Raw genomic sequence first — 141,596 nt, 5'->3', positions numbered from 1 at the left:
TCAAATTTTCTTTCTTGCTGCAAAGAATTGCATTTTTATGAAAATCTCTGTAAGTCTTTATGCCAATAATCATCATCATCATCATCATCTCCGTGGTTTAGCTTATAATAGACTGTTCCGTCTCCAAGGTATTTTCTGTACGAGTAAATAGGATACAGTACTCCTCGTTTGCCTTTAGGTTTTTTATTTGTACATATTTTGTGGAATTCTATTGGCTTACATTCTCTCTATATGCAATAGCCAATTCCTTTGATGTTCGCATATTTTATCCAGCAAGTTAAAAGTTCCTAGTTCGCGTCTAATATCTTCAATTCGCATATGATTTTAGATATTTCATTTCTGCTACTTCTATTCGTTGCTTTTGTACTTTGGTTAGGGTCCAGCATTCTGCGCCATAAAGTAGTGCAGGAATGACATTAAATTTTAAAATTTAAGGATTGTATCAGTACTGACTTTGCTTAATAATATTTATTTTTATGAATTCTCCTCTGCCGCCGTGGAATGGTTGACTATTTTGAAGTAGGTAATTTGAACAGCTGCTCGGAAACTTATTATATAGAACAAAATCGTTTTATTTATTATTGTACATCAACATGGAATTTTCTTCTTTGTTCGATTGGGAAACGGCGTTTCCTTCTGAACGATATAATGTTGATAGACTATAAATTGGTTGGTGTAAGAATTTCCAGCCGTCTATTTAAGGAGTTATGAATATCAGACGAAATCGTTTAAATAGACAATATAACAACCGGCAATGAAACAGGGTTTGGATAGAAATTAAGTAAATGTATAGCCTAATAGAGTCTGATGTGATAGTAGCGCCGCCATGTACGCAAGACGGCACTACGAGCTACAAGATTGGACTAACTTGATAGTTTGTGTCATAGGTGGCAGCACTTTGCCTGGATATTATTCTATGTCTTTGCGCCAGACATCGCATGTCCAAAACGCCTCCCTACACCCATTACGATTGGTCTATTTATAGTCATGTTTTGCTCATTTGAGACTCTTGAGATCCTTTAAATTGTTCTGACGAGAATTAATTAACGGTTTGTTTAATTGTATCTAAGTAAATGACACACAATATATATATATATATACTTTTTTTTTTTCTGAAAACAGTTTTATGCAGATTAAGGTTAGGTAAGACTGATATTTTGGGCGAATTATGTAACAAATCAAGTTGTTTTTACCCATTCCTCCACATTTTCATACGGAAACTAGATTACCTCCAGAGACTGAGTTAAGCATATATCTCATTCTCCTGTAATTTGTCGCCATGTTGTAATAGGCTACTGGATTGCTAAATAACTTTACATACAGGTGTAGGCTATTTTGAAAGTCTTATGCAGGTGTCCTGAGTTTGAATCCAAATGCTTATAACCCTTTATGACTTTGACAGCACATTTCAATAAACAAAATATACTATTTAAATCAGATAGAAACGTAAGAAACAGAGCATTTATGATGTTTCCAACAGAAGCTTTGTTCTGGGGATTTGCGCCGTGTAGTCCGGTTGAAGTTTAACAACATCAGAGGCACTTAATGCTTCCATCATTTGGGAGAATATACAGGATTTGTACAAATTATCTTTATAACTTTACTTGTTCTTAATACCATTGACGTCTATGTCTATTGATAAAAGTTTTATTCACGAGCAAAGTTGTAAAGATGATTTCTATGTATCCTTCATATGTGTGTGCAAACTTAGATTACGGGCATTTATGTGCCATTGTGTGTTGCTGATTTTAACGACTCTGTCAGTAGATTAGGCTATAAAGCATGTCAAATAGAGGATGTGGCGGTGGAGGTGGTTATATTTATGTGTCAGTGCTGTGATTAAGATAACCAAACAGCTTGCTCACAAGTCTGAGGCCTGCAGCTAAATGTGGAACAGGTTGAACTAAGATCTCGTACCACTTGTAATCAATATGCAGGCAGCACGTTATTACTGTGTTCAATTGTCTGGACAGGTAGCAATTTATTTGAACTAGGGAGAGAAATCGCTTTCCAATAATGAATTACACTGCACCAAGACAGTTGAAATACGTGACAACATGAGCGTCGGACCGTTGGCTGCTTCTTGTGAGCAGAGCACTCTAATGATCGATTCTGCTTATCAGAACCAGTTATTAATCGATTAATCAATCGATTGATAGATTAATAAAAATATTGGAATGTTAGGCCGAATGTCTGTATACTCTTGAATCAATAACCACATAATAAAAGACAATCTTAATTAACAATTGGATTTTATTAGGTGGTCATTGATTCAAGTTTTAGTGTAGTTTTAAATAACTTATTTGGAGTCAAACTTATACTGAAACTTGTAATATCATCTTAATTAACAACGATTACGATAACAAGTACATAAGCGATTGTATGGTTCCAGATGTAACTTACTTCAAAGCACTTTCTTGGTATTTGTTGCAGAGACTGAATAAATCTGTGAAAACCAATAGTAAAGATGGCTGGCAACCGGAGCGGCGTGCCAAAGGGTTTCCTTTCTATTTATTTTATATAATTCGCTGGTCTTCCAACATGCTCAAAAATAACTTTATCTTCTGTAGTACGTATTCAGAAGTAAATACTTGCTTTTTTATCGAATTAACTATTAAAACGCATATGCAAGTCTAAATGACTCATTTTTAAGCAAGCTATGACTACAATTTCAGATTAAATGTTTTCTTGTGCAGCAAATTTATAATATAAATGCTTCCGATATTTACCCAATCTTTCCAAATCGGCATTTAGTATTTCTGATGTGCATGAATATATTACTTTTTTTCCGAAATCCAAAAACCATGCCACTACAAAATATTTTGAATCGGTTTTGCTCACAGACTCGTGGTATGTTATTTGTATACTGACTTAACAGCTATTGTGAAGAACGAACCTAACCGAGAAACAATCGCGTTTCTTACAGGACCCGAAAAGAATACAAATTGAGGGTCTTTTATTTTTTAACCCTGAAGATTACAACTATTTCAGACATCTGTCATGGTGAAAATCAAATATTTTCCGAAATAAATGTAAGTTATGTTTTGTTACATAAATCAAATCAGAATATCTCTTTGGAGGTTATTACTTATGAAACAGAAGTTCACGTCGAGTAAGAGGAGATAATAGTTAGAATCTGTGAAATTGAAAGGACACGGTGTAGAAGTCGTCCCATATTATCCATGATTTCGCATAGACGGACTGACGACAATCACAATATGAGCGTTCCAGAATAAACTCTTTCTCACAAATGAGATTTTATATGTTCTCCTGTCAGAAAATATGAAGATGACTGTCTTCTGGGATGCTGAGCAGTGTAGTCTCATAAAAACGGAAGTGGCGCAACATCGCAGATAGACGTCATCTCTTCCTTCATATATTTCCGAAATTTTACCGCCATTCTAACTTTCTCTGTCCAAATGGGAGTGATATGGCTAGGATTCTCGTAATATGAATGATCTGATTTGCAGTGGAGATGAATCAATTCTTCAATTTCGACTCTTTTTTACAGTCGTCTCATAGACTTATGCAAAGTTTGGCAGGAACACCTTTAGAGAAAAACGTGACTGTTATTACGGACTGCAGCAGGAATAATAAAACACTACATTTTAACGCTTTGATAATTTTAACTGAAGAGATGATATTGACTCTTACGTACTTGCAAAATATATCACGATCTGAATTTAATGTTCGTCATTTATAGAAAGTGAAGTTTGCACGCTGTACAGAATTGACAATTCCGTATCGCCACTGATAAAGTTTCATCCTGCCAATAAAATTCGTAATGCTTCCAATATGTGAAAGTGGTGAAATTTGAAGAGGCCTGATGTATAGAACAGTGTGAACCGAAGTGAAATACTGAATAACAATGAACTTCGTTTTGTAACGAATAACTCGAAATCTGGAAATTCTCGAAACCAATTTTATAAGAATCATACTTTATGCTTTAGGAAGTTATGAAAATTAATTTCATATTTTTCAAAATTAAGAAATTTGTTAATTAATAAGATACATGAAAGAAATGAAAAAGACAGTCTTCTGGATTGCTGCGTCGTGTAGCCTAGTAGAAGTTTACCGACGTTTTAAAGGTGCTTGTTATCTCCATTATCAGGGCGATGAGTTTGTTTGAAGGAAGGACATTGAATCTCTTGCAGGTTTGTTATGTGAGGTTCTTGTGGGCGGCGAGTATGAAGATGGCTATCTTTTGTGTTGTTGCGCCGTGTAGTGTGACAGAAGTTTACCGACGTTTCACAGGTGCTTGCTGCCTCCAGTACCAGGGCCTCATTACCCTGATAACGGAGATAGCAAGCACCTCTGAAACGTCGGTATACTTCTGCCAGACTACACGGCACAAAAAACAAGAAGAAAGTTATCTTAATTTTTTTAATTGCTAAGGATTTTCTTACAAATCTTGCAAACGTTGTATATTCATGATGAATCTATTCACTTCTGTTTACTTCACCGAATGATGTGTGTATAAAATTTGACAAAATGTTAGCCGTTATCTTATTAGTAGATTCGTGGACATATTTTGGAATTATCTGAAATTTTTCACGTCATTTTATACTGAAGATAAATGAAAAATATACGTCCCTGATTAATGTAAGGAATAAATTTATTTAAAATGGGATTTAAAAATACAAGACAATTTTTGTATTGCACGTTGTGGAGATAGTCTTGCGTGTGTGGTGGTGGTGTGTGGTTGGAATGACAGGCAGGTCTCTGCATGTGACTGCAACTTCAGTTATTCTCGTACGGGAATGCTGACTTGCAATTCACTGCCGACGTAACCCTGCAACAAAACGTGTGCGAGGTTATTTTAGAATCGCATTTCTAACAAATGGATTGGCACTTGGTGACATTTGAGGTACTCACGGCTACGATGGAAGATGGTTGTCTTCTGAGATGTATCATGTAGTCTAGTAGATAATGTCGACGATTCAGGGGAGCTTACTGCCTCCATCATCAGCACCAGACTACACGACGCGACATCCCAGAAGACAGCCATATTCATAATCGCCGCCGTGGGTACCTGAAATCTCACCAATATTTAAGAAATGTCTCTTCACGGAACAATTTATACTCCACAAGGAATAATTTTTGTCAATTTTTAGAATCCGTGACGGAATAATGCGTCATTCACTTCTAGCCAGCCACACAATCTAACCAGTTGCCTTGTGTTTGTATAGCATTTTTATCTGTAACCACTACGTGAGTCACATTAGGGAGATAGGTATGTTTAGATCAGCAGTACGCGGAACATTCTCATTTAGTGATGATTACGATCGTTGGGCACAAAGCAGGGTGGAGTTTAGTGGATGTACGATGTAATCGCTTTCATAAGCAGCTTAAAGTTGCTTCCATTTGGTCCCAGTGTCAGGAGCTTATAATTAGCGTAAGCCGTAGCTGAATTTTCCAGTCGGCTCACGTAGTCCCATTTGTCATCTTGGAATTGTTTGCACGTAAGTGGCGGCGTCATAACTGAAAAGCTTTCTAAGATCATGCGCAAAAACTAGTTCTTTTCTATGACAGCTATAATTTAACTGTATATGCATGGAGCAGAGTTCTTCTTGAGAAACTGATAGTTTCTTAGCTAGTCGAGAAATTAGCCGCCTTTCTACTAAACCCGAAGCCTTATTGCCGTGTTTACATTAACCATCCACTTCACTCTGTTTTAAACCAGATGACTCTAGTCAACATCTTTACGTCTACGTCTTCGTCTTCCAAGTGGTCTTTTACCCTCAGGTTTTCTGACTAAATCTCAACTCCCATATGCGTGCTACTTATCCCGGGTAACGTATCCTACTTGATTTATTATGAAGCTCCTCGATATGTACTTTTCATCGTCATTCTGCGACTTCTTTCATTGTAAAAACATTCTTCCGAGCACCTTGCTTTCAAATACCATTAATTGTGCTCTAGAATGATTCCAAATAACCCAGCCCTAAGTAAGTTATTTTCCTGATCTGTCCCGTCTATAATAAAATAAGCCTCTAATTGCTCAGCCATCTGATATTCAGTGTTCTACTGTAGTCAATAAAATAATCAATGTATTACTTGGGAACTTAACCACAAGTTCTAGCTTATGGCACAGGAAGTCCTAACGCGTTCTTTGTGAACTTTATGCTACACCTGTTTCGTTTTCAAGTTTTCTGTAGAGAAAACAGATGTAATGCATGAAGATAGCTGCCGTCTTAGTTGTTTCGCCCTATAGTTTTGTATAAGTTAGCCGACGTTTAAGAGATGCTTCCTGCCTCCATCTTCAGGGCGATGAGTACATATTGTGTCAATCTTCAAGGCTGAAGTGGGGCATTGGGAAGTGTAGAGTTTATATAGGGTCAGAAGACAATACGCTTTTCCGAAACGTTCATGTCGGCCATTGAGGGCACACGACGTCACGACCCAGATGAACATCATCTTCACCGCACAGAGAACCTCAAACCTCAACTTGTAATAAGTTCGCAGAGACGATACGCTACCGAAGTACGTTAAATGATCTGGAATGCGAAATATGGACCGAGAGAAAAATGTTACCTGCTGCATGAAGCTTCCTCGCGGATCAGTGATGGTAGCCATGACCGTAAGGCACAGGGTCGAAGATCGGTTTGGCTACCGTAATGCCTGCGACAGGAACTGCGTAGGGTTTATCTACCGGGACAGCGAAGGGTTGAGGTACGGGTACTGGGTAAGGTTTAGCAAAAGGTAGGGCCACAGGTTGAGGGACGGGAACAGCATAGGGCTTAGCTACAGGGACAGCAACGGGATGGGGAACAGCGACAGGATATGGCTTAGCTACTGGGATTCCTACGGGGTAGGGCCTGTCCACTGGGACAGGATAGGGTCTTTCAAAGGGGACGGCATATGGTTTAGGCACTGCTACAGGATACGGACGAGGCACAGGGACAGCGTACGGGGCAGGCACCGGTACAGGGACCTGTTTTTCTACAGTAACGGCCACTGGATGTGGTACTGGGACCGCAACCTGGAACACGAAACAAACAGAACATGAGAACAAATCAGAAGGAAACGACACAGGGTGTTAGTGAGAACTAGTAAATAGATACTGAAAGGGGAAAAGAAGTAGAAACGGGTGAAATGCACAGGTGAAACAGAATGAAATAAAGAAATAAGCAACACATCAATGTAAAATGACATGAAAGATCAGTAATTTGGCTAAATCGGCCTTAAGAAGATCATCGGACCTTATCCTGAGCCAGATGAATCCAATCCTTATGTTTTGACAGTGTTCTTTTCTGGCACTATTTGATTGGCAACACAATTATAATGTAACCACCAATTATAATACATATAATAGTCTCTTCTCGAATCAGCCTTAAATCGCAAATCATGGTTGTCCTAATCTTGAAGAAGGACTTTTCTCCATGGAGTTAACAGAACGCAGTTGTAGCAATGCAACAAGTGAATTGTTCATGCGTGTGGCCACCCGATCATCGGACTTGTCTTACCGAGTCCTTTCGTGTTGTAGAGGCAAAGGCATAACGGCAAGCGGATAGACAGACAACATTTACTGCTATTCTGAATACGTCGCAGAAAAAAATTGTTGAAGAAAGAAAGACCAAATTACATGAAGACAGGCTTTCTGTTACTTACTTTGGAGTTATTTATCTTACCGTCTACTATCTGAAAATCCAACCATTAATTATACAAAACTGTATTTTTGCCTGTTCTCTTGTACACGTCTGAGTTTTGAATTCGCACTCCAGGGGTAGAATGTACATTGAGGGTGCCTGAGAACAAGCGCCGAGAGTTGAGGGAACAAAGCACTAAAAATAATACATATAATACACAAAACATGAAATAATTTACGCTCTTATTCCAATATTATTTGGGTGAATAAATAAATAAATAAAGATGAGATTTTCTAGAATAGATGGACGAGATACACAGCACGCATGAGAAATGTAAAAAAAAATACAGATTTTAGCGGACAACCTTAAGAGAAAACCCAGTTAAAAGACTTAGTTTTAGATTGGAGGATAATATTAAAGTGGCTCAGAAGATAAAGAGTGTGAAAGCTTGTACTTTATTCAAGTGACTCAGAATCAGATCACATTTTGGAACTGTGAACACAATTAAAAACTTCCGAGGTCCATGAAAGCAGACGGTTTTTTCCCCAGTTACTCTAAACAATTCGAGGAACCCTTGTGCACTGACCTGTTTGGTGATGGTGGTGTGGACGGAAGCACCGATTACATAAGGTGATCCATAAATCGGTGGAGGGGGCAGCACTGGACCAGGAGCCGGCGCGGCCACGTGTAAAGGAACCGGGGGAAGAGCCAGCCCGGCCAGTCCATTGCCACTGTACCCCGTCAGTCCACTTCCGACACCATAGCCTCCCAGGGTGCCGTACCCCAGTCCCAGCAGGCCTCGCTTTTTCTTGCCGTCTTCAGCTCCAACAGCGGCCAGCAGCACCAACGCTGACATGCAGAGCTGTCGATAACAACACCTAAGCAATACGTCGTGAAACTTCTTCAAACATAACCTACTGGAAGGCCGGGCGATCTCTTGTTTTTACTTCCGTTGTGTCGCCGTGATCGACTCTTTTTAAGTCAAGTGGTAACATGTCCCAGCTGCTTTAACAATCAGTGACTCTTTATTTTGTATTGGTTAGTTTTGTATGATTTTCAGTGCCATTTAGTGTCAATAATTGCAACAGGGGTTGGTTTTTAAGGCGGTAAAGCACCGCCCAAAGTAGGGAGGTGAGACTCGAACACTGTCTCGTGACAGGCAAAGCTCCCATAGGAGTTGCATAACGACATTCTAATTAGCTGGACGACTGTTAACTGCGGTAACAGAGGCTGGCGTTCAAATGCAACAACAAATTAGTGTGCTCTTACCAAACACTTAACAAGAAATAAACACGCAAATGTAAGCGACTTACAGCATTCAGTAGTGAAAGCGATAGACCTATATCCCAGTGATTGTGTAAATGAACATAACGTAAATCAAGAACACCCATGAGCGGGGTGACTGACGAAATGATGCCTCAAATCGGCGTAAATCCAATTGTGAATAAGAAATCAAAACAGTGAAAGTCTACATGCGTATCTTGGCCAGCGTTTTTGTTAGAAATATTTTTACATTGCCCTACTCAGCATTATTTATCCAGGAACGTTCTTAGTTTTTAATATTATTTATTTTCAAATAAAGTTATGACGAATCATTATTGTTTAAAATGTTATATATATTCGGAAAACCAATAACAAAAATCAAGATTATGACCCAGGGTAGCTCAGTAAGTGAACAGGTCTGTAGGTTAGGTTGCAACTTGAACTACTGGGCTTCAATTCCCGGCAACGTCAATACTGTCTCTCTTTTCAGTGCATTTTGCCCAATGTGTGCCGAGAGTAAAGAAGACAGAGCTTGAAGCTGATCGCGTTTGTGTTGAAGTTTAAGGCTCCATGTTATAATTATTTCTCCCTGAATTAATTTTGGAAATCAAGTTTTCTTTCACAGGATATTTTCGTGTGATATATCCCGAACGATAATGAAATCATGTGAAACGTGCCAATAAAGTTAGTTTAATTTGTGGGCCACTGTAACTCTAAGAAAAAGTGGAAATATGGGTTCACGATAGATCCTCCTGATTTGAAAATTCCAAACTGCTGTAACTCTGTGAGATTTTGTGCCCAAAAGGCGGCGAGTATGAAGACCTGGGATTAGATCACACGGCGCAACATCCCAGAGGACATTTATCTTCATTTTGCATTGACTGTTTGAACAATAAATATACTTTAGGCCAACTGTAACAAATTAGGAAATTTTCTGTTGAATTTTAAATGGGGCTTATGATCTACGCTAGTTAAAGTAAGTCGTGCGACATGCCCCTATACCAATAATAATTAGTGGAAGAGCAGCTTACTGATTCTCAATTACGATACGCCAACAGTAATAAAATGATTTTCAATGGCTTCTGAAGAACAGTATTTTATATTGTGATAGAAATTGTCTATTTTAGTTACGCTAATGTGAACGTGGGAAATAAGGACGTGAAGAAATAGCAGTAGTCATGGGGCTGGCGTGAAAATGTCACGAAGTGGTCACCGCTATACCGTAGGGCACGGAAACAGAACCCGTTCAGTGGGACAGGCAAGGCCGTTGCAGACATTTATTCGCTTTAATCACTTGAAGTATACGCATGGGTATTTTGATAGTCCTCACTATGGAGCACAGACCTTGTCGAGAAGATGATTGTCATTAAGATAGTCACAAAATTTTTCAAAATTCATTTTCATGTGTTCGCTGTAGAGGTCTGAGCTAGCTCAACCAGAGGACCAAAGAGATAGGTTTTCTGCCCGCTTTCTCCCCCTTTTACCTGAACACGAAATCAGAATCCAACCCCCGAAACGTTGTAGTTTTGTAATTTTATGATTTAGATGATGAGCAAAGTCCTAAGGAACAATTTTACGAATTATAACGCATCACTGTCAGATAACTTCAAGCTTGGACACAATAATCTGTGTCCAAGCTTGAAGTTATCTGACAGTGATGCGTTATAATTTTGTTTCTGTGAATAACTCATGGAACCATATTTTCTGTTAAGCTACACAGATGTTCAGCCAAACAAATCTTTTGTTATTAATACTGTGTTTCGTTATTAACTTGCTATTAAAGTTATGCCTGGAGAAAACTACATAATAGATAGCTTCGTATTCTCTACTCCACCAAATGTTATAAGGATAATCACATAAAAAACTGGAATTGGCACGTAATGAGAAATTCACACAAAATTTTTGTCTCTGAACCTGAAGTGAAGTGACTGAGATACCTAAGCGAAGCGTAAATGGGAGGATATCAATAAACGTAAAATAAAATATATGATTATGGAACAGATTTGTCTTACTCAACGTTGGGAGCAGACGAATATTCTTTCGAACACAAGGGTTTCATAAAAGGAGGGAATCTTCTTAGCTTGTAGAATGGTTATTGGTTTGCCGAGGACTATTCTCCATACAGTTGGAGCGTCCATCACACTCAGTGATTGGATTCATAATCCTTATATTAGGCACTATAAGTGAAAAGCGATCTAAACAGCATAATTACTCATATTTATTAGTTACGACTCTGTTTCTCATTGAAAGACCTGCATCGTTAACATAAATGAAATGCATTGCACATATTGACACTGTGCAAAATCATTACAGCTCAAGATGCAGTCAAAACTGGTTTACTTACGAACGCCTTCATGTTGAAATTGGAAAACCACTTGTGCTGAACGACACACACTTTACAGAATGTTTTGTATCTTGGTCCAGGGGTTCCGTTTTATATGCTTCTCCCCCTCTGCCACTTGTTGCACCCAGATTTGCGATACAGCGCAACACTTTCACCGTAGAAGGATATTGGGCCTGTCAGTTGGGTGCCCACATGGCACCACTCCATAACACTTTCAGCAAACCTTGATATTCCCCACTGCTTTACGACATTGAAAGTATTGACCAGTGATGAGTGAGTGATTGGCACTATAACGGAATACGGAAGAATTTTAAAGAAGATCCTTTGGCAGGCCGCCCTCAGATCAGGTGAAAATGTGTGATGTGTTGTCTTTATAGCAGTTTGTATACAAAATATATGCTTACTTTTACAGACTAATTCCAAATTTTTTGAGTGTGTGTAATAAACGTTTACATGTTAATTACAAGCTTTAATTAGCGATTATTGATTCAATAGGTAGTGTAGCTCACATATTGATACAATTGTCATGTAAAACAGATATGAAGACTATTTCAAACGAAAAACAAAAATACGACACGTGATTGCAAAGATATGAATGCTATACATTTGTAACATAACCACCCCATGGAAAAGAGTCCTAGATAAAATAACAATCACTTGACTGCCCGGTGAATTCGTTCATTGCCATCATAAGCAACTTCTTTGATATTAATTTGAATATTAACCTTACAAGGACGTCCTTCTTTCCCAATTGGTCTCTTCCCTTCAGGATTTCCAACCAAAATTCTGTATGCTTTTCCTGTCTTTCCAGGGCATGCTTTTGTGCGTCGCTCATCTCTTATTCCTTCTTTTGACAATATTATTAACATTTAAAATTATAAATCATTAACGTCGGTAGTATGAAATATCCTCCAAACTTTTGTTGGTGATTGACGTTCTCAAAACATTTGAACTTTGCAACATTTTCGAAGGATTTATTAAGTATCTTCATTACATGATTATGTTCTGCACTCTGGTGATAATACATAAACACGTAGTTACTTTTCACTGCGCTTGTTTCTATATCACCGTCTTTACTAGCATTTGTTTTTCTAAACATGTTCTGTTCTAATAAACTGAAAATGAAGTCTAAATTTTACTCTCTTATGTTAATGACACTTTCACCGCAAAGACAAATTCTTTCCGTAACATTTTATAACGACGTTGTAGTGACTTTTTCAAGTAGAGAAATAACCTGTACGAAAGTGGCAGTCATCTGGGCTGTAACCCTGTGGCGTAGCAGAAGGTTACCCACATTTCAGATTTATGTTATGGCTTTATTATCAGGGCTCCTTGATTATGGAGGCAGCAGGCACCTTCCTTGGTGTTCATTCATTTATTCATGGCCTTCTTCCTGTGGCCTACTTAAATAGAACACACCAAAACATAGTTTTAAGTCTTAACATCCTGAAACTTCCGTAATTAGGCGAAAAAAATATTTTTATGTGCTGCTTTGTTAGACTTGTCCATAAAACGTGTTTTAATTATTACTTAGAGTTGTGGGTAATGTTGAAGGGATATTGTCCAGTTTATTATTAACATTATTATTATTATTATAATTTTTATTTTGTTTTTATTTTATTTTATTTTGTTCCTTTTATTTTATTAGTGTTTTTTACTTATTATTTTGTAATAAATTAATTTTGTATAATTTGGTATATTTATATATTCAGTTTTTTGTTTATTTGTATTTGTATTGTAAGGTTTGTATTTTGTTAGTGCTTGGCTGTTATTGGCGTTCAGGCTGTTGTCAAGCACTTTAATAAATGAATTGAATTGAATTATTATTATTATTATTCGGATTAGATTTGTGATCTTACTATGAGCAGTACTTTCCTATCAGTTTAGCTTGTCGAAGTATTCTTATCATGTATGCCCAAGTCAATAAAGTAAGACAGATGCCTGGCACATATTTACTGAATGAATGAAACTCTTTATGGTGCAATGTAATTACTATGTCGTTGAAACGCTGATGTAATTTCCTGCATTTCAGCTATCAGTTTCCGTTTGAATGTAGTTTCTTATAGAAGTGAGTGTTCATATCAGTAACATTTTAAACACACCTGTACAACCAGCTTTAATAATCAACAACGCAGCATTTTGCATTTATGGATATGATTCTGAGTGTAAACAGAGATTAATTCCTTAAATGACATTAACGCTGAAGTGTTTTCTTTTAGGTAAGGAGGTTTATGTTCACCCATTTTAATGAATGAGGACAGTTTAAGAATTTTCATTAAAAAATATACAGGCGTGGAATATAAGATTCTGACTAACTTGACGTGATTAGAAAAAGATCAGTTTCTTTCCTGCAGTTCCGCTTGTTTAAAATATGAGACGTGATTTAACATTTTGAAATTGCAAGTGCATGTAACAGCATAGTTCTCGTCGTGGGAAACGTAGATCTGATGGCAATTTTGCACTCACGACACATCTACATTGAAGTGGTGAGCCTAGTTTCATTACTGCAGCATGAACCTCACATGTGGCTCGATAAAACATACTCAGTAATCGTGTACATAATATGTAAAGAGCAGAAAAAGCATCTGTTGTATGCCAAGGTTACGTATCAAAGACCAGAGGCGTAAAATTCCTAGAGTAGAAAGTGAACATCAACAAAGAACTTACTGTTGCAGGATGTGTGCAAGAGTGTAACAAATGCGTCATTAGTCATGTGTAGTAGTACAATACCTTTTACAGTAATTTTAATCTCATCGTTATGTTTTACGTACCAACGGTTATAAAATACGCACACACACGTCATGAATATTATTCCTTCTAAGACCGAAAAATTCTGAGCAGCAAACGATCACCATCCAGCATTTGCCTGTTACACACAGTAAGTAAAGTAAAGTAAAGTAAAGTAAAGTAAAGTTTGTCCCACTCTACGCCATGTAGGCGTTTGGGGTGAGAGGAGGTATAGCTCCTTCCTTCCTTGACCTCGGCACTAGATGGGGGTGAGTGGTCAGCATCACGCCCCGGCCGGCTTTACCCCCGGGAAAGGACCCCGGTACCCATTTTAGAGGAGGCTGGGTGGGCCCCAGAGCCGGTCTGGACGCAGAGGCTAGAGGAAAAATCCTCTGCCCCCGTCGGGGATCGAACCCCGGTCGTCCAGCCCGTAGCTAGTCACTATACTGACTGAGCTATCCCGGCTCATGCCTGTTACACACAGTAGATAAGATATGTTCGCAGCCGCGAACAGCCTTTGCAACTGAGTCGAGATGTGTTGAAAAGCATTAAAAAAATGCGTGTTTCAAAAGATTTACTTAACTGTTTGTAAATTTTATTGACTTCCGCTGTATGCTCAGATTTCATGAAGCAGAATCCTTCTTGTAATACTAATAGTCGCTCAGAAAAAAAAAATATATATCAGCCATTATAGAGCCCGAAATTTGTTGCATGTTCAAAAGAACCAGCTACAGGTCATTATCCTGACTCACAACAATCATACCCACAAATATGGACGAACGGTGAGAAGGAAACAAAGATACGAAAGGCATAATGGAAGGGAAGAAATGCTGTGAGGAGTAAATATACTAACAACCTATTCCTGTAGAATTTCAACGGGCCTTTCCACCATTACAGTAAAATGCAATTTGGCTCATGAGTTAGCGTTCTGACCTCAAGTCATACTCGAGTCAACATTCCTTTTGGTCTCTTACGTGCAGTAATATGTAACATAATTTTTATAATCATTATTATTGTTAATAGAATTTTTCTTCTTTCAACATTTAATATGCCTAGTTCCAGTAGCTTATTAGTTATCGCTGTCAAACCCATTAAAAGTTCATAGACACAGATGTCATATTGATTTCAAGAATCTACTGTTTTTTAAGTAATTAAAATAGTTGTGAAATTTTAGATCCTCACGGAAGTGAAAATTTCGATGCTGTTCTCATTGTTTTTAATGCTAAGTAGAAAAGATGGAGGCGGTATGTTCCTCAGAAACGTTGGTATCTACCTACAAACGCACATGGTGTTGCAGTTAAGTATTCGAACACCGACAAACGTAGTTAGTAATTTTATATATTATACATATAATTATGTAATATATTCATGTATTATATATTTTATAAACATTTGTCATACAACTAATCTCACATTATAATTACGTCAGCTGGAAAAATGTTAAATTAATTGAATGAATTAATAAATAGAAGTATTTATTTTTGCTCTTGATCCATTTTTCCATACCAAGAAGTAGAAACGTGAGTAAGGCCACTGCCAACTAAAGGACCATCCATTCGGCTCGTAGGTATATCCTACATCAAGTGAATTAACTGGCAGAAGCCAACAAACGCCCACACAACAGATCAAGGGAGACCTGACTATTAATGTCCCAACATTTTTTTTTAAATTTGGGTAGTCGGGAGACAAGCTACGAGATTCTCGACAGTGGCAGGACTATTTCCCCACGCCATCACATACAAACCTGTTTTCGGACCCTTCGAGTCTCCCTTTAGCGTTAAGATAGTCACTTTAATACATGAAGTGTGAAGGAAAAATTATTGAATGGGGCTTCCCTGCCCTTCTCAGTACGAACTCATAATGTGGCACAACTTTATGCATATCTGTACGTCATGGTTTCTGACAACAGATATTAGAATTTGTGATGCCCTGATCGGACCACGCCCAATTCATGCACTGCTCAGAAAATTAGACATGGCAACCATTCTTTGCACGATCTTGGTGTAACTGAATAGGAGAAAAGGCCAGCACTGTACAGTTCGGTCATATCGGAGTACAGTGACAAAATTAAAGCGAAACTGTAACAAAATTTCAAATTTTTTAAAAAATAAAAAATGCTGGAAATTATCCAAACAGCGCACAAAAATATTTTTTTAAGAAGTTTCAACTATAGATTTTTCAAAAATTCAGAATTTTTTTTGTTTTGTGCGCTTTTTAGACAATTTCCAGCATTTCTTGATTTTTAGAGAATTTTCAACATTTTAATTTTTTTTACAAAAATGCCCCATTTGATCATCACCAGAAAAATTTTCTAGTAGGCTATATACTGTAACACCCAAGTCTCTGCTAGAACGGGACTCTGCTACACAGACATTCGAAGACACCGTCTCTGCACCACCCGGTTTCTGCCAGACTCAGTCTCTGCTGGACTAGGTATTTGCAGAAACGACCCGTCAGAGACCGAGTCATACACAACCGGATCGTGCAGAGAACGAATCCGGCAGAGAGCGGGTCCGTCACAGACAGGGTGTGAACAGACCATGTCCGGCAGACGCCAGTTTCGGATTCTAAAGGATGGGCAGAATTTTGAAAAAAATCATAATTTCAAAATTTTCTAAAAATCAAAAAATGCCTTAAATTGTCCTAAAAGCGCACAAAAATAAAAATTGAGAATTTTCAACCTTAAAACAATTTTCAAAAGTTACTAAAAAATTTGATGTGCTCTTTTTAGACAAATTCCAGAATTTTTTGATTTTTGGAAATTTTCGAAAATTTTTAATAATTATCAACAATCCGATCATCATCAGAACAAGTCTGTTGGTATCTTTCATTCCAAACCAGGTCTCTGCTAGACCCGGACTGCCGCACAAAGACTCTGAAAGACACGGTCACTGCATCACTCGTTCTCTGCCGGACACAGACTCTGGATCACCCGGTCTCTGCTGATCTAGGGTTTTGCAGAGGCGAAAAGTCAGAGACGGTCATACAGGGACCGAGTCCTGCAGAGACTGCGTCCATCAGTGACAGAGTGTAAGTGACCGTGTTCGGCAGACACCGGGTCTAAGAGATAACAGGTGGGGAGAATTTTGAAAAAAATTAATTTTTTAAAATTTTCAATAAACCAATAAATGATGGAAATTGTCCAAATGGCGCACAAAATAAAAAAAATTAGAATTTTCAACTTCAAATTTTTTCAAAATTTTCGAAATTTTTTTGTTTTGTGCGCTTATTAGACAATTTCAAACATGTTTTGATTTTTCGAAATTTCTTAAATATTTTCAAAATTCTCCCCATACGATCATCACCAGTACCCGTCTGTCAGTCTCTATACTTCCAAACCCGGTCTCTGCTAGACCCGGACTTTGCGAACACAGAATCTGCAAGACGTCTGCTTCACGCGCCCTCTGCAGGACACAGGCTCTGACTTTCCAGAACACGTCTGTGCTAGTCTCTGTCCTGCCACACCCGGACTCTGATAGACCAGGACACTGCCTCACGCAGACTCTGCAAGGCACGGTTTCTGCATCACTCGCTCTCTGCCAGGCGCAGCCTCTGAATCACACGGTCAATGCCCTTGTGGGGCTTTGCAGAGGCGACAATTCAGACACGGTCATAGAACGACCGGATCGTGAATAGACCGAGTCCAGCAGAGACCGTGTCCGTCAGAGAGGGTTTGTGTAAAAGATCGTGTTCGGCAGACAACGGTTCTAGCAGATAACGGGTGGGGAGAATTTTGAAAAAAATAATTCAAAATTTTCATAAAATTAAAAAATGCTGGAAATTGTCCCAATGGCGCACAAAATAAAGAAAAATTGCGAATTTTCAACTTCAAATTTTTTTTCAAAATTTTAGAAAATTTTTGGTTTTGTGCGCATTTTAGGAGATTTCCCACATTTTTTATTTTTCGAAAATTTCGAAAAAATTTCAAAATTCACCCCATACAATCATCACCAGCACACGTCTGTTAGTTTCTGTACTTCTAAACACGGTCTCTGCTACGGACTTTGCGAGCACAGACTGCAAGACGTCTTTGCATCACCCGTCCCGTGTCGGACGCAGTCTCTGACTCACCAGAACAAGTCTGTGCTAGTCTCTGTCCTGCCATACCCAGTCTCTGATAGACACGGACTGCCTCACGCAGACTGCAAGGCACGTTTTCTGCAACACTCGCTCTCTGCATGGCCCAGTCTCTGAATCACCCGGTCACTGTCCGTCCGGGGTTTGCAGAGACATGTCAAAGACTGTCATACAACGACCAGATCGTTCATAGACCGAGTTCAGCAGAGACCGTGACCGTCGGAGAGTATGTGTAAGAGAACGTGTCCGTGAAAAATTTCACATTGAAAAATATTTTCAAAACTTTGAAAAACTTTTGGTTTTGTGCGCTTTTCAGACATTTTCCAGCATTTTTTCATTTTTCGAAACTTTTGAAAAATTTGAATATTTTTTCTAAACTCTCCCCAAGAGATGCCTGCCAAATTCGGTGCATGTTTAACCCTATCCTTGCCGGACTCGGCCTCTATTTCAGCCGGTTGCTGCCTGCCTCGATGTCTGCACCAATCGGCCTCTGCAAGACTCGGTCTGCCGGTGAGGTACTGTGCCTTACGTGTTATTTAACGCACCTGGGCTTCTCAGAGACGGCACGTCAGAGCCGTGTTATACAGAGACCGGTCCGAGCAGAGCCCGAGTCAGGCACAGACCGCATTCGTCAGAGACACAGTACATCAGAAACAGTCCGAGAGAGACCGGTTCTGCAAGGCATCAGGTGGGTGGAATTCTGAAAAAATTTCAAAATTTTCAAAAATCAAAAAATTCTGTAAATTGTACAAAAAGCGCACAAAACCAAAAAATTCATAACAGTTCACCTTCAACTTTTTTTTCAAAATTTTAAATTTTTTTGGTTTTGTGCGATTTTCAGACAATTTCAAGCATTTTTTGATTTTTCGAAAATTTTGAATATTTTTTCTAATCTTTCCCCAAGAGATGCCTGCGAAACTCGGTGAAAGCCTCGCCTTGCCTCGTCTTGCCTTGCCTGGCCTTGCCTTGCCCTGCCTTGCCTGGCCTAGCTTCGCCTGGCGTTGCCTTGCCTCGCCTGGTCTTGCCTTCCTGGCCTTGCTTGCCTGGATTTACCTGGATTTTCCTGGCCATTTCTGAACTTGCTAGCATTGCCTGGCCTTGCCTGACCTCGCCTGGCCTCTCCTGGCCTTGCCTGTCCTCTCCTGGCCTCGACTGGCCTTGACATGCCTTGCCTTTCCTTGCATTGCCTGGCTTTTTATGGCCTTGCCTGTCTTTGCCTTGCCTTTCCTTGCCTGGTCTCGCCTCGCCTGGCTTAGACTGGCCTCGCCTCGCATCGCCTCGCCTTGCCTGGCCTAGCCTTGCTTCGCCTTTCCTCGCTTTGCCTGGCCTTGCCTGGCATTGCCTGGGCTTGCCTGGCCTTGTCAGGCCTTGCCTAGCGTTTCCTGGCCTTGCTTCGCCTTGCCTCGCTTTGCCTCGTCTTGCATCGCCTTTCCCCGATTTGCTTCGCTTTGCCTGACCATGTCTGGGCTTTCCTGGAATTACCTGGTCTTTCCTGGCCTTACACCCTTCCATCGCCTTCCCTCGACATGCCTGGACTTGCCTGACTTGCCTGGCCTTGTCTGGCTTTGTCTGGCCTTGCATGGCCTTTACTGGCATTGCATGGCCTTGACTGACTTTGATATCGCCTTCCCTCGCATTGCCTCGCCTTACCTCGCCTTGCCTGGACTTGTGTGGTCTTGACTGGCCTTGACTGGCCTTGTCTTAACTTGCCATGCATTGGCTTCCTTGCCTGGTTTTGTTTGGCTTTGCCTGGCGTTTCCTGTCCTTGATTGGTCATGCCTGTCCTTGCTTCGCCTTACCTCGCTTTGCCCCGCCTTGCTGAACTTGTCTGGCCTTGCCAAGCCTGGGCTGGGTTTGTCTGGATTTGCATATCCTTGCCTGCCTTTCCGGGCATTGCCTGGAATTGCCTCGCATTTCCTGATATTGTGTGGCCTTGCATGGCCTTTATTAGCCATGCCTGTCATTGCATGGCCTTGCTTCAAATTTCCTCTTCTTTCCCCGCCTTGCCTGGACTTGCCTGGCCTTGCCTGACCTTGTATCTCCTTGACTTAAATTACCTCGTCTTACCTTCTTCTTGCCTGCCCTTGCCTGGCCTTGCATGACCTTGCATCGCCTTGCCACGCCTTCCCTGGGCTTGCCTCCCGTTGCCTCGACTTGCCTCGCCTTGCCTGGCCTTGCATGTCCTTGCCTGCCTTGTCTGAATTTGCCTGGCCTTGTCTCCCCATGTAACACATTTCCTTACCTTACCTCGTCTTGCATGGCATTGCCTGACTCGGCGTGGCCTTACATTGCCGAGCCTGGCTTGGCATTCACTTGCCGGCCCTTGCATGCCCGTGCATGGTTTGCCTGGCCATACCTGGCATTAACCTGGCCTTGCCTGGCCTTACCTGGCTTAGACTGGACTTTCCTGGCTTCGCTTGGCCTTGCCTGGAACGTCTTTCATCGCCTGGCATTGCCATAAAGTGCCTCGTTTGCTCTGTTTTTGCCTTCCCTTGCCTTGCCTGGCCTAGCCTCGAATGGTCTTGCCCCGCTTGCCTGTACTTGCATAGCCTGACTTTGCCTCGACTTGCATCCCCTTAGATCACCTAAACTCGATTTGCCAGTCCTTGCTTTGCCTTGCCTGACTTTGATTCGCCTTACCTCGTAAAAATTCGTCTTAAATCGCCTTTCCTGGTCTTGCCTGTACTGCATGGCTTTGCCTGTACTGCATGGCCTTGCCTGGCCTCGTCTGGCCTTTCCTGGCCTAGCCTGGCCTTTCCTGGTTAGAATATAATTCCCTGCCCTTGTTTTCCCTTGTCTGGCTTTGCCTTGCCTTGCCATGCTCTGCCATGCCTGGCCTTGAATGGCCTTGAATAGCCTTGCCTCGCTTTGCCACGTTTTGAATGAACTTGCCTGGTCGTGCCTCCACATGCATCGCATGTCCAAATTCCTGAGAAATAACATGTCCCAAGTCGTGAGCAGTCCAAGAACCAAGTCTTCAAAAGTCACATGACCACAGTCGTGAGAAGTCACAAATCCCAAATCTTGAAAGTCGCAAGTCCCAAGTTGTGAGTAGACGCATGTCCCAAGTCCTAAGAAGTCTCATGAAACAAGTCGTGAGAAGACAAAGGTCCCAGGTCTTGAGAAGAGCGTGTCCCGAGTCTTGAGAAGTGCGAGTCCCAAGTCTTGAAGAGTGTCCCAAGTATTGAGAAGTCACTTGCCCCAAGTATTGAGAAGTCACTTGTCCCAAGTCTTGAAAAGTAATTTGTTCCAGGTCTTCAGAAGTCACTTGCCCCAAGTCTTGAGAAGTCACTTGTCCCAAGTCTTCAAAAGTCTCTTGTCCGAAGTCTTAAGAAGTCACTTGTCCCAAGTCTTGAGAAGTCACTTGTCCCAAGTCTTTAAGTGCGTGTCCCAACACTTCAGAAGTGCGTGTCTCAATTCTTGAGAAGTTACGTTTCCCAAGTCTTGAGAAATCACTTGTCCCAAATCTTGAGAAGACAAATGTCCCAAGTCTTGAGAAATCACTTGTCCCAAGTCTTGAGAAGTCACTTGTCCCAAGTCTTTAGAAATCACTTGTCGCAAGTCATGAGAAGTCCAGTGTCCCAAGTCTTGAGAAGTACGTGTCCCAAGTCTTGAGAAGTGCGTGTACCAAGATTTGAGAAGTCACTTGTCCCAAGTCTTGAGAAGTCATTTGTAACAAGTCTTGAGAAGTCACTTGTCCCAAGTCGTTACAAGTCACTTGCCCAAGTCTTGAGATGTCACTTGTCCCAAGTTTTGAGAAGTCACTTCTCCCAAGTATTGAGAAGTCACTTGTCCCAAGTCTTGAGAAGTGTGAGTTACAAGATTTGAGAAGTCACTTGTCCCAAGCCTTGAGAAGTGCGTGTCCCAAGTCTTGAGAAGTCACTTTTCCCAAGTCTTGAGAAGTCACTTGTCCCAAGTCTTGAGAAGTCACTTATCCCAAGTAATGAGAAGTCACTTGTTCCAAGTCTAGAGATGTCATTTGTTTCAAGTCTTGTGAAGTCACTTAACCCAAGTCTTGAGAAGTCACTTGTCCCAAATCTTGAGAAGTCACTTGTCCCAAGTCTTGAGAAGCCACTTGTCCCAAGGCCTGAGAAGTCATTTGTCCCAAGTCTTGAGAAATCACTTGTCCCAAGTCTTGAGAAGTCACTTACCCAAGTCTTGAGAAGTCACTTGTCCCAAGTCTTGGGAAATCACTTGACACAAGTATTGAGAAGTGTGAGTTCCAAGGCTTGAGAAGTCACTTGTAACAAGTCTTGAGAAGTCACTTGTTCCAAGTCTTCAGAAGTTCTTGTCCCAAGTCTTCTCTGCTTGTTTAGGGCTGTCTTACCCGTCTTTGCTGAATTCAAAATTTTGTTGAAAATTTCGAAAATTCTTAGTTTTGTTCGCGTTTCACGACATCTGCACCCATTTTTAATTTTTTTAAAATTTCGAAAATTTTTGAAAATTTTGAGAAATTTCAATTTTTCGAAAAATTTCGAAAAATCGAAAAACGTGGCAAATCGTCCAAAAAGCGCACAAAACTAAGAATTTTTTGAAAATTTTCAACTTTTAATTTTTTCAAGAATTTTCCGAAAATTTTCGGTTTTGTGCGCATTTCATAAAGATTGCAGCGTTTTTTTCATTTTTCGAAAAATTTGAAATTTTTTTCTTCTAAATTTGACCTGTCCCATCCCTATCAGGACTAGACTCCCAAGTCTTGAGAAGTCACTCGTTCCAAGTCTTTAGAAGTTCTTGTCTCAAGTCTTGAGAATTCACTTATCCCAAGTCTTGAGAAGTCACTTGTCCCAAGTCTTGAGAAGTTCTTGTCCCAAGTCTTGAGAAGTCACTCGTCCCAAGACTTGAGAAGTCACTCGTCCCAAGTCTTGTGAAGTTCTTGTCCCAAGTCTTGAGAAGTCACTTGTCCCAAGTCTTGAGAAGTCACTTGTCCCAAGTCTTGAGAAGTTCTTGTCCCAAGTCTTGAGAAGTCACTTGTCCCAAGTCTTGAGAAGTAACTTGTCCCAAGTCTTGAGAAGTTCTTGTCCCAAGTCTTGAGAAGTTCTTGTCCTAAGTCTTGAGAAGTCACTCGTCCCAAGTCTTGAGAAGTTCTTGTCCCAAGTCTTGAGAAGTCACTTGTCCCAAGTCTTGAGACGTTCTAGTCCCAAGTCTTGAGAAGTCACTTGTCCCAAGTCTTGAGAAGTTCTTGTCCCAAGTCTTGAGAAGTCTTGTCCCAATTTCGAAAATTTTTGAAAATTTTGAGAAATTTCAATTTTTTCGAAAAATTTCGTAAAATCGAAATCGTCCAAAAAGCGCACAAAACTAAGAATTTTTGAAAATTTTCAACTTTTAATTTTTTTCCGAATTTTCCGAAAATTTTCGGTTTTGTGCGCATTTCAGAGAGTTTGCAGCGTTTTTTCATTTTTAGAAAAATTTGAAATTTTTTTCTTCTAAATTTGACCTGTCCCATCCCTATCAGGACTAGACTCCCAAGTCTTGAGAAGTCACTCGTTCCAAGTCTTTAGAAGTTCTTGTCTCAAGTCTTGAGAATTCACTTGTCCCAAGTCTTTAGAAGTTCTTGTCCCAAGTCTTGAGAAGTCACTAGTCCCAAGTCTTGAGAAGTCACTCGTCCCAAGTTTTGTGAAGTTCTTTGTCCAAGTCTTGAGAAGTCACTTGTCCCAAGTCTTGAGACGTTCTAGTCCCAAGTCTTGAGAAGTCACTTGTCCCAAGTCTTGAGAAGTTCTTGTCCGAAGTCTTGAGAAATCACTTGTTCCAAGTCTTCAGAAGTTCTTGTCCGAAGTCTTCTCTGCTTGTTTAGGGTTGTGCCTTACCCGTCTTTGCTGAATTCAAAATTTTTGTCGAAAATTTCGAAAATTCTTAGTTTTCTTCGCGTTTCACGCCATTTGCAGCCTTTTTTAATTTTTTTAAAATTTCGAAAAATTTTGAAAATTTTGAGAAATTTCAATTTTTTCGAAAAATTTCGAAAAATCGAAAAACGTGGCAAATCGTCCAAAAAGCGCACAAAACTAAGAATTTTTGAAAATTCTCAAATTTTAATTTTTTTTCGAATTTTCCGAAAATTTTCGGTTTTGTGGGCATTTCAGAAGGTTTGCAAGGTTTTCTCATTTTTCGAAAAATTTGAAATTTTTTTCATCTAGATTTGACCTGTCCCATCCCTATCAGGACTAGACTCCCAAGTCTTGAGAAGTCACTTGTCCCAAGACTTGTGAAGTTCTTGTCCCAAGTCTTGAGAAGTCACTCGTCCCAAGTCTTCAGAAGTCACTCGTCCCAAGTCTTGAGAAGTTCTCCTCCCAAGTCTTGAGAAGTAACTTGTCCCAAGTCTTGAGAAGTCCTTGTCCCAAGTCTTGAGAAGTCACTTGTTCCAAGTCTTCAGAAGTTCTTGTCCCAAGTCTTCTCTGCTTGTTTAGGAATGTGCCTTACCCGTCTTTGCTGAATTCAAAATTTTTGTCGAAAATTTCGAAAATTCTTAGTTTTCTTCCCGTTTCACGCCATCTGCAGCCATTTTTTATTTTTTTAAAATTTCGAAAAATTTTGAAAATTTTGAGAAATTTCAATTTTTTCGAAAAATTTCGAAAAATCGAAAAACGTGGCAAATCGTCCAAAAAGCGCACAAAACTAAAAATTTTTGAAAATTTTTAAATTTTAATTTTTTTCCGAATATCCCGAAAATTTTCGGTTTTGTGCGCATTTCAGAAGGTTTGCAAGGTTTTTTCATTTTTCGAAAAATTTGAAATTTTTTTCATCTAGATTTGACCTGTCCCATCCCTACCAGGACTAGACTCCCAAGTCTTGAGAAGTCACTTGTCCCAAGACTTGAGAAGTCCTTGTCCCAAGTCTTGTGAAATCACTCGTCCCAAGTCTTGAGAAGTCACTCGTCCCAAGTCTAGAAAAGTTCTTGTCCCAAGCCTTGAGAAGTCACTTGCCCCAAGTCTTGAGAAGTTCTTGTTCCAAGTCTTGAGAAGTCACACGTCCCAAGTCTTGAGAAGTCACTCGTCCCAAGTCTTGAGAAGTTCTTGTCCCAAGTCTTGAGAAGTCACTTGTCCCAAGTCTTGAGAAGTCACTTGTCCCAAGTCTTGAGAAGTTCTTGTCCCAAGTATTGAGAAGTCACTTGTCCCAAGTCTTGAGAAATCACTAGTCCCAAGACTTGAGAAGTTCTTGTCCCAAGTCTTGAGAAGTCACTTGTCCCAAGTTTTGAGAAGTTCTTGTCCCAAGTCTTGAGAAGTTCTTGTCCCAAGTCTTGAGAAGTTCTTGTCCCAAGTCTTGACAAGTCACTCGTCCCAAGTCTTGAGAAGTTATTGTCTTGTCTGCTTGTTTAGGGCTGTGCCTCACCTGTCTTAGCAAAAATTCAAATTTTTTCGAAAATTCTTAGTTTTATTCGCGTTTCGGGCCATTTGCAGTCGTTTTTAATTTTTTTAAAATTTCGAAAAATTTTGAAAATTCTCAAAGGGACAAGAAATTGAATTGAGAAATTTCAATTTTTTCGAAAAATTTCGAAAAATCGAAAAACGTGGCAAATCGTCCAAAAAGCGCACAAAACTAAAAATTTTTGAAAATTTTTAAATTTTAATTTTTTTCCGAATATCCCGAAAATTTTCGGTTTTGTGCGCATTTCAGAAGGTTTGCAAGGTTTTTTCATTTTTCGAAAAAATTGAAATTTTTTCCATCTAGATTTGACCTGTCCCATCCCTACCAGGACTAGACTCCCAAGTCTTGAGAAGTCACTTGTCCCAAGACTTGAGAAGTCCTTGTCCCAAGTCTTGTGAAATCACTCGTCCCAAGTCTTGAGAAGTCACTCGTCCCAAGTCTTGAAAAGTTCTTGTCCCAAGCCTTGAGAAGTCACTTGCCCCAAGTCTTGAGAAGTTCTTGTTCCAAGTCTTGAGAAGTCACACGTCCCAAGTCTTGAGAAGTCACTCGTCCCAAGTCTTGAGAAGTTCTTGTCCCAAGTCTTGAGAAGTCACTTGTCCCAAGTCTTGAGAAGTCACTTGTCCCAAGTCTTGAGAAGTTCTTGTCCCAAGTATTGAGAAGTCACTTGTCCCAAGTCTTGAGAAATCACTAGTCCCAAGACTTGAGAAGTTCTTGTCCCAAGTCTTGAGAAGTCACTTGTCCCAAGTTTTGAGAAGTTCTTGTCCCAAGTCTTGAGAAGTTCTTGTCCCAAGTCTTGAGAAGTTCTTGTCCCAAGTCTTGACAAGTCACTCGTCCCAAGTCTTGAGAAGTTATTGTCTTGTCTGCTTGTTTAGGGCTGTGCCTCACCTGTCTTAGCAAAAATTCAAATTTTTTCGAAAATTCTTAGTTTTCTTCGCGTTTCGGGCCATTTGCAGTCGTTTTTAATTTTTTTAAAATTTCGAAAAATTTTGAAAATTCTCAAAGGGACAAGAAATTGAATTGAGAAATTTCAATTTTGTCGAAAAATTTCGAAAAATCGAAAAACGTGGCAAATCGTCCAAAAAGCGCACAAAACTAAGAATTTTTGAAAATTTTCAACTTTTAATTTTTTTCCGAATTTTCCGAAAATTTTTGGTCTTGTGCGCATTTCAGAAGGTTTGCAGCGTTTTTTGATATTTCGAAAAATTTGAAAATTTTTCCTTCTAAATTTGACCTTTCCCATCCTTATCAGGACTAGACTCCCAAGTCTTGAGAAGTCACTTGTCCCAAGTCTTGAGAAGTCCTTGTCCCAAGTCTTGAGAAGTTCTTTTCCCAAGTCTTGAGAAGTTACTTGTCCCAAGTCTTGAGAAGTCACTCGTTCTAAGTCTTGAGAAGTCACTCGTCCCAAGTCTTGAGAAGTCCTTGTCCTAAGTCTTGAGAAGTCACTCGTCTCAAGTTTTGAGAAGTTCTTGTCCCAAGGCTTGAGAAGTCACTTGTCCCAAGTCTTGAGAAGTTCTTGTCCCAAGTCTTGAGAAGTCACTTGTCCCGAGTCTTGAGAAGTTCTTGTCCCAAGACTTGAGAAGTCACTTGTCCCAAGTCTTGAGAAGTTCTTGTCCCAAGTCTTGAGAAGTCACTTGTCCCAAGTCTTGAGAAGTCACTTGTCCCAAGTCTTGAGAAGTTCTTGTCCCAAGTCTTGAGAAGTCACTCGTCCCAAATCTTGAGAAGTCCTTGCCCCAAGTCTTGAGAAGTTCTTGTCCCAAGTCTTGAGAAGTCACTTGTCCCAAGTCTTGAGAAGTTCTTGTCCCAAGTCTTGAGAAGTCACTCGTCCCAAGTCTTGAGAAGTCCTTGTCCCAAGTCTTGAGAAGTTCTTGTCCCAATTCTTGAGAAGTCACTTGTCCCAAGTCTTGAGAAGTTCTTGTCCCAAGTCTTGAAAAGTCACTTGTCCTAAGTCTTGAGAAGTCACTCGTCCCAAGTCTTGAGAAGTTCTTGTCCCAAGTCTTGAGAAGTCACTTGTCCCAAGTCATGAGAAGTTCTTGTCCCAAGTCTTGAGAAGTCACTCGTCGCAAGTCTTGAGAAGTTCTTGTCCCAAGTCTTGAGAAGTTCTTGTCCCAAGTCTTGAGAAGTCACTTGTCCCAAGTCTTGAGAAGTTCTTGTCCCAAGTCTTGAGAAGTCACTCGTCCCAAGTTTTGAGAAGTTCTTGTCCCAAGTCTTGAGAAGTTCTTGTCCCAAATCTTGAGAAGTTCTTGTCCCAAGTCTTGAGAAGTTATTGTCCCAAGTCTTGTCTGCTTGTTTAGGGCTTTGCCTCACCTGTCTTAGCTGAATTCAATTTTTTTCGAAAATTCTTAGTTTTCTTCGCGTTTCACGCCATTTGCAGTCGTTTTTAATTTTTTAAAATTTCGAAAATTTTTGAAAATTCTCAAAATTGAGAAATTTCAATTTTTTCGAAAAAATTCGAAAAATCGAAAAACGTGGCAAATCGTCCAAAAAGCGCATAAAACTAAGAATTTTTGAAAATTTTCAACTTTTAATTTTTTCCGAATTTTCCGAAAATTTTTGGTTTTGTGCGCATTTCAGAAGGTTTGCAGCGTTTTTTGATTTTTCGAAAAATTTGAAAATTTTTCCTTCTAAATTTAACCTGTCCCATCCCTATCAGGACTAGACTCCCAAGTCTTGAGAAGTCACTTGTTCCAAGTCTTGAGAAGTCACTCGTCCCAAGTCTTGAGAAGTCACTCGTCCCAAGTCTTGAGAAGTTCTTGTCCCAAGGCTTGAGAAGTCACTCGTCCCAAGTCTTGAGAAGTTCTTGTCCCAAGTCTTGAGAAGTCACTTGTCCCAAGTCTTGAGAAGTTCTTGTCCCAAGTCTTGAGAAGTCACTTGTCCCAAGTCTTGAGAAGTTCTTGTCCCAAGTCTTGAGAAGTCACTTGTCCCAAGTCTTGAGAAGTCACTTGTCCCAAGTCTTGAGAAGTTCTTGTCCCAAGTCTTAAGAAGTCACTCGTCCCAAGTCTAGAGAAGTCCTTGTCCCAAGTCTTGAGAAGTTCTTGTCCCAAGTCTTGAGAAGTCACTTGTCCCAAGTCTTGAGAAGTTCTTGTCCCAAGTCTTGAGAAGTCACTTGTCCTAAGTCTTGAGAAGTCACTCGTCCCAAGTCTTGAGAAGTTCTTGTCCCAAGTCTTGAGAAGTTCTTGTCCCAAGTCTTGAGAAGTCCTTTTCCCAAGTCTTGAGAAGTTATTGTCCCAAGTCTTGTCTGAGTGTTTAGGGCTGTGCCTCACCTGTCTTAGCTGAATTCAATTTTTTCGAAAATTCTTAGTTTTCTTCGCGTTTAACGCCATTTGCAGTCGTTTTTAATTTTTTTAAAATTTCGAAAAATTTCGAAAAATCGAAAAACGTGGCAAATCGTCCAAAAAGCGCACAAAACTAAGAATTTTTGAAAATTTTCAACTTTTAATTCTTTTCCGAATTTTCCGAAAATTTTTGGTTTTGTGCGCATTTCAGAAGATTTGCAGCGTTTTTTGATTTTTCGAAAAATTTGAAAATTTTTCCTTCTAAATTTGACCTGTCCCATCCCTATCAGGACTAGACACCCAAGTCTTGAGAAGTCACTTGTCCCAAGTCTTGAGAAGTTCTTGTCCCAAGTCTTGAGAAGTCACATGTCCCAAGTCTTGAGAAGTCACTCGTCCCAAGTCTTGAGAAGTCACTCGTCCCAAGTCTTGAGAAGTTCTTGTCCCAAGTCTTGAGAAGTTCTTGTCCCAAGTCTTGAGAAGTCACTCGTCCCAAGTCTTGAGAAGTCACTCGTCCCAAGTCTTGAGAAGTTCTTGTCAAAAGTCTTGAGAAGTCACTTGTCCCAATTCTTGAGAAGTTCTTGTCCCAAGTCTTGAGAAGTCACTCGTCGCAAGTCTTGAGAAGTTCTTGTCCCAAGTCTTGAGAAGTTCTTGTCCCAAGTCTTGAGAAGTCACTTGTTCCAAGTCTTGAGAAGTTCTTGTCCCAAGTCTTGAGAAGTCACTCGTCCCAAGTTTTGAATAGTTCTTGTCCCAAGTCTTGAGAAGTTCTTGTCCCAAGTCTTGAGAAGTTCTTGTCCCAAGTCTTGACAAGTCACTCGTCCCAAGTCTTGAGAAGTTCTTGTCCCAAGTCTTGAGAAGTTCTTGTCCCAAGTCTTGAGAAGTTCTTGTCCCAAGTCTTGAGAAGTCACTTGTCCCAAGTCTTGAGAAGTCACTCGTCCCAAGTCTTGAGAATTTTTTGTCCCAAGACTTGAGAAGTCACTTGTCCCAATTCTTGAGAAGTTCTTGTCCCAAGTCTTGAGAAGTCACTCGTCGCAAGTCTTGAGAAGTTCTTGTTTCAAGTCTTGAGAAGTGTTTGTCCCAAGTCTTGAGAAGTTCTTGTCTCAAGTCTTGAGAAGTCACTTGTCCCAAGTCTTGAGAAGTTCTTTTCCCAAGTCTTGAGAAGTCACTCGTCCCAAGTTTTGAGAAGTTCTTGTCCCAAGTCTTGAGAAGTTCTTGTCCCAAGTCTTGAGAAGTTCTTGTCCCAAGTCTTGAGAAGTTCTTGTCCCAAGTCTTGAGAAGTCACTTGTCCTAAGTCTTGAGAAGTCACTCGTCCCAAGTCTTGAGAAGTTCTTGTCCCAAGTCTTGAGAAGTTCTTGTCTCAAGTCTTGAGAAGTCCTTGTCCCAAGTCTTGCGAAGTTATTGTCCCAAGTCTTGTCTGCTTGTTTAGGGCTGTGCCTCACCCGTCTTAGCAGAATTCAAATTTTTTCGAAAATTCTTAGTTTTCTTCGCGTTTCGCGCCATTTGTAGTTGTTTTTAATTTCTTTTAAATTTCGAAAAATTTTGAGAAGTCACTCGTCCCAAGTCTTCAGAAGTTCTTGTCCCAAGTCTTGAGAAGTTCTTGTCCCAAGTCTTGAGAAGTCACTCGTCCCAAGTCTTGAGAAGTCACTCGTCCCAAGTCTTGAGAAGTTCTTGTCAAAAGTCTTGAGAAGTCACTTGTCCCAATTCTTGAGAAGTTCTTGTCCCAAGTCTTGAGAAGTCACTCGTCGCAAGTCTTGAGAAGTTCTTGTCCCAAGTCTTGAGAAGTTCTTGTCCCAAGTCTTGAGAAGTCACTTGTCCCAAGTCTTGAGAAGTTCTTGTCCCAAGTCTTGAGAAGTCACTCGTCCCAAGTTTTGAATAGTTCTTGTCCCAAGTCTTGAGAAGTTCTTGTCCCAAGTCTTGAGAAGTTCTTGTCCCAAGTCTTGACAAGTCACTCGTCCCAAGTCTTGAGAATTTCTTGTCCCAAGTCTTGAAAAGTTCTTGTCCCAAGTCTTGAGAAGTTCTTGTCCCAAGTCTTGAGAAGTCACTTGTCCCAAGTCTTGAGAAGTCACTCGTCCCAAGTCTTGAGAATTTCTTGTCCCAAGTCTTGAGAAGTCACTGGTCCCAATTCTTGAGAAGTTCTTGTCCCAAGTCTTGAGAAGTCACTCGTCGCAAGTCTTGAGAAGTTCTTGTTTCAAGTCTTGAGAAGTGTTTGTCCCAAGTCTTGAGAAGTTCTTGTCTCAAGGCTTGAGAAGTCACTTGTCCCAAGTCTTGAGAAGTTCTTTTCCCAAGTCTTGAGAAGTCACTCGTCCCAAGTTTTGAGAAGTTCTTGTCCCAAGTCTTGAGAAGTTCTTGTCCCAAGTCTTGAGAAGTTCTTGTCCCAAGTCTTGAGAAGTTCTTGTCCCAAGTCTTGAGAAGTCACTTGTCCTAAGTCTTGAGAAGTCACTCGTCCCAAGTCTTGAGAAGTTCTTGTCCCAAGTCTTGAGAAGTTCTTGTCTCAAGTCTTGAGAAGTCCTTGTCCCTAGTCTTGCGAAGTTATTGTCCCAAGTCTTGTCTGCTTGTTTAGGGCTGTGAATCACCCGGCTTAGCAGAATTCAAATTTTTTCGAAAATTCTTAGTTTTCTTCGCGTTTCGCGCCATTTGTAGTCGTTTTTAATTTCTTTTAAATTTCGAAAAATTTTGAAAAATCGAAAAACGTGGCAAATCGTCCAAAAAGCGCACAAAAATAAGAATTTTTGAAAATTTTCAACTTTTAATTTTTTTCCGAATTTTCCGAAAATTTTTGGTTTTGTGCGCATTTCAGAAGATTTGCAGCGTTTTTTGATTTTTCGAAAAATTTGAAATTTTTTCCTTCTAAATTTGACCTATCCCATCCCTATCAGGACTAGACACCCAAGTCTTGAGAAGTCACTTGTCCCAAGTCTTGAGAAGTCCTTGTCCCAAGTCTTGAGAAGTTCTTGTCCCAAGTCTTGAGAAGTCACTCGTCCCAAGTCTTGAGAAGTCACTCGTTCCAAGTCTTGAGAAGTTCTTGTCCCAAGTCTTGAGAAGTCACTTGTCCCAATTCTTGAGAAGTTCTTGTCCCAAGTCTTGAGAAGTCACTCGTCGCAAGTCTTGAGAATTTCTTCTCCCAAGTCTTGAGAAGTTCTTGTCCCAAGTCTTGAGAAGTTCTTGTCCCAAGTCTTGAGAAGTCACTTGTCCCAAGTCTTGAGAAGTTCTTGTCCCAAGTCTTGAGAAGTCACTTGTCCCAAGTTTTAAGAAGTTCTTGTCCCAAGTCTTGAGAAGTTCTTGTCCCAAGTCTTGAGAAGTTCAGGTCCCAAGTCTTGAGAAGTTCTTGTCCCAAGTCTTGAGAAGTTTTTGTCCCAAGTCTTGAGAAGTTCTTGTCCCAAGTCTTGAGAAGTCACTTGTTCCAAGTCTTGAGAATTTCTTGTCCCAAGTCTTGAGAAGTCACTCGTCCCAAGTCTTGAGAAGTCTCTCGTCCCAAGTCTTGAGAAGTTCTCGTCCCAAGACTTGAGAAGTCACTTGTCCCAAGTCTTGAGAAGTTCTTGTCCCAAGTCTTGAGAAGTCACTTGTCCTAAGTCTTGAGAAGTCACTCGTCCCAAGTCTTGAGAAGTTCTTGTCCCAAGTCTTGAGAAGTTCTTGTCTCAAGTCTTGAGAAGTCCTTGTCCCAAGTCTTGCGAAGTTATTGTCCCAAGTCTTGTCTGCTTGTTTAGGGCTGTGCCTCACCCGTCTTAGCAGAATTCAAATTTTTTCGAAAATTCTTAGTTTTCTTCGCGTTTCGCGCCATTTGTAGTCGTTTTTAATTTCTTTTAAATTTCGAAAAATTTTGAAAATTCTCAAAGGGGTACCCCTTTGAGAAATTTCAATTTTTTCGAAAAATCGAAAAACGTGGCAAATCGTCCAAAAATCGCACAAAACTAAGAATTTTTGAAAATTTTCAACTTTTAATTTTTTTCCGAATTTTCCGAAAATTTTTGGTTTTGTGCGCATTTCAGAAGATTTGCAGCGTTTTTTGATTTTTCGAAAAATTTGAAAATTTTTCCTTCTAAATTTGACCTATCCCATCCCTATCAGGACTAGACACCCAAGTCTTGAGAAGTCACTTGTCCCAAGTCTTGAGAAGTCCTTGTCCCAAGTCTTGAGAAGTTCTTGTCCCAAGTCTTGAGAAGTCACTTGTCCCAAGTCTTGAGAAGTTCTTTTCCCAAGTCTTGAGAAGTCACTCGTCCCAAGTCTTGAGAAGTCACTCGTCCCAAGTCTTGAGAAGTTCTTGTCAAAAGTCTTGAGAAGTCACTTGTCCCAATTCTTGAGAAGTTCTTGTCCCAAGTCTTGAGAAGTCACTCGTCGCAAGTCTTGAGAAGTTCTTGTCCCAAGTCTTGAGAAGTTCTTGTCCCAAGTCTTGAGAAGTTCTTGTCCCAAGTCTTGAGAAGTCAATTGTCCCAAGTCTTGAGAAGTTCTTGTCCCAAGTCTAGAGAAGTCACTCGTCCCAAGTTTTGAGAAGTTCTTGTCCCAAGTCTTTAGAAGTTCTTGTCCCAATTCTTGAGAAGTTCTTTTCCCAAGTCTTGACAAGTCACTTGTCCCAAGTCTTGAGAAGTTCTTGTCCCAAGTCTTGAGAAGTCACTTGTCCCAAGTCTTGAGAAGTTCTTGTCCCAAGTCTTGAGAAGTTCTTGTCCCAAGTCTTGAGAAGTTCTTGTCCCAAGACTTGAGAAGTCACTTGTCCCAAGTCTTGAGAAGTTCTTGTCCCAAGTCTTGAGAAGTCACTTGTCCTAAGTCTTGAGAAGCCACTCGTCCCAAGTCTTGAGAAGTCACTCGTCCCAAGTCTTGAGAAGTTCTTGTCCCAAGTCTTGAGAAGTCACTTGTCCCAAGTCTTGAGATGTTCTTGTAACAAGGCTTGAAAAATCACTCATCCCAAGTCTTGAGAAGTCACTCGTCCCAAGACTTGAGAAGTTCTTGTCCCAAGTCTTGAGAAGTCACTTGTCCCAAGTCTTGAGAAGTCACTTGTCCCAAGTCTTGATAAGTTCTTGTCCCATGTCTTGAGAAGTTCTTGTACCAAGTCTTGAGAAGTCACTCGTCCCAAGTCTTGAGAAGTTCTTGTCCCAAGTCTTGAGAAGTCACTTGTCCCAAGTCTTGAGAAGTCACTTGTCCCAAGTCTTGAGAAGTTCTAGTCCCAAGTCTTGAGAAGTCACTCGTCCCAAGTCTTGAGAAGTCACTCGTCCCAAGTCTTGAGAAGTTCTTGTCCCAAGTCTTGAGAAGTCACTTGTCCCAAGTCTTGAGAAGTCACTCGACCAAAGTGTTGAGAAGTCACTTGTCCCAAGTCTTGAGAAGTTCTTGTCCCAATCTTGAGAAGTCACTCGTATCAAGTCTTGAGAAGTCACTTGTCCCATGTCTTGAGAAGTCACTTGTCCCAAGTCTTCAGGAGTTCTTGTCCCATGTCTTGAGAAGTTCTTGTACCAAGTCTTGAGAAGTCACTCGTCCCAAGTCTTGAGAAGTCACTTGTCCCAAGTCTTGAGAAGTTCTTGTCCCAAGTCTTGAGGAGTCACTTGTCCCTAGTCTTGAGAAGTTCTTGTCCCAAGTCTTGAGAAGTCACTCGTCCCAAATCTTGAGAAGTTACTCGTCCCAAGTCTTGAGAAGACACTCGTCCCAAGTCTTGAGAAGTCACACGTCCCAAGTCTTGAAAAGTTCTTGTCCCAAGTCTTGAGAAGTTCTTGTCCCAAGTCTTGAGAAGTCACTTGTCCCAAGTCATGAGAAGTTCTTCTCCCAAGGCTTGAAAAATCACTCGTCCCAAGTCTTCAGAAGTCTCTCGTCCCAAGACTTGAAAAGTTCATGTCCCAAGTCTTGAGAAGTAACTTGACCTAAGTCTTGAGAAGTCACTTGTCCCAAGTCTTGAGAAGTTCTTGTCCCATGTCTTGAGAAGTTCTTGTACCAAGTCTTGAGAAATCACTCGTCCCAAGTCTTGAGAAGTTCATGTCCCAAGTCTTGAGAAGTCACTTGTTCCAAGTCTTAAGAAGTTCTTGTCCCAAGTCTTGAGAAGTCACTTGTCCCAAGTCTTGAGAAGTTACATGTCCCAAGTCTTGAGAAGTTCTTGTCCCAATTCTTGAGAAGTTCTTGTCCCAAGTCTTGAGAATTCACTCGACCCAAGTCTTGAGAAGTCACTAGTCCCAAGTCCTGAGAAGTTCTTGTCCCAAGTCTTGAGAAGTCACTTGTCCCAAGTCTTGAGAAGTCACTCGACCCAAGACTTGAGAAGTCACTCGTCCCAAGTCTTTAGAAGTTCTTGTCCCAAGTCTTGAGAAGTCACTTGTCCCAAGTCTTGAGAAGTCACTTGTCCCAAGTCTTGAGAAGTTCTTGTCCCAAGTCTTGAGAAGTTCTTGTCCCAAGTTTTGAGAAGTCACTCGTCCCAAGTCTTGAGAAGTCACTCGTCCCAAGTTTTGAGAAGTTCTTGTCCCAAGTCTTGAGAAGTCACTTGTCTCAAGTCTTGAGAAGTCACTCGTCCCAAGTCTTGACAAGTCACTTTTCCCAAGTCTTGAGAAGTCACTTGTCCCAAGTCTCGAGAAGTTCTTGTCCCATGACTTGAGAAGTCACACGTATCAAGTCTTGAGAAGTCACTTGTCCCAAGTCTTCAGAAGTTCTTGTCCCATGTCTTGAGAAGTTTCTGTCCCAAGTCTTGAAAATCACTTGTCCCAAGTCTTGAGAAGTCACTTGTCCCAAGTCATGGGAAGGTCTTCTCCCAAGTCTTGAGAATTTCTTGTCCCAAGTCTTGAGAAATTCTTGACCCAAGTATTGAGAAGTCACATGTCCCAAGTGTTGAGAAGTCACTTGTCCCAAGTCTTGAGAAGTTCTTGTCCCAAGTCTTGAGAAGTCACTTGTCCCAAGACTTGAGAAGTTCCTGTCCCAAGTCTTGAGAAGTCACTTGTCCCAAGTCTTGAGAAGTTCTTGTCCCAAGTCTTGAGAAGTCACTTGTCCCAAGTCTTGAGAAGTTCTTGTCCCAAGTCTTGAGAAGTCACTCGTCCCAAGTCTAGAGAAGTCACTCGTCCCAAGTCTTGAGAAGTTCTTGTCCCAAGTCTTGAAAATCACTTGTCCCAAGTCTTGAGAAGTCACTTGTCCCAAGTCATGGGAAGGTCTTCTCCCAAGTCTTGAGAATTTCTTGTCCCAAGTCTTGAGAAGTCACTTGTCCCAAGACTTGAGAAGTTCTTGTTCCAAGTCCTGAGAAGTTACTCGTCCCAAGTGTTGAGAAGTCACTCGTCCCAAGACTTGGGAAGTTCTTGTCTCAAGTCTTGAGATGTCACTTGTCCCAAGTCTTGAGAAGTCACTTGTCCCAAGTCTTGAGAAGTTCTTGTCCCATGACTTGAGAAGTTCTTGTACCAAGTCTTGAGAAATCACTCGTCCCAAGTCTTAAGAAGTTCTTGTCCCAAGTCTTGAGAAGTCACTTGCCCCAAGTCTTGAGAAGTTCTAGTCCAAAGTCTTGAGAAGAAACTCGTCCCAAGTCAAAAGAAGTCACTCGTCCCAAGTCTTGAGAAGTTCTTGTCCCAAGTCTTGAGAAGTAACTTGTCCGAAGTCTTTAGAAGTCACTTGTCCCAAGTCTTGAGAAGTTCTTGTCCCAATTCTTGAGAAGTTCTTGTTCCAAATCTTGAGAAGTCACTCGACCCAAGTCTTGAGAAATCACTCGTCCCAAGTCTTGAGAAGTTCTTGTCCCAAGTCTTGAGAAGTCACTTGTCCCAAATCTTGAGAAGTCACTCGACCCAAATCTTGAGAATTTCTTGTCCCAAGACTTGAGAAGTCACTTGTCCCAAGTCTTGAGAAGTCACTTTTTCCATGTCTTGAGAAGTCACTTTTCCCAAGTCTTGAGAAGTTTTTGTCCCAAGTCTTGAGAAGTAACTCGAACCAAGTCTTGAGAAGTCACTCGTCCCAAGTCTTGAGAAGTTCTTGTCCCAAGTCTTGAGAAGTCACTTGTCCCAAGTCTTGAGAAGTCACTCGTCCCAAGCCTTGAGAAGTCACTAGTCCCAAGACTTGAGAAATTCTTGTCCCAAGTCTTGAGAAGTCACTTGTCCCAAGTCTTGAGAAGTTAATGTCCCAAGTCTTGAGAAGTCACTCTTGCCAAGTCTTGAGAAGTCACTCGTCCCAAGTCTTGATAAGTTCTTGTTCCAAGTAACATATCAAGACTTGGGACAAGAACTTCTCAAGACTTGGACAAGAACTTCTCAAGACTTCGAACGAGTGACTTCTCAAGACTTGGGACGAGTGACTTCTCAATACTTGGGACGAATGACTTTTCAAGATTTGGGACAAGAACTTCTCAAGTTTTGGGACAAGAACTTCTCAAGACTTGGGACAAGTGACTTCTCAAGACTTGGGACAAGAACTTCTCAAGACTTGGTACAAGTGACTTCTCAAGTCTTTGGACAAGAACTTCTCAAAACTTGGGACGACTGACTTCTCAAGTCTTGGGACGAGTGACGTCTCAAGACTTGTGACAAGAACTTCTCAAAACTTGGGACAAGAAATTCTCAAGACTTGGGACATGTGACTTCTCAAGACTTGGGAGGATAACTTCGCAAGATTATGGACGAGTGACTTCTCAAAGCTTGGTACGAGTGACTACTCAAGACTTGGGACGAGTGACTTCTCAAGACTTGGGACAAGAACTTCTGAAGACCTGGGACAAGTAACTTCTCAAGACTTGGGACAAGAACTTCTCAAGACTTGGGACAAGAACATCTCAAGACTTGGGCCAAGGAACTTCTCAAGACTTGGGACAAGTGACTTCTCAAGACTTGGTACAAGAACTTCTCAAGACTTGGGACGAGTGACTTCTCAAGACTTGGGACGAGTGACTTCTCAAGGCTTGGGACAAGAACTTCTCAAGACTTGGGACAAGTGACTTCTCAAGTCTTGGGACAAGTACTTCTCAAGACTTGGGACAAGTGACTTCTCAAGTCTTGGGACGAGTGACTTCTCAAGACTTGGGACAAGGACTTCTCAAGTCTTGGGACAAGTGACTTCTCAAGACTTGGGAGTCTAGTCCTGATAGGGATGGGACAGGTCAAATTTAGAAGAAAAAAATTTCAAATTTTTCGAAAAATAAAAAAACGCTGCAAACCTTCTGAAATGCGCACAAAACCGAAAATTTTCAGAAAATTCGGAAAAAATTAAAATTTGAAAATTTTCAAAAATTCTTAGTTTTGTGCGCTGTTTGGACGATTTGCCACGTTTTTCGATTTTTCGAAATTTTTCGAAAAAATTGAAATTTCTCAATTGATAATTTTCAAAAATTTTCGAAATTTGAAAAAAATTAATTATGGCTGCAAATGGCGTGAAACGCGAAAAAAACTAAGAATTTTCGAAATTTTCGATAAAAATTTTGAATTCAGCAAAGATGGGTAAGGCAGAGCCCTATACAAGCAGAGAAGACTTGGGACAAGAAATTCTCAAGACTTGGGACAAGTGACTTCTCAAGACTTGGGACTAGAACTTCTCAAGACTTGGGACAAGTGACTTCTCAAGACTTGGGGCAAGAACTTCCCAAGACTTGGGACGAGTTACTTGTCAAGACTTGGGACGAGAGACTTCTCAAGACCTGGGACAAGAACTTCTCAAGACTTGGGATAAGTGACTTCTCAAGACTTGGGACGAGAGACTTCTCAAGACTTGGGACTAGGACTTCTCAAGTCGTGGGACAAGTGACTTCTCAGGACTTGGGAATATAGACCTGATAGGGATGGGATAGGTCAAATTTAGAAGAAAAAAATTTCAAATTTTTCGAAAATGGGAAAAACGCTGCAAACCTTCTGAAATGCTCACAAAACCGTAAATTTTCGGAAAATTCGGAAAAAAATTATAAGTTGAAAATTTTCAAAAATTCTTAGTTTTGTGCGCTTTTTTACGATTTGCCACGCTTTTCGATTTTTCGAATTTTTTCGAAAAAATTGAAATTTCTCAAAATTTTCAAAATTTTTCGAAATTTTAAAGAAATTAAAAATGGCTGCAAATGGCGTGAAACGCGAAGAAAACTAAGAATTTTCGAAATTTTCGATAAAAATTTTGAATTCAGCAAAGATGGGTAAGGCAGAACCCTAAACAAGGAGAGAAGACTTGGGACAAGAACTTCTCAAGACTTGGGACAAGTGACTTCTCAAGACTTGGGACAAGAACTTCTCAAGACTTGGGACGAGTGACTTGTCAAGTCTTGGGACGAGAGACTTCTCAAGACTTGGGACAAGAACTTCTCAAGACGTGGGACAAGAACTTCTCAAGACTTGGAACAAGTGACTTCTCAAGACTTGTGATAAGTGACTTCTCAAGACTTGGGAAGAGTGACTTCTCAAGACTTGGGACTAGGACTTCTCAAGTCGTGGGACAAGTGACTTCTCAGGACTTGGGAGTATAGACCTGATAGGGATGGGATAGGTCAAATTTAGAAGAAAGAATTTTCAAATTTTTCGAAAATGGGAAAAACGCTGCAAACCTTCTGAAATGCGCACAAAACCGAAAATTTTTGGAAATTTGGGAAAAAAATGAAAAGTTGAAAATTTTCAAAAATTCTTAGTTTTGTGCGCTTTTTGGACGATTTGCCACGCTTTTCGATTTTTCGAATTTTTTCGAAAAAATTGAAATTTTCAAAATTTTCAAAATTTTTCGAATTTTTAAAAAAATAAAAATGGCTGCAAATGGCGTGAAACGCGAAGAAAACTAAGAATTTTCGAAATTTTCGACAAAAATTTTGAATTCAGCAAAGACGGGTAAGCCACAGACTTAAACAAGCACAGAAGATTTGGGACAAGAAATTCTCAAGACTTGGGACAAGTGACATCTCAAGACTTGGGACTGGAACTTCTCAAGACTTGTTACAAGTGACTTCTCAAGACTTGGGATAAAAACTTCTCAAGACTTGGGACGAGTGACTTCTCAAGTCTTGGGACGAGTGACTTCTCAAGACTTGGGACGAGTGACTTCTCAATACTTGGGACGAGTGACTTCTCAATACTTGGGACGAGTGACTTCTCAAGACTTGGGACAAGAACTTCTCAAGACTTGGGACAAGAACTTCTCAATACTTGGGACATGAACTTCTTAAGACTTGGGACAAGAACTTCTCAAGACTTGGGACAAGTGACTTCTCAAGACTTGGGACAAGAACTTCTCAAGACTTGGGACGAGTGACTTCTCAAGACTTGGGGCGAGTAACTTCTCAAGACTTGGGACAAGAACTTCTCAAGACTTGGGACAAGAACTTCTCAAGACTTGGAACGAGTGACTTCTCAAGACTTGGGTCGAGTGACTTCTCAAGACTTGGGACGAGTGACTTCTCAAGACTTGGGACAAGAACTTCTCAAGATTTGGGACAAGAACTTCTGAAGACTTGGGACAAGTGACTTCTCAAGATTTGGGACAAGTGACTTCTCAAGACTTGGGACAAGAACTTCTCAAGGCTTGGGACAAGTGACTTCTCAAGACTTGGGAAAAGAACTTCTCAAGACTTGGGACAAGTGACTTCTCAAGACTTGGGACGAGTGACTTCTCAAGACTTGGGACGAGTGACTTCTCAAGACTTGGGACAATAACTTCTCAATACTTGAGAAAAGAACTTCTCAAGACTTGGGACAAGAACTTCTGAAGACTTGGGACAATTGACTTCTCAAGACTTGGGACAAGAACTTCTCAAGACTTGGGACAAGAACTTCTCAAGACTTGGGACGAGTGACTACTCAATACTTGGGACGAGTGACTTCTCAAGACTTGGGACAAGAACTTCTCAAGACTTGGGACAAGTGACTTCTAAAGACTTGGGACATCAACTTCTTAAGACTTGTGATAAGAACTTCTCAACACTTGGGAGAAGTGACTTCTCAAGACTTGGCACAAGAACTTCTCAAGACTTGGGACGAGTGACTCCTCAAGACTTGGGAAAAGAACGTATCAAGACTTGGGACGAGTGACTTCTCAAGACTTGGGACGAGTGACTTCTCAAGACTTGGGACAAGGACTTCTCAAGTCTTGGGACAAGTGACTTCTCAAGACTTGGAAGTCTAGTCCTGATAGGGATGGGACAGGTCAAATTTAGAAGAAAAAAATTTCAAATGTTTCGAAAAATGAAAAAACGCTGCAAACTTTCTGAAATGCGCACAAAACCGAAAATTTTCGGAAAATTCGGAAAAAAATTAAAAGTTGAAACTTTTCAAAAATTCTTAGTTTTGTGCGCCTTTTGGCCGATTTGCCACGTTTTTCGATTTTTGAAATTTTTCGAAAAAAATGAAATTTCTCAAAGGCATTTCTCGAAATTTTAAAAAAATTAAAAATGGCTGCAGATGGCGTGAAACGCGAAGAAAACTAAGAATTTTCGAAATTTTCGACAAAAATTTTGAATTCAGCAAAGACGGGTAAGGCACAGCCCTAAACAAGCAGAGAAGACTTGGGACAAGAACTTCTGAAGACTTGGGACAAGTGACTTCTCAAGACTTGGGACAAGAACTTCTCAAGACTTGGGACAAGTGACTTCTCAAGACTTGGGACGAGTGACTTCTCAAGACTTGGGACAAGTGACTTCTCAAGACTTGGGACAAGAACTTCTCAAGACTTGGGACAAGTGACTTCTCAAGACTTGGGACGAGTGACTTCTCAAGACATGGGACAAGTGACTTTTCAAGACTTGGGACAAGAACTTCTCAAGACTTGGGACAAGTGACTTCTCAAGTCTTGGGACGAGTGACTTCTCAAGATTTGGGACGAGTGACTTCTCAAGGCTTGGGACAATTACTTCTTAAGGCTTGTGACAGGAGACTTCTCAAGGCTTGGGACAGGCGACTTCTCAAGGCTTGGGACACGGGAATTCTCAGGGATTGGGAAAGTTGACTTCTCAAGGCTTCGGACAGGTGTCTTCTCAAGGCTTGCGACAGGTGACTTCTCAAGGCTTGGGACAAGTTATTTCTCAAGGCTTGGGACATGTGACTTCTCAAGGCTTCGGACAGATGACTTATCAAGGCTTGGGACAGTTGATTTCTCAAGGTTTGGAACAGGTGACTTCTCAAAACTTGGGACAGGGGAATTCTCGAGGCTTGGGACAAGCGACTTCTCAAAGCTTGGGACAGGCGACTTCTCAAGGCTTGGGACAGGCGACTTCTCATGGCTTTGGACAAGTGACATCTCAAGGCTCGGAACAAGTGACTTCTCAAGGCTTGGGACAGGTTATTTCTCAAGGCTTGGGACAGGTGACTTCCGAAGGCTTATGACAAGTGTCTTCTCAATGCTTGGGACAGGTGAATTCTCAAGGTTTGGGAGAGGCGACTTCTCAAGGCTTGGTTCAGGCGACTTCTCAAGGCTTGGGACCGGTGACTTCTCAAGTCTTGGGACAGGTGATTTTTCAAGGCTTGTGTCAAGTTTCTTCTCAAAGCTTGGTACAAGTGACATCTCAAGCCTTGGGACCTATGACTTTTCAAGGCTTGGGACAAGTGAATTTCTATAGACTTGGGTCAAGTGTCTTCTCAAGGCTTGGGACAAGTGACTTCTCAAGGCTTGGGACAAGTGAGTTTTCAAGGCTTGGGACAAGTGACTTCTCAAGGCTTGGGGCAAGTGACTTCTCATGGCTTGGGACGTGTGACTTCTCAAGGCTTGGGACAAGTGACTTCTCAAGTCTTGGGACAATTGACTTCTCAAGGCTTGGGACAAGTGACTTCTCAAGGCTTGGGACAGGAGACTTCTCAAGGCTTGGGACAGGCGACTTCTCAAGGCTTGTGACAGGGGACTTCGCGAGGCTTGGGACATGTGACTTCTCATGGATTGGGACAGGTGACTTCTCAAGGCTTGGGACATGTGACTTCTCAAGGCTTGGGACAAGTTACTTCTCAAGGCTTGGGACAGTTGACTTCTCAAAGCTAGGGACAGATGACTTCTCAAGTCTTGGGACAGGTGACTTTTCAAGGCCTGAAACAGGTGACTTCTCAAGGCTTGAGACAGGGGACTTCTCAAGGCCTGGGATAAGCGACTTCTCAAGGCTTGGGACAGACGACTTCTCAAGACTTTGGACAGGCAACTTCTCAAGGCTTGGGACAGACGCCATCTCAAGGCTAGAAACAGGCGGCTTCTCAAAGCTTGGGACAAGTGACTTCTCATGGCTTGGGACAAGTGACTTCTCAAGGTCGGAACAAGTTAATTCTCAAGGCTTGGGACAGGTGACTTCTCAAGGCTTGGGACAGGTGAGTTCACAAGGCGTGAGACAGGTGAATTCCTAAGGCTTGGGACAAGTGACTTCTCAATGCTTGGGACAATTGATTCTCAATGCTTGAGACAAGTGACATCTCAAATCTTAGGACAAGTGACTAAACAAGGCCTGGGACAAGTGATTTCTTAAGGCTTGGAACAAATGCCTTCTCAAGGCTTGGGACAAGAGATTTCTCAAGGCTTGGGTTAGGTGCCTTCTCAAGGCTTGGGACAGGTGATTTCTCAAGGCCTGGAACAAGTGACTTCTCAATGCTTGGGACAAGTGACTTCTCAATGCTTGGGACAAGTGACTTCTCAAGCTTTGGGACATGTGACTTCTCAAGTCTTGGGACATGTGACTTCTCAAGACTTGGGAAAAGTGACTTCTCAAGGCTCGGTACAAGTAAATTCTCAAGGCTTGGTACAGGTGAATTCTCAAGGCTTGAGAAAGGTAATTTATCAAGGCTTCGGAGAAGTGACTTCTTAAGGCTTGGGACAGGCGACTTATCAAGGCTTGGGACAAGTTACTCTTCAAGGCTTGGGACAAGTGACTTCTCAAAGCTTAGGACAAGTGTCTTTTCAATTCTTGGGTGAGGTGACTTCTCAAGGTTTGGGACAAACGACTTCTCAAGGATTGGGTCAGGCGACTTCTCAAGGCTTGGGACAGGTGACTTCTCAAGTCTTGGGACAGGTGATTTCTCAAGGCTTGGTTCAAATTTCTTCTCAAAACTTGATACAAGTGACTTCTCAAAGCTTGGGGCCTATGACTTCTCAAGGCTTGGGACAAGTGACTTCTCAAGGCTTGGGACAAGTGACTTTTCAAGGCTTGGGACAAGTGACTTCTCAAGGCTTAGGACAAGTAACTTCTCAAGGCTTGGGACGTGTTACTTCAGAAGGGTTGGGACAAGTGACTTCTCAAGGCAGGGACAAGTGACTTCTCAAGGCTTGGGACAGGAGACTTCTCAAGGCTTGAGACAGGAGACTTCTCAAGGCTTGGGACAGATGAATTTTCGAGGCTTGGGACATGTGACTTCTCATGGCTTGGGACAGGTTACTTCTCAAGGCTTGGGACAGGTGACTTCTCAAGGCTTGAGACAAGTTACTTCTCAAGTCTTGGTACAGGTGACTCCTCAATGCTTGGGACAGATGACTTCTCAAGGCTTGGGACAGGTGATGATTCAAGGCTTGAAACAGGTCACTTCTCAAGGCTTGGGACAGAGGATATCTCAAGGCTTGGGACAAGCGACTTCTGAAGGCTTGGGACATTCGAATTCTCTAGACTTTGGACAGGCGACTTCTCAAGGCTTGGGACAGGCGCCATCAGAACGCTAGGAACAGGCGACTTCTAAAGGCTTGGTACAAGTGACTTCTCATGTCTTGGGACAAGTGACTTCTCAAGGCCGGAACAAGTTAATGCTCAAGGCTTGGGACAGGTGACTTCTCAAGGCTTGGGGCAGGTGAGTTCTCAAGGCTTGAGACAGGTGATTTCCTAAGGCTTGGGACAGGTGAATTCACAAGGCTTGTGTCAGGCGACTTCTCAAGGCTTGGATCAGGCGAAATTTTAAGGCTTGACACAGGTGAGTTCTCAAGGCTTGGGACTGGCGACTTCTCAAGGCTTGGGAGAGGCGACTTCTCAAGGCTATGGACAGGCGACTTCTCAAGGCTTGAGGCAAGCGTCTTTTTAAAGCTTGGGACAATCAAATTTTCAAGGCTTGGGACAAGTGACTTCTCAAGACTTGGTCAAGTGGTTTCTCAAGGCTTGGGAAAAGTAACTTCTCAAGGCCTCGGACAAGTGACTTCTCAAAGCTTGGGACAAGTGACTTCTCAGTGCTTGGGACAAGTGACTGTTCAAGGCTTGGGGCAAGCGACTTCTTAAGGCTTGGGACAAGTTACTTCTCAAGGCTTGGACAGGTAACTTCTCAAGGCTTGGGACGTGTGACTTCTCAAGGCTTGGGACAAGTGACTTCTCAAGGCTTGGGACAAGTGACTTTCAAAGGCATGGGACAAGTGACATCTCAAGGCTTGGGACAGGTGACTTATCAAGGCTTGGGACAAGTGACTTTCTATAGGCTTGGGACAAGTGACTTCTGAAGGCTTGGGTCAAGTGACTTCTCAAGGCTTGGGACAAGCGACTTCTCAAGGCTTGGAACAGTAGACTTCTCAAGGCTTGGGACAAGTGACTTCTCAAGGCTTGGGACAAGTGACTTCTCAAGGCTTGGGACAACTGACTTCTCAAGGCTTGGGACAGGTGACTTATCAAGGCTTGGGACATTTGACTTCTCAAGGCTTGGGACAGGTGACTTCTCAAGGCTTGGGACAGGTGACTTATCAAGGCTTGGGACAAGTGTCTTTCTATAGGCTTGGGACAAGTGACTTCTGAAGGCTTGGGTCAAGTGACTTCTCAAGGCTTGGGACAAGCGACTTCTCAAGGCTTGGAACAGTAGACTTCTCAAGGCTTGGGACAAGTGACTTCTCAAGGCTTGGGACAAGAGACTTTTCAAGGCTTGAGACGTGTGACTTCTCAAGGCTTGGGACAAGTGACTTCTCAAGGCTTGGGACAATTTACTTCTCAAGGCTTGGGACAAGTGACTTCTCAAGGCTTGGGACAGGCAAATTCTCAAGGCTTGGGACATGGGACTTCTCAAGGTTTGGGACAGGCGACTTCTCAAGGATTGCGTCAGGCGACTTCTCAAGGCTTGAGACAGGTGACTTCTCAAGTCTAGGGACAGGTGATTTCTCAATTCTTGGTTCAAATTTCTTCTCAAAGATTGGTACAAGTAACTTCTCAATGCTTGGGGCCTATGAGTTCTCAAGGTTTGGGACAAGTGAATTTCTATAGGCTTGGGATAAGTGACTTCTCAAGGCTTGGGACAAGTGAATTCCCAAGGCTTGGGACAAGTGACTTTTCAAGGCTTGGGACAAGTGACTTCTCAAGGCTTGGGACAAGTGACTTCTCAAGGCTTGGGACAGGCGACTTCTCAAGGCTTGGGACGTGTCACTTCTCAAGGCTTGGGACAAGTGACTTCTCAAGGCTTGGGACAAGTGACTTCTCAAGGTTTGGGACAAGCGACTTCTCAAGGCTTGGGTCAGTCGACTTCTCAAAGCTTGGAACAGGTGATTTCTCAAGTCTTGGGACAAGTGACTTTTCAAGGCTTGGGTAAAGTTTCTTCTCAAAGGTTGGGACAATTGACTTCTCAAGGGTTGGGACAAGTTAATTCTCAATGCTTGGAACAAGTGATTTTCTATAGGCTTGGGACAAGTGACTTTTCAAGGCTTGGGACAAGTGACTTCTCAAGGCTTGGGAGAAGTGACTTCTCAAGGCTTTGGTCAAGTTTCTTCTCAAAGCTTGGGACAAGTGACTTCTCAAGGCTTGGGACCTGTGACTTCTCAAGGCTTGGGACAAGTGACTTTCTATAGGCTTGGGACAAGTGACTTCTGAAGGCTTGGGACAAGTGACTTCTCAAGGCTTGGGACAAGTGACTTCTCAAGGCTTGGGACAGATGACTTCTCAGGGCTTTGTTACATGTGACTTCTCAATGCTTGGAACAGGTGACTTCTCAGGGCTTGGGACAGGGGACTTCTCAAGGCTTGGGACAAGCGACTTCTCAAAGCTTGGGACAGGTGACTTCTCAAGACTTGCGACAGGCGACTTCTCAAGGCTTGGGACAAGTGACATCTCAAAGCTTGGGACAGGTGACTTCTCAAGACTTGGGACAAGTGACTCGAGGCTTGAGACAAGTGACTTCTCAAGGTTTGGGACAAGTGACTTCTCAAGGCTTGTGACAGGAGACTTCTCAAGGATTGGGACAGGTGACTTCTCAAGGCTTCGGACAGGTGACTTGTCAAGGTTTGGGACAAGTGACTTCTCAAGGCTTGGGACAAGTTACTTCTCAAAGCTTGGGACAGGTGACTTCTCAAGGCTTCGGACAGATGACTTGTTAAGGCTTTGCACAGGTGACTTCTCAATGCATGGGACAGGTGACTTCTCATGGCTTGGAACATGTGACTTCTCAAGGCTCGTCACAAGTCTCTTCTCAAGTATTCGGACAGGTGACTTCTCAAGGCTTCGGACAGATGACGTCTTAAGGCTTGGGACATGGGACTTCTCAAGGCTTGGCACAGGTGACTTCTCAAGTCTTGGGACAGGTGAATTCTCAAGGCTTGGGACAAGTGACTTCTCAAGGCTTGGGACAAGTGACTTCACAAGGCTTGGGTCAAGTTTCTTCTCAAAGCTTGGGGCAAGTGACTTCTCAAGGCTTGGGACAAGTGAATTCTCAAGGCTTGGGACAAGTGACTTTCTATAGGCTTGGGACAAGTGACTTCTCAAGGCTTGGGACAAGTGACTTCTCAAGGCTTGGGACAAGTTACTTCTCAAGGCTTGGGACAAGAGACTTTTCAAGGCTTGAGACGTGTGACTTCTCAAGGCTTGGGACAAGTGACTTCTCAAGGCTTGGGACAAGTGACATCTCAAGGCTTGGGACATGTGACTTCTCAAGGCTTGGGACAATTTACTTCTCAAGGCTTGGGACAAGTGACTTCTCAAGGCTTGGGACAGGCAAATTCTCAAGGCTTGGGACATGGGACTTCTCAAGGCTTGGGACAGGTGTCTTCTCAAGGCTTGTGACAGGTGATTTCTCAAGGCTTGGGACAGGTGACTTCTCAAGGCTTGGGACAAGTGACTTCTCAAGGCTTGGGACCGGTGAGTTCTCAAGGCTTGGGACAGATGACTTCTCAAGGCTTGGGACAGGTGACTTCTCGAGGCTTGGGACAAGTGACTTCTCAAGGCTTGGGACAACTGACTTCTCAAGGCTTGGGACAGGTGACTTCTCAAGGCTTGGGACATTTGACTTCTCAAGGCTTGGGACAGGTGACTTCTCAAGGCTTGGGACAGGTGACTTCTCAAGGATTGGGACAGGTGACTTCTCAAGGCTTGCGACAAGTGTCTTTTCAAGGCTTGGGACAGGTGACTTCTCAAGGTTTGGGACAGGCGACTTCTCAAGGATTGGGTCAGGCGACTTCTCAAGGCTTGAGACAGGTGACTTCTCAAGTCTAGGGACAGGTGATTTCTCAATTCTTGGTTCAAATTTCTTCTCAAATATTGGTACAAGTAACTTCTCAATGCTTGGGGCCTATGTGTTCTCAAGGTTTGGGACAAGTGAATTTCTATAGGCTTGGGATAAGTGAATTCTCAAGGCTTGGGACAAGTGAATTTTCAAGGCTTGGGACAAGTGACTTTTCAAGGCTTGGGACAAGTGACTTCTCAAGGCTTGGGACAAGTGACTTCTCAAGGCTTGGGACGTGTGACTTCTCAAGGCTTGGTACAAGTGACTTCTCAAATCTTGGTACACGCACTTCTCAAGACTTGGGACACGTACTTCTCAAGGCTTGGGACCTGTGACTTCTCAAGGCTTGGGACAAGTGTCTTTCTATAGGCTTGGGAAAAGTGACTTCTCAAGGCTTGGGACAAGTGACTTCTCAAGGCTTGGAACAGTAGACTTCTCAAGGCTTGGGACAGGGGACTTCTGAAGGCTTGGGACAGGTGACCTCTCAAGGTTTGGGACAGGTGACTTCTCAAGGCTTGGTATAAATTACTTCTCAAAACTTGGGACAGGTGAATTCTCAAGTCTTGGGACATGCGACTTCTCAAAGCTTGGGCAGGCGACTTCTCAAGGCTTTGGACAGGCGACTTCTCAAGGCTTGGGACAGTCGACATCTCAATGCTAGGAACAGGCGACTTCTCAAGGCTTGCGACAAGTGAATTTTCATGGCTTGGGACAAGTAACTTCTCAAGGCTCGGAACAAGTTAATTCTCAAGGCTTAGGACAGGTGACTTCTCAAGGAGTGGGACAGGTGACTTCTCAAGGCTTGAGACAGGTGAATTCTCAAGGCTTGGGACAGGTGACTTTTCAAGGCTTGAGTCAGGCGACTTCTTAAGACTTGGATCAGGTGAAATCTTAAGGCTTCACACAGGTGCTTTCTCAAGGCTTGGGAAAGGCGACATCTCAAGGCTTGGGACAAGCGACTTCCCAAGGCTTGGGAGAGGCGAATACTCAAAGCTTGGGACAGGCGACTCCTGAAGGCTTGAGACAAGCGTCTTTTTAAAGCTTGGGACAATCGAATTTTCAAGGCTTGGCACAAGTGACTTCTCATGGCTTCGACAAGTGACATCTCAAAGCTTAGGACAAGTAACTTCTCAAGGGCTCGGACAAGTAACTTCTCAAAGCTTGGGACAAGTGACTTCTCAAGGCTTGGGACAAGTTTCTTCTCAAGGCTTGGGACAAGTGACTTCTCAAGGCTTGGGACAAGTGACTTCTCAAGGCTTGGGAAAATTGACTTCTCCAGGCTTGAGACAAGTGACTTCTCAAGGCTTGGGACAAGTGACTTCTTAAGGCTTGGGACAAATGACTTCAGAAGGCTTGGGACATGTGACTTCTCAAGGCTTGGGATAAATGACTTCTCTAGGCTTGGGGCAAGTGACATCTCAAGGCTTGGGACATGTGACTTCTCAAGGCTTGCGACAAGTGACTGCTCATAGCATGGGACAAATGACTTCTCAAGGCTTGGGACAGGGGACTCCTCAAGGCTTGGGACAGGTGTCTTCTCAAGGCTTGGGACAGGTGATTTCTCAAGGCTTGAGACAGGTGACTTCTCAAGGCTTGGGACAAGTGACTTCTCAAGGCTTGGGACAGGTGACTTCTCAAGGCTTGGGACAGATGACTTCTCAAGGCTTGGGACAGGTGACTTCTCGACGATTGGAACATGTGACTTCTCAAGGCTTGGGACAGGGGACTTCTCAAGGCTTGGGACAAGCGACTTCTCAAAGCTTGGGACAGGCGACTTCTCAAGGCTTGTTGCAGGCGACTTCTCAATTCTTGGGACAGGCGAATTCTCAAGGCTTGGGACAGGCGACTTCTCAAGACTTGGTACACGCACTTCTCAAGGCTTGGGTCAAGTGACTTCTCATGACTTGAGAGAAGTAAATTCTCAAGACATGGGACAAGTGACTTATTAAGACTTGGGATAAGTGACTTCTCATTACTTCGGACAAATAACTTCTCAAGATTTGGGACACGAACTTCTGAAGTCTTGACACACGCACTTATCAAGACTTGGGACAAGTGACTTCTCAAGACTTGGGACAAGTGGCTTCTCAAGACTTGGGACAAGTGATTTTCTATAGGCTTGGTACAAGTGACTTCTCAAGGCTTTGGAAAAGTGACTTCTCAAGGCTTGGGACAAGTGACTTTTCAAGGCTTGGGACAGGTGACTTCTCAAGGCTTGGGAGAAGTGACTTCTCAAGGCTTGGGACAAGTGACTTCTCAATGATTGGAACAAGTGATTTTTTATAGGCTTGGGACAAGTGACTTCTCAAGGCTAGGGACAAGTGACTTCTCAAGGCTTGGGAGAAGTGACTTCTCAAGGCTTGGGACATGTGACTTCTCAAGGCTTGGGACAAGTGAGTTCTTAAGGCTTGGGACAAGTGATTTTTCAAGGCTTGGGACAGGTGACTTCTCAAGGCTTTATACCTGTGACTTCTCAAGGCTTGGGGCAAGTGATTTTTCAAGGTTTGAGACAAGTGACTTCTCATGGCTTGGGACAAGTGAGTTCTCAAGGCTTGGGACAAGTGACTGCTCAAGGCATGGGACAAATGACTTCTCAAGGCTTGGGAGAAGTGATTTCTCAAGGCTTAGAACATGTGACTTCTCAAGGCTTTTGACAAGTGACTACTCAAGGCTTGGGACAGGTGACTTCTCAAGTCATGGGACAAGTGACTTCTCAAGCCTTGGGACAAATGACTTTTCAGGGATTGGGACAAGTGACTTCTAAAGGCTTTTTACCTGTGACTTCTCAAGGCTTGGGACAAGTGTCTTCTCAAGGCTTGGGACAGGTGAATACTCAAGGCTTGGGACAGGTGACTTCTCAAGGCTTGGGAAAGTTGACTCCTCAAGGCTTGGGACATGTGACTTCTCAAGGCTTGGGACAAGTGACTTCTCAAAGCTTGGGTCAGCTGACTTCTCAAAGCCTGGACAGATGACTTCTCAAGACTTGGGGCAAGTGCCTCAAGGCTTGAGACAAGTGACTTCTCAAGGTTTGGGACAAGTGACTTCTCAAGGCTTGTGACAGGAGACTTCTCAAGGCTTGGGACAGGCGACTTCTCAAGGCTTGGGACAGGGGACTTCTCAAGGATTGGGACAGGTGACTTCTCAAGGTTTCGGACAGGTGAGTTTTCAAGGCTTGGGACAAGTGACTTCTCAAGGCTTGTGACAAGTTACTTCTCAATGCTTGGGACAGGTGACTTCTCAAGGCTTCGGACAGATGACTTCTTAAGGCTTTAAACAGGTGACTTCTCAAGGTTTGGGACAGGTGACTTCTCAAGGCTTGGGACATGTGACTTCTCAAGGCTCGGGACAAGTTACTTCTCAAGGCTTGGGACAGGTGACTTCTCAATGCTTCGGACAGATGTCTTCTTAAGGCTTGGGACAGGCGAATTCTCAAGGTTTGGGACAGGTGACTTCTCAAGTCTTGGGACAGGTGACTTCTCAAGGCTTGGGACAAGTGACTTCTCAAGGTTTGGGACAAGTGACTTCTCAAGGCTTGGGACAGGTGACTTTTTTAGGCTAGGGACAAGTGACTTCTCAAGGCTTGGGACAAGTGACTTCTCAAGGCTTGAGACGTGTGACTTTTCAAGACTTGGGACAAGTGACTTCTCAATTCTTGGGACAAGTGACTTCTCAATTCTTGGGACAAGTGACTTCTCAAGGATTGGGACAGGTGACTTCTCAAGGTTTCGGACAGGTGAGTTCTCAAGGCTTGGGACAAGTGTCTTCTCAAGGCTTGTGACAAGTTACTTCTCAATGCTTGGGACAGGTGACTTCTCAAGGCTTCGGACAGATGACTTCTTAAGGCTTTAAACAGGTGACTTCTCAAGGTTTGGGACAGGTGACTTCTCAAGGCTTGGGACATGTGACTTCTCAAGGCTCGGAACAAGTTACTTCTCAAGGCTTGGGACAGGTGACTTCTCAATGCTTCGGACAGATGTCTTCTTAAGGCTTGGGACAGGCGAATTCTCAAGGCTTGGGACAGGTGACTTCTCAAGTCTTGGGACAGGTGACTTCTCAAGGCTTGGGACAAGTGACTTCTCAAGGTTTGGGACAAGTGACTCCTCAAGGCTTGAGTCAAGTTTCTTCTCAACGCTTGGGGAAAGTGACTTCTCAAGGCTTGGAACAAGTGACTTCTCAAAGCTTGGGACAGGTGACTTTTTTAGGCTTGGGACAAGTGACTTCTCAAGGCTTGGGACAAGTGACTTCTCAAGGCTTGAGACGTATGACTTTTCAAGACTTGGGACAAGTGACTTCTCAATTCTTGGGACAAGTGACTTCTCAAGGCTTGGGACATGTGACTTCTCAAGTCTTGGGACAAGTGACTTCTCAAGACTTGGGACAAGTGACTTCTCAAGGCTTGGGACAGGTGACTTCTCAAGGCTTGGGACAGATGACTTCTCAGGGCTTTGTTACATGTGACTTCTCAATGCTTGGAACAGGTGACTTCTCAGGGCTTGGGACAGGGGACTTCTCAAGGCTTGGGACAAGCGACTTCTCAAAGCTTGGGACAGGTGACTTCTCAAGACTTGCGACAGGCGACTTCTCAAGGCTTGGGACAAGTGACATCTCAAAGCTTGGGACAGGTGACTTCTCAAGACTTGGGACAAGTGACTCGAGGCTTGAGACAAGTGACTTCTCAAGGTTTGGGACAAGTGACTTCTCAAGGCTTGTGACAGGAGACTTCTCAAGGATTGGGACAGGTGACTTCTCAAGGCTTCGGACAGGTGACTTGTCAAGGTTTGGGACAAGTGACTTCTCAAGGCTTGGGACAAGTTACTTCTCAAAGCTTGGGACAGGTGACTTCTCAAGGCTTCGGACAGATGACTTGTTAAGGCTTTGCACAGGTGACTTCTCAATGCATGGGACAGGTGACTTCTCATGGCTTGGAACATGTGACTTCTCAAGGCTCGTCACAAGTCTCTTCTCAAGTATTCGGACAGGTGACTTCTCAAGGCTTCGGACAGTTGACGTCTTAAGGCTTGGGACATGGGACTTCTCAAGGCTTGGCACAGGTGACTTCTCAAGTCTTGGGACAGGTGAATTCTCAAGGCTTGGGACAAGTGACTTCTCAAGGCTTGGGACAAGTGACTTCACAAGGCTTGGGTCAAGTTTCTTCTCAAAGCTTGGGGCAAGTGACTTCTCAAGGCTTGGGACAAGTGAATTCTCAAGGCTTGGGACAAGTGACTTTCTATAGGCTTGGGACAAGTGACTTCTCAAGGCTTGGGACAAGTGACTTCTCAGGGCTTGGGACAAGTTACTTCTCAAGGCTTGGGACAAGAGACTTTTCAAGGCTTGAGACGTGTGACTTCTCAAGGCTTGGGACAAGTGACTTCTCAAGGCTTGGGACAAGTGACATCTCAAGGCTTGGGACATGTGACTTCTCAAGGCTTGGGACAATTTACTTCTCAAGGCTTGGGACAAGTGACTTCTCAAGGCTTGGGACAGGCAAATTCTCAAGGCTTGGGACATGGGACTTCTCAAGGCTTGGGACAGGTGTCTTCTCAAGGCTTGTGACAGGTGATTTCTCAAGGCTTGGGACAGGTGACTTCTCAAGGCTTGGGACAAGTGACTTCTCAAGGCTTGGGACCGGTGAGTTCTCAAGGCTTGGGACAGATGACTTCTCAAGGCTTGGGACAGGTGACTTCTCGAGGCTTGGAACATGTGACTTCTCAAGGCTTGGGACAGGGGACTTCTCAAGGCTTGGGACAAGCGACTTCTCAAAGCTTGGGACAGGCGACTTCTCAAGGCTTGTTACAGGCGACTTTTCAATTCTTGGGACAGGCGACTTCTCAAGGCTTGGGACAGGCGACTTCTCAAGGCTTGGATCAGGCGACTTCCCAAGACTTGGGACAAGTGATTTCTCAAGGCTTGTGTCAGGAAAATTCTCAAGGCTTGGGACAGGTTACTTCTCAAAGCTTGGAACAGGCAACTACTCAAGGCTTGGGACAGGCGAATTCTCAAGGTTTGGGACAGGTGACTTCTCAAGTCTTGGGACAGGTGACTTCTCAAGGCTTGGGACAAGTGACTTCTCAAGGTTTGGGACAAGTGACTTCTCAAGGCTTGGGACAGGTGACTTTTTTAGGCTTGGGACAAGTGACTTCTCAAGGCTTGGGACAAGTGACTTCTCAAGGCTTGAGACGTGTGACTTTTCAAGACTTGGGACAAGTGACTTCTCAATTCTTGGGACAAGTGACTTCTCAATTCTTGGGACAAGTGACTTCTCAAGGATTGGGACAGGTGACTTCTCAAGGTTTCGGACAGGTGAGTTCTCAAGGCTTGGGACAAGTGTCTTCTCAAGGCTTGTGACAAGTTACTTCTCAATGCTTGGGACAGGTGACTTCTCAAGGCTTCGGACAGATGACTTCTTAAGGCTTTAAACAGGTGACTTCTCAAGGTTTGGGACAGGTGACTTCTCAAGGCTTGGGACATGTGACTTCTCAAGGCTCGGAACAAGTTACTTCTCAAGGCTTGGGACAGGTGACTTCTCAATGCTTCGGACAGATGTCTTCTTAAGGCTTGGGACAGGCGAATTCTCAAGGCTTGGGACAGGTGACTTCTCAAGTCTTGGGACAGGTGACTTCTCAAGGCTTGGGACAAGTGACTTCTCAAGGTTTGGGACAAGTGACTCCTCAAGGCTTGAGTCAAGTTTCTTCTCAACGCTTGGGGCAAGTGACTTCTCAAGGCTTGGAACAAGTGACTTCTCAAGGCTTGGGACAGGTGACTTTTTTAGGCTTGGGACAAGTGACTTCTCAAGGCTTGGGACAAGTGACTTCTCAAGGCTTGAGACGTGTGACTTTTCAAGACTTGGGACAAGTGACTTCTCAATTCTTGGGACAAGTGACTTCTCAAGGCTTGGGACATGTGACTTCTCAAGTCTTGGGACAAGTGACTTCTCAAGACTTGGGACAAGTGACTTCTCAAGGCTTGGGACAGGTGACTTCTCAAGGCTTGGGACAGATGACTTCTCAGGGCTTTGTTACATGTGACTTCTCAATGCTTGGAACAGGTGACTTCTCAGGGCTTGGGACAGGGGACTTCTCAAGGCTTGGGACAAGCGACTTCTCAAAGCTTGGGACAGGTGACTTCTCAAGACTTGCGACAGGCGACTTCTCAAGGCTTGGGACAAGTGACATCTCAAAGCTTGGGACAGGTGACTTCTCAAGACTTGGGACAAGTGACTCGAGGCTTGAGACAAGTGACTTCTCAAGGTTTGGGACAAGTGACTTCTCAAGGCTTGTGACAGGAGACTTCTCAAGGATTGGGACAGGTGACTTCTCAAGGCTTCGGACAGGTGACTTGTCAAGGTTTGGGACAAGTGACTTCTCAAGGCTTGGGACAAGTTACTTCTCAAAGCTTGGGACAGGTGACTTCTCAAGGCTTCGGACAGATGACTTGTTAAGGCTTTGCACAGGTGACTTCTCAATGCATGGGACAGGTGACTTCTCATGGCTTGGAACATGTGACTTCTCAAGGCTCGTGACAAGTCTCTTCTCAAGTATTCGGACAGGTGACTTCTCAAGGCTTCGGACAGATGACGTCTTAAGGCTTGGGACATGGGACTTCTCAAGGCTTGGCACAGGTGACTTCTCAAGTCTTGGGACAGGTGAATTCTCAAGGCTTGGGACAAGTGACTTCTCAAGGCTTGGGACAAGTGACTTCACAAGGCTTGGGTCAAGTTTCTTCTCAAAGCTTGGGGCAAGTGACTTCTCAAGGCTTGGGACAAGTGAATTCTCAAGGCTTGGGACAAGTGACTTTCTATAGGCTTGGGACAAGTGACTTCTCAAGGCTTGGGACAAGTGACTTCTCAAGGCTTGGGACAAGTTACTTCTCAAGGCTTGGGACAAGAGACTTTTCAAGGCTTGAGACGTGTGACTTCTCAAGGCTTGGGACAAGTGACTTCTCAAGGCTTGGGACAAGTGACATCTCAAGGCTTGGGACATGTGACTTCTCAAGGCTTGGGACAATTTACTTCTCAAGGCTTGGGACAAGTGACTTCTCAAGGCTTGGGACAGGCAAATTCTCAAGGCTTGGGACATGGGACTTCTCAAGGCTTGGGACAGGTGTCTTCTCAAGGCTTGTGACAGGTGATTTCTCAAGGCTTGGGACAGGTGACTTCTCAAGGCTTGGGACAAGTGACTTCTCAAGGCTTGGGACCGGTGAGTTCTCAAGGCTTGGGACAGATGACTTCTCAAGGCTTGGGACAGGTGACTTCTCGAGGCTTGGAACATGTGACTTCTCAAGGCTTGGGACAGGGGACTTCTCAAGGCTTGGGACAAGCGACTTCTCAAAGCTTGGGACAGGCGACTTCTCAAGGCTTGTTACAGGCGACTTTTCAATTCTTGGGACAGGCGACTTCTCAAGGCTTGGGACAGGCGACTTCTCAAGGCTTGGATCAGGCGACTTCCCAAGACTTGGGACAAGTGATTTCTCAAGGCTTGTGTCAGGAAACTTCTCAAGGCTTGGGACAGGTTACTTCTCAAAGCTTGGAACAGGCAACTACTCAAGGCTTGGGACAGGCGAATTCTCAAGGTTTGGGACAGGTGACTTCTCAAGTCTTGGGACAGGTGACTTCTCAAGGCTTGGGACAAGTGACTTCTCAAGGTTTGGGACAAGTGACTTCTCAAGGCTTGGGACAGGTGACTTTTTTAGGCTTGGGACAAGTGACTTCTCAAGGCTTGGGACAAGTGACTTCTCAAGGCTTGAGACGTGTGACTTTTCAAGACTTGGGACAAGTGACTTCTCAATTCTTGGGACAAGTGACTTCTCAATTCTTGGGACAAGTGACTTCTCAAGGATTGGGACAGGTGACTTCTCAAGGTTTCGGACAGGTGAGTTCTCAAGGCTTGGGACAAGTGTCTTCTCAAGGCTTGTGACAAGTTACTTCTCAATGCTTGGGACAGGTGACTTCTCAAGGCTTCGGACAGATGACTTCTTAAGGCTTTAAACAGGTGACTTCTCAAGGTTTGGGACAGGTGACTTCTCAAGGCTTGGGACATGTGACTTCTCAAGGCTCGGAACAAGTTACTTCTCAAGGCTTGGGACAGGTGACTTCTCAATGCTTCGGACAGATGTCTTCTTAAGGCTTGGGACAGGCGAATTCTCAAGGCTTGGGACAGGTGACTTCTCAAGTCTTGGGACAGGTGACTTCTCAAGGCTTGGGTCAGGTGACTTCTCAAGGCTTGGGACAAGTGACTTCTGAAGGCTTGGGACAGGTGACTTCTCAAGGCTTGGGACAGATGACTTCTCAGGGCTTGGGACATGTGACTTCTCAATGCTTGGAACAGGTGACTTCTCAAGGCTTGGGACAGGGGACTTCTCAAGGCTTGGGACAAGCGACTTCTCAAAGCTTGGGACAAGTGACTTCTCAAGACTTGGGACAGGCGACTTCTCAAGGCTTGGGACAGGCTACTTCTCAAGGCTTGGGACAGGCGACTTCTCAAGGCTTGGAACAGGCGACTTCCCAAGACTTGGGACATGTGACTTCTCAATGCTTGGAACAGGCGACTTCTCAAGACTTGGTACACGCACTTCTCGAGGCTTGGGTCAAGTGACTTCTCATGACTTGAGAGAAGTAACTTCTCAAGACTTGGGACAAGTGACTTATTAAGACTTGGGATAAGTGACTTCTCATTACTTCGGACAAATAACTTCTTAAGGCTTGGGACACTTCTCAAATCTTGACACACGCACTTCTCAAGACTTGGGACAAGTGACTTTTCAAGACTTGGGACAAGTGGCTTCTCAAGACTTGGTACACGCACTTCTCAAGACTTTGGACAAGTGACTTCTCAAACTTAAGACAAGTGACTTCTCAAGACTTGGGACACGCACTTCTCAAGACTTGGGACAAGTGACTTGTCAAAACTTGGGACAAGTGACTTCTCAAGATTTGGTACACGCACTTCTCAAGACATGGTACACGCACTTCTCAAGAATTGGGACAATTGACTTCTCAAGTCTTGAGACAAGTGATTTCTCAAGACTTGGGAGACGCACTTCTCAAGACTTGGGACAAGTGACTTCTCAAGACTTGGGACAAGTGACTTCTCAAGACTTGTGCTATGTGACTTCTCAAGACTTGGACAAGTGACTTTTCAAGACATTTTACACGCATTTCTCAAGACTTGGGACAAGTGACTTCTCCAATACTTGGTACACGCACTTCTCAAGACTTGGGACAAGTAACTTCTCAAGACTTGGAACAAGTGTCTTCTCAAAACTTGGGTCAAGTGACTTCTCAAACCTTGGGTCACGCACTTCTCAAGATTTGGGACAAGTGACTTATCAAGACTTGGGACAGTTGACTTCTCAAGACTTGAGTCAAGTGACTTCTCAAGACTTGGGACACACACTTCTCAAGACTTGGGACTAGTGTCTTCTCAAGACTTGGGTGAATTGACTTCTCAAGACTTGGGACAAGTGACTTCTCAAGAATTGGGACAAGTGACTTCTCAAGACTTGGTACAAGTGACTTCTCAATACTTGTGACAAGTGACTTCTCAAGACTTGGGACGTTGGATTTCTCAAGACTTGGGACGAGTTACTTCTCAAGACGTGGACAATTTACTTCCTAAGACTTGGAACAAGTGCTTTCTCAAGACTTGACACAAGTTCCGTCTCAAGATTTGTGACAAATCACTTCTCAAAACTTGGGTCGAGTGTCTTCTCAAGACTTGGTGCAAGTGACTTCTCAAGACTTGTGTCGAGTGACTTCTCTAGACTTGGAATAAGTGACTTCTCAAGACTTGGGACAAGTGACTTCTCAATACTTGGGACAAGTTACTTCTCAAGACTTGAGACAAGTGACTTCTGAAGGCTTGGGACATGTTACTTCTCAAGATTTGGGAAAATTGACTTCTAAAGACTTGTGAGAAATAACGTCTCAAGAAATGAGACAAGTGTCTTCTCAATACTTGTGACGAGTGACTTCTCAAGTGTTGGGAACTGTGACTTCTCACGTCTTGGGAAAAATGATTTCTCAATTTCAGACTTGTCCTTGCAGAGCTCGAGTCAGGCATAGAAAGCAATCGTCAGAGAAAGAGTACATAAGAGAGAGTCCGAAAGAGACCGGTTTTGCAAAGCATCAAGTTTTATAATTTTCAAAAAAATCATAAATCTGTAAATTGTTCAAAATGCGCACAATACCAAATAAATTAGTAAAATTTCAAATTCAAATTTTTTCAAAATGTTCAAAAATTGTTAGTTTTATTTGCTTTTCAGACAATTTCCAGCATTTTCGGATTTTTCAGAAATTTTGAAAAGTTTGATTTTTTAAAAATAAAATTCACTGCTAGATACATAGAACCTCTCTCTGCCAAACCCAGTCTAACAGTGTCGCTATGTGTCTGACCAATAAGTTGTTCAACTGGTCTCAGTGAGACACATTCTCTGTCTCGCACCGTCTCTGCCAGACTCCTCGTGTCTAAGAGGTTAGGTTAGATTGGGTAGGTTAGATTAGGTTACGTTGTTAGTTTAGGTTACTTTTAGTTAGGTTAGTTTAGGTTAGGTTAGGCTAGAGACAGTGCAATACAGAGACCGGACCTTACTTACACAGGGTCCATCAGAGACAGGTTACGTCAAAGACCGAATGAGGCACAGCACTATGCTGACAATGATGAGTGGGGAGAATTTTTGAAAAAAATTTGAAATATTTCCAAATCTTCAAAAAATTAAAAAATGCTGGAAATTGTCCAAAAAGCGCACAAACCAAAGAAATTTGGAAAACTTTACTTTCAAAATTTTTCAAAAATTTCGAAAATTTTTGATTTTGTACGCGTTTCAGACAGTTTCCAGCATATTTTGATATTTTAAAAATTTTGAAAAATTTGAATATTTTTCTAAACTCTCCCCAAGAGGAGCCTACCAAACTTGATGAATGCCTCACACTGTCTCTGCCGGACTCGGCCTCTATCTCACCCAGTTGGTGCCTGCCTGTGTCTGCCCCAACCGGCCTCTGCAGGACTCGGTCTCTGGAGGTCAGGGTCTCTGCCCTATGTGTTGTGTGCGGCACCTGGGCTTCTCGGAGACGGCACGTCAGAGCCGTGTCATACAGAGACCGGTCAGTGCAGAGACCGAGTCAGGCATAGGCCGCCTTCTTCAGACACACATTGTATCAGAAGCAATCCGAGAGAAACCGGTTCTGCAAGGGGGAATTTTGAAACATTTAACAATTTTCAGAAAATAAAAAAATGCTGGAAATTGGCCAAAAAGTGCACAAAACCAAAAAAAATTGAAAATTTTCACATTGAAAAATATTTTCAAAATCTTCAAAATCTTTTAGTTTTGTGCGCTTTTCAAAGAATTTCCAGCATTTTTGATTTTTTTTTGAAAATTTTGAATTTTTTTCTTCAAATTTTCACCATCCGATCGTTATCAGAACACGTCTATGCTATTCTCTTTCCTTCCACACCCGGTCCCTGCTAGACCCGGACTCTGATGTACACAGATTGCGTGATTTGGTATCACCTGTTTTCTGCAGGACATGTCTTTGCACAGACTGTCCGTCAGAGCCCGAGTCATACACAGACCGGATCGTGCAGGGACAAGTCCTACAGATACCGGGTCCGTTAGGGACAGTGTGTACCAGAGACCGTGTCCGGTAGACACCGGTCTAGCTTGTAACCGGTGGGGAGAATTTTGAGAAATTTTCAAATTGCGACCACGAGAGCCTACAGAGTGAACTGGAGGCACTCACCACCACCTTCAGGAAAAACGGATACAGCAACCGTCAGATTCAGAAAGCTCTCAATCCGCCTGCGAGGCTGCCACCGCCTACTGGAAAACCAGCCTCGGTTGCCTTCCTGCCCTACGTCGGGACGACCTTCAACCGCATAAGCAGGTTGCTGGCCAGGCACGACATCAAGTCTGTTGGTCTTCCGCCAAAGAAAATTCCCTGTTTTCTCCGGCCGGTAAAGGACGGCCTAGGACTGAAGACGCCTGGCGTATACAGAGTTCCCTGCGAGTGCGGTAAAGTCTACATCGGCCAGACAGGCCGTTCCGTTGAGGCCAGGATCAAGGAGCACGAACGCCACATCCGGCTCGGGCAGCCCGAAAAATCTGCGGTTGCTGAACACCGCTTCAACATGGAACACCATATACAGCTAGAGGACATTTCTATCCTCTCCTCAAAAACCGGCTACATGGATCGCTTAATCAGGGAAGCCATCGAGATCGAACTACATCCCGATAACTTTAACAGGGAAGATGGACTTCACCTGAGCCGGTCCTGGAAGCCTCTTATTCACACACTCGAGGACTCCGAGAGCAGAGCAAGAGTGCACCGCCAGAACCAACCAGACCACTAACACGGCCCTTTTCAGGGCCCTGATCCATACAACTAAATCACCTTTCTCTCTCTACTTTCTCTCCCTCTCCCACTCTCGCCCACGTGCTACCATTGGTCCACTCCCATACCTGCTCCCATTGGCTCGGGGCAGGCTACACCTTTCACTTTCCGGCCTATAAGCCCAGCACCTCACACCCTATTGGCTTGAAAATCTTCCCCGGAGATATTAGGGACTATGGCACGTACTAAGCAAACTGATAGATAGATAGATAGATAGATAGATAGAGATAGATAGAGGAGAGGATTGGATCTCACTTTTCGGCACTGGTCGAGAGAATTGTCTGGTTCAACACTCTCAGCGCTCGGCGAGGTATGGACGGAGGTGACCTGGCCTTTCTGAAGGCCCACCTCCCTGAGCTGCTCCAGCAGGTGCGGAAGCAGCTTCTGGACGCCATCGACGCCGAAAAGCAGCGACAGCGGGCGGCAGCAGCAGCAGCAACAGCAACAGCCGTAGCCGTGGTCGGAGGGCCTACTCGAGCCAACGCTGGCAAGAGGAAGGCCAACGAGTTGGACTTGTCCAACTCGGGCGGTTCGACGGAACCCGCATCTAGGCGCCCGGCGCCCGGGCCACTGTCCGGAGCCGGGTCCACTCCTCTGCCGGCACCGGCGAAAGTCCATCGGCCCGATGGCTCGGCGGCGGCAGTAACAGCAACCTACACCAACGCTTCCACGGGCGAACAAGCCACCTCGTGTGGCCGGCAACTCGGCAGTTATGCCGAGGTCAGCGCGGCGTACACCGGGGTAGTGGCCGGGCGACCGGTTAAAGGGGCGACTGCTGGAGTGGATTCCTCGGCACCGCTCCCCACTAAAGCCGGGGCCTCGCAAGAGGTTAAAGGAGTGAGAGACGTGAAGTCGTCCCGCGGACCTCCCCCCGCTCACCCCGCCGCGCTGAAACCGCCAAGCGGGACAGTGAAGCCCTCAGCCAAGGGACCCGGCTCCCAGCCGGGACCCGCTTCCTCGATGGAGGAGGCACATGGGCGCAGGTCTCCCCGGGCTTCCGGGGACCTGTCCGGGCCGCTCACTGGCGTGTCATCTGACGCCGCTTCTTCTTCCCACGCTCAAGTGGACAAAACGGCTCCGGGGGAGCGCCGTAACAAAACCCCGGTGTACGTGTCTGGGGTGAAGGACGTACGCGGTTTCCTGCAGAGGATTCGCGCGGAGTCGGCCTGCGGGATCGTGGCGCAGATGAAGGGAGAAAACCTGACTCTTGTGCCTGAGACCGCCGACGGATTCCGGGCCACCGTCAGGGTCCTGCGTTCCCTCGGTGAGGGCGAGGGTGTGAGTTTTCACACATTCTCCCTCCCCGAGGATCGGTGCGTGCGCCTGGTGATTAAACACCTGGGCGTGCGCATGCCCGAGGCCGAGATACGCGAGGAGCTGGCCGCCATGCACATTACTGTGCAGGGTGTCCTGCAACTCCGATCAACGCGCCGGGCCATGGACCAGGACGGTGACCGTCCCCTTACGCCACACTTTATAGTGTCGGTAGCACGGGGCCCCGACGTCGCGAAAGTGCGTTCCCTTACCGAGATCTGCGGTCTGCGGGTCAAGGTGGAGACGTACGTCGCACCGAAGGGGCCCATGCAGTGCAAGCGGTGCCAACGCTTCGGGCACACGCAGCGGAACTGCGGTTATGCACCTAGGTGCGTGGCCTGCGGGGACGCTCACCCATCCGGGTCGTGTGCCACCCCCAAGCAGCAGCTTAAGTGCTGCAGCTGCGGGGGCAACCACACTGCGAACTATAGAGGTTGCAGTAAGTGGAAGGAAGCCAAGGCGGCCGCTGCGCAGCGTGCGAAAGGGGATCGCGGCAGAAAGGACGGCGTCTCCACGCGCCTGCCAGCGCCCAAATCGGCGCCAGCTAAGCCTTCTTTAGACCAGGAGAACTTGGGCCCTGGGTGGAACCACGTGGTCCGTGGTGGCCGCGTCGTCAAAGCTGCGGCCATGAAGAACCCCGCCCCAACGCCATCCGGCGCCATTGCACGGACTGAGCGGCAGGCTGTCTCCAAGAGCGGCCGTGCCAAGCCCGCTCGTCCTGCGGTGCCGGTGGCAAATCCCACTGCACCTGTTCCCAACAAGCCCGCACCTGCTCCCAAGAAGACTGACCCCACCCCACCCAAGGGTCAGTCACCGCTCCAGGACATCGCAGATATCCTGGAGACCCTCTCACCACGGGTCTGCATCGAGTTGACGCGCCGTCTCCTCGCCGCGATCCACTCCCTCCCACCCGGCGGGTCTCGTCCGCGAGCCCTCCTCAAAACCGTTCTCCTCTTCATGGCCGACAATGACTGCACGGCCTAGAGGACACGGTGGTAAAGCCTTGCGGCTGGCTTACTGGAACGCCGACGGTGTTCGCGGCAGGAAGCTGGAGCTGGAGCAGTTCCTCGGTGACTACGGAGTCGATGTTTGCCTCCTGAACGAGACGCACCTCACGTCGGGTCGGGCCTTGAGGTTCGCGAACTACGTTTGCCACCGTACGGACCGCCCGACGCTGGGGGGCGGCACAGCGATCCTTGTCCGCAGGGGCATTGATCACTACCCTGTGCCGGTCTCGGGTCTGCAGCAACTGGAAGCAACCGCCATTCACCTGGTGCTGGCAACTAGGAAAGTTAAGCTCGTGGCGGCATACCTCGCACCCACCCGGCCCTGGATTGAGTCGGACTTGACCGAGTGCTTAAGCGGGGGTTTCCCGGTCCTCTTGGCTGGTGACCTCAACGCAAAGCACACGGACTGGAATTCTAGGCTGATCTCTGCTAGGGGCTCGCTCCTGCGTGATTACGCCAACAGAAATTCCTGCTTGATCTACGGGCCGGATTCCCCAACCACGGCTCCCTACACACACAACGCCACACCCGACGTCCTTGATATTGTCCTCATCAAGGACTTCGTTCTACCGGTGCACCTGACTGTATGCCCCGCACTCAGCTCAGATCACCTGCCCGTCCTCATCGACACCACGTGCCGATCGTCCTTTCAAAACCTGCCTGATCGCCCGGACTTCGCGAGAATGGACTGGGCTGAATTCCAGGCTTGCCTCGAAAGCAGACTCCCGGGGAACCCCGTGGTAAACGACGAGGAGGCAATCGACAAGTGCGTCGAGGAGCTGACCAGTGCTATCCTGGAAGCCACAGCAGCGTCCGCTCCCAAGCTTCGACCCCGCGTTGACAGGCGACCGCTTCTGCCCGCTAGTATTCGGGATGAAATACGCCTGAAGAACCGGCTGAGGAGGCGGTGGCAGGTCACGAGGGACCCCGCTCTTAAGACCCAGGTCAATCGACTCCAGAGGTCGGTGACCTATCGTCTCAACGAGTGGCGGAACGAACAGTGGAGAGACACGCTCGAATCCTTGGACTGCGAGGACCAGTCGCTTTGGAAGATGACCAAGCGGGTGATGCGAGTCCCCACTCCGTCGCCCCCCTTGATAGTGCCGGGAGGACTGGCTCTCTCGAACCCCGAGAAGGCAGAAGCCCTGGCCGACAGCCTTGAGGTCCAATTCCAGCCGGTAGACAACCCGTCGGACCCGGCTGCAATTGACATGGTTAACGAGGAGATGCGAGCATACGAGTATGCCCCCGCAAGTGAACCGAAATTAACCAGTCCCTCGGAGGTCGCCCAGGCCATCAAGGGACTCAAGGTTGGCAAGGCTCCGGGCCCCAACGGTATACCGAACAGGGTCCTGAGACATCTCCCACGACGAGCGATAACCTTTCTCACGAAAGTGTTCAACGCGGTCCTCCGCAGGCAGCACTTCCCCTCGGCATGGAAACACGCCCGCGTGGTGTCCATACTGAAACCGGGGAAGGACCCCACGCTACCTTCTTCCTATAGACCCATCAGTCTTCTCGACACGGTCGGCAAGCTCTGCGAGAAGATCCTTCTAACGAGGGTCCTACACGAGGTCAGCGAACGCGGGCTGCTGCGCGACGAGCAGTTTGGGTTTCGACCCAGACACAGCACGTCGCTGCAGCTGGCTCGCCTCGTCGAAAGGGTCAACAGAAACCTTGATGAGAAGCGGCTTACCGGCGCGGTTTTCCTGGACGTGGCCAAAGCCTTCGACACAGTCTGGGTCCAAGGCCTCCTATACAAACTGACCGTCCTCAACTTCCCGTCGTACTTGGTGAAAACCATCTCTTCCTACCTCGCTGACCGGACATTCCAGACGTCCTTCCAGTCGGCCACGTCCACACGTCGAGCCATGCGGGCTGGAGTTGTGCAGGGCGGACTTCTCTCCCCTGTGCTCTTCAGTCTGTATGTCAACGACATACCCACTCCGTCCCGCCACGTCGAGTTAGCACAGTACGCGGACGACACGGCTCTAGTAGCCACGTCCCGTAGCCCAACGCTTCTCATCAGGTATCTGGAGACCTACCTCAGTAGACTTGAGCTCTGGCTCAGGGCCTGGAGGATTGCTATCAACGTCTCGAAGAGCACCGCGGTTCTCTTCGTTTCGTCGAGAAGACGCATCCAACAGCCTAGAGCAGTGCAGTTTCTCGGCCAGCCGATCGAATGGGTCAAAACAGCGCGGTATCTGGGGGTCACCCTTGACGCCGGGCTTACCTGGTCGGCGCACGTCAACCAGGTGGGAAAGAAGGCGGCGCAACGATTAGGTGTGCTAGGCCCGCTCATCAATAGGAGAAGTGGCCTGTCCATCAGGAACGGTGTGCTGCTCTATAAGCAGCTCATCCGTCCCATGATGGATTACGCATGCCCGATCTGGAGGTCAGCTGCCCGCACCCACGTCCGGAAGCTGCAAGTTCTGCAATCCAAGTGTCTTCGCATTGTTACCAACGCGCCCTGGTACGTTAGTAGCAGGCAAATACATGAGGATCTGGGGGTCCCTTTCTTTGCCGACCACACCAGAGCACTGACTGAGAGATTTGACTCGAGGTTAGCTGGTGTGGGGAACCCCTTAGTTCGGCAACTCGGGAGGCACTCGTGCCGAACGAGGGCTGCCAGAGGTCGCCCAAGGGCAACTGAGGGCGACCGATGTTCAGCAGGCCAGCCGAGGCCGTCCCCAAACGACGTCCAAGTCGGCACAACGAGTGGTTAGACTACTCGGCTACCCTGACTGAGGTTTTCCGTGCTTTTCCTCAGTTGTAAGGCGAATGCCAGGGTATAACTTAATAGGGGCACGGCCCGCCACCCTCCCCCCCCCCCCGATCATGGAGGCCATCAGCTGAAATGATCTTCCCCCCACGCCGCAGAGGCCTTCAGCCGAAACGGCCCCTCCCTCTCTGGGTTCAAACCCCAGAGATCCAACCAACCAAATTCCTTTGGACAACTTGCCTGACGGGATAACCTCCCATCAGCAGCAACAGATCCCAGTTTGAATGGTCGAGGCTCCAGCCACGGCGTAACCCTGTTAGCGTGAGCAAAATTTCCGTTTTTTTATATTAAGACATTTTACCATTTCCAGCAATGCGCCTTGAGTGCAGGAATGGTGTCACCTAGGTAGGGACGATGCTTGCGCTTGCGCAGGCCTCCGCCCTCAGTTAGCTTTTTGGTTGGTTGGTTGGCCTATTGGCTTATTCATCGCCCTGATGACGGAGGCAGTATGACCTCTGAAACGTTGGTTAACATCGACCAGACTACACAGCGCAATAACCTAGAAGACGGATATCTTCATACTCACCGCTGTGAGAACCTCAAGTCTTACAAAATAATTTTAAGTTTAAATTTTCAAAATTTTGTTCGCTTTTTGGATAATTTCCAGCATTTTTAAATTTTGAAAGCTTTGAAATATGTGAATTTTTTTCCTGCTTTTGCTTGCACAAACCGAGTCCGGGAGAGACCGGGTCCGGTAGAGCCCGTGTTTATCAGATAACATGTCCGGGAGATGAACCGAGTTTCGGTTCACCTGCTGCTGACTCGACTGCTCGTGTATTCTACGCCCCGAGATATTATTGGGGAAACCAAGGAACATAGAAGGCAGTTGAACATTAACAATCAATCAAATCAAATCCAAATCAATTTGAAGTTAAACAAACAAATGAATTTAATATTTAAAATTGAACAAAGCAAAAATGACAAAAACAAAACTAATACAAAAACAAGAATACAAATTACTCCTTCAGAAGAAACAAATATTTCAAGTTACTACATTCATACAGACCCTAGGTGCGTCCATACTTGATGGCAGCCACACCCTAAACACAGATTGGGAAACATTTCCCTATTTAAGCAGAATAATACTTAAGGCCCCCCCTTCAAAGTTTGTAGGTTTGCGGGTAATGGTTTACTACCCGCAAACTCCCCTTCAGCTGCCATATCCAGCCGTAACCCGACATCAAACAATTAATTCATACTTCTCCTCGTAGCCACGTCACGCTACGCTACAACACCTCACGCCGATTATTTGGCGAAGTGCTACTAAAGGTGTTCACACCTTTCAAACTTGCAACTTCCCAATATTACTCCCGGTGCCCCATGGCACGTTCCAACGTTTCATTATTCAACTGCGTTGAAAACTTAACCTCGCCATCGGCTGCCAGATCAGCCTCGACTTACACGTAACATCATACACATACTAATACTCAGACATCCGTACACACAACACTCGTACACACCCAACACCCAGTGGAATTCAATACACGATGCGTATGTTACACCGCTGTTTCCAAAGCTTCAATACTTTTCTGCGCGACCTTATTAACCTTATGGTCCGCGAACAGAAACTATGAAAGATCAAGTCCCATCCTTGATCAATCATCCGTTTGAACCGCACAAGGATTCAAACACTCATCTTGTCTCGGCGTGAACACGCCCCGTGAGACCAAGAGAGCCGCTAGCCTCTCAACCAGGCATAAGCTTTGGATCACGTGTGTCATTACGCAACAGCTCGTGATCGAACTGGTGCTTCCCCGTCCTTATCGCGCTGCTCTAGCCTCTCGACAGGCGTCCCATTCCACCTTTGAAAAACGCTTAACAGACGCGATACATTTACCAAAACGCAACAATTACACTTTTCATTTACACACAAACAAAAGAGTAATATACGTAAGAACAATATACAATACTAGTCAACCTATGACGATTCACACACGACAGTAAGGTGAGGCCCTTGTTACAACTGGGCCACACCCGACCACAAGCATTCCGATACTTACAATTTCCATTCATTCACAAAATGAATAACACAGCACAAAAATAAACTTATGTACAGGGTGCAGATTCCGTCGACTACCATAGTCAGCGTACTAAGCTAAATTTGAACCAAAATTGACGGCCCCCACATTTTTGGTGCCAGATTTAACTCTACGCACGACTGCTTACTATGACAGTCGAACCGGAAAGAGGCCGACCACATCCAGGTCAGTCCTAATCACACGTCTTCCCGAGCATGAGACAGGAGAGGGGAAAAGTGACAGCTAATTGGTTCATTATGACGTAAGGGAACATAGAGATTATGCTAGCTGGATCATCATCTTGCAGTATACCATCCTCTCGTGGCCGACCAAACAGTTCCAATGCTGGGCCACAGAGGTCGTTCGAAGCCCTGAACCTTAGAACGGTTCAGAGAGACCGTGTCTGGCAAATATAGTGTCCGGCACAGACAGAGTCAGGCAGAGACCGAGTCGGGCCGAGACCGGGTCGACAGATTTCGTGTGGAGAGAATTTTGAAAAATTTACCTAATTACCCACAGAATGTTTATAATTAATGTTTCGATCTTCGGTTGCCAATATACATCCTGGAACTTGCAAACCTACTTAGTTTTTTTTCTTTCGAAAACTGGCATTCTCTGCTGTTTAATCTTTTCTGCTTTAGGTTCAATCATCATCTATTTAAACGTTTCGGAAGGAACGTAGTACCGTGCACACGGTGTTACAGCCTAGATCTTCATTTCCGGTGCCAGGGAAACTTGTACAGAGTATGAAGTATTTTGTGTGTTGAAATGTAACAAATTTCCAAATCTGGAATTGAATTAAATCCTTTTTTATTATAGGCGTCGCTGTATATGACATCAATTTGTCATCATCGTCTTTTAAGCCTGACTACACAAATGCTGATTCACAACAAACAACAGAAACTGTGCAGCTTCTTTTCTGTTTAAATTATTCGTTCATTTCTTCATTGCATCACATCTTTCGCCCTAGCTTTAATCTCCATTTTACTTCGATAATTTATTTCGCCAAACAGGTTAACTACACATACCTCCAGCGTTCTGTGACTTCCTGCCTTGTATTTAATTCATCCGACACGTGGAGACAGCGTCTCGGTAATATACAATGACATTCTTTAATGGGGAAAATCCTAACCTGTTAAATTGGAGCAACGTGAATGTTGCAATCATTTACATTTCCGGTTTGATACCATACACTCATTTGACTGGTATATGTAAACCTTACTTACTTTCGATTTTGTTACATATGTGCATCAGCATCCGAGTAAACTTAGTTTACATTGCAAGAAGGACGGCAGGAGGATTGTTGTAAAGTCAACAAATGTAGTAATCGACACGCTTCAACATTTATCCATCTAGAGCTTAAACCAGTTTCTCCATAAACGCTTGGAGCCTTTGTTATGTTTACACAGTTTCAGTAACACAATCGGACACTTCTCTGACTTTCACCTTGTAATTGATGGAATAATTGGCCATTATTCTCACACTTATCTAATAACACGAAAAGTGCAACTTATTGAACAGCTGATATGTCTGTGACACATGTGTTTCAAAATATCAATAACTAACATTACCCAAAGTCTCTAGTTCCCATATAAGAATTCAGAGCCATGATGAAAATGTTAATATTCGTTGCATTTGTGTGTATCTTAACAGAATGTCAAACTCCTTATTCGTATTTGGGAGGCTTCGGGTTCGATTCTCAGCACGTAGACCAGCTATCCTGACATCCCTTCAGGCAGCTGCTAATATAATAAGAAGATTGCAAAGCTTTCGTTTCATATCGTTCCATCTTCATCAACAATTCAGTTGTAGTTTGAGAATACGTCGTTGATTAAACAAGGAGTCCTTATACCTAAGCATCAAACCATTGTGGAGGTACAATTCAGTTCACAACATAAAAAACAAACTGATTTGGATTTACACATGATATGTGGTCTAGTTGTTGATTTTTGTGATGATAAGCTTTCGTTTCCCGTAACGAGAAATATATCAGTAAGATGAATAATTAAACCGATTCATTAAACCCCTGTATTATTAAGTCAGTTATACAATAGGAATATTTCGGGGCTGTGCCACTGGGATTAGGACACGCGGCAACCGACGCAGTGATCTCCGACAACAGAAAAGCCGTGCCGTGCCGTGCCGTCTGCACAGCCAGAAGATATCCTCACTGCACTAAAACTAACGTATGGAGAAAGCGTTCAATAAGAAGGAGAAACACGTTTGTAGTTCAACTTACGTATTTTCTGCAGACTTACGTGTACCTTTTCACCAAGCAGTGCCTTTTGCGTCTACACTGATGACTTCAGCTATACAGCTTTGCTGTAATGTTCAAGCAGCCTCTCCGCTGCCCCCTAGTGTTGTAGTACGATGTAAACATTCACGAGCGCCCTCCGACGGAATCGGCAATCCTTCATCAGACGGGGTACAACAAATAAATTACAATAATCTGCTACCATTCGCACATAATGGTTTTGGAAAATATCATTATGTTCCGCTACGAGAAACAGCAGTTTTCTGATAATTTATGTGTGGTTTGTTAATCTGTAACAGCCACATTATGCTACCACAAGTAATGTCGTTTGCCATATCAATGAACTTCAAACACAGGAAAATAATTCTGTTGTCAGATTTCTGAAGGCAAGAGAAACGTGTTCCGCCCAGAACAACTTCTGTTTCAGAACTGCTGTCTATAAGTTATGCACTGAGGTGATAATTAAGACAACACCGATACTAAATCTTAGAATACAAAGACAATATCTTTCTAGAACGGAATACCTTATCGTTTAACTATTTCATCTCATATTGATGTAATAAATCATGCAGTGGGCTGGTAGTGGTTGTTAATGAAATTGAAGAGCAGTGTTTCGAAATGTAAAGTTTACACAAGATGTGTATGGCATGAATGTCAATATTATTCTGGGTATTGTCCGTTATCTGAGGTATATTTAATATACAGGACGAGTAGCAAAGGGCTGTGCACCCTGCGTCAGACTACAGGCGAACGCAATTGGTCTGATAGTAATCGTACCATCCCTGTAGTAAGACGGTTCTGGGTTCAGTCTCGACTACCGCCACTAATCATGTAATACAATTTGACAGTGTAATGACAATTTTGCGTACTGTTTTGGGATAACATAACTGTTTCATAATTAACCGAGACTATCGAATGGTTAGAACTTCATATTCGAAAGGTCTCTAGTTAAAATTTCGGCCCTAGATCGTAATATCATGACTGAGGTTATTATGGTTTTCATCAGTATCACCAAGCAAATTTGAAGGTAATATCCACCCTTTAATTTTATCACGACCGCTTTTATCCATATCGTTTACAATTCAATATTAATTCATTAAATTAATATTCGATGACATATAGCCCGATGTACTTACAGTATCATTAAAATAAGTCATTGGTAATAAACAATAATTTTTCATCACATGGTGCTGAGGAGGAAAGAAAGTTTGAAACTAAAAAGGAGAAAAAACGGGAGAGGGTAGAGAAAACTGCTTGATGAGAGACTTAGAACTCACTCTTCACCAAACACTATTAGTATGATGAAACCAAGAAGGGTAATATACGCAGAGTAGTCAACAAGTATTGGAGAAAATCGAATTTTAGTCAAAACCTAAATAGATTAGACTATCTGGAAGGCCTAGGTGTTCGTGGAAGGACAATACTAAAATGCATCTGAGAGCAGTATGGTATGATGTAGTCGATTGGATTTGTGTGGCTCCGGTTAAGGACCGTTTGGGCTGAGTGTGTGGCAAATTTCGTAAGTAGATGAAATGTGCGATATTTCTGACAGGGAACATAATGATATTTCGAGCTAGAACTGTTAAAGAAGAAAATAAAATATATTAGTCATGAATTAAATTGCAGGTTGTATTCTGTTTAGAATCTTCTACAATCTGGTAATAAACCTTCGGGTTCCACAAAAGGCATAGAAATCTATGAATTAGCTAAGCGACTACCAGCTTCTCAAGAATTATTATACTTTACTACGTTTGTTAATTGATTTGAACGCTCATTTCTCTTAACAAAATTTGCTGTTAGAAAATGTGATATTTTCATTGACCACTGACAGACAAGACTCTGAGTATCCGACTCAACTTAGCGATCCTGTAAACCCTGAAGTAAGAAACTAAGATTATTTGAACTGTAAGTCACCATCTCACATTCCTAATTTCCTCCCCGCTCATTACAAGCGGAGTTCATCTTATGAACAAAACAGCGCTAATCGTCGCTTGACATTCAATCGGGTTATCTTTTTGCGTCGCTAAAACACAATTTCATCCGCAGAGCTTTCACTCTCGTCTTAACAAGTTCTTGTAGGTCAGATGCCGCCATGGTCGCATGGCGGCTGGACTCGTGTTACCGGGTCATAGCTAGGAAGATTATGTGTACAGTCCACAGACCAGGAGAAAATCCTTGCTAGGAATTCGTTATACGCGCATGCGCGACATTTCGCGGTGAGTGACGACCCATCCTAAAAGCATTCGTCCCACAACCACTGAACGAACAACAGACGATAGGCTTTCATGTGTTCTAATGCGTACAGCTTTAAGATTACCTCACAGCGGCACAGTGATTTAATTTAGAATATTATCGCAACACCCACAGAACACAGTACAGACGCACTCACTACACGCTAATCTCAACTGCTTGATGTTTTCAGTGTGTGTGTAGTAGCGTAAAACTCTGACGTATCACACTTCCCACCAATAGCAGCCCTCTAGTCCACCAGGCAGTAAACATTCCCCCCGCACCGACCAGAAACGACTTCCCCCTGCAGGGGTTTTCTCGTGATCTGTGGACAGTAGGTTAATGGCTATTAGACTGTGTTCCGCGGAATTCTGCGGATAATTTTCTGTAATGGTTACTTTAAGTAAGAATGGCATTCTCCCTTAAGAAGTAATCTTGCACTGAAATCGAAAATTCTAGATTCGTCACCCAGTAATTACTGGAGTTAAAATTCTGGGACCAGGAGCGTTGAAAGTGAAAACTGTTACAAATAACGACTTCCTGTTTCAGGGCTTCAAATTTTGGTGTGTCTCTGGTTATTTAAAATGTATCAATGACAGAATTTATACGACGGTCTAATATTCTAAACTGCCCATTCAATAAATTTTTCGTATGCAGGAATATTTTCCTGTATTTTACGTCTTCCTATACTTATAATTTGTGTTCACCATCCAGAGCAAGAAACCATGATATTCATGTCTATCTTTGTCACTGGGTTGTAACGACGCGTGGAATTGTTGGTAGATGCTAACGTTTTAATCTTTATTGCGGAGATGAAGACAGCGTGTTATCCGAAACGTCGGTATGTACCTACAACTCCACGCAGTGTTACTACCCAGAAGACCAACATCGATTGACAACTTTCTAGAGTATTCGTAATATTCGCGAAGCCACCTGATATTGCCTACAAAGACAACATCTGGTGTAACTTTTACCTTTCATGGAACGAGTGAATCACGACCTCGTCTCATCATGCAGGAAGTATTCAACTTCCGGCTTGCAAGAAACGTGTTTAAAGATCTGATTTTCACGCAAAATTTCATAGAATATACTTTCTTCCGTTCTTTTTAACAGCACTGCTAGGTGGGTTATCAGGTTCGGATGGATACGGCCTCCAGACATGGACCGCAGCTGCAAATGTATTAAAGATGGGGCGCTGAACGAGAGAATAACAATTTCTCATCGTAAAAACAATAAGTTAATGCAAATTTTGTGAACACTGTAGTAAATCTCCAAAATCCATTCACGTCGGAGATTTTTTGACAAGCTGCAATGTTGGTGTACAATCATAAAACTACGCGGCATACCAACATGAAATATTATAACATAAAAATATAATTGTGTTTGTTTTCATTGATATAACATTAACCAATCTTCTGTTATCATGGTGTAAATTAAAAGATCCCTTGCACAGAAAGAAAGAAAATTCAGGTAACATCAGATATGAGCTAACACATGCTGTAAAATATAATAATCTGTGTACCAGATATTGAAGAAATGTAAGGAAGGATCCATTCAATTAAAGATCAAAATACCCATGACGTCAGCCAGGCATACATCCATACATTCTTATATTAAATTTCCAACCCAGGTAGGATCAGCCTAAGTTGTAACCTCAACTTGATTATCATAGGGGTTAGAAGGATAATGTTGCTGCATCGTAAGTCAGATACTAGATTAAAGAATTGTGCCGTTAAATGGAACAGGGTGTGCGATAACTACTGGATTGGTGTGGATAGACCGAAGCCCAGAACACAGTACACAGAGAACACCTTCATGATACCTTATTACAGACAGAAAGCAAAAAGCTAAACAAGTACGTCACATCTGCTGCAGCAGCATCTGTCGCCTTAAATCTACGTGAATTGAAAGTATTTTTCAGTCAGAGTCATCGCCAAGCACATCTTAAGAGCACACCTGTCTTGCCTGATCATCATTTTATTTTGGAACTAGACCAGCCCACGCAAAACTAGACTTTTTCTGTCTTTCTGTTCAGGACTGCAACAAGATGCTACTTCCTGTCACGTCTAGCTGTTATATATTTAGTTGCCTATATGTTGAGCCTAAATTGAATTTTACCCGACTGGAAGTACTGTATGGATTACAACGGCGAATGCTCCGGTCTGGGAAAGTGCGCAACCAGACCACTAAAACTGGAGGAATATAAAAGAAATTCTTTACAATATTACTCAAAACTTTCATCATATAAAAGACACCTTAGCATTGTAAGGACTAATCCGATTTGGATATTATACGAATATAGAATTGTAGTTCAATTTACCACATTCGGTCATCATAACATTTCTTTGTAGATAAATGACGCTTCGTGACATGTGGGATTCAGTTTCGCACTAGAAGATTAGAGTGCTAGTTTATGTTGTCATTTCTGTATAAATTTAGGAGAATTTCTTTTGAAAATCTGTATTCTCTTTTTTGCCTTAACACATTTTCGTGTACGTTGACCTGTTCGTACAATTGTAGTAGCAAATATACGGCTGAGAGACTCAGTGGTTTATTCTAAGTCTACCAAAAAAAATTACAATTTATGAAATACTTTAAAACACGGTGCTTAGAAAACGTACCAACTTCTATAAAAATCAGAAACTCTACATTTTTCCTATAGAGTATACTTATTAATTCTTCTGTATGATTCTTAGACTAAACATAGATTATTTACTTACATAGTATTGGACATGTTATCGTTGTAATGCTGAAGTGTTGTAAGTGATGTTTAAGGTACGAACAGAATATCATGTAGATAATTTTCGGCTTAAGAATTTGAATTGCAAACGACGTTCCGAAATACAGATTAAAATCTAAACCTAAAATATGGCTCGGTTTGAGGACATTTTCAAGTCGGAAAGCTTCATGATTTCATGTCTCATTTGTATGCAACACTGGGAATACTGGAGTAAGGCAGTGTTACTCAACAAAACCCATGATGTTGAAAAAAGACCAACAAATTATACATTTCTTGTACATCTTACATGACAGAACAAGTAATTTTGTATAAGTGGGGTCTGAGGTTTTCACGGCGGTGAGTGTGAAGTTGGCTGTCTTCTGGGTTGCTGCGCCGTTTAGTCTAGTACAAGTTTACCGACGTTTCAGAGGTCCTTGCCTTCCACTAGACTACACGGCGAAAGAACCCAGAAGACAGCATTTTTAATAAGTATCCTTGGATAATCTACATATCTGGAAATTGCCTGCTTAAGTAGGCCTGCAATAGAATGAAATATGATTCTAACAGCCTGTTTAATTCAATCGCCCTCTTCGTTAATTATGTTTCTATGACTGTATTTATGAAACGTCACAAATGAGCGGTTAGTACGCCTACTTCGTATTCGATAATCGAAATCAAATTCAAATTTCAACGCGGAGGCTATCAATTTTGATAGAGGCTTTTGCGTCTCTTCCGGTCAATCACAAGGTCTCGCAATCTTCGCAACTTAATTTAAATCTATCTTAATAATATCATCTCATATAATAAATTGTCTAGTTGAACTCATCCTTTCAGGTTTTCCGACGAAAATGTCTTACATATTTTTCATCTTTCCCTTCGGGGCATCCGATTCAACCGCTTAGAAAATTTTTGGTGATCAGTAATTGTGAAGCTACATTTAGTGCTGATGCTACTAATTTAACACACGCTTGATTGTAGTATTAATTATCCATTTTATTACATTTAAGAATAATAAAGATAACGCAGTTAACACAGCCCCCTTCTCTGTAGTAATTCTTGTACTGATGCATATAGTCTGATACCTTGATTCCACGCAACAAACTCTTCTTGACGATTTAACAGTCGCTCAGTTAGTTACGAGTTTACTCTCTTTTTTGAAAAAAGATTTTCGACTGCCGAATTCAGACAAGCCTGCAGCAGGCTCTTATCGTGAGCCAAATTAATCCAATCCATCCCTTTCAACCATATTCCATAAGATCCCTTTTAATATTTTCTTCCCATGTACGCCTAGGTCTTGCGCTTTCTCTGTTCTCTTCAGGCTTTCTAGGCAACATGATGTCCAGATGAATCTTAAATTAATACTGCAAATAATAATATTTATATTCAATAAGGGATTATGAATGTTACAACGGATTAATTGATGTCATAGGACTGCAGGTATTGCACGGTTCTGAACTAGTACAAAACTTTTACGTTGTCGCATCGTGTAAAATGGCATAGAATATAAAGATCTTAAATTGTGGCGACCTTGGAACTGATTTTCCTGGTCCGCTAGAAGATAAAATCTGGTTCAAATAAAAAAATTCAGAATGAGTTAGCTCATCAATTAGAGTGAGGATGGCAAACATTTCAACTTGGCGAAGTTCATTTCTCTTGTGTGCCAAGAAAGCTTGCCGTTCATTTAAATGATCATAATCAACCTGTCTGGCCTGTTACAGTTCCTCCTGAGCGTCCTCTTCCGCTGGACTCATGTTATACGGAATCCTGTCTAATCTCATTATTTTAACATTTTTCATCATTGAATACCGTTGATGGACTTTATACTTAATACTATCATTGTCATCTCTTTTATGGCAGCGAAGGATCATTGTCCTTGCCTCATGGAACGCATTTCAAAGCATTACAATTCTCTCGCATCCTGCCACCTTGTGGCTCGTTCTTCGCCATATCACATCATAATATTTGCTGTTTGTTTATTTCCTTTCTTTCAGTAGGCGTCGTTCCTCTTATTTTAGTTGCTTCAGACATGCTCGACCAAGTATAACGACTGCACGCCTGTTTCATCTATGTGGAACTTGAAGACGGTTACAATTCTGGGTTGTTGCTTCGTGTGTCCTGATAGACGTTTACCAACGTTTTAGTGGCACATACTGCCTCTATCATCAGGGTGAACGCCCACGGCGCAAGAACCTAGAAGACAGTTATCTTAATAATCGCCGCCATGAAAACTTCAAATTCCGCTGTGTAGAAATTGGTATTTCGCAAATGCACAGTAGAAACAGAGCTTGAGGAAAGGGTCGTGAGGAGAATATTTGGACCGAAGAGAGAAGAATAAATATAAAATCTACAAATACTTTAGGTTGAAACTGCTCCCTTTTAACTGCTTAAACTGTTTAATTTGGACTCAGAGAAGTTTATCATTACCTGAAATGCTCCGTATCACCGAGAGAAAGCGCCAGCCACCAAATTATGTTAGTCACCTTAGTGTATGAAAGGGGTAACAGATGACAGTGGAAAATACAAAGGATTAGATGAAAAATTTCTGAACTGGTGAAAGGCAACATAAATTTTGAACACTCATTCGTTAGATTGATAGGTGGGGGCAATTCATTTCCTTCTGTGTTATAAGCTGGCCCTATGTTGCACATTTTGGAGATTGTTACCTCCCTGTAAAGAATAATGAATATAAAAGGGGATATCAGTGTGTGGAGTAACACACATCTCTACAGAAGAATGGCACGCGCTCTGGTAAGTTGTGCCTCGCAGTATTTAAAGTTCAAGTTTGCGTTTATTTAATGTTCTTTTCTGTTATAGGTCTAGTCACTTGTGTAAATTTTCGTTTTTAGCCTACTTTCCATTATTAACAGGAAAAAGTAGACTTATGAGATCAACAATCTGACCTCGCATGTGTATCCCCTATAAAACCTTAAGCCAATTCATTGATTTTCGCGATATTTGGTATGAACTTCATATTGCTTGCTACGTAAATCTCGTGGGTCTTAAATTTCTTACAATCAATGCCAACAACATAGCTGGCTCAATTTATGGATCAATAGGCCAATAGCGCCAGTTAGGGGCAAACATAGATTCCAGAAGCAATATATGACAAAAGAACTTAGAAAAACGAAGCTTTTAATGACGTAATTTTTATGGGATGTAAAACAATAATATGATGGTTACATGCTTATCTTCAGTTTTGATGACAATAATTGGTTAGGCTCTTTTTACTGATTTTGTGCACCGTAGATGTGGATAGTCCAAAGTTTGTAGTCACATGATCACTGCCAAAGTGCTAATGATTCGGCAGTTCACTAGTAAAAGTGATTATATTACTTGTATTTTCCAATGATAAATTTAACTCCGTAATTTTCTGCTAAATCCCGTTCTGTGGTATTTTTGCTTATCAAATCCTATAATAAACGTCATTCACAAATCAAAGAGATACATTTTTCGTTGTCAGTCAACATGGATTAGTCACTGCTTGCAACAGTTGGAAATAACAGAAGATATTAACTTAAGATTTTGTTCCCTTGTTTCCCGATCCTCTGGAACAGGGATCAGCAAGCTGGCACAATTTCAAGGTGTGGGCCGTACAGCCTGGTAAGACGATTACTCAATTTCTAGAGTTTTTAAACAGATATCAGTTATCCGAGCCGACTGGTTATAGTTTATAAATATACGAAACAGCATTTAAATTATATAATTAACAATTAATTTTGACACGACCTCCTGAACTCCGACTCGAGTGCTCCTATCGCAATTAGGTCTTAATCCAAACAGAAAATAATGTAAGGAAGTGATACCTTTTTGATACAGCGGCCTGTCGCCTATTTGGAGTAGTTCTGTTGGAGTTAAATCGTTACCTTCAGATTTATAACATCTTAATTTCCGGAAGTTGGTCGTGTAAGCACCTGAAAACAATGCGCAGGTTTGGCCTATAGGCGAAAGTTTCACGCCCCTATCGTGGTGGCTGACCAGTACCGTGTAGAAGAGCGGTCTAGAAAAACGTGTCATATCTTAATACGCCTTTTGTATAGGCGCAATTTGTTAGTTTTTAAACAAACAAGAAAAACTGATCTCAACTTCCATGTTCTTCAGTTGTACATAAAAGAGTTTTCTCTTTTTGCACGATGTTTTTCTCCAGGTTTGTGTGTTGCTTCTCAACCTTTCTGCCGCCGTCAGTAATGCCGGTGAACCACAGAAAAAGCAGAACAAACGAGGACTTCTCGATGTGGCGTATAGTGATCATGGAGGCGGTCATTCTGTTGTACCTTTTGATCTCGGCCAGGGAAGCCTTCGGCTACGAGCTGGCAGTGAAAGTGTAGGGACCTCTGGTATCCAGGTGAACACTATTACACGTCAGGTATTAGTCCCCGTCCCTCAGCCTGTACCTGTGACTGTTAACAGAGCCGTACCTGTCGCTGTCCCGGTCCCTTACGCAGTGTCCGTACCTCGCCCTGTTCCTGTGCCAGTGCCTCAGCCGGTTCCTTTCACCGTGGTCAGACCTGTTCCCGTCACAATACACCGACCTATCCCTGTCCCTATACCTCAACCTTATACCGTATATTTCCCTCGCGCTGTCCCTGTACCGCAGCCAATAACATTTGCAACTCCTCAATATGTGGTTTTGTCTGCCGGTGAAATTTTTAGTAGCGGACTAACGGGCAGAGGATTTCACGGAGGTTCCGGTATATTCAGTGGACTTCACGGAGGCACAATCGACAAGTTTCACGAAGAATCCCCGAGCCTAAGTTATGGCTCAGTATATGGTCACAGCATCAAGGGATAAGACGAAAGAAACGATGGCTACCGAAGTCTGATCATTTACACTCAGCGACGGCTAAAAAGACAGCGAATACCTACATATATTTCCTTATGCATGAGATACAATCATAACTTTACACGTACCTCATACGAGGTGATATGTTGCAACATTTATCTAAAATTATTGCCCGACATGTTTCGGCTTCACTGCCATCATCAGCGGTAGCACCAAATACAATAGTAAATATAGGTTACTTAATATATATTTATTTTATGCTGTTAATATAATTTCCCGAAATATTAGAGTACCGATATTCTCAAAATAATAACTAGTACAAAAAGGTCAAGATGATACATACATTTTAGATCATATCACCTCGTGTGATGTATATGTGTAATTATGATTGTATCTGATGGATGATGAAATATATGCATTATATATTACAGATCTTAATAAACAGTGCAACAATAACAAGTATTAACATGCAGTGAACTCAGTTTGATATAAAGACTTGTAACAATTTCTAAAAGGTCATAATAGGTATCTTTTCTACATAAACGACTGATACCCGAGAAATGGAAAGTTCCAAAAATCCCCAGACTGGACTTGCAGTTAGTATATTCCTTAATTTTAAATTTGATAAAATAAGTCGATTACGTTCAATAGACCTATCTTGAAGCTGAATTCATCGTGGGCTCCTGGCAACAAAACAAGGTCAACTGTTGTTACACCACGTATGATCACGTTCACAAATACACAGCCTCGTAATATCGCATTCCAAGTTTTAATTTTGTAAAGACTGATTCTGTAAGCCATTTACACAAGTATATGAATAAAATAAATTTCAACACAAACTGAATTAGCTAGATATATATTTTTATTGGTTGAAAACATCAATTTTTTTCCCTTCGTTATGCTGCAGCCATCCGCTTACTAATTTGCCATATGTTATAGGTTAAAAATTCTGTAAGTAGAAACGTAAGAATCACAAGGTCTTGACGAAGATTTACTACGGGTAGGAGTAATGCTAAATATTAGATGGTCGTAATTCAGAAGTAAAAATGATTACTAATCCCACAGTCAAAACATGAATTCACAGGGACATCAGAGAAAAAGTATTGGACATATAAAATTAGTATTTCTTTGTAACCACGTCTAAGGTTTGATTAACATTTATGTAATTGAAGTAGGTTACTGTTTTCCTCGAATGACGTATGCCTTTGTATTTGAACGCAGAAGTAGGCCTACTTAGCAGTTTTCTCACGTATTTCTTTTGACTAATTACTGGCTGAGCTGATAACAGTATACAGAAATTATAGGTCTATTTGTAATAAATTATTTTGATTAAAGGCTTGGGAAATAATGAATGCTGAGGAAAGGCAGTCAGAACGCCAGAAGTGCAAATAATTGAACAGGCATCGGTTTGAATCACGTAATGCATCCGCCTCGGCAAATAGGTCCCAGCTCTTCTCATCAGGAAGAGCAGAAGACTGCTAGAAGCAGAGCAAGTACTTTGTATTTATGCAAATACGAGTAATAAGCGGCCGGATGTAGGTTTTGGCAAGGGTCCGGCAACATTCAACGGCCGTTAACGTTTCCTTTGGCTATAAGCCTATGTCACGCAACTCTTCAGCAAAATAAAAACATTTAATCTGAGAAAACTAAATTCACCGCAGGTTACATCTTCCAAAATTGTTTGCAGAGGTTTCAGAAGAGGCCGTTTTATGACTCAGCCATTTCCTGTAATTCATTTCACGCATTCATAGATAGTGTAGCTGAAAATGAAGTAAATTCGTCTCATCTGTTACTTAAGTGGAGGTGTGTAAGTCCTATCTCCGCAATGCGAATTCTGTTTTTCATAGTAATATAATTGGCAACGGACTTTTTATACATTTTCTCATCCATTTTCCCGTAACTGCCTTTTGTAGACACAAATATTATTCTCAGAAACTACATATAACAAGTGAACCGAATCGCCCCTTCAAAGAAGACAAAAAGGGGGGATTCCAGTTCTTATTGTCATTAGTTCCCTTGGCAGTCCCCTCTTGGGTACGCCAAACGTAAATAAACACGATGTTCAAAAAAGAAAATAATAGTAAAAATTTATTTCTTTTCAGAAACACAATCGAACATAAATGCACCCAGTTTGACAAAACCATATCAAACCATCTTCTTGTAAATAAATATAACTCTATCTTACAGCAAATACAAAACTCTCTCGTACAATAAATAAAAAGTACTCTTATAAGATTTAAGGTCTTCACAGCGGTGAGTATGAAGATTTCTGTCTTCTGGGTTGTTGCGCTGTGTAGTCTGGTCGATGTTTACCAACGTTTCAGAGGTCATACTACAACAACCCAGAAGACAGAAATCTTCAAAAAGAACTCTCTTTCTTCCACTCATAAAAAAAATTACTTTGTCTCAGTGTTTTCCCTTACCCGACAGATAGGGCAGCTACCCACTCCTGGTGATCCCATCTTCTCAACCAGCACAAAATACCCAAGAAAAAAGACGTAGTTAAACAAGAAGTAGCTACCTCCAAATCTCGGGGAAGCCGCAGGACGCCAACACCAATAAACTTACCCAGCCCGAGGTTCGAGCGAGTGACTCTTGTGCTAGAGAGAATAGGGCCAAACATTTCAACCCCCCTCAAATCCTGCCCTCTCACATCCCGAGCCAGGGCAGCAAAACACGGGTACTGATCCGACATCCTTAGTTCAGGCAGCCCTCACTAATCCCGAGGTCGCCACCGTTAACCTCTCCGCAACCAAGAACCGACGGGTCGGCTCAGAAGAATGAACTTTACAGCAATAATTATAATGTTTTTGTGAAGATACCAAGTTTTCACGCCTCTAAAGAACAAAGTCACAAAGTTATTAAATATTTTTGTTCTAAAATGTTAAAAATATGCCCTTTAAAAATGTAACAACTCTCTCTACAAGTATATTACTACAAAAGTCAGTATATACAGAAAACCCATAACTACAAGTGTACGAAATTTCATGACTGTAGAATTTGTAGTTGTTTAGAATAAAGTATCTTGATACGATACAATCAAGATGGTAGAGATTGGGCTTATCACCTCTCCTCAATATCGGAGAGAAATACTTACGACCTACGTACGTTCTGCAAACAGTTCGATATGTGGAGGACAATAATTCCAAAACACCTCCCATTTAATAAAACGAATAGGATATTCTGAATGTCATGTGCAGACACTGAATTTGCCTCAATAGGTTCCTGGACGAAAAATACATTGTGTTTCCTGCGAGCGCCAACTCAGACAAAATGACTAATCGGTCAAGTCGGGAGACCGATGACGCGTATGATTCACGGCTGCGCTGCCTATAAATCACTCTGCTATACAAGAAATAAATGAAGCCTGCTATTTGCGCAATTGCGACATGCATCTATTTTCGGGACAATTGGCTGAAGCCAGCAACATTTCGATATCAGCAAAATTATTTTAGACAAATTCTCTTCAAATCAGACCGCTTGCCACAACAGGTGGGATTCTCGGACACGAATCTCGCTAAAGACATCTTTATTCTCCTGTGTAGGAAGAAGTCTTCAAATAAGACTACACCTAGAAAGTCCTTGTGGCTCTGCAGAGGACAGGAGGTATAAAAAAAGCAAGGCTGTGGAAAATTGCGCAGTGCGGAGCTTCAGAATTTATTATTTTTAAAAATTATTGTTTGGGTGATCAACTTAAAAAGAATGCTATAGACTAGGTATGTAGCACGCTGTAAAATATTAGAAATACATACAAAAATGTAGTCGGGAATCTGAAACTAAGAAACTGGTTTGAAAATTTAGACACAGACGGGAAGGTAATATTAAAATTAAACTTAATAAAAAGGGTCGTGATAGTTGTATACTGCAGTGTAGATTTTCGGGTTTTTGTGAACAAGGCAGAGGATTTATTGACCAGTCGACCAATTATCGGCTAATGAAGAAGCACTCTGCTAAGTGAAGTTTGTGAATTTATCATATTCAAATAAAACAGCCTCTGGACTGTTAAGTAACACCTAAAAGAGCATCGAATAAGGAAAGTTACAGGGCTTGGTGAAGACAATTATACCATTTGCTTATGTATAAATCATGTTTTCTGAACACTTCTTTTTGAAATAATCCTTAGAATAGAATGGAATTTGCGGAACTTATCACAAGGAGGTTATGCGGTAAGGAAAGATAATTAATTGTTTTATTTGTTGCAGTAGAGCGGCAGCTTTCTAGCTGAAGGATTTTGTTAAAATTATTTTAAAATGTACGTATTTTTCACGCAAAAATTTATTTATAAAAATTATTGTACAAAATTACATTTGGTTGTATTTATGTGTTATTTAATGACTATACTTAAACTGTTGGCGTAGCTTAGCATCTAATAACGAAGATGAAGAATTATCACAATATATTCGTTCCCTCCAAACTGCGTAGAATGCAACAGTGCCTATCCCTTGTAGCTCTGCCCGTAGCCGTATCCTGATCCATAAGAAGAGCCGTAGCTTCCGCCATGAAGTCCACCGAGTGAACTGGGCACGTAGATTCCTTTCAGTGAACCGGAGCCATATCCATAACTGGAACCGAGGCTCAGAGAATTTCCGTGAAGTCCCCCTAATGAGATGGAGCTGTCGTGAAGGCTTCCAAGTGAAAGAGAACCACCATGGAGTCCTCCAAGTGAAAGAGAACCACCATGGAGCCTTCCAAGTGAAAGAGAACCACCATGGAGCCCTCCAAGTGAAAGAGAACCACCATGGAGTCCTCCAAGTGAAATGGAATCACCATAACCATAGCCTAAACCTCCGAGAGATCCAGAGCTGTAGAGGCCACCAATAGACCCGCCGCTAATGGAAGACCCCAGACCAAGTGAGGTAACAGCTACAGGCTGAGGTACGGGGACAGCTATAGGCTGAGTCACAGGGACAGCAACAGGTTGAGGAACAGGTACAGCTACAGGGACAGGTCTGGGTACTGAGACAGGGTATGGGCGAGGCACAGCGACAGGGACAGGATGTGCTACTGGCACTGGAACAGGGCGGTTCACGGTGACGGGGTATGGTTTCGGGACTTCAACGTGAAAAGGCTGTGGCACCGGGACAGGGTAGGGGCGAGGGACGGGCACGGGATACGGCGAAGGTACGGGGACAGGGACAGGTCTGTTGACGGTGACCGGAACGGGATGAGGTACAGGGACAGGGACTTGTTGCGTTACGGTAGCTACGCGGACTGGAGAGATAGCAGTAGCAAGTCCAATACTACCGGAACCGAGGCCAATTCCGCCGCTGGTTAGCCCAATTCCACCGCTGGTTAGCCCAATTCCACCGCTGGTTAGCCCAATTCCGCCGCTGGTTAGACCAATTCCGCCGGTGGTTAGTCCAATTCCGCCACTGGCCAATCCAATTCCTCCAGAGCTGAGGCCATAACTACTGCCGTATCCGCCGCCGATGATCCCTCCGTGACCCAGTTCAATACCACCGATGCTTCCGATGCTTCCGATGCTTCCAATGCTTCCGCTGCCATACCCCAGGCCCAAATCCGATCCATATCCGCCGCCATATCCCAAGCCGAGCACCCCTCGCTTCGTCTGTTGCTTGACGGGTTTCTCAGACTCGGAGATGGCGCCAGTTACGGCTAATGCCAGTACAAAACTACAAATCTGGAACAAGGGCGTCACAGAGTCATCTCAACAACCAGCCCACTATGTCTGAGTAAAACTGGCTAGAAAAGAGTATGTCGTCGTATGAAATAAAAGTAACATCAAAGTCTCATGTTGTAAAAAAAAATTACCGTCTGAGAATTAGTAAATTCAAACTGTACTTTATCGTGACAGAAGAGGCATTAAGAAATCAAAAACTATAGACGTCTCTATTTGTAATATACTAAATAAAATCTACTACATATTCAGAAAAATTTCGTCCCTTGTAATCAGCTATCTGAATACCAGACAGACTGAGATATGAAAATGATATATAGTATGCGCTAAATATGGATGGATTTAGAAAAAATCATCCCTGTGCGACTTATTAAACATACTAATCGGTCTGCATGATCGATGGTAAAGCAGGGACAGGATAGACAGTTGATGGCAGAGAGATGATGATGGCCGTTCACCGTAAAATTACTATTATTCATCCCATCTAGTATTCGTTCCGAAATGAGTTCCACACAAAAAATTTCAGACTTTGCAGCTTGTGTCATATTGTTAACAGTAATTAACGCATGTAGAAATTGATGGAATGGCAGAAGAACTGTAGGCATTTTGAAAACATTCACTAAAATAAAATTTAGTGCAAATCCCACATCTGAAACTCTAAACGAAATATTCTTTTTCGAAATAAACAGAAATTTAACTTTAACATCTTAGATTCAGTTTGTCCTGCGTGTGATGGTAGTCGAACAGTTCAGACTTGATTTCCGAATCTCTGGGCTCATGAAAACTATGTTAAAGTTATAGCATCAACTGAAAAGGTTACTCAGTGCTTACCAGAGAAGTCCTCATCTTCGTGTGTGCTGCTGAAGCCGAGTTGTGGACTACACTGCTTGCAACAAATTCGCGAAGCTTTTTATACGGAAGTCCCTCAATGTATGACCGGTGGATGAACTGGTTAGTGCTGGAAGGGATGGGTGGGTGGTACCGGGGTGGGTCAGCCGGGAAGGGCATCTCGAACCAGATCGGCTATCGGTCTGGTAGGGGCACATCGCGTTCCTCCCTAACTTTCACTCATGTAAGATCATGTGTGCGAGTCGCCACTTTTCATTTGTTTCCCGCCTCATCTGTCTCTCATTCATTCTCAAACGCTCTACCGGTCTAGACTTGACTCAATGTATAACACTTTCAGTGCAGAATTATTTATTGCAGGAAGAACTAGTTCTTACATTTTCACTCAGACCACTCAGGTCATCAATCTAAAAGCTTGATATCAAATGAGTATGAAATTCACTTTACATTGGTGTGTTTCCCAGTGATGTCACCAAGTAATTTTAAAGACGACGATGAGTATGATGATTCAATTCAATTAATTCAATTCAATTAATTTATTTACGTGTTTGCCAACAGCAAGAAGCCAATAACAGGCAAACACTGATAATATATACAATAATAGTGAAATAAAAATTAAAAATCTTACACAAACGGATTAACTAAACTTATAAATATGATGATGATAATAATAACGTTATTGTATACTCCTTTAATAATAATATAAGACCTAAGAACTAACAGAAGGTAAGACACTAAAAAAATATATGGCAAGATAATATGCTTACACAAAAAATTTGAATGTATAATAGCACTAAATAATTACGTTTTCAATATTCGGATATGTTTTCTGCACACGTACCCCAGTTACCATTACATAAATCTGACAGCCATAAGAAAATTTGTATCCAGAAGAAGTATACAATGCAGGCCCTAGAATAGAATCAATAAATTGAAAAACCTTTGGTATAATTACTATGACGCACATTCGGTCATAGAAATTAACAGAAATTCACATTTTGGGAAAATGATCCACTTCATTTTAAAAACTGACCCCTTCTTAACATATAAACATAATAGCTTAGCATAATTGCAAGCAAGGGCTGTGCCCATGTCTACACGCATGTGATAAAAGTTACAATTACACCAAGCACTGAACAACTGTACATTGCTGAAGAATTTCAGCTGACTTTCAACGACCATAAACTGCTTGAATTTTAAAAGGTCAAGCACTAATAATAACTAAAGAAAAAACTAAACTGGTTCTTACATGCGTCTACATGTTTAATTCCCGTCCCTGTGAGATAATTTTAGTCTGTAAAGAGACTAAGAGACTTTACGAATATGGACTGAACAGCCTCGGTTGGATTTGTTGACATTGGTTGCTTAAAGACGCGTTTTCATCTGCTTAGTTATGAATCTACGATTTCTGAATGATGACTTTAAAGTGATATGAGAGATGCCACCCAGAAAATAAAACACAGAGAACTATACAAATATACGTATTCAGGCAAAGATTCGTACCTGGGTTCGCTTCCCGACATACGTGCACGAAAATTCTCTTTTACATTTAATGTTGAGAAGCCAGTTCTGTACAAGGAATCTGTCAGTCCTGTAAAGGGAACCTTCGTAAGAATAATGAACTTGCGCTATCGTAGAAGGGGTTCTTGAGAAGCTGATAGTCGCTTAGCTGGTCTAAAACTTCCCTGTATTTTATAGAATCCAAAGAGTTATTACCGTGTTCACAAGACCTGACCTTAGACCTTAAATGTTAATTGGCCCCAAGTTGACAAAAATTTCCAGCCAAGTGAACAGCCGCTTAATGGCAACGAGCACACCGTAGGCCTATGGATAATGAGGAGGGTCCGACAAATGCAATTACAGCTACATACGACAGCGTTCTTGAGTCAACCAACTTCAGTAATACGATTTAATTACACTTGCTGCTCTCCGCATTAACTTGAAGCAGCTATGTGACTTTCATTTCTGTTGTATTTTACTTTTGTACAAGTTTACTCAGTTATTTAGTCTAAAAGCTGATTGTCACTAGATAGACAAGTTGGCTTTAAATTGTTTCGGAATTTTTTATAAAATTCATTATTTTTATAACTGCTTTAAATAACTTCGTTTTTCTTCAATATTAAATATGTTGCTTAAATTTTATTTATCGCCTATTTTAAAAGCAGTTGTATGGCCCATTGAGTATTGACTCATTTAATCCATTCTGCTGGTAGAATTACCTAAATTGAATATACCCATACCATAATATTTGCAGAGATGTTTACGTTTACATAAATGATTATATCGTGTCTAATTTTACTTATATTATAATTAAAATTTTCCAGAAAATAGCCACATACTTTTCGAAATGGAAGTGTTGCAACAGTTTAGAAGATGATCTGATGTTTCTTTTTTTATTTGCGAGGCTTTTAAAAAGAAATATTAAATTTAAAATAGTGTAACGACGCCTAGATACACGTAGCAAAAAAGCATTGTTTAAAGTCTCTGTACTCCCCAAAACAGAAAAATAACCGCATAAAAGATGTTGACATCCGTATCTTTAGTTGTTTATCGCTTCTAGAGAAGCAAACTCCTGCCTTGTACGAGAGCTGCTCAACAGTTTCGTGTCATGTGACGTTCGTTGGAACATTCCACGATTTCTCAGTGCTCAGACACAGCAAGGCACTGTTATGGACCGACGACATTCTTCTTGCACTGAATTTGTTCAGTGAAAATTTTCTTATTTCGTCCTTTCCTCATTTCTTCCTGTACTTCTCTCACTTTCCTTCTGGAATTCTCGCAGCCTGCGTCTTTTCTTCACATCGTAATTAATTCATTACGCCCTACATGCTACGTTAACCTCGAGGTCACTGCGTGCTGTGTCTCAGTTTCGTGAAAAGACGCTACAGTTGTGGTAAGTTAGACTAAGTCTTTGTGTATGGAAACAAAAATGTCTTCCACGACATAGCGACTTGCATTAATATAGGCATTGGAAAAATTATTAATTTGTAGCTATATTCTCAGAACTGGAAGCAGCTGTGACGACAGTGGAGTGGCAGAATATTTACATATAGCGTTTATGCTGAACGATGGTGATGCTGGATATTAGCATACTCCAGTCATGAATCACACAAGTCGGTGAGTATTCTCTTGTTTTAGCTCAGAAGATAATTTTTAATACTTCATTGCATTGGAAGACCATCATGTTTGCAGAGAATTGTTTGTGCAGTGCGTTCAATGATAAACTGAAACACAACTGTCATTTCCCGGCTCCTGGCTGGAACTGCATTAGTCTCAGCCAAGCGCTACAAGGTTTTCTCGATATGAGTCAGGTATCGCTCCATAAAAGTAATAAAATCAGCTAAACTTTGTTATCGGAATTTCTGTCGGGAGCCGAGAAGTGACAGTTGCTTTCCGATTTATGTGTGAAAGCATTGTATAGAGTTTAATGTAGTATTAAAGTAATCAGTATAATCTTTAAAAATTATATATGTCAGTGCTTGTAAACACTTTCTTCCCCAACAGAAAGTTTCAATTTCTATGAAATGTCGCAGACATAAGGTGAGATGAAATACACACGGAGAATTAGATAGTCTGCGATTGAAAGATACACGTGGATCGAAAATTACCTTCATCCAAAATTACTGTGGTAATATCTTCATATCACAAAATAAAATATTGTCATGAGAAAACCGTATGTGAAATGGAAATTTCACGAATTTGACGATGGCCCCGATACACATTTCTTCAAGCGATCAATTGAAAAACCACCCTTTATGCTCTTTGTGTTACAAACTTTCATCTGTGATTGAATTATATAAAAAATTGCATTGTAAATTTAATTAAAAGTCAATCAGAATACATTTCTAATATGCAATGCAGAGAGACTATATTAAGTGAACAAGAAATATTCACCTTTATCAGTCATAGGTCCACAGTCTTTTGAAGTACCAATTGGACATTCGGAAGGCTAGAGAGAACTATGTAATGAGCAGATTCACAATCTGTACTCTTCACCAGACATTACGAGGGTGATAAAATCAAAGAAGGATGAATTGGGCTGGGAATGTAGAGCGCATGGAGCAGAAGATAAATTATTACAAAAGTTTTGTTGGAAAGCCTGAATGAAAGCGAACACTCTGAGGAGTAGACGTGGAGATAATAAGAAAATATGTTTGGGAAACAGATCTTGGGGTTTCGGTTGGATTCATCTGGCTCAGAATAAAGACTGGTGACGGGCTTTTGTGATCACGGTAATAAAGCTACGGGTTCCATGAAATGGCTGCGAAGTTCCTGGCTGAGTGTACAATCAGCTTCTGAAGAAGGTCTTACATCCATGCAGTTAATTATCAGTTAAGCATTTAAGTATAATACTGCAATCAGATGACATGGTTGAAACTGGCATCTTTTGTAGACTTTAATGACGGATCCAAGCAGGCCTATACCATTTTATCCAAATCCGTTATTGCCCTGATTTTTCGTATTTTTCACTAGCCTCGGGAGACAAATGCCGGTGTGGTGTCTGACGAACATTTCTACATGAACGCCTTCATTTCACCACTTTAATCGCCACTTGACATTTGGAGCAATATAAAGACAGTTAGATAAAGACGGACAGAAAATTGTAGAACAAAAAAGCTTCAGGATAGCAATATTTTTAGCCATGACGAAGGAGTAGCCTAGAAAAGCGGAATGCAGTATCACTGGAGTTTCGATGTAACAATCTCGTGAGACCCTGGACCTATTACACGAATGATGAAGAGCGGCCTATTGCTTGTATTTGAGTGGGGCCTATGTTATGTAAACTGAAAATATAATCTTGTCCTGTTTTTTGGTGTGTGAAGAGAAGAATCTATTTGGAAGACCCGGGCCTTGATGGGAGGACATATTAAAATCGATATTAAATTAATATGGTGTGATGATATAGACTGGAGTCATCTGGTTCGAGATACGAACCAGTGGCAGACTCTTGTTAACACGACATTCAATCACGAAGGTTCCTTTACTGTCTGGGCGACTATCAGCTTCTCAACAAGGGTTTAGCTCCATGGAGTTCTTTCTTTCTGTCTCAGCCGTTCTGTAGGAAGCGTTTAATGTGAGGTGCACCTGCGATACTTTCTCTCGTGACCAGTGTATCAGCTGACCACTGAAGAGCTGATGATGGTCTCTGGCGACCCTACCCACGGCTGCTGAACTTCCGAAAGAACCAGAACTGCAGCTTTGGTTACGTCACCGTAATAGCAAGCCTTTGCTCTGCTCTCATTTCAGAACTGAAAGCGAACCTGTTAACGTATACTAGTTTCAAATCTTCATATTTACCTGGTACAATCCACTTGGTTAGTGTTATCTCTAGATTGCGGTCGGACAGTCCTGTCCAAGAACTTTCCTTTTTAGTTGCTCCATCTTTATATTTTTTCTTTGCCAATGCGACGGTATACACTTCTTGTATTTTACGAGTATGGGTCCATTACTATCTGAGGCTTACAGTTTATTCACTGTAATTAATTTTGAAGCCTAAATATTTCTTTTGGGTCATTACCAAGAATTCACCCGACAAAAACATGTCTCGACTGAATGTTGTTGGAAAGTATTAATAAAATACACTTGTAATATCCCAAGATGGAACTTGGCGTAGGCCTATAAATGAACATGACGCAAAGCCGTGTACTTAGTTCCAGTTACCTTTGCTAAATTAAACCATATGCTGTGCGTAATGACAGTATAATTACGTTTGGTGAAAATTAAGTACCAGCAGCTCTAATGTAATGTAACCAGTGAAGGAATTTGTAATGGTGAAAGTGGGGCAAATTAAAGTTATATAGAACTATTTTTTTATTTAGAAAAAGGTTTTATTTTGAAGCGACTAAATCGAAAAAAATATTATTTATTTTAGTACGTCCAATGTTGCACGTGGTAGTGATCTGACGTCAGAAGTACACTTCAGAAGCTGGCAGATTTTATCTACTCCAGGCGATTCTAGCTGCCCAGCAATTTAATGTCCTCTATAAATACAAAGAGTCATCGAAAAGAGCTCGTCTGTCTTAATATGAAATATCTATTAAACTGAGGCACAGAACAACGGAATTTATTGTGAAACGCAGTTCGTGCACAGGCGACGAATCAGATCTTCGTGTTGCTTGTCTATAGCAGCGAGTACGAAGATGTCCACTCCAAACTTATTAAATTGTATATTATAAAATAGAACACACAATTTAATTTGTGGTAGTGTGGAGAAAATCTTGCATGCCTTACAAGCCCTGCAGAAAGAGTTTATTTGCGACGAAGAATGTCAGTACGACTGTAACGATTCTTAACCAGAGACATACAAGATAAGGATTTTTTTGGCGCAAGCCGTTTTTGAAAGTCCAACGCACTGAGATCTAGACTATTTGGAGACCCGGGTACTTGTTCGTTTATTCCAATCCATCGATTAGGAAACCTAGCAATCCGATCTCCTCAAACCTGAAAATTGAAATGAGGTTGGGCCTTTTCAAATATCTGTAACTGCATTCCCTCTTTCAATGCTACCAACATGTGGAAAAACGAACTAAACGTCCGTAAGTTCCTGAACATATCACAGCAAACTCCGTGATATGATACGCTTCTACGACTTACTTTACATTCAAAGCGTTATTACGTCTTAAGATCTACGGAATCATTTATTAAATGACACTATTTTATCTATCATACAACTTTCTGGCTTTGTATTAGTTGTGGCGTATGTACCCATTTCTCGAAAACCATTTACATCCTAGCTAAAACTTATAACATCTCTGCTTAAAACTCACAGATTTAAAAATATCTCTGAAGAAAAAACAATAGGTCTGCACGTTTTACAAGGTTGTGGTCCATTCCACTACGAAAGCATTAAATAACTACTACACGGCTGACAGGCTTCACGTGTAAACGTAAAGCATTTTTTACTGTCGTACCTCAGGGGAAATTTTGCTCGCTCTTGCTTTGATTTATTACACTGGTATTTAATGGCGGTGTACAATACAACACATGGAGGCTTTGTTACTTGATATCTCGATACCTAAAGAAACCATCGTTTGACTTAAGTCATTACTCTTAACTTGTGGTGTATTTGCACGTACAACGCATTGATTGTTTTGTTAAATGTTTAAAAATAAACCTAAACTACAAAGAAAGAGAAATAAGACGTGTCCAGCTCCGAGATTTTAAAATTAAACTCAAATGTCCCCGTAAAGATGGCTGTCTTCTTGGTTCCTGCGCCGTATAGTCTGATAGATGTTTACCGACGTTTCAAAGGTGCTTAATGCCTTCATTATCTGGGCGATGAATCATGGATCATCTTCGTTTTTGTAAAACGTAAATGTTTAAGTTATTGGAAGAAATTGATTTTAGAACAATACTTTACATAACAATCACCTTGACGCGGCATTAAACAAAACCATTAACCAACTTAAAATTGCCAAATATTAATTAAAAACTGGAAAAAAATTTTGTGTTTTGAGAGTTTGTTAAATCAATAAGACATCTGTGTATTTCTTGTTATAAACTGCGTGTTTTTACGTCTTCAGTACACCTTAATATCTTTCGTCAAATCCACCCAAAGAGAGACTTGTTTATTTCAGATGAGAACCCGGGTTACTTCCGGAATAAACGCCTCGAGGAAGGCGTACTAACACGCGCGTCACCACTGATTTCTCTCTCGCGTGTCACATAAAACCAATTAACAACATCGTTACTTCGTTCGTACTGGCATAATTTAAGAATATCACAAACAAAGAAACGCCGTATTAACGTTTACGGTGTTACATTTTATTCGTATGAAAAACAGACTCTCGTTGCTTTGAAGTTCTTTCTGCACCGCTGAGTTTACCAACAGAGGCACAGTTCTTGTACTAATTACCAGTAATTATCATTCCTTGGTGTTGTGCCTGTATAAAACACTGATGTCTACAGATAGTACCCAATCAAAATTTATCCTGTCTTAAATGCTAAGGAACGAAATACTAGTTGATGTATAAAATATATTTTGAAGCATTGATCCTAATCTGAGACCTCCACCTTGCCACTAAGCTAACCTGCCAGAATATGCCTCTTATTCTCAACTTTAGAAAAAGACTTCAGCCGAGCTATAACACAGGTGGTTAGTCGCTGGCTTCTCATAGCAAAGTCCCGGGTGACTAGATATGAGTTATGCATGACTTACCACTTCCCCAGTAATGATGCCAGATAGCAGAATATTAAATTTTACAAATGCTGTTACAATTAGACAGTTTTTAGAAGTGCATATAATAAAGGTTAAAATGTTAAGATAACATTAGTGTTGACGTTCTACATTGCTGTTAGATTTTAAAGGAATGAAGGAGATTTAAGAGAAGAATATGAGGACAAGAAACAAGTAAATGAAGGGAAGAAAGAATACAATAAAGATACCAAATCATCACCACTGCCTTATTGCACCAGTGATATCAAATTTGGTTGGACAGTTTTCAGCCACCTAATTAATGGTACTGTAGCACCTGCAGAGTCAGTTGAACTGTATCAGACAATTTATTCGAGACAACTCGTACAGAAATCACAGCAGGAAGAGAAGTGGCTACACAAAATGACTGGGCCTATAAATGGTCACATGTATAGAGCAGGGCATAAAATGTGACTGATTAAAGAGTACCATATTTGTTATCTAACAAAACGCGTGTGTTCGTTGCATACATTAAGATACATAACAGTCTTGCTTTCGGGAATGAGAGTGAACTACTTTTCAGACCGGCTAACCTGACAGTTGACTTTGTGATTCTTGGTCACTCCAGACAGATCCTAGAACAGTGGCCATGTTCTCGATGAACGAAAACATTCAGTGATGTGAAGATAGCTGTCTTCTGGACTGTTCTGCCATGCAGTCTGATAGACGTTCACCGACGTTTCAGAGGTGTTTATTGCTTTCATAATTAGGAAGATCAAGAAGTCAGACTACACGGCGCATAAACCCAGAAGACAGCCATCTTCTTATTCAGAGCTGCCAGATTCTGAATAAAATTATTGTATTCGTTGATCTGTATTTCATCGACAGCTTACAATACAGGTACAAGCTGAAGAAATATGTCGACATTTAAAAGTGGGTCAGGATAAAAAAAGTTACTACTCGCAGTTTTCTCCAGTTTTATATGCCAAAAGTGATCTGAAAGCAATGCACATACTTAAGAAGGTTGCGTTTTCTGATATAATAAACGTTCAGAATTATTATTTCATTTTAAAGTATCAATAAACTCTCACAAATTTATTCCTGTTGCGTTTAATAATGTCAGATCATAAAATCTAAGAAAATGAACGGACGTGTTTCGTTTCGCTTAAGGCAAGTAGTTCTTGAGCGTACAGCTTATTGCTAGTCTACGGTACGCTAGATCATAAAGTGCTTAATTCCTCAAAAGCGTCAAATTGGAAATTTGCTCATAAGACGAGTCCAATATCGAGCATAAGAAATGTCATCACCGGAGGGGAGAGAGTGGCCCTAGAGCTACCAAAGAAGACAACAGAATGGAAACTAAATTAGAACAAAAACGAAGACGTTTAAGAGAATTATAAGGCAAAAGAGGGTTCACTTCTGTCCTTAGGGAAGGCGTCGGACGCCACGCCACTGGCTACGTTAAACACCAGCGACTGCCACGAGAAGAACGAAGCGTGCCTAAACGAACATGTGTACAAGTTGCTCCCTAAGGATTGAACGAACATTATAAAAAGGAAACCCGCAGAACGTATCAGGAACAGACCTACAAGAAAACATCATTATGTAATAAAACCCCTATATTTCACCCCCCCCCCCCAAGCTAACATACATGAACTGAGGATGGTTCTTAAATAGAACGTCCCATGTGAAATATATTAGCTCGCCGAGCTATCGTTTGGCGACGTATCTCGCTAGATTGATGAGTCCACTAGAGGACTTCCAGGTCATCATATAAAACCACAGCGTCATTAACCTAATCCAGAAACTACAACATACCGACAGACCGATCAGTTTAGATTTTATTTACCAAGATCCCCTTGAAGCACTCCTCTGTAGCTACTGGAACAACATTCTAAGCAAAGTAATCTGTTTAGATTTAAGATTATTTTATCTTCGATGAAAAATATTATGAACAGACAGCAAAAGGCATACAATCAGCACAATGCTTGTTAATTTACTGACACGCAATGTCGTTCATAATTAAATAAGAGCCTGATTTTATAAGGAGAGAATATAATCGGTAGGAAATAGGCTGTTTCTTCGCTCAAGGCCACTTAGACGATCCCAAGACCCTCATTTTTGCTTTCTCGAGTCGCAACCTCCTATCGCGATGTGAGGCTTTGTTCTGAACCCAATGACCCAGATTACTTCGCAACGGAAACTGCTCGCAGGCTGGTTAGGTAACCGAGAGCAAGATCTAGTATTCCGAGCAGAGGGGGAAACAAAGCTAGCCACAGTGTCAGAAGCGGATATCGAGGCGCCTGTCCTTAACGCATATGACAGGCAGGTCCACTGGTGAAAGTCGGACTGACTGTCCACCAATGGCAACCGCAAAGCCATCGGAAAGACATGCACGTCCGCTTGTTATGTCTTAGTACGTCTACACAGCAAAGACGTGTAGCACAGGTCTGAACAAGGTCTGCAGCTTTTCATATTTGGACAAAGTTCTAGTTGAATTAAGTCATCATGGTTACAGGACTGCATGGCCGTCCCAAAGCATGTCGTGTTTTATTTGTGAGAATAGACTATCGCGGTTAAATTTCAATTAATTGTTATGATTGCTTTTAATACTTTAACGTCACTGATAACTGTTATGTTCCACCTGCCTCAACAACCAACATTCAACTCTTGATTTTGATATTTATGGGTTCCATATGATTATCACTGTAAACGGGGATTATTTTCTTAACAGCGTTGAACAATCAGTGAAGTGTTCTGTTTTTCACGCGGGACGGACTGAATTCTTAAATATTATTTACACGAGATTTGGCTTCAAAAGGTTAATACTGTGTTCCTGAGTTCTCACGAAACATGTGAATCCTTAGACATAAGACAGGGCCTATTTAAAAATCAGCTGCTGCACATGAACCCCTCCACGACGAAACCAACAACAATAACAGATTCTTGCAGCCTGACCCCGTTTCTACAGCTGATGATTCACTACTTGTAATCGATACGACCGTAATTTCAGCTATTTTGTCACTAGATGACCACTTTTCACAGAAAAATGTTATCTGTGTCCCGAAATCTTGTTACGAGTCGGTACATTATATTATTATGTACTTCCTTGTCAGGATACGCATCGCTAAATGCTTCGATGAAACTAATGTATGAAAATACATGAATACAGCATGTTCACAACTGGTCTGAGCAGCGGCCTAGCAACAAGGTGACCTTGACTCAAGCGTCACAAGGGATGTTCGGAGAGACTATTAAATGTCGGTAGACCTGCTTCTGGTTTAATGTTTTTATCGTTGTAATTGATTAGTATCGGACTGGATTTTAAATGGCACACCCCTTAGTGCACTGATAACCTTGGAGGCAGGTTACACCCTGTAATACAATGTTATGGATGATTTCGTATTGATGCAGCAAATTTATATCCTGCACATTTTGTGATGTTGACTGTAACACAAACAATAATGTTCTGTCTATCGATTTGTGTAAGACTATTCTGAAATATACAAATACTGGAATGCATGACAGTCTTCACGTTGTCGTCAGATGCTCTTAACGTGTAATTCAAATTTAGCCTCTCGGAGTCCCGGGACTTCAAACAGAGATGATCGAAATGAACAGTTGTCATACCTTAGCGACTGCGATACGAAGTCGGAAGGAAGACCTGAATTTCACACGTAGTTAAAATTAGGAAATTATGAGGGGAGACAGAATTCGTAGATAAAATTAGGTAGGAATTGGGCTAGATGTGGAAGTCCACCCTCGCAGTGATATAAATACAGTTCCTGCTTCCCTGATCCTCACACAGCTCTGCCATTGCTTCTAGGTAAGTCGACGGTGTGTCTACATACATATACGTGTTCACCATCAATCATTACATATCGGTTAAGTGGCTGGTGTTTGTGACGTGTACCTCATCTTCTGGCAGGAGTTGATGTGTGGCTTCTAGTGCAGCTGCACGTGACAGCCCACATTTACAGGTGATGTTATTATGGGCGGGAAGTTTAAATTATATTATGATTCAAACTGACTTTAAGAATGAAACACTGTCACCTGCATTTTAAATTGTTTAAATGACGAGCAGACCCTGGAATATCCTACGACCGTTTCCTTCCCACTTCTCGTTCTGATCTAAGTCGACACTAAATAATATTTGCAGGTGATACAAGGTTTAATATAAAACTGAGACAGTTCAAACTAAGATTATAGGTTTAATTGCGTGTGTTACAGTCATCGAGGTCAGAATCCTCGTCGCAGTGCCGAGATGGTTGTAATGTTGAGACAGTGTTGTTGCGGGTGTTCGCTCAAGACTGGAAGCAGCATCATCAGCGTCACAGACGCGGTAAGGATTCAAATGACAAATTTTGATGACGAAACTCTTTCTACTCAGACAACCAGCAATTGCCTCAAGGTTGGATGGAGTAAATGTCGCGGACGGACAGGCTTCCGTAAACAGAATGTAAGGAAGAGGCTGCAGGGAGACGGCTCGCGATTGTGGTGTAAAGCAGAATATTAAAAATTTGCTTCATTTTAAAAGAACTAATATTTTAACAACTGTAGTAGATTTGTTAGATAAATTTAAAAAGTCGTCGACCACCCACTGATTTCCGACAACTTCCCAAGGCCAAAATCAGTTAAACTGCGTATTTATGCTGCGCAAGGTTACACAGAGGCCAGATAAAGATTTCCTTCTTCTTTAAAAACAAAATTTCTATGAGACCTGAAACTCTTAAGTCCCCATCACGGCCACCTGTAACTTTCCATTCTTCTATGGCTTAAATCAGAATAATGGAAAGATTTGGTGCTTACGTATTCAATCGACTTTCTATTTTACCTGAAGCCGATCAAATTTGTTTCTTCAAACAAAGCAGTGCTACTAAATGAAGTACAATAACTCACCTACTTCAAAATCTTAATCAAAAACACACAAGAATATAACTAGAACACTTTGGCACGATTCCTCTTGACTTATGTCACCGAAACTTGAACTGACCGATTCTTTGCAAACGAGACGTTCATTAAATCATTCGCGATTTTCCGACAATTAACCTTGTCCTGAGCCAGATGATTTCAGTCCACACAATTCATACTCGAAAAACAGAAAGCTTTAGTAAAAGAAGTGAAAGTTAACATCATAAGTTTTAGTATCTGGTAACTCTATGTGATTTACCTAGAAGCCGTACCATAAAATCAAGTTCCAATAACCCAAATTATTTTATGATTTGAAGTTATGTTGTAACGTGAATATAATTAGTTAACGTGTGAAAGATCAGACCGGAAGTGCACATACATATAACGATTACAATTTTTTTAAATACTTGCAGTTTACATGTTCACAAAACTTACAATGTTGGTTTTATGTATTTGGTTGAATTTTCTTTTTCCAGACTATTGGTATACTGAGCATAGTGCTAGCAATTTCAGGACCAGAATTTTCAAAGGATTTTCACGGGATGTTTGAAGGTAAGATGCAATTCAAAAAAACATAAAATATGACAGTCGTACGAAAACTCGGTCTCTGAGACTTATATTGGGCATTGAAGTCCTCTACTTCAAAATGACTATCTTCTGGGACGATGTGCCGCATAGTATGGTATATAAATTTACCGTTGTTAGAGGTATTTACTTACTGAAGATGGTTGTCTTCTGGGTTGTTGCACTGTGTGATGATGGATGCAGCAAGGATCTCTCGAACGTCGGGTAAACTTCTATCAGATTACACAGCGCAACAATCCAGAAGACAACCAACTTTAAACTCAACGCCGTGAAAAACTCAAATCCTTATGTTTACTTGTTGTTTCCACTCGTAATCCACGAAGCCCAAAATCCCTTCAACGCAAATGATGACCATATCATGGCAATGGCAAAACAACACACAGATCCATTTGAATGTTTTCACTTAAGGCCCAAAACCCCTTATCAACAGAACATGATCAGCAAACAACATAAATTTAAATCTGGAAACTTACAATGGACTGACTTCTTTCTTATAGTGATCCTAACTTTATGAGTACCTCAAGATGTCAGTTGCACAAACAACGTATTCAGTACAAAATTGTGACTACAACATTTAATGTAATTTGCATATTATTCTTTTCTGAGACGGTGTTCACTTCTTTGCAACAACATGTGCCTTGTTATGTCAGATACTATGCTGGTGGCAATTCCCACAGAAGGCTTATAATACTCAATGTGTAATAACACGCACTATTTCTACCAACAGTTGTGATTGCGAGTGGAGTCACAGGGGCCATATTGATGATGGTTAGCATCCTCATGTTTTTCGGATCTCGCAGAGTAAGTACTCACTGACTCACAAAGTCTTCAGCTGCTACCATGTTATTTCACAAAAACCGAAAGCACCAGATATTAAGGTTTATCTCCACAGTGATACTGTTTTCCTTGTAACAAATGTTTATGTTCACAGGGTCAAATGCGGTACCTGCTTCCCTGGCTTCTTTACGGGTGCCTTTACCTCTTTCTGTCATTTGTCCAGCACATAATATTTGCCATTACCAATTTCACCCACGACCGTTTTGGAGTTGCAACTGGATTTATCGTGGTTCTATTAATCCATGAATGTAAGTCATAGCTATTTCAGAATAGAAGTTTATGAAATATTTTCCATCGGTTATTTTTAAAATACCAAACGTTAGCAACGTGTCACTCAGTCGCATCGTCGCAGTGCGATGAGCTAGAGCAGATTGTCAGAACGTTTTGGTTCGCTGAAAGGAGTTCACACATTCTAGGTTTTTCTCTCGTACGTCACTTTTCACACACCCTGTTCACTATCCATTCACTTTAACAACATGTTTCGGTCTAATAAGGCCATCATCAGGTTAAATTCCCTGATTCTGTGTCATTGCGCTGAAGACTGTATTATCGTATTTCCTTCCGACGTAAAGAAATAATGACAAAATTATATAATAAAACCTTTTTAATTTAGTTAAAACAGTCAAAAAGTTGAAATGTCAAAATGTCGAGAGCATTCTGTACTAAGTAAGTTATTTTATCATGTTTGTATACTTTATTGGGAATTTCAAATAATTTAGTTTATCGAAATTAATATAGGCCAAAATAACCCTTTTTCGAAATGATATATACAGACCTTAAAACATATCTCCATAGATAGCAGCATATTAACTTCCCTGACCCCTAATAAAACAGACATCTTATAACATCAGACGACGGGAAAGGTCCAAAAATCAGGATTGTGTTACACCATCGTCAGGACCGTTCAGAGTGGAAATGATTTGGGCATGTATTATTTAAATAACGTGCCCCCTGAATCATTTCATCTCTTTCTTACAATTACGAGCAAAACTTGTGTTTGTACCAGATTTAAGAAATCATATTAAATATTTCTATAACTTTTTGTTTCGTACAATTTGGATACATGCTTGTTAAAAAACGTGGTTTCTTAAGATTTAAATAATCCCACTAAAACCTTCCAACTCGTTGTTTTGTGCAATTTGGACAATAACAAGCGATAAAATGAGATTTAAAGTTTCGCTCAGATTCACAACTCAGTAGACCATTAACCACAAAACTTGTACTCATTTACTGACTTCCTCATTTCATAATGAACACTGATCGCATGCACGAAATAATGAACTAAACCAAAAAAGTTCACTAATCGAGTGATTCAGTCTGTACCATAATTATGTTCACAGGTTTGCAAGTGTACTCCCTCCTAGTTGTATACAGCTACTATCGAGACCTGAAAGGAGAAGGATCAACAATGCCCTGAACACAAAACTTCTTTACTTCACTTAAACTTCTGTACCCGCAAATCACTTTTGTGACGGATACCAACTTCTGAAATCATGCTGATTGGAAGGTTATAATTCTCAGGCCAGATGATCCACACACATACGATCTCACCACGATCACACCTTCCAAGTGATGAATGACCGATGTTCATATGCTGAATTTATGTACGAATAACCATTATAAATAAACAGTCACAGAGGAAGAGTTTTATAGCTTTGCTGTGGAAAACATACCAAACCAGACAATAACATCAAAATTTTCAGTGCAATAATAAGCTAACTCGCAGCATGCTGTGATAAGAAGGGGAAAATCATAGTTACATACCAATACAGACCAAAAAACCGAACTTCTTTGTTCGAAGACATTATCTCCTGTTTGTTTAGTTTGTTACATATTGTTATCAAATTTGTTTCTGTATGCTGGAACGCAATACAATATATAGCTTTCTTTAGAAACTTTCTTTGAAAAGCAGTTCTAGCACTGAAGCAAGATGTCAAATAGAAATGCTTTCATTAGTATTCCATCTTCATTCTAGGACACTGTAATTTGTTTTATTATGGGTTAGATGTTTTCATTGTAAATATTCACTGATAATTATCAGATTATAATCTTCCATGTCGAAATCGTATATGACAACAGAATTGCATGCTTAAGATTTTAAGAACCATGCAAATGTGAATGAAAATCTATGATGTATCATGTGTATTATTATTATTATTATTATAGCGTATATGCATCATGTTATATTAATTTCCTTGAAAGTCGCACAAATGTTATTTATATTAAAGCACTTGTAACGTTTTTATGCTTGTGAACTTATCACCCTGTGGAAGTTCATAATTTTTCGACCTACTTGCATTCAATATTCATTCGCGCAATAAAAATATTTAATTTTTCAAATTATTTTTTCATGTATTCTTTACACAAGGTGTGTAAAATTAAAGCAAATGGGATGATCATTTTCCTCTGAACCTCTGTCTGCACGTTTCACCTCTCAATCAAAAAATTCCGATACAATATTATTGTTATAAGAGCCTATTTTTCGGCTGAAATTAGCGTCAGTATTACTGATATAATGGACTATCACAGAATGAAACAGATTAGAAACAATAAGCGTTGGAAAAATAACCCCAGATTGTGGGTTTACTCTTAGCTGCAAAACAATGCACAGTACTATTAAATCGCAGATCATAAATTCATTCTGTATGTCTACACCACACTGTTACTGCACAATGCACACTCAGTATCTTGTCTTCTTTGTGGACTTATTTGCAAACTTTAAAAGATGACAGACAACACTTTATTTTTTGGTCAGAACTTAATTTAAGCTAGAGCTGTTCGAACGCTGTTCTCGTTCGTTTTGACAACGTTTCGATTTTGTTCCTCTGTTTAACAAGATTGGAAAGGTATATACTCTTTAGAGTACACTGACATTCGAAAGCTGTTCTTCACGCCATCTCACATGGGTCATTGTCGCATTACCATCTAAGATCTTTGTTGAGCAAATGACCTTGGTGTCTTCCGCTAAGCAAAAATGACTCTTGTAATACAGGTCGCCTACTTCCTAAGGAACTGCGACAGACAGACAGACAGATATGTACAGCCACATACGGCGTTCTTCGCCCACGCTAAAGCTTGAAGAATGCCTACAAAGGGAAATGAATTTAAATGACTACAATTAACAGTTATAAAATACAATCTGCTGAAATAGGGCAATAAATGTTATTCATCGAAAGAACGTTCAGATTTGAACAGTGAGTTCAGTAGTTCATTATCAGAGTGATTAATACAAAAGAGGATATATAGTATATAGTACGCATCGAAAATATGCTAACGTAATCAGACTGAATAAAAATTCACACACTGGAATTTCGCCTGAGGATATTAAATGTGATCCTACAATGGAGGCCAGGAATTAATTGACCATAATGCTGACTTAAATCTTCAAATTATGATCAACAAGCGATTCGAAGGCAATAACTTTGCAGGTGTGTAGATTTCAGTGTAATTATATCTAAAGTAGCTACAGCTCACCGTGACAGATCACCAAAACGTACGGTAGACAAGAAAAACAATAAATGAAAGAGTTTACTTAAGCGGGAAAATTGCTTAATCCCTATTTAACACTACTACTACGCATACAAACACATTATACAAGACAACGTCCACAAATTGTTGTAAAATTTTTACGTTGATGGCGAAGTGAGTGGCATACAATGAGTGACGTAAACGTCCTTGCATATGTCAGAAGTGTTGAAATGTATCGAGCGAAATGTAAGCAGATATGAATTTTTGGTATGATGCGAAAGGAATATCCGCCTACAATATAATCTGGGATGTAAATAGTTACGTTGGGTTATGTTAGGTTGAGTTAGGTTGGTGACCTGACAACATTTCGACTTGTCGACCGGCGATCTGTCGATCGGCGACCTTCGAAGGTTGGGTTGGAGAAGGTTAGGTTAGATAGGGTTGGGTTATGAGAGTTTTCCGGAAGTTAAACCATAAAATGTGCTAAAAGACCTCAGCTTCTGTTTTCCCGTGAGACAGGCCTGGCAAGTTTGCACATTCCTAACCACGATCCTCATCCGGGTCCCCAATTTCCACCGGGCAGCGCGCATGGTTATTTTCTGAAGACACCAGATAATACAAGAACGCTAATATTAAGATTCATTTTAAATGATGCCTCATTGTAGGAGCAACAATTGTTAAGTGGCAAGCACACGCTACATTAATGTTATCCCTGTGCCTAACCAATACACTTTCGATCAATACGTAGGTTGTAACAGAGCGCAAGAGAAGACTGATGATTGAGAGCGTCTAATAATAGCACTAAGGAATATATTTGTACCTCACAGACAGCTAGTAAAGGGATGAAAGACAAAGCTGCATATTCTGAGAAGCTTCATAATTTACACGCTTCACAAAATATTATAAGGGTAACCAATTTAAAGATGGATGGGAAGAGTAGGTGACATGAAAACACAATTTTAATCTGCAAGCCTGGAGGGAACAGGCCAATTTAGATACCTTGGCGCAGATGGGAGGATTATACACAAACAACTCTTAAAGATAAAGAATGTGGTGATGTGAAATAGTTGTTGTGGTTCATGATAGAGAGTTGTTATAAGCACGATAGTGAAACTTCTGGTTCCATAAAAGGCGACAAATTTCTCCACTAGCTGAGCGAGTATTCGTTTCTCAAGAAAGACCAGTGGAGTTAAGATGCAAAATGTGGTAGGAAATTAAGTAACAAACTTAAGTGGTAATCCTCAATTTTGTGTGTTGAGTAGCTAAAAAACAACTTAAAATAATGCTTGCAGGAAACACAATACGTCATGCAAAGAGAGACAAGCGGTAGGTCTTTGACCCCTTACTCAGATAACTTTATGGAAAATATAAGAATTATATATAAAAATTAATATATTCAATATTAACCGAAGTTGACTGTTATATTGAACGCTTTTTTATATTTTATCGAGAGAACAAATTCACAGTGACTGACGGTCATTAGGATCGTGAACTCGAATTCCAGTGTAAGCATGAATGTAAGTCCGGATTGTTCCGTGTTTTGCTGCCCTGTGCAAATAGACGTCCTTCAAGTCATCTGGCACCCCGTTCAAGGAATCTCTTTATACACCTAACAGGGAGTTTTGAGCTATAAATACGTCTATATGGAAGGGTCATTCGGCAAAAACAGAGTTAGTTACGAAGATGTGTAAGATCCAGCGCTGAGTCACCTTTAAACATTCATTCCTCAGGAATGGTAAGAGTAAGGATAATGTAACCTGTATGTAAAATGATCAGTAGATAAGGACCCTTAAGAATCTGTAATGTATTTTGTTGTAATTATAATTGTTTATACATTTATTGTAATTTTAATGAACCAATGCGTACAATTTTCAATGCATCTGGCGCGTTAAGCGCCCGCCTCTCCACAACCGTAAGAGATGGATCGGACATATTGCGTACGAAATACGTATTACCTCTTGAGCTTTCCATATCTGTTTTCAGATTTTACATATCACAAATGGTTTAGGTTCTACAAACATTTATTTATACAAATAAAGTCGCATCGCACTTCACGCTACTGCTGTGTTTGCGTATTTATGTCAGATTCTGTGGAACCGTGGTTGCACTGTCAATTTTTTTTACGTAAATACGTCTATATTTTAGGGTCAGTGTCATTCGGCAAAAAGTGGAATGAAAAAGTGAAAGGAAAAAGTGTAAGTGCATTGTTATGTTACCTTAGAAACGTCAATTGTTTACTCGGCATTATTGTTACCTAAGACACGTTATTTGGCATTGTGTTATATTACTTTCGTTATTCTGGAAAGAGCTCAGCTGTGAATCGTTTGTAGAAGAATTGCGTCGTGGAGTAGATGATTTTGTGCTGGTAAAAACTTATCTTATATAACAATTATTAAGTAATCTGTTGTTGCGTTAGTTTGTTACGTCGTACATAGTATGACATTACCTTACCTTACATTACATTACATTACTTTACTTTACTTACCTTACCTTACCTTACCTTACCTTACCTTACCTTACCTTACCTTACCTTACCTTACCTTACCTTACCTTACCTTACCTTACCTTACCTTACCTTACCTTACCTTACATTACATTACATTACATTACATCTTTTGAAAAAGCTAAATAAATTTGGACTATCTTCTCCTTATGTCAAGTGGTTCCAAAGTTATTTATCATCCAGATCTGCCTTTGTTCGCATTTTAGGACAGTCTTCTTCTTTCTACGCGGTGTTATCTGGAGTTCCACAAGGCTCTACCTTGGGACCTCTCTTATTTAATATTTTTATTAACGACCTTTGCGACAAAATTAAGTATTCAAAATTTCTCTTATTTGCTGATGATTTGAAACTATATTGTGATATTAAATCTGTGGATGACTGCAGAGCTCTCCAAGCAGATATCCATTCCGTACATGAGTGGTGTGAAAATAACAATATGGAACTTAACATTGATAAAACCAAAATTATATCGTTCACACGTAACACCAACAGTATCCATTTTAATTACATTGTTAGTGATATTTTAATTTCCCGTACTGACTGTATAAATGATCTCGGTGTTCTGTTAGACAGTAAACTGTATTTTCACTGTCATGTAAATTGTGTTCATTCCCAGGCACTAAGGACCTTAGGGCTTATTCGTTTCATTACATATAATTTTTCCTCTCTAGACAGTCTTGTTGTTTTATATAATGCTTTAATTAGGTCAAAGCTTGAGTATGCCTCGGTCGTTTGGAATAATCTTACACAGACAGATTCCAATAAATTAGAAAATATTCAAAGAAAATTTGCCAGTTTGTGCAATTACCGATTTTTTCAGTTTAATATCCCCCGCAAATATGAACTGATCCTATCTACTTTAAATTTTAGAACACTTTATTCCAGTCGACGACATCTCGATGCGTTATTTCTTATTAATGTATTTAAGTGCAAAATAAATTGCCATTCCATTATGGACGCTGTTGGTCTACGTGTGCCGGCGAGGCAAATAAGAGAATTTTCTACTTTTAGTGTGAGCAGTGCACTAAGACATAGTCCTTCAGCCAGGTGCGTCATCGCTGCAAATGACGTATGTAAATCTTTAGACGTATTTAGCGTAAACATTGTCTCCCTTGAGCGAACGTTATCAACAAGGGAAATGATCTAGCTTCGTTATCTGTCTTTTTATATTCGTTAAAGTTTTACAATTATATTAGTGTTCCCTAGGTGGATTATTTGTTTTTATTTATATTTCTTCATATTTTGCTCTGTGTTAATATTGTTTCTATTTTGGGTTTGCCTGTACTTGGCAGTTACATTTAATACTGTACATGTATAAGTTTAGTTAATCCGTTTGTTTACTATTATCCTTTATTATTTCATTATTATTGTATGTATTATCTGTGTTTGCCTGTTATTGGCTTCTTGCTGTTGGCAGACACGTAAATAAATTAATTTAAATGAATTGAATTGAATTACATTACCTTACCTTACCTTACATTACATTCAGCTACCACAGACCCATTTTAAGCGTAACTAATTCAAGTTGAATAAGCAAAGTCTTAATCAAACTTATCGCAATTGTAAAGCATGTATAAAGGAAATATTTAGAATAAAGCCAATATATAAACTTCCTTTCCGTATAGACGTATTTACGTCAAATTCTCCGGAACCGTGGTTCCACTGACAATTTTGTTTTTTTGAAAAAAAGATAAATCGAACAGACAATATGTTTCTAAGTGTTATTGACGATGACGTTGATTCACTGATTTCAATTTTTTGGACTTTTCCAGTCGTCATTATGCAATCTCCCGAAATGTAGGTTTCTTTGGGGAAACATGACGATTGAAAAAGTCCAAAAAATTGAAATTAGACAATATGTTGTATGATTCGATGTTTTTGCAGTGATGTGAATCTAGATGCTAGTCTTCTTGATTTTTGGACTGTGTAATACTTTTTTCCACGTTTCGGAACAGCGCGTGGGTTTATTTGAGATAATTAGTAAGTAATCCAATTTAACAGCTCAATTACTGCTAAGATATTTGATAGATATTTCAGAAAACTCCAGTAAAATGGGGCAGTGCAGTTGATACTTATGTAATTCCGAGAAACGTATTATTTAGTTGGCAAAGCAATGCTGGAAAAAATACTAACTGAAACTGAAATACCCAGAAATGTAATTACGTCAAATAAAATGTAGTTCTGCGAAAACACTTCATAGTAAGACTCTTATCGGTGTGTTTGTCCGATAAGTTTTCTATTTAGAATTTCCTACAACAAGGAGAAGCTTTTCAATTGGATTGTGAATACGCTTAAGCACATTACTTGAGGCTACACAGACTGTTTCACCACCATCGCTTCAACTTATATGAATATCTCTTCATTATTAAAATATCAATAAATCAACCTTAAATAAGAAAAGTAATTCTAAGAAAACATGCGTGCTATATACCCCAAACATTTAATTCCCTTTGATTTACTGTCTTAATAATATTTGGTCAAAGGAATAAATTATGATGAGATTATAATATTAAAATAATTTTGAGGGGCCAGGGTAAGACGATGTCAACTAAATTCAACTGATATAACATGGGGTGCAGGGACTGGCCTTACTGAACACGGCAACGAACCTTCAAGTTAAGTAAGAAGCGGTCACAAACTTTAAAATATACACCCAGTAAGTACGTTTAATTAACAGAGTCTGACAATAAGCCTACACCATCATTGCCCTGACTAGGAATACAGAAACAAGTATTTTAAGGGTGATATTATATTTCATATAGCCTATAGCCTTCGAGAGAATTATTATCAAGACTGAAATATGAGCATGTTCTTAACACGCTAGGTTTTGCATTTTAAAATAACTGAACCATATCACCGTAGCATTTATCTACTTAACTTCTATTGTAAGTTGATTGACACTTTTTTGCAGGTTATCTATCATTCTTACCAAAATCTTCCTTCAAAAGACTAGCGCTGACATTGATACGTGTTTGTTTCACATTATCTGACTTGAAAAAATAACGCGATAACAATATTTATTTTTCTGGCTTCCAAACTGATAACGTGTGTTGGCTACAAATACTGATAACTCATTTCCCGTCTTGGTTGCTAGAAAAATTGCAGATCTTTGCAAGCTGTCAGGTCTTCTACAAACACCACTGCTTTCACACGGTAAGTCTTACATCTCATTTATTTATACTTCTATTTAGTAACGTATTATTCGAACTGTTAAACGGATTTCAACAATATTTCGTGCTCGAATTCTATACTGAAGTTCATACGCAAATTATTTTAGTTGCCTCGATGCAACATAACCCATTTTTACATCAAATCCAAATCTAACCTTTTTTTAAACACGGGTATTCCTGTAAAACAATAGAACATTTATGGAGCAACAATATCTATGATTCATGCTGATATTTTTGAGTCTGGCGTATATTTAATAATCAATATAAGGAAAATTGTTTATGTTGTGTGATGTACGTATGTTCATCAGCTTTGTTAACATCAGAATTTATAATCTGCGCAGTGTAATATCTATAGCGTTAAAATATTTTTTAATAATTAATTTTACTCCAACAATCGTAACCTATGTTCTGTCACGTGTGACACATTTGAAAAATGTGTATTCAGTATTATAACACATCTGTCCACACTTGATGTTCATAATATAATATACGTTGTTGATGTTTCAAAATTGCCATCGATTGCTTTAAAGGAGTTGAAAATTATAAGGACTGACCTGCTTATAGTATTTGTTTCAGTACTTAAATAAGTCTTCTATGATTATTGTAGAGAAATGCATTAAAACGGTCCCTTAAAAACAGAGCTGTGGGATGTGAGATATGGTTACCAAGGGGGCCATTCAACACAATCTCAGTTTGGAGCACAGTCAACGTGACATTTCAGAGAGAAAACAGAATTATTTCTGTAGACTACTTTTAGGGTGTACCTTAATATCTTGAGAACCCCAATAAATGTCTTATTCAAAATTGATTATTAATACGTATTTTGATACAAAATTTATACAGTCAGTGCCAATAATTCATATTTAGTAACTGGTTAAATTACAGATTTTCTTACCGAAGCTGATCTGTCGGAAGTCGTATTTATATAGCCCCATCTGATCCCGGCAGAGAACTACTCAGCCCTTATCAGCGCTACGCTGACAGTAAATAAAAACATATTGGGGGGGGGGGCCCTGCTTTTTGAATTTTCCTGTAAATAGCACCCTGTGTCATAGCAGGGAAGTTTTCATTTGACAAGAATTATGACATATGCTCATATTTAGGTAACATGCATGTCTGTATTTTGGTTCAAAATGCTTAGTAGTTACATTTTTATCACTAAAACATTTGAAATTACTTCATAGTTACTTGCTTCATCTCTCTTATCAGTCCTCATTGCCAGATCAATTGAGTTCGAAATCGTAAGTTATCAGGAGTCAAGCAGGAGCCAATGGGGGGAAGTAAATTTTTAACTGTTACAGTTAATTAGGCTATCAACAAAACAAATTTGGAGTATAATCAAAATGTACGTGTGTACAGTTATATACCAGTCCTAGAAGTAAAATACTTTATAGTATTTTTACTAAAAAAACGAAAAGACAATATAATATAGAACTCGTGAAAATTATCTTATTGGTGTATAAATAAATAAATAAATAAATATATATATCTTTAAAACGATCGCAAATGTCAATATTGGCATTTGAGTGGTTTGACCACTACACGCTTCAAATTCAGATCACCTGATACTGTCTGGTGGTTAAATGTCCCCTTGTCACCAAAAATAATAATAATAATAAAGATGAGGCTAAAATGAAAATATCTTAATAATACTAAACCTTGTAAATTTCAGGCAGTCATACTAGTAAATAGATGAAAACGTTGCCAACATCACTGAAATGTTGGAAGATAAATGCACAATTTTCAAGACAATATTTCTACAATGGCTAAAAATCGGGGAAGCTATCCATTTATGTCCATAAATTCCATTAACATAACCCGAGTCTGAACGAATGTTGCTAAACGTTTTCTTTGCGGAGGACACTATATACTCTCTCAGTTGAAAGTTCATATCATAGTGCAGGAAACATTTTATGCAGTATTGTATTAAAGGAACATAGGTACTATAAGCTTACACATTTTTCGCATAAAAACCGTGTATATAAACAAGACTAAGGGAATCACAAAAATATTACCAAGAATTAAATAACAACAAACATCAGACAACAGCAATGAGGTACAAGAAAACAAAACAATCTTTAAGACAAACTTACCGGTCCAGAGGAGGCGCTTAAAATGTTCCTCTTGTGCTCATAAACATACGTCGTAGCGGAAGACGACGCTCTGGTTCACACGTTATAACTCTCCTGGAGAAATCCTGGATATTTCTTCCCGAATACTTCCTTCGAGTTCATGTCATGTGTGAGGATTTCTTTTGCACACCTTGTCTTTCAAACTACTCCACAAACAGAAATCACACCACTTCAACACCGGGGAACGAACTGGCCATATGCTTGATCAAATCTCGAGAATTCAGTAAAATATTTTACTTATGTAGACTACGCATTAAAATAACAGCTTTATAAGGACGAGGAAAAGTCTCCCTTACTCATTGATCCAAGTTAGTTACGTTAACTGAAAATCGATTCTGTGGAACATCCAAAATTTGTCCATATTTCATGGAAGTAGGGGCCCCACAACACGACACACTTTTTTTGTTCAAACTCCTAACTTTATATTACGACTTGTTAACTATTAATTGACTTAAAAGTTTAAGCAAAATAGTAAATTTTGAACAGTTTTTTATGTGGCCATTCAACGTAATATCATAATCAGAGCTCCCCATATTAAGTGCAAGACTAACAAACAAAATTTCTGGGATACGAACTCTACGGAATTACACTAAACCCCATGTTACTTCAAGTTATCAAACCTTATTACATGCATTTTAATAATGTATTTAATATTATTATTTCGGTATTGCAAGGGCTTTAACCAATCAAATTTTACACACGTTTCTTCTCCTTCACATGGTAATCTACTTCACTGAAATATCCTAACAACATTCAGAAAAGAATAGAATTCATATAATTATCATATTACGTAATGACCTCCACTTCCCCACTTAACTAGTATCTTTTGGTCTGAATATTTATCAAGGTATCTTGTATTAAAGTGCTTGCTGTTTGTGGTGTTCCTTCCCGAGTGATCAACTACGTTTTATACCAGAAAGGAATATAATTACTTTTTATAAAATCATGTTTGATCAAATCATTTTAACGAGTCGAATCCAGCGTACAGGTTATGTTAGCACATTGCAAGGACAGAGTAACAGGAAACACACTATGTAACATTAACCAAGCCGAAATCAACAACAGCTGCAGTTCTAACGTTAGTCACTACGTCTGCACCATATAAACACCGATTTCTTTGTAAATTGACACTCAGCATAAAATTAACCACAGAACAAAAACATAATATGCAAGCTATACGACCCAAAAAATACCGAAAATCAGGTATATTATTCAGCAAAAACTTCGCACTGGTACAAAGCAGCCATGATGTATATATCGATAAAGCTAGCGATCGAACTGCGGTTTCACTGCCATCTGTCAACCTTTCAATCAACAACTCAAATGTGAGCGTTTAGCATGTATTAGATATCAACATATTTTTACAATGTGACACACGTACAATTCCCAAACTAAGGTAGAAGCATTGATTTAAAGTGAATGGCAACGGGGAATATTGTAAATGTGTCAGCGTTATTTAAATTTTAAAAATTAACACAGGAGCTTCCATAATTAAATTTTATTACAAATTTGTAACAAGAGTTTTAACGGGAAAGATGTCTTCTTTAAACCCTTTTTAATTCGAATCATGAGAGAAATTTTAATTTCTGACGCTGAAGACCGCAGTAACGTTTGTCAAGATATTTATAATTTCATAAAAAAGACCATCTGCAGTCAGATGTGCAGCAGGAGGGGCAGATTAGACATTCCCTGTATGCTTTTACTTTATTCGCCACAAAAGAAATCATAAATAACTTATTTAAAACAATGATACACTACACAAGAATTTTAATACAATTAAAAGTTGTTCATGAGTTCAAAATTTTGAACACTGAGACGGACTCGCATGTCAACGTTATGAATTAATCTCACACGATTTGTATGATCTGATACTCAAGAGATTTGCACATAAATAAAACTTGGGCGTTTGCCCCATCTTTTTGTAGACCTGAAGATATAAATTAATATCAGAGCAGGGCACTTCAAATGGAGCTGTGAAAATAACCACCATGTATCTGTGAATAGTAAGATGTTAACTTATTCTTTTTCAGGTACATCAATATATTTTAAAATGGCTGTACCGATGCTTAATCAGTGTTGCTGTGGCTGCACGTTGAAGACGGGCTCAATCATAATAGGAACTCTGAATGCAGTGAGTAATTGATTTGCGACTATTTTTAACCCTAAATTATGGGTGTCTTGAAAAGTGGCTGCTGACGAAAATAATTGGACGAAAGACGGAGGAAGTAACAGGAGAACAAAAATATTGATTAATGAGGTTTTTCGTAATTTTTCTCCTCATTATTATTATTATCATCATCATCACCATTAAATGAAAGAGGATGAAATGGGTAGACCATTTCATGAGGAAGATAAGAAACGCTTATAAATATTTAATTTTAAAATCTGAAGGGAAGAGATAACTTGAGAGATCTAACCGGATATCGGAGGATAATTTAAGAATTAATATTATAGATACAGTGTGGTGGTGTCGCCGGATTAATTTAGCTCGAGAGAAGGTCCAGTGACGGTTTCTGACAAGCACTTCTTTTCTTTTTCAACAGGTATTTTCGGGCATTTACTTTATTACAGGTATTATTACTGCAGGTGTAGCTGCGAACGCAGCGAATTCACCGAATTCGGCACAAGAAAATTCGGATACTTGGAGCAGTAAGTCATAAATTACAATAATTTGAATTATAGATGAGAGTATCCAAGCAGACTAATATAGCAGAACGCTGAAGGTATGCATGATGAACGCACATTTCAATTTCTCACACGTAGCTGCTGCAATGCGCCTTACATTTGGTCGTGTTCAGTAACAGAGTTAATGAGTTAAAGGGGTGTGTGAGTGTGTGTTATTTAAGCTAAAACTCAAATATTTAATGAACTCCCATAACTCACACTCTTCCCCTCACTATCCCTTACGCTCTGTTCAGTGTCCACCAATTCATGTTCTGTGAGGCGTTGTTTTAAATGCCTGATGCAATGTGATACGTTTTATAATATGAAAGTAGTTAACATTTTTTAATAACATACTTATTTGTAAGATTTGAGGTTTTCACAGCGATGAGTATGAAGATTTCTGTCTTCTGGGTTGTTACGCTGTGTCGTCTGGTCGATGTTTGCCAACGTTTCAGAGGTCATACTGCCTCCATCATCAGGACGATGAATATATTGGCATGTATTCATCGCCCTGATGACGGAGGCAGTATGATCTCTGAAACGTTGGTGGAAATCTACCAGACTACACAGCGTAACAACCCAGAAGACAGAAATCTTCATAGCGTAGATAACTTAGAAAGAATCGCCCTGATGACGGAGGCAGTATGACCCCTGAAACGTTGGTAAACATCGACCAGACTACACAGCGCAACAACCCAGAAGACAAAAATCTTCAACATACTTATTTGTCATTTTCCGATAAAATTTGTATCTAACAAAGTAAAATAAAAACTATTTGATTTAATATTGGAGATGTTGTTCAACACTCATTTATCATACTCTTTTATCGATCAATAATAATAATTAAAGAAAGAAATACACTCTGTGCGAAAAATGCAGAGGTATATGTGAAAGTATGTGGTACATATATATACCATTTGCTTCAAACGGTTAAAGCAAAGGACGTTAGTGTTGCTTCTCTTTTTTACATATCAAAACTTACTTCTATACAATCAGAAATATAACTATAATAAATTTGACATTATTACCTTCGCAAGAAGATAACATGGGAATAATATTGCTTCAAACGGTTAATGGGACCATAGACATGCACGCTTTCTGGCGCATTTACTCGGCAGTACAGTATGCCTTAAAATAAAGAAGTTACAACAATTACCAACATTAGGGCCTATCGATTTTATTTGCTTGCAGGTATCGAGGCGGTTTACATAGCATACGCGGTGTTTGCTGCTGTGTTGTGCCTGGTTGCCGTCTGTCTCATTGTCGGAGCAGTGAATGTAAGCGACATCTTGTGAGATTTCAGGTTCTCACGGCATCGAGTATGAAGATGATGGAGATAGCAAGCAACTCTGAAACGTCGGTAAATTTCTACCAGACTACATAGCGCAGTAACCTAGAAGACAGTCATCTTTATACTCGCCGCCGTGAGAACCTGAAATACTACTTGTTACTTAGTGTTCGTAATTTTGATATAGCGACTACATTATGTTCGCCTGTTCAAAAGATGATGTGGTCAAACGCAATGTTATTTGACCCTGTCCGTATATTCGCTATTCAGCTTTGCGGAATTTATTTCGTGACACCTTGTGTTCCGATCACAGTTTAAACAAAATCATCTCTTGCAATATTAACATTACGTGAATTCTAAATTCAGTTTTGTTTTACAGGGCAATCCAGTGCTTCTGTTACCATGGTTAGGATATGCTTCTGTATCCATAATAATAAACTTCATTCTGAGCATCGTAAATGCTGCATATTATATCAGTCTTTCCTACGCGGCAAATGGTGTCTTGTTTCTCTTAGGAGGCTTCATAGGAGTATGTAAGTATAAAAGCTAAATTATTTTTTGTTTGCCACGGTGGTCTGGCGGTTAGAACGCTGGCCTTTTAATCCTGGGGTCTCGGGTTCGATTCCCGGCGGTGCCCGAATTTATAACTTGTGTTGGGCAAGGCCGTGGTCTAGGCAACACGGAGTTTTCTTCCGGGGGCTTCCCCGGTTTCTCCGTGGCATCCCAACAATTACTTCATTCACACACTGAAGAAGGCAATGGCAAACCACTTCTGGATCATCTGCCAAGAACGTATATGAACAGGTCCCAGTCCGAGAAAATGATGGAAGGATCCTGTTCATATGGACCTGTCGTCAGAGAGAACACTAAAAACAAACATAAAAATAAATCCTGGATTGAGTTCATTCCATAACTCACAGTCGTTATTTTTATTAGTCAGATATGAAAGGAAAGAATTTTCATAAATCAAGTTAAGAAATTAACTATGGAAAATCTGTAAGTATGTATCATAGTGTGCTGGATGATACGAGTCTTTTTCATATACAGCGCGTGAACTGATAGAGTTTAAAGCAAATATCACTTACCGGCTCTCAGTAGGAATCGCAAACAGACGCAAGTTTTTTTTTTTTGCTGACTGAAATCGGGAAAACCTTTTAGTGCTTGCCGGCGAGTCACGTAGCTCTAGCCGATAAGCCGAAAAGTGGCAGTTGCGTCCAACTTTACCAGTGAACGCACTATATACATGAGATTCTAAATCTTTCTGATTGATCGTAAAACACGTGACACAGATTTGCTGACGAATGTGTGATATTATGACAACTACGTTCACTGTATACTCCCAATCTTCATGAACGATAAATTAAATCCTTAGGATTGGTTGCTTACCTGCATCGAAGCACCCCTCTTCGGCCGTGTATATTGCGTTTCTGAAAAAAATAAAAAACGAAATAGAAAACCTGTGGTTGATGAAGACCTGGGACCTTAGGCAATATCATTGACAGGAACACCCAAAATCGCAAAATATATATTCCAAGACAGGAAGTGCTAGGACTCAAAATGTCTTACGACAATGTGACAATCACAAGCACAAACGGAGTAGTTCAGTTATACCATTTTTATGCTTTCTACAGGTCTTGAAATCTACTTTATTCTTGTGGTATACAGTTTCTACAGACAGCTGAAAGGTACGGGGCCATCTCTACCATAATGGATCACGGTGAGTTAAAAAATATTCCTTCCATTAAAGACAGAATTAATGAAATACGACTGAAATAACGAAGGGCTTCATAATTTGTACTCTTCACCAAATAGCAGGCTCTATTAGGGTTATCAGTTCAGTGAAGTCGTACACTGAACCAGAAAAAAGCAATCCACACCCTTCAAACCTATTTAATTAAGATATATTTCCAACCAAAATTGTTTAAGCATTTCTTATCTTTCCCATGAGTGCTGTATGTCAATCCATCTTATTCTCCTTGATTTCATCTTAATAAGGTTTAGTGAAAAGTAGCTTCTCATTAAACATGAAGTACATGAATCCTATAAAATGTTTTTTACAGTTAAAACAGAGCAGACTGAGAAGTAAATATGTTACTTATGATAAGTCCTATTGCCTCCATGTTTGTTTAATAAAATATAACCTTTTTTTAGCATTTATCTTTTGAACACAATCTAACAAATTCTCGTGTTTTCAGGCTTCGACACATATTTAATTTTCGTTGTGTGTAACAAGAGTCTTCTGGTGAAAGCAGCATATAAATCAGCTCCGTGTTTCAGCCCTTTAACTCCGCCTTGGCTCAAGATATTCCTGTCAATATTGATCTGTATATTGAATAATCCACTGGAGATGAAACACAGTAAAAGAAATCCATCTCCAGCCATCTTGTTACTTCCTTCTGCTTCTGCCCAATTATTCCCCTCAAAACACTGTTCCCAAACACCCTCGATGCATTTCTTCATTTAGCGACATAAAACTTTATACTTGACTTATAATAAATACAACATTTTACACAATTACTAACGATCACTAAAGGCGAACAAATGACTGTACACTACCTTGATACGGATCATAATCACAAAAATGTTGCCGTATGTAGCGTAAGACTACATTTTGGCACAGAATGCCAAAAACTAGGCACAGTAAACTGGGGCTTTCGCTAATAACCGATCAAATCGTATTCTTGATTATGATTTTGATGTGTTCAACGACACTATTTCAACTACAGACGTTATGCAGCATCGAACTGCATTAGAACAGGGGTTCTCAACATTTTTCGCTGGCGTACCACTAATTCTAATTTAACACATTAAATGTACCACTAACCAAATGCGTTTAGAGAAAACTGGTATTTATGTTAATATTAACTTTTGATTTTCTTTCTTAGTTCTCGTACCACTCAACATTGGCTCGCGTACCATAGGTTGATAAACGCTGCATTAGAAGAAGATTATGTCTTGTGAGTAGATAAGGATTTCCAAGAACCGTGTGAAGGACTTAGTTACGTCCGAAATGCAAGAATGCTATAAAAGCAATGTCAACCACCTCCGTAATTAAATTATCGTCAAAGCAAACTTTTACACGACGACCAGCTGTCGTTTGTTTAAAGATAAAACCTTTATTGACTCGCAGATAGGCGTAGCAGGTATCACAGGGCAAGGCAAGGAATTTATCATGTGCAACATTAGCTACATTATGTGAAAAAAATAGGTCACCAAAAATATCTTCCATGATCTAAAGTTTTCACGGTTATATAAAATAACATATGGCTATCAGTAGTGTAAGAAGTGAATAAGTTATTAAGCATTGATAAAAGTCCTAACTTGCAAACCATAGAAGCCTACTAGAATTTTCTCTTAGTTCTAAATTAACAACAGTCCGTTTGCACGGGGAAATAAATGTGTCATTATATTGGATAAAATATATCTTAACGCAGCCGTGACCAAACTCCATGCATCCATGTCGGTCTACAGCTTATCTGTTATTAAAATGGACTCAAACTGGCATTTCTTTTTGGTTGCGATCCACAGTGCCGCTTACTGTAACCCTGTTCACATGCTTTATAGCGATTTTCCAGAGGATTCGATATTTAAACCGAGTTTAATGAGTCACAAATACATATCTAATGCACATCTCACTTCCTTCATTTTTAGAGTAGGCCTGTAGTTTTACTTGGTGGTTTGGGTACACCTTTAGGAATGTTTTATAATGGAAGCTGCACAACCTGTTTATGTAACTATATCGGCAGTTGTAAATTTAATTACGTAACGCTGTTACTGTCAACTATACCACAGTGTTGCACCCTACGGCCTTACTGACTCAGAAATCTGACTTTTTCTGAAATGTCTAATTCGATAATTAGAAATTTCTTGAAAATATAACTTCCTGAAGAAAATTAATACTATCTCCGAAACGTTTCAGATTTATACCAACACTGCACAGGTACTTGCTGCCTCCATCATCAGGGTGACGACTCTTTGAATTTATATGTACGAGTTTAGAAGCCTTCTAATACCTCCATCCTTGTATCTCTTACTTTAATAATGTAAAAATAAATCAGTTTCGAATGACTTTTATCTGTCTCCTCTTTCATTTTACCGTGATTTTGTCCTGCATTTTGTTGACAAGACACATATATTTAGTTCACATTTTCAAATATCTTACTTATTATCTACCTATTTAACGTGTCTGTCAGACATGCAACGGTATTCCGAACATAAAGGAAACAAACAAAAGGTTATCGAAAATGTCTAGACAATAGAAAACATGGTTGTTGTTTAAAGGTCATTGAGCAACAACGATCGAGCCGACTTAACAAATCGCATTTTGTAGACAAGATTGTTGCTCCAGAGAACAAATAACATATTACTGACCATTTCGTGGAGATGAGGCCGCCATTGCTCTTCGCCCACGGCAAAGGATTATCTTTCCTGATATCAGCAAATAATCTACTGATTACATGCAGTGTTCAGTCTTGTTGATTTCCGATACTTTGCGACAATTCCTAGCAGGTGAATGTCGTCTTTAGTTAAACTGATAGTTCAACAGACTGAGGATTTCTGTAAGAGATAATTCTTGGTATTGTGCGCTGAAAAACTCATTAAGGTACTGTGAGAAGTCATTACATTGCTTACACTTTCAAAATGCATACACGCACTGTACACAGATAGACATACATATATGCATACGTAAACATCCATAACATATATTGAATGCAGCAATACATTTCAATTTTCATTGATAAACTATGCATGCACTAGAATATTGTATAAAAATATGTGAAAAACAATTTTTGTTAGTGAAAAAAGGCAGACTCCGTCTAAATAACACCTTAGACAACTTAAAATGATACGCTGACCAGTAGTGTTAAATTGGGAATTTCTTAGAATTATAGACCAACTGAGTGAAAAGATAAACGCAAAGTTTGTATTTTAAAATGCTACTGATGTTTAACGAAAAAATAAATGTGGTAATGAAATTGTATAATCATGTTAATAAAATACAGACCTACATAAAAATACTAGAGAAATTGCCCGTCGAGAATGATGGTGAAATCTAAAAAAAATGCCTTTATAACACATTGTATTGAAAAGTGTAAAAAAGCAGCAACTAAAATTAAGGTCATTATTAATCTTTCCTTAATTACGAAATGTCCTAATCGTTAGCACTTAAACTTTGTCGCATTGTGTAGAAGTACATGTACACAGGAGGTCATTGATGAGTAAACAGTCTTTTGAAGACGAATGTATTCTGGCGATTTGTCTCGTGTAGTTTGGTAGAAGCTTACCAACATTTCAGTTGTGTTTGTTGCCTCCATCATCAGGGTGATTTGCCCAACAACAACCCAGAAGACAACCATCTTCATACTTAACCTGAAGTGTCACCAGGTTCATTAATTTCGTTTTAGGGATTTTATTTTCACGAGAAATATGGTGGTAATGCTGAGAACCTGTTGCTGCGGCTGGTCTTTGGGAACAGGAACCATTATTATAGGAATTGTAGAAACGGTGAGTATAAGTTACATTTCAGCTTCTTGGAAAGATCTAATATGAGAGCCAAATGCTTTCTTTTCATCGATATAACATAAATATTTCTTTCACGGTTTCCTTTCGTCAAAGCTGACTACAAGTCGCAAATATATATGATGATATAGAGAGTATACACAAAAGAATGGTGCGGTTTTAAAAGTTATAATTGGTATTCAGTTGGGGTAACTTTTGAAACCGCACCATTCTTTTGTGTACGAGGTGCGATCGGAAAGTTTCAAGACTGTGTCAATAGAGGGCGAACAGGATGTAGTACGAGCTTCTTCCGCTAGGGGGTGCGGCCTACATTCATAGTGAACCAGTGTGCCAGCCGGCATCATCGAATTAGCATTTGTTTCTTAGTTATGGCCGTTTTGGTAGTGCATTACACCGACCCTCCTGCGATTTCGGAATGGCGTGTGCATCAAATTTTGCCAAAGACTCGCCAAAACGGCTACGGAAACCTATGAAATGCTAAAGCAAGCATTTGGGGAGTCCGCAATGGGTCGTGCACAAACTTTTGTGTGGCATTCACGTTTTAAAAATGGCCGAACCTCTGTCGATGATGACGAGCGTTCTGGACGACCATCTTCGAGCACAACGCCCGAAAATGTTACGAAGATTCGGCAGGCCATTCACGAAGATCGACGTCGTACCATCAACGACTTATGCGACATTGTTGGGATAGGCTATGGGACCTGTCAGCTGATTCTAAAGGACGGAAGCGGCCGTCAAAGTGGCGCAACCACAACTGGCTGCTGCAACGCGCCAGCGCACACCGCCCTCAAAGTTCGGCAGTTTTTGGCCTCAAACACCATGGCCGTCATCCCGCACCCTCCTTATTCGCCGGATTTAGCTCCGTGTGACTTCTTCCTCTTCCCAAAGATGAAAATTCAGCTAAAGGGAAGGAGATTTGAGACGATAGAAGAGATTCAGGCAAAATCGCAGATGGTGCTTGACAGGCTGACAAAGAAAGATTTGCAGGGATGCTTCCAGGCTTGGCAGCGGCGCTGGGATCGTTGTGTTCACTCCCAGGGGAACTACTTCGAGGGTGATGGATGAATTTAATACCTGAGATAAGTGTACGGTTTTTTTTTGGTTTTTTTTTGTGGCTCAGTCTTGAAACTTTCCGATCGCACCTCGTATATCCTGTATAACAGTAACATTTTATACAGAAAAGTAAAGGAAATTAAAATTTACTGCGCATGTGCCATCTGGAACACATTGTAATCATATCAGGCATTTATTTATCATTTTCCATTGTCATAATTTATTCGCGGAGCTGATGAATCCAGTTCAGACCTCGTATACAATTTCTCTGCAACCTCCTCCTTTCGTCCACGTAGTTCCAAATATTCTACTATCGAACATTCTCATGACGAGGGACCAAGTTCATTGGTTTTCTGTATGACTCAATATTTATGCTGAGGTATCAATTAATTGTATTGTTGCTCTTAGTTAGGCGGAATTACGAACGTCATACTTAGCATAATAGCTGCCGCTGAAGCCGAACTAGATCCCAGAGCTGAAGAGAGTGTACTCGATGCCTTGGACAGTAAGTGACCTGTACATACTAAAGTTACGTAAATCAACCGATTTTCCACTATTATTGGCTATTCATTAACTTTGCCTTGCCAGACGCATTTCTACTCTATGAAGCCATAATCAGGAGCTGTTTATTTACATATTTCGTTCAATATATAAGATAAAAGAATATATTAAATCCTAAAACCTTGCACCATCATTTTAACTTTTCAATTTAGTACGAGATTAAATTGAAAATGTAATTAAGAGAGAACAGCAATTCCATTACTGATATAAATTAGGCTAACAATAGACAGATCAATGCTACTGTACACGAGACGTTTATTTTATCGCTTAGTTTAAAGACACATTACTCTGAATTAGAATTATAAGAAAGCCAGAATTTTAAGTCACGTTTTGTATGTATTTGATTTGTTTCAGCTATCAAAGTAACGAATATCTTACTCGCTGTGGTCGCAGCGGTACTCACAATATTGGGAGTCCTGCTTATAGCTGGCGCGAAAAGAGTAAGTAATGTACAGATGATTTATTAACTAAGTCTATGGAGCACAGTCCTTGTTGAGAAGCTAATAAAATTAATAACCAAGGTAATATAAAAATCAATCAATAAATCCCTCCCAGTATAGAACCACATAACTCTCTTAATTGTAAGTCTCATTCTGTTCATAAATGCCGAGTAAACGGTTCTGGACAACATTTATAGGATAAAATTACTCTGCAGACTATTAAAGGGTTTTTTTTGTGGCTCTACTGTGAAATCTTAAATGGTGCAAGTACCACACAAGAACTATTCTTTATTAAATACTAATTTCAATTGCCACTTTGTTCAATTAATCACGAATGTAATACGGATCCATAACAGTATAATATCTGTTTGCTAAGTTACCAAAATCCACTGGAACGTTAGTGGAGGAGTGGAATCTTAAACAATTAATAGGCATTCTTTAAGCCTATCTATACCATGTTTTTTAAGTAATATTAACTCTGTTTAAAAATTATAACATACAATTACAATTAAGTAAGTTTGTCCCACTATACGCCATGTAGGCGTTTGGGGTGAGTGGAGGTATGGATCCTCTCTTCCTTGACCTCGGCACTAGATGGGGGTGAGTGGTCAGCATCACGCCCCGGCCGGCTTTACCCCCGGGAAAGGACCCCGGTACCCATTGTAGAGGAGGCTGGGTGGGCCCCAGAGCCGGTCTGGACGCAGAGGCTAGAGGAAAAATCCTCTGCCCCCGTCGGGGATCGAACCCCGGTCGTCCAGCCCGTAGCTAGTCACTATACTGACTGAGCTATCCCGGCTCACAATTACAATTTAAAATTATTTTATTTTCCGTATTTCATTATCGTAAACAGATACCTTAATCATGTAATGTAAACAGCGAAGATAAGACTATTTATCAGCATCCGTTGCATTGTTCGTGAAGAGTTATAAATACTTAATAAGAAATCTGCCTTCCAAATCAAAGTAATTCTCAGTAACGTTCACTTTTACGGTAAGACGATAATACTATAAGAAAGTGTGAATAACTCTTCAACTGATATTTAACAATATTCGGCAAATATAATAAACCATGCTTTAGCTAATGTATTATTCAATTGGAACTTCCAACGGTCAGTATATCTTTGTTCTATGTCCACATCACATGATTCTCTGTGAAACCTTATTGGCCAGAACACTAAACATTTCAATATTAAATTAATAACATTTTAATGTGACAGAATAAAACATAGTGTGAAATGAAACACCTAAAATCTGTACAGATTACGAATGTAAATGGAGATATTGGCAATCTGTAGACATAAGCAGGCTTAAAATAACAGTATTATCTCATTGTCCCCAGAGTTGATACAGCACTCAACTACTAATGCGACTATATGCTATGTTTATACGTGGATATTTTTTAAATCAACAAATGATTTCAAAATTATATTGATTTAATTTATCCGTATGTCCTGCTTGCAGAATTCTCCTTCACTTCTAGTTCCGTGGATGATATACACTTGTTTTTATATATTTGCTACAGTGGTTTCATACGTCATAAATACTGTTGCATACTCCGAGGCAGGCAAACCTTTGCTGGCTGGCATTTCTGTTATAGGAGCCATTCTTAATCTATGTAAGTATGTTCTGCATTAACTTTTCCCGCCAGTGTTTGATTATGCTGCATGCAGATAAGTCTATTTAAGTTATTACATCCACCTCCTTGACAATGACTCAGAATATTGTATACATTGTTTTCAGCGATCCAGACGTACTTCATCCTCGTTGTATACAGTCTCTATCGAGAGCTGAGGGGCGAAGACCTTCTCAACCTCTGATGTGGACCGTAGCAGTGTCTTTCAAGAAAAGAGAAATCGTCGAAACATTGACTTAGGTCATACAGAGTCCTTAATTTTATAGTGAACAGTTCGTGCCACAATTATCGGTTGAAATCCTCTGCTAAGTTTCGTATTTGTTTGAAGAATAATCCCAAAATAACCATTCTGGGGGTTTCTGACGATGGTGTAATACAAAATCCAACAATCCTGACTAAAATAAGTACCACGTTTTCTATCTCTCCACGCAGGTCTTCTGAGTTGTGACGCCGTGTGGACTTGCAGATACTTACCAACATTTAGGAGGAACACGCTGCCTCCATCTTCAGGTGTAAGTAACATGAAGGCAGTGTGTCCTTCCGAAACGTAAAATCTGCCTACAGGTCCACGATCCGATACGTTCACCGCCGCATGAATCTCGATTTTCTATCGGTTTACACCCCGTTGAAAAATTATATTGTCAAGATCAAAGTTAAGTTCTGTGACCGGAAATACAAGCTGTGGTCCATATGATGTTTCTTTCTTTTTTTTCTCCGGGAAAGTATTTATTAATATTATGATTATAGTGCAACGGCTGCTAGAGGAGTGTTCATTTATTGACGTTGCTGAATGACGACAAAAGAGCTCATAACGATGATGAATATCGAATTAACAGTTGGCACATGCAATAAGAAAGTGCACTGTTAATAATCCTAAAGATACGTAGTAAGTAACCTTAAGTATCATATAATTACAGACTTATGTCATTAGCCATTTAAATGATATTTCAATGTGTCATTTAAAAAAAGACCAACATATGAAATATAAATTTTAACATCAAGATTCTCAAGTTTGTGATTTAATAGACAGATTTTTACCTTTTCGTCATCTTACTTTTTGCTGCTATTTGCAAGTGATCAGAAGCATCATTTCTTATTCCCTGATCCTTGCCAGTTTAACCACTAGACAAACTAAGAAGTCACCTGCGGTGGCCAAGGAGGAAAGAGAAACAGTGTAACTAATACGTAATACGTATCTAAAATTAAAGAAACAAAGGACAGACTAAATGTGTGTTCGCATTTGCTGCTTTGTATTATGCCTCCAACAATATTTGGTATTGTATATTAAATGACTGGTGTGTGTAATGAAGTCAACAATGTGACCAGTCAGCACATTTCTGGACAAAGAGGAGATTGTCATTGTCAGTCACATAACAGACCTAATGCTAATAGGTTCTGCTTTCACTTCTGGTAAGTTATTTTTCTTTTCTGTACATGATTTCTTCAGAAGTTACATATACAAACATTAATCAGTAACCAACTTTATTATTTATTATTATGAAGTTTGCAAAATATAATTTTAAAATTCTAATGTGTGTTACTTCTAATACATATTTCGTGTAATGTGTAGAACAATGACAATGTTCATTCAGTATATTATTCTCCTTTTACCTGTAACCTAATTCTGAAATTATAAATGCAAAATTTTTGGAAGTTGCTGAAAGTTAGGTTAGGGCGCCAGATATCCTGACGCTGGTCCTGCACCTGATAAAATTTAGCATTGGGAGAGGATCATTCCTACGTAAAGCAATAAAATATGTGAACTGTTTACAGAAACACTAAGAATGTATCGTCCTGCACCATTTATTAACCGCAAGTATGTAAAGGTGTAAAAAGTGCCCAGAAATTAACTCATATTGCAAGAGGGTTGTATTGCGTCAGTACCAATAATGGTGCCACATCATGACCCTCAGTATTTCCCTCATCCTGACATTTTTAATCCAGATTGCTTCAGTGAAAATAACAAGCACAATATACAGCCATTAACCTATATGCTCTTTGGATCAGGACCCAGACATTGCGTAGGTAAGAAACTGTACATTAAACATGTACTTGGTTAAACTTCAGTCTGTTAGAAATTTAAATGAAGGCTCCACACTTGTAAAAATTGTAAAATACCTCTACTCACTAAAACATATTAGTACTGGAATGATATAATTTTAAACTTCAAAATATGTTCTAGAATTTAAAAATTATTTTAAATGAAACTCTACTGCTCTAACTCACAATCTGTATTTTTTAATTTTGTATATGAAGTGATGTTTATTCAGTAATTTAAATAAACCTATAAGTGACAGTAAATTTAAAAATAAATAGCGAGAATATAAGAAATAAAACAATATTAGTGGCCTACCATCCTACATTGATTTTAAAGACCATTATCACAAGGTAGTTCAGATGGTTAAATATTTTTGGTAGTGAAAGATTTAAAATCTTGTGTGTTTAACAAATACATTTTCTGGTAATATTAATTTTTGCCTTGCACAGTATATTTCTTTCTTTCTCTCAACTTTCATATATATGATGTGTCAGGTATAAAGAAGTTTAAAAGTTTATATATGACGTGTATATCATAATGTACTATAATTTAATAAATTGTATATAATTTTCCCATTGTTTGTATTAGTTGTACATTCTTCCAGGATATCACTTTGCCCTACTTGAGACCAAAATAGCATTGGTATACCTGCTGAGACATTTTGAACTTGGCACCACTTCAATGACAACTCATCAGAGAAGTTCAGATTGCTGTCGAGGGTAGTTCCTGACTCAGACCACCTACCTCCAATGCTTCAGCTAATGAACATAACTAATCTATTACAAATAATATAGTTCAGTATTGATAGTTACTGTCATATTTCTTATATAAAACTCTTTCTCAATAGTTAAAATAGTCATTTATCTGAAGTCATACAGTCAAAATATTTAGGACTTTAATCTACCTATTTGTATTAGGTTTCTCATCCTGTTCTCTGTTATTCTTCATATTCTGTGTCTACGTTCATTTAGCGCTATGCTAAAGGAATGGCAAGAATCATGAAGATCTATGAATACTCGTTAAAAAGGCACATTATAATGAAACAAAGCAGTTCAAAACATGCAAAAAGATTCTACATATGTTCTTTTTCCTAGTTAAAATGGAATTTATTTTCAAAGTGAGATAGGGGAGGTGAAGTTGAGAAGCAAGGATCAAGATCTAATGCAGACCCACACAAACCGGCATACTCACAGAGACACTCCAGACACTGGGCTGCTCTGCCAGGTACGGAGCAGTCGAAGCTCTCCGTCGTGAGGCCTTCTGATAAACTGCATAGGGACCTACTGGCCTTGGACAGGAAACAATGCAGGCTGGTAACAGATTTGTTAACTGACCATTGTACTTTGAGGCAGCATCTACATATAATGGGTCGCTTGGGAAGTGCCAAGTGCAGGAAATGTGGAAAAGAAAAGAGCCAATAGACATTAGGAGTGTCTCAGGTTGGTTCTGGTTCTAGAACTGTAGTTTTGGCACTTTGAAGGAATCTAACAAGATGATTGATTGGCGATGGGCTGAGCAGGGGTCTGAGTGCCTGGGGCAACTGAAGTTGTCCCCTCTAGATCAGACAGAAGTACCAGTACTCCATACTCCCAGTCTATGAAATGGTTGAAAAGTACTATGATAGTATAGTAAATACAACATATTTATGAAATGTTCAATGCAATTTAGTTTCACACATTTCTTGTTTTACAACAGTGACAGCTGTGTCTGGTGAACATTTTGTTTGAACATAGTGTTGCAGAGTCATCAAAAAGGTCATGAAGCTGTGAAAAATTTATATTAAACTTATATATCAAAATAAAAATATAAAACATTTCATTACGATTAATATTTACGCACATTCATGTTCATGGCAACATAACACACGTGCTTACACACACACACACACATTATAATAAGAAGCAGCAGAGATTAACTGAGTAATTATTTTATACTTCAGTTAATATAACTGAAAATATTGCATTTATTACTGAATCAAAATTATGTTCAGCTGTAATTCAGAAATGATGTTTTAAATCATCAGTTTGTGTGTGGATTCATTCACTTTATTCATAAGCATTTTTATTTTGTTAGAAGTAACCAGGATGTGCTTTTTCATTATTATATTTTGGGATGATTATGTATAGATTTAGACAACGCATAATTTGGAAGCAGTAATTGAACTGAATAAATTTATCCTTATTATTATTTTACCATTACAAGATTTTCATTTTATTCAATCGAATGTTTTATATCCTGTTTGGATTAAATGTATCCTGAACCCAGTGAAAATCCTATGAAAAAGTGTGCTAAATTTCTGTATTCTATTCCTCAAATGAACACTATTAAAGACTGCAAATATAGAGTTGCCCATCACTCAGAAATTCCAAACAAATGCTGCATAGGGTCCTAGAACACACTGCTACAGTGTGCTTTCTTCATCAAGCTGCTTTACCTCAAGAATTGTGATTATGAATAACAAGTGAGGGGCTCAGATAGTTTTATTTTTATGTATAGTACATCTCTGCACGTGGTATTGATGAAAAGTATGCAAATAATTGATAATCCTGGTATGTGGTTTTGGGTTAATATCACTTATGTTTCATCAGACCTGAGGAATTCAATGTCAGAAAAATTTACTCCACTTTACTAAACAGTACAATTAATGACAAAAGAGTTGTAATCATTGGCACAGTCAGAATTTATGTAGGCCTAATACAATTACTACCATCAGCTGAATACTTCAAGGCATTTAAATGATATCCCATTAACATTTCAAAGTTTAATTTTCAATTTATATAAAATGTAATACCATATTTAAAAGAATAAATCCTGAAACTTTACACTTATAACAAATGAATGTCAGATGTAAAACTAATGTGCATCAGTTCAGTATAAGACTTTAATGTTCCTAAATTTATCTTAAATTACTCTGAATCACATATGTACTGGAAGTAACAAGCAAATTAAAATGAAGAAAAGTTAAATTAAAAATAATGAAAATATTCTATAAAGTTTTATTGGGCTTAAAATAATTTCATTTGTATGTGCAGTCGTCGTCCAAGGAGTCCTACCGAACGTCTATAGATCAGGCCAACAAAAAGTTGGGACCCGCAGTGCTCAGGCACTTGAAAAAAGGATTGTTCTCAGCACCCAGTATGTGCAGTACGTGAGAATTATCAATAGCCCTTGCTTTAATGAACTAAATGCTCTCTCTTAAGTCTTGAAAGACTCTTTTAATTCAAACCTAATTGAATTCACTGATAGAAAACATTCCTCCGTGCCTTGCATAAGGCAACACTGACCTCTTCCACCAACTTGTAATATGCTTAGTAGAGAAATATGACAGATATGACAGACTACTCACTTGACATCAGAATGATAAAACAAAGAATGAGTCATTTATTCTTTCACATTGTTATATAAACCCAGCCACTTTCTTCAACCAGTCTTTACACCTTTCATCTTCATCTAGTATTCAACATTAGAGAAAGTAGAAGGTGCAGCAGCACGCCATGTTCCTAGCAATTCTCAAACATCGCTCCATCTCTCACAGAGAACAGAGCCCAATCTAATTCTACCAGACGTAACTATGAACAGTGTGATACCTGTGCCACATTGCAGCTCCACTTGTTCTTCCATGACGATGTTGACTCTTCTCACTAAGACAATGACAATGAGATTCCAAGAAGTCAACATTAGTCTTGAGGTAGTATTTAAGTAGATAGATTCTTCTCATGAAGAAATTTTTCACAGCCATTCAGAATGTCTTCCATGGTAACAATTTGTTCAACCAGTGGCTTGTTTTGGTGCTGCGACAGGCAATCCACTCATCAGTTTCCCATCTGATACCAGCACCGACCAGTATGGGGGAGGCATTTCACATGAGACAACAGATTCATAACTTGGTGGCAGTTCACCTCCTGCAACCAGATGTAGTTGACTGCTCATGCAGGCTCTTGTGCCCTAAACAAACATTTCACTCACTTCAAGAAACCATCCACAATAACCCTTGTTCTTAACACGCAATATTCTTATATGGTACGACAAACGGACACGAGTACTGTGCCGTCAAAAATATTTTTAAATTCATTCTTAAATCGATTTCTTTTTTTTAGATTTCCCAGTATTTTTTTGCAACCTGTGATAAAAATATTATCTGCAAAGCCCTTGCAAATATATTCATACATATTAAATTAAAACCTCTCACCTGAGTTAAGTAAATCACAATCTTCATTACTACAGACATAACTTCATCTGTACTAATAAAACTGGAGTTCTAGGCAAATAGCATAAAGAACAGGACTGTGCGATACTTTCAAAACAAGACTTTTGGAAGAGGCAAGCAAAAATAGAAGCAACTTTATTCAAAAATTGCTTTGTACATTTTTTCTATAATTTCCTTCATACCTCTGAAAACCAAATGGGGTGTGAATGCAAAAATCAAGATCCTGATAGGCATGCATCATGATTCTACAACAAAATAAAGATACGGTGATTTTCCATAATACATATAACACAGCTTGAATGTTCTGCGTTCAATGATTCTCATCTTTGCTACACCACCAGTGGGTAAAATTGCATTTCATAAGATGCTGCTACAAGAAATTATCATTGAAACATTGGCAGATGTTTGTGCAAAGAAACAATTACAAGAACATTTCTCATTCATCTCATGCAGCTCACAAAAATATTTCATACTTTTATTCCCTTTCCTTCTTGCAATAAAATCCCTCTTTATCGTACTTTAAGTCTATCTAACATTTCTTTCTTTGGGTGGAGGGGGGTGGAGGTGGCAACTGAAGAAGTTCAGAAAAGTTGTTGCAAGAAAGATAACCTTTTCCTGTAAGGTCTGTTAATGAAGATAACGAAGACTCGTTGGTTACCTGGCAATGATTCCCCGATTCCTGTGTTGCGGTCCATATGCATATACCCAGGCGGTGTGTGACATAGCCGCAGACCAAGAGGCTGACAGCTAGCAGCGCCAGGCCGATACCCAGAACATGCCAGCGCTTGTCACTGTCGCTCGTCCAATCGCCTCTCATGTTGCTCTCCAGAAACAGCCCGAACACAACCAGGAGCGGCACCGACACCATCGCGACCACAAGGTCGACCAGAGACTGTCTGTTGGTCGGAGCCACCTGTCGGCAAATTAGAACGACGGTTCCTATGAGATTTGGCTTCGCAGCCGCACAAGATTCAAGAACTGAGGCAAAAACTGGATCTGAGACATGGTTTCCGGTTCATCCAATATAGAGATTACTGTGGCGTCAGCGTTCCTGGAGAATTTAATCGCTGGAATGATTGAGTATTTTTCATACATGTATACAACAGTTATTATAGTTTCTTGTGCTACCTTAACTTCGTAAAGTAGCCTCATGATGTGTAATAATATCAATAGATTCAGTCGTTTACGAACATCCAGAGAATTGTTTTTTAGCTGTTGTCAGACAAGCTGTCAACCAGTGATAAAGTTTAAAGTAATTTAATTTTCGCTATTATGTAGTTTTTAGCACAGTAAAGTTGTCTAATACTTTCTGGTTTCAAATTCAAGACAAGGAATTGCGTTCCTTGAGTAAAGGTCATAATACAGTCGCAAACAAACGCTTGACTTCGCATGACGACAGAGACACGAAACTGATAACGAATATAATCATGATATTGATATATTGGCCTTCTGAATGAGGCTCCTTCACTGGTAAAATCCAGTAAGGCCTATCTGGGGGTCAGGGGACAGGCATTGCAGATTCTTTGTTTCCATAAATATGCTCACAAGTCTCACGAATTGGAAACTTACATTGCATATTAAGAAAAATTGAAGTTGAAACACATTCAGCAAGCCTACGGAAGATGTTTAAGTGCGGGAAAGAAATACGAGTTGCTTTCTAATTCTGCAGTATGAATTCAAAGTCTGAATGTACACCAGACATAAAATTTGTAATTATTTTATTTGACGTCACAAAGGACGTGAGGCCAATTTAGTTCGACTGACATAATACATAGATTGCTGTTTATATCCTAAACAGTTAACATTAATATTAAGATTTAATCATATATTCTTAGTATTACAAACAAATTGTTAAAACACTCGACGTCAGCGTGGTGAATTCAAGGATTCAGAGGGATTAGGACATATAGGTGCCAATACCACTCAGGATAGTGAAACTGTGCCCGAAAGACACAATTTTCGGACTTCCGTGGTTAGGCGTAGCGCTATTCAGCTTTAGTACGTTACACACATTACATATGTGTAACACGCATACACAGTGTGTCCGGTGACTTACGTCAGTACTTCAGGATTTTATTCCTGGGGTCATTCTCAGTCAGAAATGTCATTTGGGCATATGTTCGATTCACTGAGTTAAGTATATTTGTCATTCAAGATGATTTGAATCTTACATAGAACATTGCGGTCAGTAATGCATCTTGCAGCATCGAAAAATTCTGTGACGTACTTCCTCTACACTTTAACTCCACACATGGAAAACTGCAGGAGTAAGATCCGGTGACTTCACTGGCCAATTCCATCGGTCACGGAACTGGTCGCTCAGGTATTCCGTCACATTCTGCTGAAACTGGGTGCTCCGTTGCGCTGAAGTACACGCGCATTCGTGTCTTTTGTCTGTTTAAATTATATTGGATTTCTACCTACAGCTACATAATCATTGAAAATCGGACCCATAATCACATGACATGGGAATTACCTCAGGAATATGATCGTAAGTATTCACATAAGTCGCCGGACATCCCATTTATAATCATGGCAGCCTACTGTTGAAACTTTCCTGAAATATTGTGTATCTTAAACATTTCATTCTCAGGATGGATTTCCCACATAGCAGTTAAAACTTTGGGTAGGTTATTGTGTGTATTATTCTACTGCAGTTTATCAGAACACTCTTCCAATACTGTTTCAACCACAGAGAAAGAAGGGAAATCTGTCAGTATATGACGGGAGATAAATAAAAGCCGGCAATTAGGTTAAAGCAGCTGTGTTTGTGTTGTTTTTTTACTCCGCTGTGACCAGCGGAAAAGAGTCTTCATTGAGACCCATGGCACGTCCGCCGGCAAGTTCTTATGTATGACAGGGCAAAGGTCACAGATAAAGCCACGAAAATATGGCTGACGTATAGTCTCTCATTGTCATCATGATCAGTCAATAATCTCACCCTGGAGAGGTTAATATTTAGCCATTTTGAAATCATTCAATTACTTGACACCTAATGCAAGATTTAATCGAAATATGCCGACTGAGTGACGTGTAGACAGACACAAACTTTCCGTAGAGTTAATTTTACGTTATTCGTGCAAATATAAACACGACCATCGGCCTGGTGGGTATTAGAACGAGCAGAAGCCACCAATACGTACGAAAAATGGCACGAGACTTCACAGTCATCGGGAGCCCCTCGAACTTTACACGCCTCATCGCCCGTGATAACCCACGACTAGAAGTCGGTTCATTACGTCAAGGCCTTCGATATCCCTGCTGCTGCCTTCGTTCGTTCATCCTAATCACACTGTTTGTGTTTAATATGCTACACTCTTGAAAGACGAACGTCTTGTTGTTAACAAGTAAGGGTTATTATTGAACGAGACTTCGTCTTTCGATCACATGCGTATTCTGCAAACATTGTTTTGAGCAAATAATGTTTATTGTCACTGATTTTAGGAATGGCAGGTAAGGCCACAGATCGATTTTTCATTTCAAATTGCAAGTTTTGAGAAAAAGAATACTGAACTTAGAATTTACAGAGTGATTTCGAATCCCAAAAACTTTATTTTATTAAATATGTTACATAAACATCCGCGACAATTTCGGTTTGAAATTATAAAAAATCATGACATTTCTATAACTTCAATCGCAGGTCTTTCTTCAGCGGAAACAAACCTTGAACAACAAATGAGCGCGCTAACTAAAGGCCAACTTATTAACGAACAAAGACTCAGAACACAATGCAGGAACTGTAGCAACGAATCTGTTAACTACGTCATGAATTTGAGCCCTGTCCAATATTCGTCTCTTATTCTTTTGGTGCGTAATTCACGAAACATCCTCTTGTGCTGGCGAATGAGGAAAATTTTGTTTACGCCGAGTATAGGCAGACTTTAATGAACCCAGTAACTAATGAATGGCCTTGAATGATTTTACTGGTGAGTGGTGCCTAATACAAAAATTTTCAACTTCTGTAACAGTAGCAGTTTGTCTGCCAGCGTCAACAGTAAGTCACTCGTTAAATGAACTACTTCGTAGTTGAGATTTAAGGTTCTCACGGCGTCGAGTACGAAGATCACAGCCTTCTGGGATATTGCTGTGTAGTCTCGTAGAAGCTTACTGGCGTTTCAGAAGCCTTCACGGCGGCTGAACACAATGGAGTCTTCTGGGGCGATCAGCTGTGTGAGAATGTCTTTGTGCTCAGGGTTGATGACGATAGCGACAGAGAGTCTCCGAAACGTCGAATTACAATGCCACTTTCACACAGTTGATCACCCGAGAAGGCATCACTGCAGTTCAACAGAACATCTTGGGTTTCACATATACAAAATATATTATACATACATGTATTTATAACATTTTTATTTACATGCATAAATCTATTCTTTGTTATTACGTATGCTATGATCATTTCAGTGCGACAAGCCTCATAGAGGAGTTACTGCATTTTACGATGCAAATTTAAACCTGTCATTTTCGATACCGAAGCTCTAATGTAAGCTAATACGTCCTCAGTGAACGCTAGCAATTAATGTCTATGGAGCAGAAACTGCTGACCAAGGTCTGTGTCTCACTGGAATTGATAGAATTTATTGCCAAGTAGCTCTGAACCTTGCAATTGAGACAATTTAAAACAGATTACATCTCCACAGTGGGTCATGACCTAAGCGTGTCGTCTCCGCCTTTCAGGGCATTGTATGGACGGAAATCCTGTGGGTGGTGGCTGCATAGGCTTCGAGGAGCTCCCTATAATGCGCCATCCTAACGAGGAACTGCCGTGGAAAAACAGAAGGGAAGCATTCGTAGGATATTTGTTCATTCGGTTAAAAGCGTCACTGTTCCAATTTATAAGATTATGCAGCGTTGAAAATGATAAAATACGATAATTATGAATGACGACTAGGAAGATATGTGGAAGAAAAGTTTTGTGGTACAAGTTATTATCCCTTCATTTACCTACAGGGCTTACGGTAAAATACGAAAACTTAAATTAGAATATATGACACTGGTGGAGGTTCGATTTGGATTCTTCTAGAATGCAAATCTGTCTCGCTACCTATGTGCTAACTCGCTTCATGTCCTGCTTTGAACAATTATAGGATACCAGGATTCCTCTTAGGAGATCATAAAAAAATTTCACAAAATATAATACAGCGTAGTCAAAACGAGAGAAATCATGTTAAGCTCTCTCTTGTCGAATATATGTATCCATTATTAAAATAATAAGTACTCATCTTCGTCAGTGATCTTCACATATTTGCTAGTCTGATGTACATTTGGACTTCTACAGAGTGGGTAGGAAGTAAGTAGGCATTGATAAATGGTTATAACCTCTATATTTCCAATGCAAAGATAATGAAAATAATTTTATATGTACCTTTTTAAATGGGAATGCCTACTTACTTCCCACCCAGCCTGTAGATTAACCTCCTTACTAGCATGCACTTCCCATAACACGCAAGCACAAACCATTATCTCTCACAGAATAAGAGACTTAATGAATCCGCTTTTAAAACTCGAATTTCCGGATCTTTTTCTTTCCCATTCATTAATAGGCATAAATATTAGGCAGTGGGAAACCATAAAAATGTAAAGATAAACGCTCCCACAGTAACAAAAACAAGCTGATACGTCTGTTGTTATATATGTTTTCCTTTGTTACATTTCCTTCTCATCATTTGAGTACTGAATTATGTATTTTTTCGTTGAGTATTAACAACACGAACTGTGTTTCTACTACGGTATTTCATACAGGCGTACTTTTGAAGAGGTTTCCTGCACCAACCAATTTCTTGAATAAATCTGTGGTTTTCATCCTTCTGTATCTAAACTGTTCACATAACACAGCCGTAAACTGTTTCTTGGGCTGTTTAACAACTCGGTTTTGACTGCAGCAATTATACAACGTCGAATAAAATTAGTTAATCACGAATGATGACCAGCTGAATCAAGAGACTCATTTCAACATAATATTCATTTCCGGTCTGCCCAAAGTTTCCTTCAGTATCTGCAGACTACAGGAAATAGCCAGAAAGTCGGCCGAATCTAAGCCGGGAAGCTTCCAAATACAAAATAAAAATTGTATCGTTCCACGTCATCGGAATTCAGGACAAAAACGTGATATAAAATAACCTATAACCAATAAGTCTTTCTAAGTTTAGTTTACGGTCACGAAGAAGTTAAGAGTAAATTAGTTCGGACGGGAAGATTTTAGTTTCTCACAGCGGCCATCTATGAAGCCGGCCGTCTTCTGGATTGTTACGCCATGCAGTCTGGTAGAAGTCGAACTCACCACCACGAGAACCTCAAATCCTACTTAGATTCAGAATATTTATCTTCCCACCGCGTATCTACAAACGTAAGGATTAAAGATTGTTTTATACGTTCATGGAACTTGGTCTGTAACATTAAGGAAAGAGCAACTTTTCAAACCCTGGGAATAAAATGCTTGAGCCCAGCAGGAAGGAACTGATAGGAGACCGGAGAAAGTTGTATGTATAATGAGCAGCCACATAATTTGTATACCTGCTTTGTGTTCGGAAATGTCATTTTTTAAATATCGGCTCGAAAAATGGCTATTTTGACTCTTATCGTGGTTTTCCTAAGCACCTTCCAGAAAGTAACGGGATTTTACCTTAAACTAGGCCACGGAACTTCCTATCACATCCTTTACAGATCATTAATCATCCAGTCATTCGAAGATGGCCGTCTTCTGGGATGTTTGACTGCGTAGTCTATTAGGTACTGACCGAAGTTTAGAAGATCTTAGTGTCTCTATCATCGGGGTGATTAGATAACATCCCAGAAGACAGTCACCTTCATGGTCGCCGCCGTGAAAACTTGAAATCTCATCCTATACAGCATGAGCTACAAACAGCGAAGTCAAATAAACAAGTGGAAGCTGGAAGTGTCGGAATAAAACGCTGCAACGCACATACTCCATGTCGTCGTCATCGGAATTTGACCCGTACATACAGAAAACAAGAGGCTGTCAGACTGAACAATTCTAGCGACATCAAGGCTCAACAAAGTAAGGAACAACATATCAGACGTTGTTAAACAGAAGTCAGAGTTCAGTTAGCCTGCGTAAGACATGAGTTTGTTTAGGGTCGTTGGAACATGGCATCCGCTTACTGCTCTGGTGGGATTATTTCAGCAGTGGCGAAAGTGTACCCCGTAGTTTAAAATTGTGTTGCTGCTATGAAATATTTCCTAGTCCCTGAACTTACGAGTTTCGTGAATAACATCTCCGCTATTTTGAATGTAAAATGTGAGTCCAGTAGCCTGCAGAAGTTGACGGAACGGACCCGAGGCGATGTTCACATATTAATAACAAAGTCGGCCCTTTGTCGTTTGTCACTATATTGCATATAAATAATTCCATGGAGCAACAGGTCTTTCAGCTAGTCAAGAAGTGTCCTACCCTTATCGCTACCTTCATGCAACGTTATGAAAATACAATAAAAAAGAGAGTTAGTTACACACATTTACTAATCTACATGCACTTTACCTGCAACTACATTCACGAGCTTGGAATGGAGTCTATTCCAAAATCAAAAGACAGAAAGACCTATAGGCTTCCGGAATGGAAATAACTTAGCTCTGTCGTATTCTAAACAAATACTGAAACCGTATAAAGCTAAATGTAAACATATAAATTCTGTCAACAGTACGACAACTTTGCAGCTTACATTTATAATAGAATTACACAAGAAGACACTTAGAACAGATGTCATATTCGGTTATTTTAGTTGACTTATTTAACAATAGTCTATTATAAAACCGTATGTGCCAGTATGGAGTACATTATCAATTCATTCAAAATTCTTATCAAAATAAACTTTACCATTTATTCCCGATACTGTGCTAGTCAAATGATGGTTTAATTGTTTTGGTTCTGTACTCAGGCACCAAATAAAGGTTGAGGAAAATAATAAAAAAATAGTTTAAATGTTACAACTATAAATTCAATAACACTAAATTAACACCTGAATAAATGAAGAGAATTTATAACTTCTGATGAATATTTCACCGACTATGAGTTACATACTAACACAAGATTCCTACCGTCATTCTATCAGATGGTCACACTTCTACTTCACAAATATCACGATTCAATATGGCTGAACTGAAATTTGTCACAGTACCACTCTTGTAAGACAGCCACAGAACACTGTTCCAAATCTTTCATAGACACCTATTTTCATTCGATACCCGCATAAGGAACTTCCTCATACGCATGCGCACAAGATTAACGATGGATCGCGGAACATACGTCACGTTCATACAGACTTGCAATGCGCTTACGTAGCTGGAATATTGGTCATTGTATAGCGCATATTACAAATAGGAACGGAAAATCCGATATAAGTACGTGTTACGTACAGTCAGTGGCAAAACAGCAAGTGCCCCTCCCTCCTTTAATGAGGCAACAATATACGCTATTTTTAAATGAAATATAAGAATGATATTTATAAATTTTTAATAGAATATGGGAAAAATTAATCTTTCTCGTACAAAACCTAAGCAAAAAATCTAAATATTGAGTGTTTCAACATACCCCACAACCGGGGCATTTCGCAACTGTAATATACTTTTGTAATGTTATTACTTAACTCCTATTGTAATGCAATGGTTCCTATCAATTTGAAACTTTTTGGCATTTTTAATTGCCAATGAGCTATTTCAAACTACAACATAATTTTGTTTATGCTCGTTCAAAATAGCTTATTAGTGGCTATGTTTGATTAGGTGAGATAGTTCATACAAGACATTGCAATTCATCAGGACACTAATGTTTGTACGTATAGTACTCTTTACAGTGTTTGAGGAGTATAGGGCCACCGAAGAACGACCTAGATTCAATACAATAACTCGTGAAACATGAATCAAAACAAAGTGCCTTTACTAATATCTGAAGAAAGAAGTTTCCTAATACTGTTGGTAAGTCTCGATGTGGGTATCCGATGTAATCCCAGGTATGACGAAGAAAGATTGTCACTACAGTAGCGAATATGAGTGGGCCTATTTAGCGGTCGTGGTAATCTGTAATTGCATCCATCTTCTGCCCTGATGGTGCACATGTTTCGAATAATGAAACAGCAGTGTTATCAGGGATGTTGGTAGTTTCCAACTCATCATATCTGAACAGATTCTAATATGTATAAGCCTAACACGTGTGGATGACAATAATAAAGTAACTTAGAAATACAAACAGCAAACAACTGCAAAAAAGGGTGGGTTACAAATTAATGCTCGTATACGTTTAATAATTTCTTTCTGCGTTAACGGTGACAGAACTATTGGACCTGCATTTATACAGTGTTCATACGTCATAGAAAGAATAATTTACACAATATCCGCTATTTGTCCTTAAAACACAGATAAGAACTCAGTAATTATTATTATTATTATTATTATTATGATTTCGCGGCAGGTGAAGACAACAGCGATTCGTGGCCGTGGGGCCAGGACCAATTAAACTACAGCCACCCCTCACCTCTCTCAACTGCCCGTTACATTAAGTTCGCTCATTAAATATTCATATTTTTCAGAGTTTACAATAACACAAGTTAAACAGTGTCTTACATTCCTCTCACACATTCAACCGAGACTTTTTTTTTAAATA

At 40.8% G+C, this 141,596-nt stretch overlaps 6 protein-coding genes across 12 annotated transcripts; 3 read left to right on the top strand and 3 right to left on the bottom strand.

Annotated features, from left to right (window-relative positions):
- Positions 1-4,597: 4,597 nt before the first annotated feature.
- On the bottom strand, positions 4,598-11,318 carry LOC110840402 (uncharacterized). Its single transcript, XM_022085418.2, has 4 exons — positions 11,197-11,318; positions 8,176-8,451; positions 6,535-6,982; positions 4,598-4,792 (listed from the first exon to the last, which is right to left on the bottom strand). Exons 1-3 carry the CDS (start codon positions 11,206-11,208, stop codon positions 6,560-6,562), a joined length of 711 nt encoding a protein of 236 aa, XP_021941110.1. The 5' UTR covers positions 11,209-11,318; the 3' UTR covers positions 4,598-4,792; positions 6,535-6,559.
- A 73,292-nt stretch (positions 11,319-84,610) lies between these two features.
- On the bottom strand, positions 84,611-86,898 carry LOC110829653 (uncharacterized). Its single transcript, XM_022063620.2, has 2 exons — positions 86,823-86,898; positions 84,611-85,994 (listed from the first exon to the last, which is right to left on the bottom strand). Exons 1-2 carry the CDS (start codon positions 86,835-86,837, stop codon positions 84,789-84,791), a joined length of 1,221 nt encoding a protein of 406 aa, XP_021919312.2. The 5' UTR covers positions 86,838-86,898; the 3' UTR covers positions 84,611-84,788.
- Positions 86,899-89,650: 2,752 nt separating this feature from the next.
- On the top strand, positions 89,651-103,647 carry LOC110829655 (uncharacterized). 4 transcript variants are annotated; one of them, XM_022063623.1, is made up of 7 exons: positions 89,651-89,730; positions 89,841-89,954; positions 99,202-99,313; positions 100,359-100,434; positions 101,195-101,268; positions 101,399-101,552; positions 102,645-103,647. In XM_022063623.1, exons 2-7 carry the CDS (start codon positions 89,938-89,940, stop codon positions 102,719-102,721), a joined length of 510 nt encoding a protein of 169 aa, XP_021919315.1. In that variant the 5' UTR covers positions 89,651-89,730; positions 89,841-89,937; the 3' UTR covers positions 102,722-103,647. The 4 variants fall into 4 exon arrangements, with proteins under 4 accessions (XP_021919315.1, XP_021919316.1, XP_021919314.1 ...); XM_022063624.1 differs by lacking the exon at positions 89,651-89,730 and adding an exon at positions 98,798-98,951 and having other exon boundaries at positions 89,740-89,954; XM_022063622.1 differs by lacking the exon at positions 89,651-89,730 and having other exon boundaries at positions 89,740-89,954.
- A 6,662-nt stretch (positions 103,648-110,309) lies between these two features.
- Positions 110,310-120,597, top strand: LOC110829656 (uncharacterized). Of its 4 annotated transcripts, none has more exons than XR_002543031.2 (8): positions 110,310-110,428; positions 114,608-114,708; positions 115,121-115,226; positions 116,433-116,518; positions 116,909-117,062; positions 118,161-118,246; positions 119,415-119,486; positions 120,449-120,597. XR_002543031.2 is itself a non-coding variant. In XM_022063626.2 (7 exons), the coding sequence occupies exons 2-6, from the start codon at positions 114,628-114,630 to the stop codon at positions 118,235-118,237; spliced, it is 504 nt and encodes a 167-aa protein (XP_021919318.1). In that variant the 5' UTR covers positions 110,310-110,428; positions 114,608-114,627; the 3' UTR covers positions 118,238-118,246; positions 119,415-120,597. The 4 variants fall into 4 exon arrangements, 2 of the variants coding, with proteins under 2 accessions (XP_021919318.1, XP_021919319.1); XR_015535954.1 differs by having other exon boundaries at positions 118,725-119,486; XM_022063626.2 differs by having other exon boundaries at positions 119,415-120,597.
- Positions 120,598-120,700: 103 nt separating this feature from the next.
- LOC110829665 (uncharacterized) lies at positions 120,701-128,348 on the top strand. Its single transcript, XM_022063651.2, has 6 exons — positions 120,701-121,132; positions 121,935-122,034; positions 123,511-123,607; positions 124,018-124,103; positions 125,564-125,717; positions 125,843-128,348. The coding sequence occupies exons 2-6, from the start codon at positions 121,957-121,959 to the stop codon at positions 125,917-125,919; spliced, it is 492 nt and encodes a 163-aa protein (XP_021919343.1). The 5' UTR covers positions 120,701-121,132; positions 121,935-121,956; the 3' UTR covers positions 125,920-128,348.
- A 1,067-nt stretch (positions 128,349-129,415) lies between these two features.
- Positions 129,416-140,170, bottom strand: LOC110829657 (uncharacterized). The gene is made up of 3 exons (XM_022063629.1): positions 140,036-140,170; positions 132,639-132,893; positions 129,416-131,718 (listed from the first exon to the last, which is right to left on the bottom strand). The coding sequence occupies exons 1-3, from the start codon at positions 140,039-140,041 to the stop codon at positions 131,542-131,544; spliced, it is 438 nt and encodes a 145-aa protein (XP_021919321.1). The 5' UTR covers positions 140,042-140,170; the 3' UTR covers positions 129,416-131,541.
- Positions 140,171-141,596: the final 1,426 nt, after the last annotated feature.

Source organism: Zootermopsis nevadensis, unplaced genomic scaffold (assembly GCF_977971745.1).
Source record: "Zootermopsis nevadensis isolate Lab colony 2312 unplaced genomic scaffold, Znev_1.0 Znev_ptg000020l, whole genome shotgun sequence".
Classification (NCBI taxonomy): domain Eukaryota; kingdom Metazoa; phylum Arthropoda; class Insecta; order Blattodea; family Termopsidae; genus Zootermopsis; species Zootermopsis nevadensis.
This window is presented reverse-complemented; position numbering and strand designations above follow the sequence as displayed.

Coding starts and splice junctions, on each gene's coding strand:
- LOC110840402 (XM_022085418.2), bottom strand. Junction 6,983..8,175: donor ACACCACCATCACCAAACAG/GTCAGTGCACAA, acceptor TTCGTGTTCCAG/GTTGCGGTCCCAGTACCACA.
- LOC110829655 (XM_022063623.1), top strand. Junction 100,435..101,194: donor TTTTCACGGGATGTTTGAAG/GTAAGATGCAAT, acceptor TTCTACCAACAG/TTGTGATTGCGAGTGGAGTC. Junction 101,553..102,644: donor GGTTCTATTAATCCATGAAT/GTAAGTCATAGC, acceptor TTATGTTCACAG/GTTTGCAAGTGTACTCCCTC.
- LOC110829656 (XM_022063626.2), top strand. CDS start 114,628: ATGGCTGTACCGATGCTTAATCAGTGTTGCTGTGGCTGCACGTTGAAG. Junction 114,709..115,120: donor TAATAGGAACTCTGAATGCA/GTGAGTAATTGA, acceptor CTTTTTCAACAG/GTATTTTCGGGCATTTACTT. Junction 115,227..116,432: donor AAATTCGGATACTTGGAGCA/GTAAGTCATAAA, acceptor ATTTGCTTGCAG/GTATCGAGGCGGTTTACATA.
- LOC110829665 (XM_022063651.2), top strand. CDS start 121,957: ATGGTGGTAATGCTGAGAACCTGTTGCTGCGGCTGGTCTTTGGGAACA. Junction 122,035..123,510: donor TTATAGGAATTGTAGAAACG/GTGAGTATAAGT, acceptor TGTTGCTCTTAG/TTAGGCGGAATTACGAACGT. Junction 123,608..124,017: donor TGTACTCGATGCCTTGGACA/GTAAGTGACCTG, acceptor GATTTGTTTCAG/CTATCAAAGTAACGAATATC.
- LOC110829657 (XM_022063629.1), bottom strand. Junction 131,719..132,638: donor AATCGGGGAATCATTGCCAG/GTAACCAACGAG, acceptor ATGTTTGTTTAG/GGCACAAGAGCCTGCATGAG.